Here is a 141269-nt window from a genome sequence, read left to right as displayed (position 1 = left end):
AAGGAATCAAGCCCTGTCAGGCAGGCATTATTAAGGTGGGCCTTATCCTGAGCTGGATTTGAGTTTTTCCTAAGTCTAGGGTATTTGGGTCATTATGGATCTCATCATATTTGTATTGTAGCAGTTCATAGAGACCAAGACCTGATCCTACTGGGTGCAGTACAGACATGTAATAAGAGGCACTCCCCACCCCAAAGAGGCTACAGTCTAATTAGATAAAGGGTGGTTAGGGAAAGGGGCAAAGTAACTTACCCAGGGTCACAGCTTGGAATAGAACCCAAGTCCTGGTCTAGCATCTGATCTGCTAAGGCGCTGCACCTCCAGAGAGCTCAAGGCCACACTGTAAAGATTGCTACCCTGAAACTTCAGGGTTGCTTAGGGCCAATCCATCTCTAGCTACTTAAGGAATTTTAGCCTATAAAACTCTCCTGTTCTCTAGTGGCTGTGGCCTTTTCCCAGCTCACAGTTCCAGTGAAGTGGGGGCAGGTGGGCAGTATCACGCCCTGAGATGGAATTCAGCTGTCAGAACTGGTTCCATCCTGGGAGGTATCCAGGCTCCTCAGTGAACTCTGGGCTGTTTCTCTCACACATAGGTATGTAAAACACCCTGCGGCCACCTTTGCACCAAAACCACAGGCCACTTTTTAAAAAAATATTGCCCTGTCACATCCTGTTTGTTTTCTTTTCACCAGGGCAAACATTCCATTTGCCCAGCAGATTAGCCACATGTAGGTGTCCAGAGGGACAAGACAACAGAACTAGGCTGGAGAGGAGCCCATCAAGGAGAACTCAAGAGCCCTTGGGAACTTCACTTTAATGAGCTAACTAGGTAATTAGTGCCCTCTCAGGAGCAAGGGTGTCTAATAACAGCATAAGCAGCAAGAGGCAGGGCCATGGTGGAAGGGTGGGGTAGAGAGAAGGGTAGGGAGGAGACTGCATGTGGGACAGATTCATGATAATAAGGGTGAGTTGGCCTGGTTTTTTCCCCCCATTCAGAAAAGGGATTTAAAAAACAAAGTTAGCTGCATCTTTCCACACACCTGGAGTTTGTATCATTCTGTCCGGGGCAGTGGAAGGAATTGAAACACTCTCTATTATAGAGGCAGCTGGTAGGATCCTTGCCAGTTACAGATAAAACTGCTACTGAATCTGTGATTACTGGCATTAGACTGTAAACTCTTTGGGGGCAGTGGCTGTCTTTTTGGTCTATGTTTGTACAGTGCCTAGTACCATGGGGTCCTGGTCCCTGACTAGGACTCCTAGAGGCTACCGTTATACAAATAATGTCAGCTCTGCTGTAGCCAGAGTTAGGAAACCTGAGGCCGTGATGGAAATAGCCCAAATGTATGTGGCTCAGTGATAGCAAAAACGATGGTCTGTTTCTCACGTTATTTGAATTTGACTTGCTGTTACACTCCACATCTACATAAACCCTGCCCTCAGTCATGTTAACTGCTATGCTTTCTTGGCATGCATCCCAGAGTCCCCAGTGCTGCTTCAAACTGTGGGTCATTATGACTGCAATAAACCCTTTGTGGGGATGGGAGGAAGAGGGCAAAGGCTAACAGAGGTCCTCTCCTTTAACAGCACTATGTGGCTTAACTGCTTGTGAGTCTCACTGCCAGATAACTTGTATGAGTGAGCCACCCCTGAAGCTGGTCCTCCATTTGAATTCATCACCAGCTGGAGAGCTGGTATTGGGAGGATGGCTTTCCATATGGAGTTGATGATTTGAAGCTAGACACTCCCCATGAGGCACACTTAACAGGAAGAGATGGCACAGGTGTGCCAATTCACCAGGTGGGGCCCCATGGTTTCTTGACCACTGCAGCGCTCAGTGGTATACAGCCAATATAGTCCAGCCGCACACGCACAGGATGGTGGCACTATATATCACAGGAGCAACAGTAGCCACAGACCTTAGGCGGCAGTAAGGGCATGTTTCTTGCCTTACCCATGCTTGGGATTAACCCTGAATCATCCAGCGTGGCAGCAAGCAGTCGTACTAACCCTGAACATACAGAAGGAAAGCTACGATTTGCACCACTTGAGCTAACCCAGGTTTCAAGCTGGGATAAATTTGACCAGAGCAAGCTGTTGCTTTTTCTTGTCATCTAACTAGAGAGGCTTTTGCTTTGGTGTAGCTACACCCATTGTTGCCCACTGAGGGCTGAATCATGGCTAATCCCAAACATGGAGAAGGCCAGAATCACTTTTGAAAGTCTGACTAATTAAGCAGAGCCACCTTGATCACACAGGGTAAGAGAGGGTAGGAGGTAAAGCCTCTTTTGATTTGCAAATCACCTGCAGTCACTTTCCTAAGTACATCAACCCCCTGCCATACATCTGCCAGCACAAACCAAGAGCCCTAGGGGGAATATTTGTTCTTGCCCCTTCCCTAAATGAGGCGACAGCTGTTCCCAGGGACTGACTGGCTGAAATCGGGTGGTTGAGGGGATAAGACCCACAGGCAGCCTTCATTAATCATTACTTAAAAAAAAAAAATTAAGACAAGTGTGTAAATGCATGAGGGCAGCAGCTGTGGGATCAGCACGTCCCATTTAGCACAGTACCTGGTGTCTCCTCGCAATGAAATATGGGGCTGTTTGTTTAGCATCCTGCTAAGTACCCTCCCTGTAAGGCACTTGTCTTCTGAGGCACTAGAAATAATATTAAAGAGCTTCTGTGCTGAGCTGGGCAAAGAGGAGGAACAGCATTTCCCCAGCTCTGTCACGCCCAGGCTGAAATAGCGTTTTTTCACAGCACAACATGGATCTGTCTCTCACCTGGAGAAACAGCCTCAAATTGAATGTTCCTTCAATTTCTACGAACCCTCCCTATTATCTGACTTCCACTTCCCCTTCTTTCTACCAAAGGCAAAGTGGCAGCGTTTGTCTAGCAGCCAGTATGGATTTTCCATACACAGCCCAGCTCCTCCTGTCTCATACAGGGACAGAGTTTTCTCATCCCAGAGTTGAAATGTAAGCAGTCAGAGATCCAATTAGTCCACATGACCCTCAGCTCAGCAAGAACTACAGGGGAAGGGGAATTCTACCCCTTTGGGCTCATCTGCACAGGAAAGTTATATTAACTAATGCTCTGAGTAGACAGCTGTTTTTAACCTGGGGTTAGTTGTCTGGGAATAACCCTCAGGTCAGGTCAGCCATGATCAGCTGGCAGTTAAACCCACCCACCCCTCTCTACATAGTAAGGTTAGTGTTTAACCTATGTTTATCAGGTTAGATAATGTGGTTTTGAACACGATTAATTTTCTAGTGTAGACAAGCCCTGTTCGGCTGGGCCAGCTCCATCTCAAACCACCTCTGGGGCCGTACTTTGCCTCTCTTGTCCCATTGGCACAAGTGTTAGGCCTCATCTATATTCTAAAATCACCCCCATTCAGCAACCCCTGCCTGCAGCGTTGTAAAGGGCACTCAGAGTAATGGGCTCTGTTAATGCTAACCAATTTGCCCCTGCCTGCACCCATGCAGCTATGCCTATTGCTATCGTAGGGCTACTCCCCACTATATGACAAGGACCGTACTAGGCTACTAGCAGAGACCTCTTATCTCAGTGGCAAGGCAGGAGGGTTTGCGACAGCATGTATTGTGGTTCCAGTTGTAAATATCAAACACCAAGACTCAGGCTCCTAAGGTCAATGAGCACAGACTGCACCCTGTTCCAGTGTGTTCCGCCTCCTTTGTTGCATTTCAGTCCATTACTCCTCATTCACGTTTATCCTCCTTCCACTGCTCCTGCGCGCTTCGTAACATTGCTAACACGCTGCTGCATGAGAAGATCAACTGAGTTTCATTTTAACCCACACAGCCCTGGTATTTTCTTGGTACCCAGCACCTTGTGCCCACTGGGGTGTGCCCAGACAGACAAACTAAATGGAATCATCTCTGGAGAGAGTCCAGCGAAGGGCAACAAAAATGATTAGGGGACTGGAACACATGACTTATGAGGAGAGGCTGAGGGAGCTGGGATTGTTTAGCCTGCAGAAGAGAAGAATGAGGGGGGATTTGATAGCTGCTTTCAACTACCTGAAAGGGGGTTCCAAAGAGGATGGCTCTAGACTGTTCTCAATGGTAGCAGATGACAGAACGAGGAGTAATGGTCTCAAGTTGCAGTGGGGAAGGTTTAGATTGGATATTAGGAAAAACTTTTTCACTAAGAGGGTGGTGAAACACTGGAATGCGTTACCTAGGGAGGTGGTGGAATCTCCTTCCTTAGAGGTTTTTAAGGTCAGGCTTGACAAAGCCCTGGCTGGGATGATTTAACTGGGAATTGGTCCTGCTTCGAGCAGGGGGTTGGACTAGATGACCTTCTGGGGTCCCTTCCAACCCTGATATTCTATGATTCTCTGGTCCCCTGGCTACAATAGAACACAGGACACTGGGACCCTAATGAGGCAAGAGTTTGGTCTACAATTAAAAGCTGGCATAGCTAGAGCTGTTGGGCTTCATTCAAAACATCACCCTCCCACAAATGTTTTTACACACAGTGTTTGCTTTTTGGGTGCCCCGTTGCATCTTATTTCCTACTCATGTTTCTAATCCTCTTGAGCAGTAACTGCTCAAATGACTGTCTAGTAAGCTCAAAAGTTGGTTCAATAAGACACCTCCTTCACCTTGCCTATCTAAGTGTAGAGTCAGTCCATTAATCCAGCATTTGTTGTTAAGTACATGCCCTCACTCAGCAAACGCTGCAGGAATCCCCTCACCAAACAAATCTTTGAGTCAAGCTAGAAGCTTCTGAGGAATGTAATGAAAGTGGGAGGGGGGAGGAGAAGGAAGGGGAAGAGCACAGAAGCTGGGAATAGGCTCCCAGGGATGGATCACTTGATTACCTCTTCTGTTCATTCCCTCCGGGGCACCTGGCATTGGCCACAGTCAGAAGACAGGATACTGGGCTAGATGGACCTTTGGTCTGATCCAGTAGGTCTGTTCTTATGTAAAGAGGAATCTGCTAGGGCAGAGGGTTAGTGCATCAGGTCTGGGAAATGGAGGAGCAGAGAGGTGCACAGGGCTGATTTGAAGACACAGGACTAACCTTCCTGTCCATGGCAGACAAGGATTAGTCTTACTCCAGAACCCCTAACTAGTCTCTACAGCAGGCAGGATGATCAGCTGTCACCCTGCAAGAGTAGAGCTTGATTTACTCAAGCAAACTTCCAGCTTCCAGCCAGCTTATGCTGAAGTAATAGCCTGATAGGGAAGAAGATTCCCCCTTCCCTAAGTTTTGGGAAAGGCAGTATGGGCCAATGGAGGAGATCAGAGTTCTGTGACCAGCTCAGACACTAAATGGCCTTTACAAGATGTACATACAGCACCTAGCACTACCAGGCTCCTTCCAGAACTCCAGGGCCTTCAGCTACTACAAATTAGTTTTTCCTGTGTATGGAAGTGACTGCTCTTTACCTATCCACCCCAGATTCCATCAGTACTTGAGTGCTAAGCCCGTCCTCAGATGCCAAGAACTGAACAGCCCAGAGAATAAACTACTGCCAAGCCTATCTGGGCTTCCTTCAGATAAAAAGCAGAAGTTGTAGGGAAGATTTGAGTCTGTTAGGGGAAGCGCCCTCTTTCCTTGAGCCCCCGTAGCCTTTATTTATTAAGGTTAGTATTCAGTGTCTGCTTGCTGCAGCTTTTGGAGTAGATTCACTTGCAGTCCACAAGCTCAGCCTTGCCTAGAAATTCCAGGGGCTATTACATAGCACCACAGAATTAGTGCTATCCAGCATTTGAGACGAGAGCACCATACTGTGGTCATTGCTGGGATAGCATCAGACCCAACCCGGTACCTGCAAGCAGCTGGGGACAGAGACATGCAAAGTTTGAGTCGTAAGTAAAACTGATTTTATTTTGGAGTCTGAGAAAGGTTTGCCCAGTGCACTGCAGAGCATGCGTATGGCACAGACACGGGGTATTTCATAACCAGAAAAGTTAGAGAGTTAAAAACTTGGCAAGAAGGACTGAGTCCACTGGCCCCCAACTTCATTCACCCCCAACAAGGCCTGAGAAACCTCAGAACACTGGGGTAAGCAGCATTTGACCAATTAGCGCCTCAGTGGATGCCATACAAGCTAAAAGTGTTGAGACCAGTGCCAGTGAACCCTTTCTTCCCCCAGACTGCATGCTGTGCCCATTCATTTAGATCCACCCATAAGTGTCCACAAGCTGGCAAAGGGCTCCCCCACATTGCATGCCTTTCTGGTCAGGTCATTATTAGGGTGTGTGTTTGTTTGTTTAAAGTTTGTTAAAAGTTAAGTCTAAATATTTAGTAGGAAAAGTCAAGTAAATACTACAGAGTACAAGATTCTAACAGTCAGTCATGTCCTTATCAAGTTCTGCACCACTTCTTGCTCGGTGTTTGTACTAGACAGTTAACACCCTCCCCCACACCCCCTAGTAGGTCTTAGAACCAGCATGAACTGCTGCTTCTTGGAGCTGCTCTTGGTGCATTTTTATTGCAGTCATACAAGGAGGGTTCAAGAGCACAGGGTTGGTCTGCTTGGAGTCAGAGGAGTCAGCAGGGCCAGCCTCCATGAACAGATCTGGCAGAGCTGTTGAGGGCACCTCCTCAAAGCCAGCAGGAACTGGAGGCTCTATTGCTTTTGGCAGTGGGAGGGCAGCTGTAGCAATAGCTGGGCTATCCTGTAGGGGGCTTTGGTCCCTGGAAAAATTCATCCCAACTCCTCCCTCCAGCTTCATTTCTGCCCCTGCAGGCAAGCTCCTCACCAGAGGCCCAATGGAACTAGCTGGAGGCATCTTCTCTCCCTCACCAAGGTCTCCACCCTCTAGAACCATCTTTGTTTCTATCTCAGTGGCAACAGGGCACAGAGGTGGCGGCTTCTCTGTGGCTCCTGGAAGACCCAGGTCTCTAGTAGTTGGCTGAGCAGACAGGGCTTGGCTGGCATTTGATTTCAAAACCATGGCATCGTCCATGCAGGAGGCAGATATGGCGTTTATGTTCTGACCTGTGCCCCTGACAAGCAGATCTTCCACAGAAGAGCTGGTTTCTGATGGGTAAGAGGCATCAAGGGGTGCTAAAGACAGATGTTTGCAGCTGGCAAGGTCAGTCTTCAGAGCACCACACTGAGTAGTGATTAGTCTCCCCAGAAACCTGGTCACCAAGGCCAAGAGGCTGGGCCACCTCACTTGCTGGGCATGCACTCAGCTCCCCCTCACACATCTCACCTGCTGCTACAGTTTCTGCCTCTTTCATCCTTCATATTCTCTTTCCCTACAGCCAGTGGGTTCTTGCTACTTGGAGACCCACTGCAGTCAGTTGCTTCAGAGTCCTTTGGGATTTATCATAGAATCATAGAATCATAGAATATCAGGGTTGGAAGGGACCCCAGAAGGTCATCTAGTCCAACCCCCTGCTCAAAGCAGGACCAATTCCCAGTTAAATCATCCCAGCCAGGGCTTTGTCAAGCCTGACCTTAAAAACCTCTAAGGAAGGAGATTCTACCACCTCCCTAGGTAACGCATTCCAGTGTTTCACCACCCTCTTAGTGAAAAAGTTTTTCCTAATATCCAATCTAAACCTCCCCCACTGCAACTTGAGACCATTACTCCTCGTTCTGTCATCTGCTACCATTGAGAACAGTCTAGAGCCATCCTCTTTGGAACCCCCTTTCAGGTAGTTGAAAGCAGCTATCAAATCCCCCCTCATTCTTCTCTTCTGCAGGCTAAACAATCCCAGCTCCCTCAGCCTCTCCTCATAACTCATGTGTTCCAGTCCCCTAATCATTTTTGTTGCCCTTCGCTGGACTCTCTCCAATTTATCCACATCCTTCTTGAAGTGTGGGGCCCAAAACTGGACACAGTACTCCAGATGAGGCCTCACCAATGTCGAATAGAGGGGAACGATCACGTCCCTCGATCTGCTCGCTATGCCCCTACTTATACATCCCAAAATGCCATTGGCCTTCTTGGCAACAAGGGCACACTGCTGACTCATATCCAGCTTCTCGTCCACTGTCACCCCTAGGTCCTTTTCCGCAGAACTGCTGCCTAGCCATTCGGTCCCTAGTCTGTAGCTGTGCATTGGGTTCTTCCGTCCTAAGTGCAGGACCCTGCACTTATCCTTATTGAACCTCATCAGATTCCTTTTGGCCCAATCTTCCAATTGGTCTAGGTCCTTCTGTATCCTATCCCTCCCCTCCAGCGTATCTACCACTCCTCCCAGTTTAGTATCATCCGCAAATTTGCTGAGAGTGCAATCCACACCATCCTCCAGATCATTTATGAAGATATTGAATAAAACCGGCCCCAGGACCGACCCTTGGGGCACTCCACTTGATACCGGCTGCCAACTAGACATGGAGCCATTGATCACTACCCGTTGAGCCCGACAATCTAGCCAGCTTTCTACCCACCTTATAGTGCATTCATCCAGCCCATACTTCCTTAACTTGGTGACAAGAATACTATGGGAGACCGTGTCAAAAGCTTTGCTAAAGTCAAGAAACAATACATCCACTGCTTTCCCTTCATCCACAGAACCAGTAATCTCATCATAAAAGGTGATTAGATTAGTCAGGCATGACCTTCCCTTGGTGAATCCATGCTGGCTGTTCCTGATCACTTTCCTCTCATGCAAGTGCTTCAGGATTGATTCTTTGAGGACCTGCTCCATGATTTTTCCAGGAACTGAGGTGAGGCTGACTGGCCTGTAGTTCCCAGGATCTTCCTTCTTCCCTTTTTTAAAGATTGGCACTACATTAGCCTTTTTCCAGTCATCCGGGACTTCCCCGGTTCGCCACGAGTTTTCAAAGATAATGGCCAGTGGCTCTGCAATCACAGCCGCCAATTCCTTCAGCACTCTCGGATGCAACTCGTCCGGCCCCATGGACTTGTGCATGTCCAGCTTTTCTAAATAGTCCCTAACCGCCTCTATCTCCACAGAGGGCTGGCCATCTCTTCCGCATTTTGTGATGCCCAGCGCAGCAGTCTGAGAGCTGACCTTGTTAGTGAAAACAGAGGCAAAAAAAGCATTGAGTACATTAGCTTTTTCCACATCCTCTGTCACTAGGTTGCCTCCCTCATTCAGTAAGGGGCCCACACATTCCTTGGCTTTCTTCTTGTTGCCAACATACCTGAAGAAACCCTTCTTGTTACTCTTGACATCTCTGGCTAGCTGCAGCTCCAGGTGCGATTTGGCCCTCCTGATAACATTCCTACATGCCCGAGCAATATTTTTATACTCTTCCCTGGTCATATGTCCAACCTTCCACTTCTTGTAAGCTTCTTTGAGCAGTAGTTCCCAACTCCAGGCTAGTTAGAGAGCCACAAGGGATCTCCTCAAGGTTGTCCCCTTCCTCTAGCAGGGTGATAGCTGGAAGGGGACTAGTAGCACTCCTTGCGTCATCTTCAGAGCTTCTGCGGGATCTTCCCTTTCCCTAGAGTTCAACACAGGGCTCACATCAGTTCTGTAATATGCCAGTTTGAAAGGGGAGGAAGCAGTTCTATGGTGTTAGGTGGAAGCATTGAACCAGATGAGAGAAAAAAATCTCCCAATGTTGAGATTTTAGCTGACAATCCTGCAGGTGCTCCTGCACCTTTGAGTCCCCTGTTGGGCCCTGCTAGGTGTGGCATTTCAGTCTGCTGCTCCCAGACAGCTTTGGATTGATTGGGAACTTCACTAAGCATGCAAGACAGAAGAGGGTCACCAGGGAGAGAGATTTAGAGGCACAAAGGGCAGTTAAGGTGCTCAGCTCCCACATGGGCCTTGGAAGGTCTCCCCGTAAGCAGTTGGAGACACAAGAAGCCAGCCAGTTGAATTCATTTTTGGAGCAGAAGAGTAGGCTATAGTTAAGGCACCCAGACTAGAGATTTGCATTTATTCCCAATTCTGCCAAACTCCTTGTAGTCTTCCAACCTCCATCTGTGCAATGGAGATCAATTGAAAGAAAGGCGAGAGGAAGGGAAGTACTATTTAAGTTGCCAGCTTTTTGAGGCAAGGACCATCTCTTCCTGTACGTCTGTCCATGCCCAGTAACACAGGACCCTGGTCTCAGGTCAGGAACTCTAGACATCTGTAGAGGCCACCAGCCCTTCCAATCCTAACACCTTCAAAAGACAGTGGGCTTTCATACCCCAGAGAAGGTTCTCAGAGCTGGCCAAAAGAATTCTGGAATGGGTGAAGACTGGAAGAAAGTGCTACAGCTTAAACATTATGGAAAGATTTCCTGCAAAATAGGATCATCATCTTTTTAGTCAGCTCCAATCTTCTAGCCCCCATCCATCCTATGGCCCTTTGCTTGCAGATACCATGGTTGCTTTTAATTTTGTTCAAGGAGAAACCTACAACAGGAACATACCACACTGCACAATTGTAGGCTAGTTCTAGTCTTTTAGAAGAGTGCTCACCTACAGGTAGCCAAGTTGCTAGAGATTCAGCAGCTAGAGCTAGCCAGGAAAGGGTCCAAGCTCACCCTTTGGAGGAACTGGAAAAGGACAGTGGGTGCAGGACCGACGTGTGCACAGAGATAGAACAGCAGGCATTACAGGAGGCCACTTCGCTCTTCCTGAGAGCAACTCACCTCCTGCTAGATACACTGAGCTCGGCATTCTAGAAGCTGGCTGTGGTTGCAAGGAAAGCGTCCAGCAAGTTAAATTCCATCCACATTAGCAGCTACATGTAAATCATGAGCACTTTGTTGCCATGCAAGCTTTTGGTTTACCTCTGTGGGCCGCTGCCGTCCTCTCTGTAAGCCTGAGAAGCACAGACACCACTAGAAGTCCCACAGATAGAGACTACGAGGAGGCTCTCAAGGGGTTGAAGAGTCTGGCTTGAAGAGGGCATGTTGCTCGAGGAATCCAGAGGGCCATCTGCAAGCAGAAACAAAAAGGTTCTTAATACCTGCTTCAGACATGGACAGTGGGATGCCTTAGCCATTGTTCATGTGTTCTCCACTGGGATCTGTGCCTCAGACTTGCTTTTGGCCATTCACATCCTGTTGTTCATACCTGTTTCAGAGCAGTTTTTGCTCCCTTTCTTGACCAAGGGCTTCTCCTGCTCATATTCTGAAGATGCAGCCTCTTCCACTTGGAACATCCTGCCCTTTGGAAGAGGAGGAAAACCGATCAGGGAGAGTTCAGTGCCAGACACAATCACTACCAGTTACTGCAGCTAGCAGGGAGATTTAGTTACCTCCCTTCACCCAGGGATCTCCTTCCCTTAACACCCTCCAATCTTACTGCTTTATCCTCATTTAGCAAATCAGCCTCTTCAGGAAATCCCTTAACAGACCTGTTAAATGGCACCATTTCCCTGGTAAGGTCTGTCTAGAATGCAGCAGTTAAGCACCCTAGGGTGCTACAACTAAGGTTGCTCCAGACCTTACTTCCCTGGACATGTGCATCGGTCTCAGGGAGACCCCATGGCAGATTGTATCCAGCACTTCCTTCATGCTGTTCTGCTTGGACAAGGCATGTTCATCTGCAGGATGAAAAGGTGCAGTTAGACATGAGCCTTTGAGAGCTCTCTTGGAAGGTGGCTCAGGGAAAGCGTAGCCTCCAATTCAGGGAGGTAAGGACCAGAGTACAGGGGTCACAGCTGCTTCCCACAGCACCTCCAATCCAGTTTTGGAGACGCCATTTCATCCTTCCCTCCCAGGAGGGAGACAGGGTAGGCTCATTCAGTTGGGCCAGGCCACGTGTGCCCAGTTCAGATTCAGGATAGTTACATGTAGCACTGACAAAGTCTCCTCCCCCCAGCCTCAATGCCCTAGCTGGTGAGAGCTAGCACAGGCTGGTGCCACACATACCACAGGGGGCAGGTCCCTTCTTCGGTGGAGTCTGTGCAGCTGGCTTCACTGCTGACTTCTTGTGCGTTTTAGAGAGGAGGAGTCTGGAGAGAGAAAAAAAAGCAAATGTGTCATGTCTGAGCCCCTCATTCACGGTTCCCCTCCCACTGTCATCCCATATGGGTCCAGCAGCAATGCAGCATGGGACCAATGCTACAGCACCGTCAAGGCAGATGGTGGAGGAGGCAAGGGGAAAAGCTATTTCTAGATCCCTCTGTGCGCTGGCTCGGAGCTCAGGTCTCTGCCAGGGCAGAGGTATTCCAGTGATGCCGAGACCTTAGCACCACCTTCGGCCAGGGCCAACCGCTGAGTAGCTGCTGCTACCAGGAAAAAAAGATTAACTCAGATCTTCGGTGAATGAAAGGTAAAGGCCAGACCCAGAAGGGTCTGAAGGAGGGGAGGTGGAACCTGTCCAGCAGGTACGCAATTATACAGCAGGATCTGATCTCTCAGCTTCGCAGCCCTGTTGCTTTTAAAGCCACCTTCATCCCACAACCAAATCTGGTACCACAACCATCAGAGCACTACCGCTACACACAGAACTCATGCCACCGCATCACAGCTGAGTGCTCACAGGAATGACCAGATGTCTCTAAGTGTCCCAACTCCTAAATCTCCCTTTCTGGATTTATCTTCCCTGCAGAGTTAGCGCGAGTGTTACTCCTAACTTCACAGACATACTCCAGCCAAGAACGATGGTGTTTCTACCTAGAGCTGGCTGGTCCAGTTGGGTGAGCAGCACTTACCAGTTGCGACTGGGACCACTTGAGTGGTGCTAGTCTGACCACACGAGTGCCACCAGTGGCAAGGCACTGCAGGACAATTCCCCCACCCTGGGCGCCCAGAAGAGGACAGACTCTCTCTCCCCCACAACTCTTAGAGAATTCATGGAGCAGCTCAGCCTCCTGCAGCACTAGAACCAGGGGTTGTGCCCCTAGAAGTCTTAAGGCCACGAGCGAGTGGCATTGCCAGCGTGACAGGTTTCAGAGTAACAGCCGTGTCAGTCTGTATTCGCAAAAAGAAAAGGAGGACTTGTAGCCCACGAAAGCTTATGCTCAAATAAATTGGTTAGTCTCTAAGGTGCCACAAGTCCTGCTTTTCTTATTGCCAGTGTGGTCATTATAGTCCCAACCAGAATTCCTCTTGGCTGTACTCCCACAGTAGGCCTAGGAGTTCTTGAAGAAAGCTATGTCCCCCTCACCAGAGCAAGGTCTGAGGCTGGTACATCATGAAAAAGCCTGTTCTGCTTTTGAAGTCATTAGTTAGGGAACATCTTGCAATGCTGATAGAGCCCAGATGACACAATACCCTTCCCCAAGAGGGCTTAGGAACCCTGGACTGTGACTATGTTAGCACCCCCAAGGCAGGATCCAGCCAAGATGGGGACTTCTCAAGTCCCAACATTACCAGCTACACAAGGGACCTGAATAGAGTTTGGCAAAATATGTCCGTTTTTCAAGTGGAATAATTCAGATTTTGCAACACTGACAGAATTTAGAATTTTTTCTTCTTCTTTTTAAGCAAAACCACCACAAGGTTCTGGGAAAAAAAAATCTAAGTGTTTTTTTCAGTTTTGAGTGACTGTTTCAGAACTCTATTTTATCAGAGGAGTTTAAAGATGGCAGAAGTCAAAAAACCTCAAACATTGCAGAACAAAGTTCAGTGTTTTAAATTAGCTCAAAGTTTTGGTTCAACTCAAAACCAACTTTTTAGTTCACTGGCAAATCCAAAGAGTCAGTTCTTTGCAGAGTTGTAGGGCTGAAGCTTGGTTGCAAGGTGCGATCTGGAGTTCCCCTGTTACTCCTGACACCTGTTTAGTCATCCCAGCCCCACAGCCTAGTTTATCTCTAGGGTTTGAGTTTGTTGTAGAGTTGCCCATCTATACCCATCCCTTCATAATAATGAGAGAGTTGCCACACATCTTACCTGATGGAAGAAAGTTGAAGGGGAGGGTGGAAGAGACTGAGGAGCAGTAGCCAATAGAGCTAGGGTGGTTGGAGAGGGACACTCAGCCTGCAGGCGCTTCTGCAGAATAGCAACTACAGAGGGGGAGAGGGAAAGAGACATTATTCCATTTAGTGTCAATGTTGGCATCAGCACATGACAATGCTGGACAGTGGTTACACCAAGGGCATGACAGTTAAGTACCCTGGATACAAGTCCCTTGACTTGCCTCTCAGGTGTGTAAGAAGAGGGGGAGATTCACCCATCTCTGAAATGCTTTGAGCTTCCATGTATAGGTGTTTGGGATGGTCAGGGCTGTCTCCCTGCTTCCACCCCCAGATGGACAGCAAGTTTTGAGCAGCTTTTGTTCCTGGCCACATCCTAGCCTCCTTTCCCCCAAGGGAGTATTGCTGAGAGCCTGGAATCAGCCATATACGTGGTGCAAAGAGCTGCACACATCCCTACACCTCCCCTGTATCACACACAGGGTCCTTACTCTCCGGTTTGAGGTCCTGGATGTTCTCCTCAGCCCTCAGAGCTCTGCACTTCAGCTCCTGCTTCTCCAGCAGGGAGCGCTTCAGGTGCAACTGCAGCTTCTCACCCAGGCTGGGCTGGACAGAGTTACGCCATTCCACCTGCACAGCGCGAGGGGGTCTGGGAGAAAGTAGATCAGTCACCAGAAACCAAACCTCCCCAATGCTCCCATGAGAGCCACTGAGTGTCTGCCTACCTCTGGGCACATGAGGCGCTCCAGCTCATTCACGCAGCAGGACAGCTGTCTGATCCACGACTGAGAACATTTCAGTTCCTCCTCGAGCTCTGAATTGAAAGATGCCAAGTCACTGAAGACACTGTCCACATTTCCCCAGCACTCTCCATTAATGGACTTGCTTACTTTTGATTGTACACTCCAGCATGCAATGAAATTCTGCCACCTCTAGAACAGAACATGCCAGCAGTTTATATCACAGCAGCAGTGTTAGTCAGGAAGTGAGGATTACTACCTCTCACACTTCAGGGGGAGATTTAAGTAGAGATATCTAGTTGGGCCAAGACACTAGCAAAGTGGTCAGTGCCTTGTCTTCACGTCACAGAAAGATGCTACCTTGTATAGTGCCACATGCCCCGTTGTGGAGCCATGGGGCATTCAGGCCAGTATTAGCACTCGAGTCACTGCAGAAGACTGGAACGCTTGCACACAGGAAGAGTTTCCTGCAGCACATGCTCCAAGCCTACGCTTCACACCCCCCCCCCCGAACTGATCTTACCATGAATGCACTGGAGATAAAGTCGTTCAGCATTTTGATTTGGTGTTTCTCTGCTCTGAGGCTCTGCCTGGGCAGGAGGAAGAGGACTGTCATGCTGGGGACTCGCACTAGTCTGGAGTGGAGCCTGGCAAAGTGTTTATTTGTATGACCGTAGCTCCTGAAAGCACCCCCCAAGTCCCATTGTGAAAACTGTTTTACAGAGGCCTGACCTACAGAGTTGTTCCATTAGAACTAGTGTTATTGTATACAGATTTAGTTAGACCGATGCAATAGAACCAGTCTGAAAAAAAGACAAGGCATTAGCTTAGATCGGTACATTTGCTGATACAAGCTAAACCAACAGAATGAGTTTGAAACAAGGGAGATCAGGCTCCAGTCTAATTAAAATCAGAGTTAAACCCGGGTAACTGTATTTAGACAAGACCAGCTATACAGCAAGAGAAGCCCCAGCCCTGAAGAGCCTACAATCTAAGTAGACAAGCTAGACACAGGATGGGAGGGGAATAGGGTGACCAAGTGTCCTGATTTCCTAGGGCCAGTCCTGATATTTGGAGCTTTGTCTTATGTAGGTGCCTATTTACCCCCCCCCCCCCCCCCCCATCCCTGTCCTGATTTCTCACACTTGCTGTCTGGTTACCCTAGAGGAGAAGAGACTTACCCAAGGTCACAAAGCAGGCCAGTGATAGAGATGGGCGTAAGATCTAGGTCTCCTGACTCCCAGCCCAGCATTTTAGCATCCAACCTAAAGCTTCCATGGACCTTTTCCCTGGTGTGCAATGTAAGGTGTGGCAGTGAAAGCTGGTTGTATTTGCACAACAGAAATAATGTAATACCCATCTGATATAGTGCCCACCACCACATCTCAAGGCGAGGCATATATCACAATCCCCATTTTACAGATGGGAAAACAGAGGGGTGAGAAGTGACTTGCTCAAAGTCAAGCTGGTCAGTGGCAGAGCCAGGACCAAGTCTCCTGACTCCCAGTCCAGCACTCAGCCCTTCAGGCTATACTACTGTCTCCCGTGCACTAGATTCAATCCCAGCTACCCTGCGAGGTGGACTTAACCATCTTGGGAAGCTACAATTGCTATAATAGCATGTGTGCCAGAAGGTGGGATACTTTGTCGCATAGCCAGGATTATGGAACATTTACACTAGTGAATAGCAGTCTCAGGAAATAGAATCCCTGCATAGTCATGGCTAAATACAGCCAGTACCTATCAGATCAGAGTATGAAAAGGGTCCTAACTGGAAAAAATTCAAGAATGCAGAGGACAGAGAAAACACCCTGCTCTTTTTCACAGCCAAGGCCATTTTGTATCTCTAGAAAATCCAAAAATACAGAGATCCCATCCCTGCAGTATCGGTGTGGACGATCATTAACCAAATAGCCTAGCCTAGAAAAAAGGAGGAGGGGAGATCAGGGACTGCAAAGTGTTTGTTTTAACATCAACCTGATGATTTTTGCATTTAAAAGGACACTGGTAAGGCTTTGACATTAACACCTCACTGAAGCTAGCAGTTATGTAGTCCCCACTCCACTTGCTAGTGACAGGTTTCAGAGTAGCAGCCCTGTTAGTCTGTATTCGCAAAAAGAAAAGGAGGACTTGTGGCACCTTAGGGTATGTCTACACTACGGAATAAGGTCGAATTTATAGAAGTCGGTTTTTTAGAAATCGGTTTTATATATTCAAGTGTGTGTGTCCCCACAGAAAATGCTCTAAGTGCATTAAGTGCATTAACTCGGCGGAGCGCTTCCACAGTACCGAGGCTAGAGTCGACTTCCGGAGCGTTGCACTGTGGGTAGCTATCCCACAGTTCCCGCAGTCTCCGCTGCCCATTGGAATTCTGGGTTGAGATCCCAATGCCTGATGGGGCTAAAACATTGTCGCGGGTGGTTCTGGGTACATATCGTCAGGCCCCCGTTCCCTCCCTCCCTCCGTGAAAGCAAGGGCAGACAATCGTTTCGCGCCTTTTTTCCTGAGTTACCTGTGCAGACGCCATACCACGGCAAGCATGGAGCCCGCTCAGGTAACCGTCACCCTATGTCTCCTGGGTGCTGGCAGACGCGGTACGGCATTGCTACACAGTAGCAGCAACCCCTTGCCTTGTGGCAGCAGACGGTACAGTACGACTGGTAGCCATCATCGTCATGTCCGAGGTGCTCCTGGCCACGTCGGCTGGGAGCGCCTGGGCAGACATGGGCGCAGGGACTAAATTTGGAGTGACTTGACCAGGTCATTCTCTTTAGTCCTGCAGTCAGTCCTATTGAACCGTCTTATGGTGAGCGGGCAGGCGATACGGACTGCTAGCAGTCGTACTGTACCATCTTCTGCCAGGCAGGCAAGAGATGAGGATTGCTAGTAGTCGTATTGTACCATCTTCTGCCAGGCAGGCAAGAGATGAGGATGGCTAGCAGTCGTACTGTACCATCTTCTGCCGAGCAGCCATGAGATGTGGATGGCATGCAGTCCTTCTGCACCGTCTGCTGCCAGCCAAAGATGTAAAAGATAGATGGAGTGGGTCAAAACAAGAAATAGACCAGATTTGTTTTGTATTCATTTGCCTCCTCCCCTGTCAGAGGAATGAGTCCCCTAAGGTCACACTGCAGTCACTCACAGAGAAGGTGCAGCGAGGTGAATCTAGCCATGTATCAATCAGAGGCCAGGCTAACCTCCTTGTTCCAATAAGAACGATAACTTAGGTGCACCATTTCTTATTGGAACCCTCCGTGAAGTCCTGCCTGAAATACTCCTTGATGTAAAGACACCCCCTTTGTTGATTTTAGCTCCCTGAAGCCAACCCTGTAAGCCGTGTCGTCAGTCGCCCCTCCCTCCGTCAGAGCAACGGCAGACAATCGTTCCGCGCCTTTTTTCTGTGCGGACGCCATACCAAGGCAAGCATGGAGGCCACTCAGCTCACTTTGGCAATTAGGAGCACATTAAACACCACACGCATTATCCAGCAGTATATGCAGCACCAGAACCTGGCAAAGCGATACCGGGCGAGGAGGCGATGTCAGCGCGGTCACGTGAGTGATCAGGACATGGACACAGATTTCTCTGAAAGCATGGGCCCTGCCAATGCATGCATCATGGTGCTAATGGGGCAGGTTCATGCTGTGGACGCCGATTCTGGGCTCGGGAAACAAGCACAGACTGGTGGGACCGCATAGTGTTGCAGGTCTGGGACGATTCCCAGTGGCTGCGAAACTTTCGCATGCGTAAGGGCACTTTCATGGAACTTTGTGACTTGCTTTCCCCTGCCCTGAGGCGCATGAATACCAAGATGAGAGCAGCCCTCACAGTTGAGAAGCGAGTGGCGATAGCCCTGTGGAAGCTTGCAACGCCAGACAGCTACCGGTCAGTTGGGAATCAATTTGGAGTGGGCAAATCTACTGTGGGGGCTGCTGTGATGCAAGTAGCCCACGCAATCAAAGATCTGCTGATATCAAGGGTAGTGACCCTGGGAAATGTGCAGGTCATAGTGGATGGCTTTGCTGCAATGGGATTCCCTAACTGTGGTGGGGCTATAGACGGAACCCATATCCCTATCTTGGCACCGGAGCACCAAGCTGCCGAGTACATAAACCGCAAGGGGTACTTTTTGATAGTGCTGCAAGCTCTGGTGGATCACAAGGGACGTTTCACCAACATCAACGTGGGATGGCCGGGAAAGGTACATGACACTTGCATCTTCATGAACTCTGGTCTGTTTCAAAAGCTGCAGGAAGGGACTTTATTCCCAGACCAGAAAATAACTGTTGGGGATGTTGAAATGCCTATATGTATCCTTGGGGACCCAGCCTACCCCTTAATGCCATGGCTCATGAAGCCGTACACAGGCAGCCTGGACAGTAGTCAGGAGCTGTTCAACTACAGGCTGAGCAAGTGCAGAATGGTGGTAGAATGTGCATTTGGACGTTTAAAGGCGCGCTGGCGCAGTTTACTGACTCGCTTAGACCTCAGCGAAACCAATATTCCCACTGTTATTACTGCTTGCTGTGTGCTTCACAATATCTGTGAGAGTAAGGGGGAGATGTTTATGGCGGGGTGGGAGGTTGAGGCAAATCGCCTGGCTGCTGGTTACGCGCAGCCAGACACCAGGGCGGTTAGAAGAGCACAGGAGGGCGCAGTATGCATCAGAGAAGCTTTGAAAACCAGTTTCATGACTGGCCAGGCTACGGTGTGAAAGTTCTGTTTGTTTCTCCTTGATGAAATCCCCCGCCCCTTGGTTCACTCTACTTCCCTGTAAGCTAACCACCCGCCCCTCCTCCCTTCAATCACCGCTTGCAGAGGCAATAAAGTCATTGTTGCTTCACATTCATGCATTCTTTATTCATTCATCACACAAATAGGGGGATGACTACCAAGGTAGCCCAGGAGGGAAGGAAAATGCCACACAGCACTTTAAGCACAGCACTTTAAAAGTTTACAACTTTAAAATTTATTGAATGACAGCCTTCTTTTTTGGGGGCAATCCTCTGTGGTGGAGTGGCTGGTTGGCCGGAGGCCCCCCCACCGCGTTCTTGGGTGTCTGGGTGTGGAGGCTATGGAACTTGGGGAGGAGGGCGGTTGGTTACAGAGGTGCTGCAGTGGCAGTCTGTGCTCCAGCTGCCTTTGCTGCAGCTCAACCATACACTGGAGCATACTGGTTTGGTCCTGCAGCAGCCTCAGCATTGAATCCTGCCTCCTCTCATCACGCTGCCGCCACATTTGAGCTTCAGCCCTCTCTTCAGCCCGCTGTTGGATCATATTAAAGAAGTTCTGTATTAAAATCACAAACGAGTTTGATTCCCCAGAGTTTAAATTCCAGGGTATTACTAATGAAGAGGTCTCTTTTTTGGTACTGTTTCTCTCCCTCTGTGTGTGAAACTTGCAAGCTGCTAATTGCTTTAGTACATTCTAAGACAGAGTCTGTTCTCAAAGCAATTCACAGAGAGAGAGACTCAAAGCAATACTCTAACAACAGAAACAGCACCCAGAGACTCCCCACCCTTTTGTTGTATTAACCATTGTGATTAAAATAGAGATAGAGGATGTATGTGGATGGATGCTTGGTGTGGATAATAACTGAATGATCAGGGAGGTGCCAGCCTAAGAATCCAGTGTCCATCGGCTGAAGAAGGCGTCAAGTGGAAATAACCAGAGGACCCCCCCCCCCCCGGAGGGCAGACTGGAATCCACCCAACAGCCTCAAGAATGGGAGAACCAAAGAACAAGATAACATCTTGGAGCCGTCAGGAATGTGCTATCTGCTGATTGATTCAGCAACAGCATGATGAAGCAATTCCCATAGACTGGCATAGGAAGAAATTCCTATAAAAATAGACTCTTAAAAAGTGAGAACTTTGGGGTCTGATTCTGCAAACCAACTTCCAGGAGCATCAGATGAGCATCTGACAAGGCCCTGCTCCCTCCTCATGTCCAGGCCACCTGGCCAGTGGCTTGGCATGAGCAACTCTAAGGCTGGTAACTATGATAACAACCTTGCAGAACCTGTGTGTGTGTGTATGAATGAATGTGTGAATAAATATGAGATTGAATGGAATGTTATAGCTATAACTAACTGCTTACTATGATTCTTTCTGTATTCACAATAAATGTGGTATTTTGCCTTTTTCCCTTTAATAAGATCCTGCTGGTTTTTATTTTATTGGTACAACACCGCCACTTACTCTCTTCAGCCCGCCACCTCTCCTCCCGGTCATTTTGTGCTTTCCTGCACTCTGACATTATTTGCCTCCACACATTCGTCTGTGCTCTGTCAGTGTGGGAGGACAGCATGAGCTCGGAGAACATTTCATCGCGAGTGCGTTTTTTTTTTTTTCTTTCTAAGCTTCACTAGCCTCTGGGAAGGAGAAGATCCTGTGATCATTGAAACACATGCAGCTGGTGGAGAAAAAAAAGGGACAGGGTATTTAAAAAGACACATTTTATAAAACAGTGGCTACACTCTTTCAAGGTAAACCTTGCTGTTAACATTACATACATAGCACATGTGCTTTCGTTACAAGGTCGCATTTTGCCTCCTCCCACCACGTGACTACCCCCTCAACCTTCCCCCCTCCCTGTGGCTAACAGCGGGGAACATTTCTGTTTAGCCACAGGCAAACAGCCCAGCAGGAATGGGCTCCTCTGAGTGTCCCCTGAAGAAAAGCACTCTATTTCAACCAGGTGACCATGAATTATATCTCACTCTCCTGAGGATAACACAGAGAGATAAAGAACGGATGTTGTTTGAATGCCAGCAAACATACACTGCAATGCTTTGTTCTACAATGATTCCCGAGTACGTGTTACTGGCCTGGAGTGGTAAAGTGTCCTACCATGAAGGACACAATAAGGCTGCCCTCCCCAGAAACCTTTTGCAAAAGCTTTAGGACTACATCTAGGAGAACCGCAAATGCCAGGGCAAAGTAATCCTTTCACATGCTTGCTTTTAAACCATGTATAGTATTTTAAAAGGTACACTCACCAGAGGTCCCTTCTCCGCCTGCTGGGTCCAGGAGGCAGCCTTGGGTGGGTTCGGGGGGTACTGGCTCCAGGTCTAGGGTGAGAAACAGTTCCTGGCTGTCGGGAAAACCGGTTTCTCCGCTTGCTTGCTGTGAGCTATCATCTTCTTCGTCCCCAAAACCTGCTTCCGTATTGCCTCCATCTCCATTGAAGGAGTCAAATAACACGGCTGGGGTAGTGGTGGCTGAACCCCCTAAAATGGCATGCAGCTCATCATAGAAGCGGCATGTTTGGGGCCCTGACCCAAAGCGGCTGTTCACCTCTCTGGTTTTCTGGTAGGCTTGCCTCAGCTCCTTCAGTTTCACGCGGCACTGCTTCGGGTCCCTGTTATGGCCTCTGTCCTTCATGCCCTGGGAGATTTTGACAAAGGTTTTGGCATTTCGAAAACTGGAACGGAGTTCTGATAGCACGGATTCCTCTCCCCAAACAGCGATCAGATCCCGTACCTCCCGTTCGGTCCATGCTGGAGCTCTTTTGCGATTCTGGGACTCCATCATGGTCACCTCTGCTGATGAGCTCTGCATGGTCACCTGCAGCTTGCCACGCTGGCCAAACAGGAAATGAGATTCAAAAGTTCGCGGTTCTTTTCCTGTCTACCTGGCCAGTGCATCTGAGTTGAGAGTGCTGTCCAGAGCGGTCATAATGGAGCACTCTGGGATAGCTCCCGGAGGCCAATACCATCGAATTGTGTCCACAGTACCCCAAATTCGAGCCGGCAACGTCGATTTAAGCGCTAATCCACTTGTCAGGGGTGGAGTAAGGAAATCGATTTTAAGAGCCCTTTAAGTCGAAATAAAGGGCTTCATTGTGTGGACGGGTGCAGGTTTACATCGATTTAACGCTGCTAAATTCGACCTAAAGTCCTAGTGTAGACCAGGGCTCAGAGACTAACCAATTTATTTGAGCATAAAAGCTTTCGTGAGCATCCGATGAAGTGAGCTGTAGCTCACGAAAGCTTAACCAATTTATTTGAGCATAAGCTTTCGTGAGCTACAGCTCACTTCATCGGATGCTCACGAAAGCTTTTATGCTCAAATAAATTGGTTAGTCTCTAAGGTGCCACTAGTCCTCCTTTTCTTTTTGCGAATACAGACTAACAGGGCTGCTACTCTGAAATTTGAAGTTTGTGTGGATCCTGTGGTTCAGACCTGACCCAGCCTTTCCAGGTGAGCATTGTGTTGGCTGATTATACTGAAGGGGCTTTCCTAGACTCCAGACTGAATGGCTATTTCACGTTTTATTCATAGCTATAGCACTTACTATTGTCAAGTAATATCTCCAACAGGAAGGTTGCTCACCACCACCTCCCACCTTTTGGGATTGCAACAGATCTTAAGACTTCCACCCTCCTTTGGGTATCAAGCCATCTGGCGATGTTTCTGAGGCAGCTGGCTTACTACCTAGTTAGTTCTATTATCTTCTGGCAAAACTCAGCTTGTCATGCCAATGGGCTCATTGAATTGAAATTAATGCTATCCTCAGAATACCCATCTGACAGAGAAATAAAGTTTCCCCTCTTCTGTAAAACAGAAGAGGGATTAAGTGATTTGTCCAAGGTCAAAGAGGGGATCTGTGGCATAGCTAGAAACAGGGTCCAAGTCTCAGAGGTTCCAGTCAGTCTTAACCACAGAGATCAATCAAAATCTTCTCCCAACATGGGCTCTTAAGTTCCCCTTGTTTCCCCGCACACCTCACCCCAGAATATTTCAGCCAGAGCAAAGCAATTTGGCAACAAATTGGAGATAAGAAGCTTCCTTTCTCAAGTACAAAAGGAAACTGTCCACACTGAGGGCTAGACAACAATCAAGGAATAGCACTTGACCAAGCATACAGCAAATATGAATCTCATTGTTTAGAGAGAGCAATCTTTACTACAGTTAATTGTATGTGAATTGAATTGAATGTGTACAGGAATTGAATGTGAATTGCCATAATTCACTACCTAAGCCTGGGGCTAGTTACAGTTTGTTTTCACATCAGGTGAAAACTCTGGTGTCTGCTATAGAAAAGTTAGTTTTGGGAGAGTGTCTGCAGCAGGGTGACCAGATGTCCAGATTTTATAGGGACAGTCCCAATATTTGGGGCTTTTTCTTATATAGGCTCCTATTACCCCCCACTCTGTCCCGATTTTTCACACTTGCTATATGACAGGTTTCAGAGTAACAGCCGTGTTAGTCTGTATTCGCAAAAAGAAAAGGAGTACTTGTGGCACCTTAGAGACTAACCAATTTATTAGAGCATAAGCTTTCGTGAGCTACAGCTCACTTCCTCAGATGCATCTGAGGAAGTGAGCTGTAGCTCACGAAAGCTTATGCTCTAATAAATTGGTTAGTCTCTAAGGTGCCACAAGTCCTCCTCTACTTGCTATATGGTCACCCTACTTTGCAGTACTATAGATTCTTCTACACTCACCAACTCAAGAGGAGACATTCCATCTGACAGAGAACAGGTTTTCAAAGCTGAATGTGGGTACCTAGCACAGTAGCTAACAGGCACTGGGGAATCCATGTGTCTAAGGCAGGCTTAAGCCCCCCCAGATTTATATGAATTCACAAGAGCTCTTCCAGTCATTACACAGGCTGCTTCAGTGTTGTTAAGTGGCTAGTCTAAGCAAATGCACTCAGTCTAAAATAGTCTGCAACTGCCCCAAGAGCTATTACACATGGCTAGAAGGGGTTATTTTGAGCCTTACCACCCCATCCTCTGAACACTCAGGGCCATCAGACACACACAGTGGAGACTGCTGCTTCTTCTGAGGCTCTAATAACCATCTAAAGAGAAGAGATAGTAACAGTTTCCTCACACACACTTCCACAGATATGGATACAGCCAGATCTCTTGTTAAGAAGAGCCCAGTACTAGAGTTAATTGGTTAGTCTCTAAGGTACCACTAGTACTCCTTTTCTTAATGGGAATCAGATTTCACATGTCTAATGGAAGACAACACGCAGGAAAGGCAAGACCACTGTAGCAGAAGAATATAAGAAGTTATCTTTACACCTTATACCAGAAGGTAGCAAGTTAAAGAATCATGATCATTAATCTCATTTAAGTTACAGTCCAGTTTTTCAGAAACTATTAGCTATTTTGGGTACCCAGTCAGATACCTTAAAACACTTGACTTTTAGAAATTGCTGGGCACCCACCAAAAAACAAATGCACACAACAAGACACCCACCACCACAACATATGCGTTAAAGGTGTCCTCAGTCAGGTAACCAGAGTCACTACCTACTTTTGAAAATGTTAGCCTGTAGCTTTGTTCAGCAATAAGAAAGTTATAGCAATGCAGGAGAGGGACTGGAGGAAAGAAGAAGCAGCAGCAGCTTTAAGTTGGGTGTTTTTAACAAAGTTCAGAGTTCTGACAGCAATTTAAAAAAAAAAGAAGTCAAGTTTTAGGAAGTTTTCATTGAGCTCTAGGGTTACTAGCTTGGAGCCCATTATCACGTGAAAGTCCTAGAGAACTATGACTGAGCAGGTCATTTAACCAAAGAGACTACCACTAAAAATTGATGTTATACATTAGAAAACAAACCCTTTGTACACTGGCAGCAAAGTATACTCCTCACACTGGTCCACGAGTGCCTGGAGAAAGCCACTGCTTAACTAAACACATAAGACACCCACCCCCTGCTTCTGGATCACTTATATTAAGTCTGTGCTTCTTGGCAAGATCAGCAGGGCTTTCTCATTGGTGAAGCCACACCAATTAGTTAGCACCTCCAAGACTATCAGCAGCCAGCAATGAGCTTTAAAGGCTTTGATACTGCTGCTCCTTCCTCACCCCTTACAAGGAAGGTGCTAAGTGACGAAAGGAAACTCCTTTCATCAGGAGGTAGAAGGCTTGTCAAATGAGAAACTATTGCAGCACATTGACAAATAGATCCCGTGCAACCTTCGCCAAGCAAGTGAGAATGACTGATTGACAAGCACCTCAGTTATAGCAAATACATTGGCTTCTCAGTCACGCTTAATTCCAGCCCATTCATCTTCACAGGGATTCTTTTATTTATTTGTTTTTTTTAACGAACCTTACAATTCTGCAGAGATTTAAGGGCAGGTGCCTGGCTCCAAGACACTCCTGCTCTGTGGCTGTCTGCATGGCCTTTGTCCCCGCTGCTGCAGGGCTTTAGGAATCCCTTCTCCCAGCCTGACCAGTGTTTGAAATCTCTTTTTTTCATGCTTTGTGTGTATATAATAAGATCTTCTACACTTTCCACAGTATGCATCCGATGAAGTGAGCTGTAGCTCACGCTCAAATAAATGGGTTAGTCTCTAAGGTGCCACAAGTCCTCCTTTTCTTTTGCGAATACAGACTAACACGGCTGTTACTCTGAAACCTTTTGCCTGAGGTCACTTATGAACTTTGGACCCTCTTCTGTAATTGATGTTTCCAAACCAAGAACAAGCCCCAGGGCACAGGCAAATCCAGTCTCCCCTAGCTGGACAGAGGGTTCACTCTGCTGCCATAATTTAAAGCAGTTATCAAAGTGCCTTAATCATAAGAACAGGTTTCAGAGGAACAGCCGTGTTAGTCTGTATTAGCAAAAAGAAAAGGAGTACTTGTGGCACCTTAGAGACTAACCAATTTATTTGAGCATGAGCTTTCGTGAGCTACAGCTCACTTCATCAGATGTTTACCGTGGAAACTGCAGCAGACTTTATATACACACAGAAATCATGAAACAATACCTCCTCCCACCCCACTGTCCTGCTGGTAATAGCTTATCTAAAGTGATCAACAGGTGGGCCTGTTTCCAACAGGTGCTGGAAATGGCCCACCTGTTGATCACTTTAGATAAGCTATTACCAGCAGGACAGTGGGGTGGGAGGAGGTATTGTTTCATGATTTCTGTGTGTATATAAAGTCTGCTGCAGTTTCCACGGTAAACATCTGATGAAGTGAGCTGTAGCTCACGAAAGCTCATGCTCAAATAAATTGGTTAGTCTCTAAGGTGCCACAAGTACTCCTTTTCTTTTTAATCATAAGACTTTCCTTTAAGGGGGATTGTGGCTCTGCGCTAGAACTTGGGAGGCTCCTGTTCAGTTCCTGGTTCTGCTTCAAAAAAAGAGTCTCCATCTCAGGATTTTTTGGACCCTGCCTTACACTTGCTGAACAATCGATGATGGCAATACTGCTGCCTGCGTGCTCTTGGGCAAGGCCCTGATTCCAAAGGTATTTAGGCTCCTTTCACTGAACTCCATGGAAGTTAGAGTGCAAATACCTTTGAGGGTCTAGGCCCTAATCTCTCTGTGCTTCAACTCCCCCTCTGTAAAATAATACTTCCTCTCTGCCCACCCTTTGTCTGTCCTGTCTACTTAAACGCTTTGGCACAGTGATTGTCTCTTACTAGGTGTATATACAGCACCTGGCTCTATGGGGCTCAATATCAGGGTACAGGAAATATGTGGCAGAGCTGGGATTGACTCCAGACTTAGATGCAGGCCAGTGCCTCAACTACCAGACCATCCTTCTCCCTTTCCATCAAAGGTCCACAAAATGCTTTTCAAAAGGGAGTATCATTTGCATTTTACAGATGGGGAAACTGAGGCATTTAGACATTAACCAAGGTCACCCACTGAGTCAGAAATGCCTTTCTGCTGGCTCTTGGCTCCTTTCTCTGCTATGTATATTGTCTTCCATTTTTCTACTCCTCCTCCCCCCCTTTTTGAGAACAGCAGGGAATGAACGAATGTTGCTCTCTTAAAAGTGTGCCTGGAAAAGTCGAGATCCAAGACTGGCAATGCAATTATAAATACCATTTTCCAAGAGATAATGGCTTGTGCCCAGGGAAAAACATATTTTCCAAGAATTAGTTTGAACATTTAAGTGACTTCATCAGCTGCAAGGCCTTGTTGTATTCCTGTACCTCAGTGAATTTCAAAATGGAATGGCTGTTTGATAGGGAGGACTCAGTGAGTCCTGGGTTTTATCATGCAAGCAAAAGAAAACTTTGTTTACTTTGTTTACAGAAGATGGCTGTCACAGCAGCACTACAGAAGTTGGGGAAACTCCAGACATGGCACTTAAAAAGTGAACTGAAGTGCAGGGGGGCACAGCCCTTAAACAGTGAACAAGGGCTTATGTTTCAGGCTCTCTTCCTACTACATTCCCCTACTTTTCGTCTTTTTACAGGAAGGATGTTTACCCATGTTTACAGTGGTACCATTGTAACTATAAAGTGACATAACCCTCCCTTCCCACCCCCAACACACACACACACACACACACACACACACACAGTGTGGAAGCAATTTTACCACCATAAAAATGGTCAAAGCAGTAGAGACAAAAGGTGGGTGAGGGAATAATCGTCTATTGGACCAACTTTTGTTGGTGAAAGAGAAGCTTTTGAGATCCAGTGCAGACCTGAAGAGGAGCTCAAAAGCTTGCCTCAGATATTGGTCCAGTAAAAGGTATTACCTTACCCACCTTGTCTCTCAAATCCTGGGACAACATGGCTACAATGCTACAAACTTCCGGCAGTATAACATATTCCACCTTAGGGACTGTACCAGAATAACAATGTCAGTATTAAAAAAAACACCACACCCCCACCCAACAGTTATGGCACAAAAATTGCGTAGACCAGGGCTCGGTTGCAGTAGCCTAGGGCTCTGGAGTAGGGCCCATGGAAACCCCCTTATTCTGAAGCTTTACAGTCAGTTGGTGCCTTTCCTTTAGCGTATTTCTAATACATGCTTTCCTGGTGCAAACGAACAGTTGTGATGCACAGAGTTGCTGGTGCCATGCTATCCCACCCTTCCTGAAAACTGGCTTCAGCTAGACAGCAACTCGCTCAACTTTTGCCTAGCTGAAGCATTAAGCCCCAGAGTTTATGGCCATTCAAATGCTAATGTTGTTTTGCAGGCTACATCACCCTAGCCAGGATGAGATAACTGGCCTAAAGGGAGGATGAGTCACTTTCTGCAATCACTCACCAGACTTTCAGCAGAAAGCGTTAATGCTAGTGACCCTGACCCATTGTGAACTCACGCCACAGATGAATATGGTAAGGACTTGTATTACATTCATTTGACTTTTGGATAGCCTACTCCAGTAACGTGGTAAAGTCAGTGAATTGGGTATGTGGTGTTGCAGTCATGTTGGTCACGCTATTAGAGAGACAAGGTGGGTGAGGTATTTTATTGGACCAACTGCTGTTAGCCAGAGACAAGCTTTCGAGCTACGCAGAGCTGGAGATTTCCTCACGCACCTTGCCTCATTGAATTGTAGTGCCAAGACTGTTTTGGTGAAGTGCCAAAGCGTGGGGTTTGGAGCCAGGTTTGTACCAATTATGGGGCACATAACACTAGCTCACTTCCACTCTATGGCCTTCCCTATATTTTCCCCACTGGCGGCAGCAACAACGGGAATACAATGGGAGACAGAGCACAGGCAAGCTCCTGCTGTTTCACCCACCCTGCCATCTAGACTCGCTCCAAACCAGAGTGGGGCTCCCACCACTGGAAGTGTTGGGGGAGAAGGCTAGAGACTAGCTTATTTGCAAGCACAACCCTCTGCCTTTTGTTAATACAGCAGCAGAGCCCTGTAGACAGGTAACAGAAGGCACCTGCCCGACAAATTTAAGTAGAGACTTCAAAAATGCTCACACATGAAATCTGAAGGAAAGGCTTATCCTGAACTTTGGTATCAGTCCTACCTTTATTCTGAGAAGTGACTGAGACATCAATTGTGTTAGTGGAGAGCCATGAACAAACCATAGTCATTGACCAGTGCTTAGCCCTGTGAACAGACCAAAGATGATCCAGGCAACTTCCCCTCTTCAAAACAGGTTTGGTTGTGATCCTGGCCTTGGAAGAAAGCTATGTGGTTGCTACCCCCTGCTCCTGCCATTTCCCTCCAGTTAGATGTCAGGAACCCACACCGTAATATATGCTTATCACAAGTTCTGTACTTCTGTAATATTTTCCATTTTCATAAACACAATCTTCAGTTCAAAAGCCACAATAAATGTTGGTAACTGAAGCTAATTCATTGACCGTATACTGTTATTCCCCTTTGAAGAAAGGGCAGCAGAAGAGATTTGTTTATCGTCACATAGGAAGATCCAGGAATAAAATCAGGGTCTGCCTATTCCCATTACTCTCCCGCTTACAATAAAACCAACCTCAGTCTTCCTACGCTTCCAGTGTATTTTCAGAAACTGGACGATGGGCTCCCGGCTAGATATGTGAGCACTGAGCCACTACAACTAATAGTGGCAAGCATAGGGAGGTGGGGACAGTTAGCCTTAAGTCTACACCTTAGACATGGTAATTGTCTAAGTTTCAGAGTTCCACGGTTACATGGTTGTAGAATTAAAGATTTAATCCAGGGATAAACGTCCTCTAGGTGCAGCGCTAATTTTTGCCAATGCCTATTTGTGCACCCGTACCACCACAACTGTAGCTGGGGAAACTACAGGATCATGTCTCATGTAAAATTTGCCTGCTAGCGTGAGGAAGATTTGCTACAATTTTGCCAGTAGGTCTCAAGGTTTGTGGTTTAGCATAGCGGAGGTGTGTCTAAATGGTTTCACTGGAATTGGGAGATGCGCCTGCTGTCTAGTCCAAATGACTTGACAGCCTCAGGGAAGCCCAAGCAAAACTTTTCACTATAGAGCCACTGAGACTTGATTTCTTCAACATTTATTTTTCATATTTAACTTATTCAGATATCACATTTTCTACATTAAAATATTCTCATGCTAACACCTTCCCATGCCGCCCTCTTCAAGAAAAATAGAATTGACACAACTTTAAGTTGGAATGCACTAAAGAAATTGCTATTGCACCCAAGTTACAGAGACCAAACAATAGAAAGTTAGACCTGCACAGGACAGAGCTGCAGGGCAACATCAGGGACAAGCTGAAGTCAGTATTTGACACAGTTTAAACCATGTTGCACTTCTGAGTTTAACACCTGTCTAGAAAAGTGCTAACACGGTTTGCAACTCATGCATGGATAGGCAAAATAACGAACTGACCAGATTAGCCTGGAAATGGAAAGCAGACAAATAAGGAACTCTAAAACCCTCTCTGCAGGGGGCTTTGAACCCAATTTAAACTAATTGCAAGCATGGAGATACTGGCTGGGTTAGGATTATTTTGGAAACACTTAACTGTTTGGCCCAATCTAAACGGGCTAGCCAAATCCATGTTTGGAAGGGTGATTTAAACCAAAGTTAAAACATGGTTTAAGGCCCAATGTCATCCAGAGAATGATTTAACACAGAATTCAAAATATCCTTTCAGACATACCAACAAGAGTTTCCTTCTGTCCCTCTACATCATTTAGTACAAGACTTTTAAACTACAAAATTAATTGGGCCCCCCCCCCAACACTACCCATACAATTGTATCTGGGGGACCTGGTATAATAGGGTTGTCTCCTATAATGGGATAACAGTTCAGTTTTGTAATGAGAAGAGTTTGAAGCTTTGGACAGTCTACAGTGTTGTACCATCAGATGTTTGCATGATTTGGGACAGCACTGGGCTTTAGCCACTTTTCATATTTGTGACTTCTATATTTCAGGGAGTGGAATGGTTGGAGTAAGTTTCCTGCTTCTCTAACTTTTCAAGGGGGCAGTTAAACAGGTTGATTGACTCCCTAGTCCAAGATAAGGACAAAACCTATGATCCTCATATAGAGACCTACTGCTTTGGATCTCTGAAGAGGTAGGAATCTTGCTGTGCTACTTGGAAAGTACTGTTTTGTGCAAATGTTGCAACTTCATATATGTATAACTCTGGGGACAGCAGCAAAATGATCAAGGATCCCCCAGCTCTAATTAAAGCCAACAGTGAATTGTGTTCTGGTACTCAGATGTACCCTGCCATGTAGCCAGCTTTCGTCTTGCTCGTCTGTCCATCAATCACAATAGCAGGTCAGCACAGAGCGCCATCTGTTCTAAACAGCACAGCAGTGGCACGTGATCAGGCTGAAGGCAGATGCACTGGGAAAGAGGGGGGCTACCATTTGCTCCTTGGCTCTCCATAAATAACGAGTTACATTTGTTCCTGGACTGGAGACCAAGTTCAGCTTCTGGTAATCCCCCTCCTGAGATGATTTAAAGGAAGTCAGTCTAGAAGACAATTATAATCACTGCAGTTACATACGTCTACAAAGATAGGTGACTTTGAAGCTTCTTCCCCTTATGAAATTTTACCAAAGCCACTGAAGATCCAGGCTTTGGAAAGATATTTTAAACTCTTATCAGCTTAACACATCAGGAACACTGGCACAACATGTCACTTATTCTTGATTTTAATTACAGGAGTGACAAGTAAACACCAACACATGAAAGAGGAAAATAAACAGCCTTTCACAGAGTACAGAGCTAGAGATGAAGCTGTGGCTAGTGCTTTGCAGTGGAGTCTCGAGGGTAGAACTCTGCCAGGGTGCTCTGAGGAATTCTCTTTAACATCTCTTTGGGGAAGATTCGCAGAAGCTGCCAGCCAACGTCCAGGGTCTCGTAAACAGTACGGTTTTCATAAGGACCTGAAGAGGTAAGAGACTAAATTATGGGAACAGTCCAGAGGGTCAATGTCAAAGACAAGACCTGGTCACTCCAGGTGTAACATGGTTTGAGTGCCTTGCACAGTATGTCCCATATACTTTAGACATACTTACCCTGAGCTATGAAGTTCCTTTCAAACTTCTGCAGAAACTCCAGATAAAGAAGATCATCTGAGCTCAGAGCTTCCTCACCAACTACAGCCTTCATAGCTTGCACATCCTTTCCAATAGCATAGCAGGCATACTAGAAAGGAGGGGAAAAACAGGGGAGAAAGCAAGATCATGTGGCGTTTGACCGATGTTACAAGGAGTTATGTGGATTTTTAATACAGTACCAACAGTGTACTGGGTGGATAGGAGGACAGAATTTGGGGCTCTTATTCCAGAGTCTATGATTTTAAATAGAGCTGAGGGATGGGGGAGCAAGAAACAGCATGACATCGCTCAGACACTACAGTGCAGTGTCTGAACCTGACCAGAGTGGTTTTAGAGTAAATTACTTAAGGAACAAAAACTTAAGTTGACTAGCTGTATATACAGCATCTGCTGGATACGACGACACACTGCACAAAATACAGTCAACAGAGTGGTTGGTGTGGAAAGATAAAGCAGCATTTGGCAGAATGAGCCTGGAAAGAACGCCACAGACTATTTATTGGTACATGAACAGCCTACATATGGTTTGTGCACAAAGCCCAGTACTGAAAAGGGCTTGTAGCAGCAGACCAAATGGGAGGAGTGGGTCACTTATAAAACAGATTTGTACAAGGGCTCTTATAAGTGGACTATAGCAGAATCTCAGCTTTAAGGTATCAAAGGGAAGCAGCTTCAGATTTGAAAGGGCTAGCCATGTCTGATCCTTTTCAGGGTTCTCGACGGAAGAAGCAAAGGTGTATGTACAGCTCAATACAGATTCCACATAAGAAGGATAATGCATACCAGCTGGTTGGACACATCTGAATGGTCCTTCCTGGTCATACCCTCACCAATAGCAGACTTCATCAGTCGAGACAAGGAGGGTAACACATTAATAGGTGGGTAAATCTTTGGGAGGAGAAAAGAAAGTTAATGGATAGCACTGAAAAAAGCATGTGGAGCTCAACATTACTGGTTAGTTACATGAAAGTTTTCTTCCTACATGCACCCTACAATCTGTTCATAGTACAGAGACTTGAGAGAAAGTTGGTGGCATTCACACCACTGTTCAAAAAGCCAGTGGCCTGGTATCTGCTGCTTCTAGCACTTCCATGTATTCAGTGTTAGTTTGCAGGTACCAGCACCACAAATTCCTAATTATGGTTTTTGCAACTCTGTATTAATTCAGATACAAACGAGAGCTAGCTCATGCAGATAAAAGTTCTCCTGAGAACGGAAAGAAATAGCACAACCTGGAAAGTCTGAGGAGGAGTGGTCATTTTGGACTGGCCCTCAAGTTCAGGAGTGGATTTGCAAGGAAGGAATTTGTAAACCTACAAAGAGGATCTTTGTAACCTGTTATCTTGCTAAGTTTACTCTGCAACGAAGTCAGAGTGGACAGCTTACCTATGACAAGTAATTCAGACACCCAGGTCTATTAAACAGACAACTGCTTTTAGACCTCCAGTCTTCAATCTATGGCATCTTCTCCCCCAGGGCTGCCTACTTCTAGAGATGCTGAAGACCTGCAACCTCAACCAGACCAGTATTATACAAGTCCTTCCTCTAACATCTTTTGTCAGAAGAACCAGCCAATAGAAGAATGTAGGCTAAAACTAACTCAAGAACTTTGCATGTAAGATTGCTCAGAGGTGTGGTACCTACCTGTCTGTTGTGCAGCTGCCTATCCACATAGATCTGCCCCTCAGTAATGTATCCAGTCAAGTCAGGGATGGGATGAGTAATATCTGCAGAGGAAGTGGTTTTATGTTTAGTTTTCAGACCCTGCTTTTTATATTAATTCCAGCCAACGCCACACTGAGGAGTCAGCTTTATAAAAGCTGTCTGAACAGCATATTTTACTTTAGATACCATAATATTCTAGTGTAATTAGAATGCCCTTTAAAATGCCTTGAAGCTAAATCAAATACCGCACATAAGAAAACAGAGGATGACAAAACAGAGCAGTGCAGTCCTCAACTAAGTAGAAATACATCCAAAGAAAAGGGACCAAAGGACTTGATAAAAGCCACCACTAGGCTTGTTAAACCAATGTAAGGGGTATTCTAAAATCCTAGGCAGCACTGCCATTACGCTCTATTACTAGAAACAATGCAATGCATTATTACAGAGGCTGTTTGTTCTGCAAGTCATCTTGAAATTGCTAGTTACCCAACTGCCTGAACATATGCAGTTGCTTTACCATGCAAAAGACCGAAAGGGAAAGTCATCTCACCTTTGTGCCTCACTGCCCATTTGATGTGGAATGATACTTCATACACCTCAAGAGTGAAGAGAACTAAAGTATTTTGTATGCAAGATGCTACACTGCATATTTTTTTCAAAGCTCTGAAGCAAGCTGATGCTCTTAATACATTCTCTCTCCAACTGGTTCTGGAGGATGCTGAAATTAGAGTACTTCTAACTCTTTGAAATACATACATCTCTTGAGCCAGATGGGATTTGAACTAACCATAAATGAGCACAAGACACAAAGTGGATGCCTCACACCTTGTCTCGAATATCCTGGGACCAACACAGCTGCAGTGCTGCACACAGATGAGCACCTCAGCTGTATGACAGATCTGATTCCTCTGAGAAGATGTTATATGTTGCACAATAGGATGGACACACTTTATTGTTAAGGTTCAGCTTCTCTCTTTTTGGCCAACACCGAGGTTGCAGATCTTTATCCAAAGTCTAATGGAGCTCCAGTACCCAATAAGGGGAAGGAACTTAATGATTGTGGAATCTCAGTCGTTGGAGATTAAGAGCAGGTTGGACAGGCACTTGTCAGGGATGGTCTAGATAATGCTTGGTTCTGCTGTGAGTGCAGGGGACTGGACTAGAAGACCTCTTGATGTCCCTTCCAGTCCTCTGATTCTATGATTAAAACTAGCAACTCCAGCCTCCTGACTGGTATGAATCAGGCATCATTGGATTATCCTCAATCAATACCCTCCCACAGAATGCACACCGCAATAGTGCTAAAACATCCAAGAACTACATGACACAAGTGATCTTACATGCCCATATGTGAAAAGCAGATCTATTCCCAGGGAAAAGCAGTGGCCAGGACTCACCATCGTTGGGCATGGTAAGAATAGGAATCTGAGTAATGGAGCCATTCCTGCCTTCCACACGCCCAGCTCGCTCATATATAGTGGCCAAGTCAGTGTACATGTAACCAGGGAAGCCACGTCGACCAGGCACTTCCTCTCTAGCTGCTGAAACCTGCAGGCAATTCAGGCAAAGTTACTCAAAGCTCATCACTGAGAGTTCAGGTACAGCCACCACAAAGTCCGCCACGGCATCCAATAAAGTTATATTAATGATTAACAGGACTGGCCACATGGTAGTGCCAAAACACAGCTATTCAAATCCTCTACAAGAGAACACCCACAAGCCAGGCATGAAGATCATTCCCTGTGTAAAACGGAGATCCTGTAATGCTGATCAGAAATTGACTGCCAGGTTAACAAGAAACTACTGAATCAATCTCCACTACAAATGAATTATATATCCAGGCAGACAAGCCAATTTTGCAATGCTTTATGACACAGTTCTGGCTAGTTTCAGAAGCCTGAGAAATGCAGAAGTAGCTTAACCTTGCATGCAATCAGTAATTTTTACACGTTTTCCCACTAGAACTATAAGCAACTGGATAACTTAGTTTTGAAATGGGAGATTCCCGTGCACTGTTATTTCTGTCAGAGCCCACTTTACACGTGTCTGGTTTAACATGGAACATCAGCTGCATGCAGTGCCCATCCCCGGATACAGACTAACTTGTTAGGAATAACGGAACCTGACAGAGTAGCTTTTTTAAAATGGATTAGGTATCTTTCTCAAAAGGGACCGAAGAACAGCAAGAGGTTTGCTGAATAAATTACTCATCCATTTTATGCTCCCATTCAATTTCAGCCCTTTTTGCAGGGTGGCGAACACGTACACACATTTATCGGCTACACAAGAACAAGTACCTCTCGTAGAGCTTCAGCATAGGAGCTCATGTCTGTCAGAATGACTAGTACGTGCTTCTCACACTGGTAGGCCAAGAATTCAGCAGTGGTTAGAGCGAGTCGAGGTGTGATAATACGCTCAATGCTGAAAGGACAGAATTGCACGTTCAACACCATCCAATACTGTGAGGTTACAACTGCATACACTGAATAGCACAACTCAAAATAGAGCGAGTCGAGGTGTGATAATACGCTCAATGCTGAAAGGACAGAATTGCACGTTCAACACCATCCAATACTATGAGGTTACAACTGCATACACTGAACAGCACAACTCAAAAGTAAGAGAGGAAACAGGTTAGGAGCCCTGTGAAATCTACTCCATATACTAATTGGAATGCACATAATTAGTGTCCAGGTCTATAGTATCTGAGCCTACTGCCACGAACGTAAGATATTTGACAAGCCAGTAACGTGGCTTCTTTTAAGGAAAATGGAACAGACGCCTCAGGGGGTTGTGGAAGCTCCTTCCCTGGAGGCTTTCAAAAGAAGGCTGGATAGGCACCTGTCTTGGACGGTTTAGACATGACAAATCCTGCATCTTGGCAGGCAATTAGACTAGATGACCCTTGTGGTGCCTTCTAACCCTATGATTCTAAGGGTCTCAGAATCAATTTCCAGCACCTTTTGGACACCATAGTGACATGTTTTCCAGTGCACCAGTTCTCCACATTTCTGGTTGGGAAAAACAGCCATTTTACCTACTTACGTTGGATCATTGGCCAAGTTCAAGAACAGGCACACGTTGTCCATGGAGCCATTTTCCTCAAAGTCAGTTTTGAAGAACCGAGCCGTTTCCATGTTCACCTAAACCACAATACTAAGTAGTCATTTGCAAACAGGGAGACTGTTTAAATTCCCATTCTATAAAGTAAGTTATTTAAAAGACTTGTTCAGAGCTGGTGCAAGCCTTTCATATCTATACTACCAGCCCACCCTTTCCGTCAACCTGTGACTAAGAATAACATTGGACAGTCTATCCATAATGCAATATATTATCATAAAGGAATCAGAGCTCAGGACCAAGTGTGGCAGGAGGGGTAGAGATGAGATATCTTGCCTTATTCATGACCAACCCTAGTCAGGTGAAGACAACTGTCAATCTGGAGGGAGGAACATGTAACAATCCTCTGACAGTCCGATGTTCTGCACAACTCCAGAGAGATCTAACTTGGATGCATATGCAGTGTCATCCTACCATTCAAGTAACTGATATTGCTCTTTAGTAAGCACTGTCCCAAGAAGAATTTGGAGATCAAAATGACAACAATTCTGCCTCCATCTAATCTGAGAATGTAACAATGCAATGACACTACAAAACAGATGCCTACGTTAAGAAACTGAGTGTCTGTAGCAAGCCATTTTACCACAGAATATCCTGCTATTAAAATTTCCCCTTCAATTGTGGCAGGGGTTACAATCTGGGCAACTTACACAGTTAACGAAGTTTTTAAAAATGCAGTGCTTGGGACCTTTTAAAATGTTCTCCTCTTGTTCCAATTACAATGGAACCACCTATTCTTACAGATACCATTCTACCCCCTGAGGCATTCTCCCATCAGACAGCCAGGTAGATTCATCAGCCTCGATAATACTATTGCTTTTACAACAGCATAGTATAGACGGACCTAAAATGTGACAAGCAACTCTAAAAAAATGATTAAGTTTGCATAATTCCAGTGATATAGCAAACTGGATTGATTGTTCCATCTTAGTGCTCAAAGTATTGGAAGTAAACCACTTTTACGATGTACCTAAGCATAATGGTACTTACACCCATAGCAGCAAACACAATGGCAAAGTTCTCTTCACTGTAGTCCATCACATCTTTGGATTTCTTCACTAAGCCAGCCTGGCGACATATCTGAGCTGCAATCTGAGAGGAATGCAGAAGGAGCTGCATAAATCTATTGTAGTAAGTTGCACATTTATCTACTGTACAGACTAACTCAGGGAATAAATCACTTTTTGACATGGTTAAATACAAATGGTCTCCCAGAACTTTGCCCTGAGGCCAAAAGCAAGAAAAAAAAGCAGAAAACTGGTGCTAGAGAAGGAAGATTATGTGGTATCTGGCCAATCAATATTTGATAAGAAGCATCTTGAGAAAGCAGAACTTACTCTGTTTTAAAGCTTTGTGTTAATTGGTGTATATTTTACACACACAAATATTCTCAACTCTCCTCACTTGTAACCTCACATAGCTCATTCATTTTAAGTTCTTTGCACTGCAGAACTGAATGTTTCCAGCAGCTAGTTTTTCCCAAGGCTGTCAGAGCTCCATTAAAGCACCCACCTCATTATGGGGCAAACCAGCAGCAGAGAATATGGGAATTTTCTGTCCTCTGGCAATGCTGTTCATGCCATCTATTGCAGAAATGCCAGTCTGAATCATCTCTTCTGGGTAGATTCGACACTGTGGATTGATTGGTTGACCTATTGTATTTTCACAGAGAAACCACCACATTATTTACCTAACTTTAACAATGCATAGATTAATAAAGGTTTCAAGGCAAAGTTTCAAAATAAGGCTATAAAAATGCATTTAGAATCACAAACATTTTAGTTCACCAGACACTTCTGGTTCTAGTTTGAACTTAGTCCATTGACTTTTTTTTTTAATTGGTCATGAGATCATTTATCAATTTGGCATTTTATATGCATGCGGATAAAAAGGACAGGATACTGTCATCCTACTCCTTGGAAGGAAATTAACACCCTCTTATCTTTGGGGGAAGGTTACCACAAGTCTATTATAGTTAGCACTATTAAACCACTTTAACCAAAGCACTCTCCCTAATTAAGAACTGCATTACTGTAGGAAAAAACAGACCACTTGCCCTGTGGGCCCATCTTAACAGTTTATGAACAACTTTCTGATGAGTTACTAGGCATTCAGTACTTTGTACACCTTCTACATGATTTTAGGGCTATTGTTTCATTTGCAGAGGCCTCTGAAAAGTAGCTTGTCACTGCATTTTGTGTAGAGTACATACTGGAATTCAAGTCAAAAGTCAGCCTCTTGTTCCCTACCAGAAATGGGTACCATGAATAGTTTTTGAAAAAACACATACCCATAATGTCCAGGTAATCTTCAGCCAAGACAATGGGACCTCTGTCAATAGGTTTTCCTGATCCATTAAATACACGGCCTACAAAAACAGTAACAAGATTATGATTATATGAACAGGACAGTAGTTACCTAGTTGTTTTCCCATCTGTAGTAGTATTACATGAAAATAAATATGTTCAATCCAAAGAGCAAGGTCTAGTGCATACCAAGCATATCCTCAGATACTGGGGTTCGGAGAATATCCCCAGTAAATTCACAAGACGTTTTCTTAGCGTCAATACCTGAAGTTCCCTCAAATACCTGCAATATATCAGAAGAGACACCAGGTGAAATGGATACATGTTCCTTTAGCGTAGGTAGATAAAGACATTGTGCAAAGAGTTATAACAGATGGGATGGAGATATACAGGTCAGTGAATCTCTAACACAACAAGCAATGGGTTAACCAACAAGCAGCAAAAGCAAGACGGACCTGTGTAATACAGGAATTATTTCCAAGACCATTTAGAAATTGTTCATTTGTACAGATATGTTAAGAAAGCAACACTGTATAAAAATATATTTTACATATGACCTGTAAAAGCAGTTAGTCAAGAATGCCAGTGGCTATCATGGATCACTCCTTTAAAATTTAAGATCATTTTCTGCTGCCTACACAATAAAGCTCTTCAGCTAAGTAGGATTACAGTGGTAACTATTAACAGCTGCTTTGAGAACATCACATAGATGTGTCTCAAACACACTGAAGCTTTGCAATGGATCTACATTGTAGTAGTACACGCTGCATGGAGAAGATGAAGGAGGACTCTTGCCTTATGTCTACAAGACCCTATTGTGGTCAGAAGTTTCCTTAATGTTTAAACAAAAGCAAAAACTGAAGGTTACTCAGATCCACCCACCAATTATTTTCAAATGTTTTTTGAATTTATATTAAGTTTTGACTCAAGAAAGTTACAAGGACTTTAGATTTGCCATAGCCCAAACTGATGCCCACTAAGGAAAAGTCTTTATGGGACCATTCTGTCCCTAGTTTACCTGAACTACAGCTTTAGAGCCGCTGACTTCTAAAACTTGCCCACTTCTCTTTGTGCCATCAGGAAGTGTCAAGTGGACAATCTCTGCATACCTAGGAAACTAATGCAGAAAAAAAATCTGTAAGACAGCGGGGAAAAAGTTAAAATCCACAAACTAGAGTTACCACATTATCCATAATAGACTAAATAGATCTTGAGACAAAAAGCTACCATATCTTTTACACAATTCACAGTCAAAGGGAAGCGCCAAGGCAGTTAAGGTTTACTGACAAAAATGTAGCTGTTTTTATGATGAGCTCCTTAATCTGAGTGGCAGATTTAGCAAGCAGCGAGGAAAAAAAAACTTGTTTAAAGACAGCCTGAAACTGTTCTCTTGAGTAGCTGAACCCATATGCCAGTAGTCAAGCACAACAGAGATCCACGTTAAAGAGAAGCCAAGAACTCTAGCAAAGGAAAATTGTAGCTTGTCTACCACAAACACCAATAACCCCTGCAACCCTCCTATGAAACAAATACCCCTTCCCTTCTAACTCCCCCCAAATATTTGATAAGCATATGCTAAAAATCTTAAATTGTTTCCTGTTGTTCATGTATCCAATACTATGCACTGAGTACTTTACAAGATTTGAATCATTAATATTAAATTTGAGTTTGATAAAATGCATATGCATTAGAGTTTAGACTGTTCAACTGTAGCATCCGTTTCCCCACTTCTCTTCAAACGTAGAAGTATGAACGTCATAGTTGCAGAATTATACTCCTTTCCATTTCAGCCACAGGACATTCTTTCCAACCAGGGTGCCTGACAGCCTGTCCCAATGTCCTGAAGCAGTCTGTGTGGCAAGTTTTGGCATTTAGCTCAAAGTGTTTGGAATATAAACAAGATCTTGTGTTAAAAGTAAATCACAGAACCCATGGAATGCAGAGCTAAAGACTGTTCAAATGTGTGTCTAGATCACAAGCCAGCTTTCCCACACCATCTCCCTCAAAAGAAGATTTCATTAGAATAATTTTTACCTTAACTTGATCCAAGATTACCAGTGGACCATTAACTCCTGATACAGTTTTATATGCTGAAATATAAAAGGTGCAAGTCAGACAATATATTAAAATCAGCATAAGCATTCTATGCTGAATAAGTAGAAGAACACACCCTTTGCAAAGTCTGGGGGTCTAATCTTCTCTGAATCTGTGAGACCTTCCATATATAGTGGAAGCTACGTGTACAGAACAGCAAGTGCCATTACCTGGTGCTGGTGATTCTATAACCAGCATTCTTTTCTTTGATTCACTACTTGGCCAGTATCCCCAAGTGGTGTTACAGGACACTGTAGCATTGGAGAGGCCACTTATGCCCAGAGAAGAGCCATGAGTTCAGCGATGTAAACCTACATAATATGGTCAAATTTAAACAGAAAACTATCTAGATTCCCTGTTCATTCCATCAGACACAGTTCAATTCACTACCTAGCCTAAACTATTGTGTAATGGTGCTGCATTCAGTGAAATAACTGCCATTTTAATCCATCAGAAAGGTAATCAATGTGATGCATACAAATATTTTATCAATTGGGAAAAGTCTAACAGATAAATACTATACAACTAATTGCAAAACCTTAAAAAGTCACTGATAGCAACCTAAGGATAAGGGCAGTATAATTCATTGAGTGTTAGTCTTTTGACAGAGATCAAAGCAACAAGTGAACACTATATGCCATTATCTCAAGACTCAATCTAATAGTCATCTTTAACAAGAGCAGTAAAGTATCCTGCTGAGTGATGTCAAAATCACCCAAAAAAATCTGCATTACATTTAGTTTAATTTACACTCAGATGTGAACAGATGAGGAATCTCACTTGCTCAAAAGCTGATGATCTTCAGAGCACCTACAATGCATTTGGGAAACATTTTCCAGCATACCATGCCAACTGCTGCTGGAAGAGAACCTTTCAGCACCATCCCAAGAGAAGCTAAGGGATTGCACCATGAAAGATGGTGTTTCACTTTAGTCGGTAATTCAGAAATTACATAGTATTTACCACAGCTCATATAAGGTGCATTGTCAAGTCATTGAGGAGTAGAAACATGCACAGATGTCTGAAGTCCATGTTTTAGACAGAGAGTAGGTCTACACCAAAAACATGGCATCAGAGCAGCTGCACAAATGCAGCTGTAGCACTTAAGTGAAGATACTGCTATGCAGATTGGGTAGTTAATCCACTTCCCCAAGAGGCACTAGTTATGTCAACAAGAGAAGCTCTCCTATCAACACAGGGCAGCCTACAAGGGTTTAAGGTTAGTATAACTAAGTTGCTCAGGGGTGTGGATATTTCACAGCTACTTCTGAACATTCCTCTACACTGGTGGGCACTAAACATTGACTCATGGGACTGTGGCATGAGATGAGCCCAACACTTTACAGGATGGGTTTTATTATTCACCTTGTAATTGGCACATCTTTTTGGTAGTAAGACATTACTATTAATGTGCAGAACATAACTTTGCAAATGCTGACAATAGGAAATGACTTTCCAATCATGATTACAGTTATTCCACTAGAATCCTTATTATTCCCAAACAGGGCACCAGTGTCTGTGTTTAAGCTTAGCCTCACTTGATTTGTGAATACAGGAAGTGTTTGAGAGCCACAAGGTTCTACCAGGGTCACAAGGGAAGACTAAGCAAGAGAGTAATCATTAATCAGTTACCACGGGGGCGGGGGGGAAAAGGATGAGCAAGTTGAGCTATTTCTAGATTGGGAAAACAAACTAATATGACCAAGAAAAGAATGTTACCAGGAAAGATCACAAATCCCACGTAGACACAAACAGGCTATAAAGACCTGGAAATACAGCGTAGGCCAGACAATGTGAGAGTTTAGTACACATTGAAAGATGTGTGCCTAAATCATGTTTTATGTATTATGTCAACAGTGTGATATTTACAGTGTTAACAAAGGTAACAAGAGTTTGCTGATGAACAAGCATAATAGTATAATCTTGAAAGATTTTAACCTGGAGATGAAAAAATAAGATACAATACTGTGTAAAGCTGGTTATAGGAGCCATTCTGTCGCATTTGGTTAGTTATAACTGAATTTAGATAAATGTTAAAGCTAAAGAGGATGAGAAGTCTAGCTCTGCATCTTTTTTTACTTACAAGGAAATGTTTCATTTGTCCCAAGTTAGGCACTTTGGGTTTCTCTGAACTGAACACTTCTCATTCTTGTTATGCCGATTAGAACTATTCAGTGTGTGTACCAATGTGAATAGCACTTAAAAAAAAATATCAGGGTGAAGGTGGAGCCAGACATTTGCAAAAACAGGAGAGAACTATATTGAGCAACATTACATTTTAACTTGTGACAGTCTTGTCAGCACTTCCTCACTGATCCAGGGTGAAGAGCTCACTTCCTAACACTGTCCATCAGTGAGATACCAGAGGGGATTTTATTACATTAAACAGCATCAAATCTATTGGTATCACACAAGCAGCTTGGCATGCTGACTCCAAATCCTTGTTTTCAATAACTTTTTAGCCATTCCAGTGATGAAGTGGGTTACAATTAAATCTCAATTTAATGTTTTACATATATAAAGACCCTTCTACCTCAAAGGATTCCAGAGTGTGACAAGCTATATACATACCCCACAAAAAATGCAGCCACCTATGAGGTGGAAAGCAGACAGCAAGTGCCCAGCAACAGAGGAAGGGTCACTCTGGGTGGGAAAAAAAAGCTGGAACAAATCCATGCTGATACATGACCACAGGATCTTTACTGTCCATGCAGAATAGACATGCACTTAATTTTTAGAAGGCTCATCCAAGAAAGCCATTAAACTGCATGCAACTCTGCCTTAGAAAGACAGAGAGCTAAGCTGACTAAGTTCAAACCCCAGGAAACAGAACAGGTGTTCCAAACCTCCATGCTCAAACCACTAAACTACCCCATCTGGCTGTATATCTTGGGCTTTGATGTCCTGTTCCCTTCTACTTTTGGATGAAGATTATTTTGTATGACCTTTTTGGGTCCACAGTTACTGATCTGGACTTCAGACTCAATTGAAATACTCAAAACACAAAAGCAAAGAAGTTACTTGTCTACCCAGTGAGAAAATTCATGCTACTTAAGTATATAGGCTCTTTCACAGAGTTACTTAATCACACAACTTCAACTGATCTAAATCAAAAGTTTTAGCAAAATCACTGCTCCAATCAGTTTTGGCCTTCCTCATACCCACACTGCAGTAAAGGATTTAGAGCTGTGAAATAACTGCCTAGTAGAATCACTATTTCCCCTTTTCCCCAACTTTCACAATCACAACAGTTTTAATGTACAAAATCACATCCCTCCCCCCAATATCACTTCACACTGTTTACAGTAATATGTCCTGTTTCTGCCAGAAAACTGATCTGTGTCATGCAGGGAAATACAAAATAGTGGATAACTAGCAACTAGATGTATCCAAAATTTGACTGTTATTTGCACAAAATTAAGTCAGTAGTCATACCAATTACACTGAAGAAACTCCAGTTTCTGTATCCAGTAAAACATATAAGCTCATAGCAATTGAGTCAGTTCTATTTATGAAGAGGTTGTCAGAACCAAAGAAAAATATTCACGTGTCCTTACGGATTTTGAATTAAAAACTAGACTAATCCACCCAGTCGTTTAATTGAAAAATTAGGCTTAACTGAATTTGAGATATTGAATTTTAGCTCCATTAAATGTCTGTAGCCAAAAGAAACCTTATGATGCACTTGCAGTCTCTAACTTAGGGCATGTGTGCACTACAAGTTGAAGTCAACCTATGTTAGATCGATTTACAGCCACTGCAGTAATTACTACATGGCTGAGGTCCATACTACCCTCCTTCTGTCAGTGGTGCATGTCCTCACTAGGAGCACTTCCTCCAACTGAAGAGGGGTAGCGTTGGGGGCCGAGAGCCAGGGTTCTCAGCTCTGTTCAGCTCCCCGCTGGGAGCCCAGCTGCACTCCAGGCTTCTTGCTTCCCTGAGCCAGGGGCAGCTGTCCAGGCTTCTCACCTCCTTGCGCAGAGGGACCAGGCTCTAGTTGGAGCCCACTACCAGCCTAGGCTTTCTTGTCAATTTCACGGCTCCAGCATGGAGTTGTGAAATTGACAAGAAAAACAGCCAACATACAATGCAAGTAGTGCAGTGTGTACAGGGACATTGTGTCCCCCTAACTTCACCAAGATAAGCCCTACGCTTCTCACAGAGGTGGAGTTTTGTCGGTGTATCAGGGCATTTACATCAGTGGGAGCAAGGCTGCATTGTGTACACTGACATAATTAGGTCTTATGTCAACTTAACTCTATAGTGTAGACCATGCTTAAGCTTTTTATTTTGACTGATGCCCAGCAGCAGCAACCTCACCTTCAGCAGGTTATTATGAGGATTTCATCTAGAGAAACCTTAGCAGCAATAGGTTCATGAAACAGACTATGAATTGAATCGCTTGAGAGATTCACCTTGCTATATTTCTGTACTCCATGCAACAGAAGCTTAGAAGTTAGTTATAACTACTACACCTATGAGGTCACATCTACTTCCATCCCCTGCTCCCTTCTCATCCATTCATATTCTCTCTCACACACACACTCTACAGCAAATGATTGTCCCCTTACAATCTAGTGCACTTAGATTCAGGAAACAGTTTTCCCCTCCTTCTGGAAGCACATGCATTTCCAAATGAGAGCAAGCAGGCCCCTCTGAAACGTGTATTTGCAATAGTCAGATGTGCCCACCTCCACCTAATTAGCCTTTCCTAAATTTAAACAATATAGGATTTTACCATAGAGCTAGAATAAATAAGTCACATTGAAATATAAAGACAACTGCAGTCATGACTGGCTATTAAGCTACATAACACCTGCTCCAAACCACATTTGATACTTGTACATATTTGTTAAAAGTCCTTTATTGTATGATACATCTTGAGTATCTATGTAGTCAGTCTCACATTTCCATTAAGCTGCAGTGTAATCACATGACCTTGAAACAGATCAGGAACAGATTAGTCAACCCATAGGAAGAGTGATGTTTCACAATCCCTTATTGTCCTTTACTCAAGTAAAAATCAGGACAATACATACTCCATAAGACCGTCACACTACTTTAAGAATACTAACTAAAAGCAGTGTCCACCATCTGCCTGTTATAGAACCATTCCTGTTGAAATGGAAACTGGAATTTGTCAGCAACCATATTCTGCACACAGAATGCTACTTCAAGGGGTTGTGCCTAGTAAATGTAGCCAACAACATGATCTTTCCCAATAGCCTCTGTATCTCACAATTTTCATTTGTGGTTCATCCATGCCAAGAGTCCCATGTGGCAATATTACAAGGAAAAGCCATTTACCTGTGTAAAAAAGCCACATAAAGCCCCCGACTTTCCTAATTGCCTATGTGGATTAACTGCTCTGTTCCCAATAAGAATCTGTCCAGCTTTACCCCGACAGGGGAAGTCAACTCTACTACCCTGATAAACACCCCAAAGGTGGTAATCTTGGGGAGGGGGTGCTCCTCAAATCCAGTCCCATCCACAAGGCACACCCAACTTCTGACTCTTATTCCTACACCAGGCAGACCCAGACCCTGGAAATAACAGAGCAGCTGTACTCTGCTTGACACAGACCTACACCAGAGCCCCACTGGTCTATTTCCACCCAGTGGACACTCGAGCCCAAGACACTGGCGTGGGGAGAAAAGTTGGGCCAGAGGACAGCACAAGAGGTGGCTGGGGAGCACTGGGGCCAGTGGGCACAGAGAGGAGCAGTGAGAATGGCCTGGGTGCCGGGACAGAGGCGAATCCAAGAGCAAAGGGGCCTCCAGCCAAGGGGAACCAGACAGCACCAACAGGGACTTGGGGTGGGGGGGGGAGGATGGGGGAGTCTAATGGCTAAAAAAAGGGGTAGGGGCCTCTGCTCTAAATGCAAGAACAGGAGCTGAGGCCTCACCCACCTACCTGGGATTGGGGGGGGAGGGGTAGGGGCTAGCAACCAGAGCCTGGGTTTAGGGATGCGGAGGTCACAAGGCACCAGGCCCAGCCTCTTCCCTCCTCCCCCCTACCGGGGTACAGCAGGGTCCTCCTGGTCTCTCCCCCCACCCCCGGCACAGCATCACCCCCCGACTGGGGTACAGCAGGGTCCCCCCCCGGCCCAGCCCCACTCTCCCCCCCCCCAGGCCCAGCCCCACTCTCCCCCCCCGGGATGAAGCGGGGGCCCCCCACCCACTCTGGCCCAGCCCCTCCCCGGGGGCCTCTGAATGGGGAGCCGGAGCCCGGGTAGGGTCTGGGCCGCGGCCCGGCACTCACTGAGCCGGGGCTGGGAGATGTAGTCCCGGCTGGCCGCCGCCGCCTGCTCCCGTGCGGCGGCCGCGCCGCTGGCGCCCTCGGACACGGCCCCGTTCACCATCCCCCGGATCGCCCGCAGCGCCGCCATCTTGTCCCCGTCTGAGCCCCGCAGCGCCACTGCGCAGGCGCTGATATAGTCTCTCCCGTCCTCCCGCCGCCGTGCGCGCCGCCGAGACCCGGAACTGGCTGGGGGGGGGGGGGAGGCGCGCGACCGCCAGGGGCTGGGGAGCTAGCCAGGGTGCTGGAAGCTGGGAGAGGGGAGGCGAGGGGAGAGGAAGGGAAAGGGGGGGAAAGAGGTGAAGGAGGAAGAAAAGTGGGGGGAAGGGGGAAAGAAAGAAAGAAAGAAAGAAAGAAAGAAAGAAAGAAAGAAAGAAAGAAAGAAAGAAAGAAAGAAAGAAAGAAAGAAAGAAAGAAAGAAAGAAAAGGGGAGTTTTCAGCGGAGCTGGTTGGGGAGAAAGGGAACAAACAGATTTTAAAAAATCTCTAGAATGATGCTTTTCCCCCCTTCTTTTTCCTAAACTTCAGAAATGTGTCAGTTCTGAACTCTGTCCATCTCCTGTTGTCAGCACCCTCAGGGGCGCGGCTGACACCGCTGCCTGGCACTTTCAGGGAATGTTCCCTGAGAGGGAAGGCTAGGCTGCCCCTTGCTCAGGTCCACCATTGCTCCTCGTCACACACCCCTTGACCCAGCCTTAAGCCACTCTAGCATCTGCTCAGTATTTTCTGGAAACACCGGTTGAAAATAAACTGTGGTGGGCCAGCAGATGGTGGTGACTCTTCTTCAGGCCTTTCAAAACACTGCATGACTCTCTGATTGTGGCACTCCAGAGCACCGCTATGCCAAGAGAACAGTTGTATCTGAGGGTGTAGCACTCAGTAGTTATGTGTATGTTTGTATGAATGTAACTATTTTTTTTTGGTCAGAGTGAATAGAATGCCGGGGATATATTTTCCAGCATCCTGTCCCTGCTGGAACTCTGCTGGAGAGGACACAGGGACTCTGCTTTGGTCAGCCGGGAATGGTCTTAGCAGAATATGGTGCTCCTGGAAGATATTCCAACAAGCTGTGTGTGTGTGTGTTTGTATTCTGACAAAAGTTTTAATAAAATGCTCCAGCTTAAAACCACACCCAGGCCTAGGAGTGCAACAAGAGTGTCCTAGAGTACATAGCAAACGTGAAATGAAACATGGCTTCAAATGCAAAGATGCTCCTTACACAGATTCAGCCATATGTGGAACATCAACTATGTAACTTTGCAGTTTCATAGATTCATAGTTGTAAGGGCAGGGTCAGAGTTGCCTTTCTCAACCAAACTTTTCATCTAATAAAAAATGAAATCAAGTTTGTTTGAGAAGACTTCACACACCCCCCCCCGACAATGTTGATTAGCATTAGACTTGTTAAAAATCAACATCCAGTGCAAGTTATCAGTTCCCAACTATTTAACTATAATATTTGCTGTTTAACATCCTCCTCAATTACTGATGGGATAGAAGGCATTACCACTTTAAGATAGAAATACATCATTTCACTTCTTTCCATATATAGAAGAGAAATAATTTATTGACTACTTCTTCCTTTAGGCACCACATTTCCAGAAAGATTTTGGCAAATTTTAGCAGGTTTGGAAGACTAACAAAGTATCAGGGGCTGGAGGGACTGATGTGAGGGAAAGATGTAATAATCTAACTATGCATAGTTTAGCTAAGTAATGACTAAGTGAGGATACAATCATCAAGAGGTAAAGCACTAACTGAGAAGCAGTGTAGTCTAGTAGATTGAACATAGGGCTAGAATCCCAGTAATATGGGTTCTGGTCCTAGCTCTGCTATTGATGTACTGTGCGACCTTTAGCAAATCACTCACCTGCTCTGTTTAGTTTATTAATATCTGGTAAACACTAGACAGACTATTGATATTAAATAGAAAGAAATCGGGAGATCATGAGTGGCAATCACTTTGAGGATGAGGTTCTACTCTTCTTTCTTCCAGTAGCTGTTTTCAGTCATCTGCAAAGACTTTCTAAAAAGTGTTTCAGGGAGACATAGTCCAATTAGTCTAGACCAGTGGTTCCCAAACTTGTTCCGCCACTTGTGGAGGGAAAGCCCCTGGCGGGTTTGTTTACCTGCTGCGTCCGCAGATTTGGCTGATCCACTGGTCTAGACAGAAGGATCCTTTCATATTCTAAATAATTTAATGTATTGTTGAATACAGTGGCTGAGAATATTAGTTTCAACATCCTACAATAACACAACATTTGACATTGCAAAGAGCTTTACAGACTGTATACATTCAGCACCACAGAAATTCAGCTACTTTGAGAAAGGAGCAGCAATCAACTTATAGCAAAAAAACCACAAAGCTATTAATTTATGTGTCAAGTAACATAAAGCTTCCTCTATTACACAACAAAATAGATTCAACCAGAAATTAATTTCAAGTTTCACTGTGAATGGAGCACTTTTGGGAGTTGTCTGTGCTGATCTCTATTTAGACAGCAGTTTTCATCTGACATCTGGCAACATTATATCTATGAGCCTTTTGTCAAACGTCATTTTATTACATGTTGCTTTGACTCACTGGTATACTGGAGTGTTCCAGCCCTCTTATGGGTCACTTAGAGGATGCTCCATAGCTAATATATTTTACTGCAGTTTTAGAATGAGGAGTCAACAGCAGAGAGCAACCCAGTCATAACCTATTGACAAAGTGAATTCACAATGATTGCAACTAGCCTGTAGGTTACGCATCAGGTGCTGCTTACAATGAGTTGCTCAGTTCCACATGGCATGGATGTGAGACACACTAGGAAGCCTATAATAATTTAAGTAGTATATTAGGACTGTGCATTAAATGTCATTATTTCATAGAATCATAGAAGATTAGGGTTGGAAGAGACCTCAGGACATCATCTAGCCCCACCCCCTGCTCAAAGCAGGACCAACACCAACTAAATCATCCTAGATGGGCCTTAAAATCCTCTAAGGATGATGATTCCACCACCTCCCTAGGGAACCCATTCCAGTGTTTCACCACCCTCCTAGTGAAATAGTGTTTCCTAATATCCAGCCTAGACCTCCCCCACTGCAACTTGAGACCATTGCTCCTTGTTCTGTCATCTTCCACCACTGAGAACAGCCGAGCTCCATCCTCTTTGGAACCCCCCTTCAGATAGTTGGAGGCTGCTATCAAATCCCCCCTCACTCTTCTAAACAAGCCCAGTTCCCTCAGTCTCTCCTCGTAAGTCATGTGCCCCAGCCCCCTAATCATTTCCGTTGCCCTCTGCTGGACTCTCTCCAATTTGTCCACATCCTTTCTGTAGTAGGGGGTCCAAAACTGGACGCAATACTCCAGATGTGGCCTCCCCAGTGCCAAATAGAGGGGAATAATCACTTCCCTCAATCTGCTGGCAATGCTCCTACTAATGCAGCCCAATATGCCAGTAGCCTTCTTGGCAACAAGGGCACACTGCTGACTTACGTCCAGCTTGTCATCCACAGTAATCCTCAGGTCCTTTTCTGCAGAACTGCTGTTTAGCCAGTCAGTCCCCAGCCTGTAGCGGTGCATGGGATTCTTCTGTCCTAAGTGCAGGAATCTGTACTTGTCCTTGTTGAACCTCATCAGATTTCTTTTGGCCCAATCCTCCAATTTGTCTAGGTCACTCTGGACCCTATCCCTACCCTCCAGCATATCTACCTCTCCCCCCAGTTTAGTGTCATCCACGAACTTGCTGAGGGTGCAATCCATCCCATTATCCAGATCATTAATAAAGATGCTGAACAAAACCAGCCCCAGGACCAAACCCTGGGGCACTCCGCTTGATACCGGCTGCCAACTAGACATCGATCCATTGATCACTAGCTGTTGAGCCCGACAATCTAGCCAACTTTCTATCCACCTTATAGTCCATTCATCCAGCCCATACTTCTTTAACTTGCTGTCAAGAATACTGTGGGAGACTGTGTCAAAAACTTTGCTAAAGTCAAGGAACAACACATCCACTGCTTTCCCCTCATCCACAGAGCCAGTTATCTCATCATAGAAGGCAATCGGGTTGGTCAGGCATGACTTTCCCTTGGTGAATCCATGTTGACTGTTCCTGATCACCTTCCTCTCCTCCAAGTGCTTCAAAATGGTTTCCTTGGGGACCTATTCCATTATTTTTCCAGAGACTGAGGTGAGTCCAGTCAAGAGTAAAAGTTTAGTTATTTCTTTGTATGTACTGTATAAAGAAATCTCCTTGAAAGTATTCCATTGTCATATGTGTATTGCATTTATACAGCATCTGGAAACTTTAAATTACAAATACCCATTTGAGTAGAGTAGATATTATACTCATTTTATAGGTAGAGAAACATAGGCTCAAAGTACTTAAGCTACCTACCAAAATCCACACAACAAGCCAATTCCAGAACTAGAACTAGAATTTAGGACCCAGGGTCCCATATTCTGAATGCAACAACACTGGCTAGAAAGCCTGCAAAGTCAGCCAACCAGGCACACTGGGAAAAATATGAGAGAAAAAACTTTTCCAAGCCAGCCTTTCTCACAAGTCTTTATTGTCAGGATTTAGGAGCCGGGAAAACAGCAGGTACCGGAACAGAGACAAAAAATAAAAAATGAAACCCCCCCATCTCAGAGCTCTCCCTGGTCTAACCCTGTGACTCTGATTGGGCCCTCAGCCACATAACCCACCCTTTATACCTGATTGAGCATGCAATGCAAACATCTTTAACTGGAGGTTAACGTCTTGCTTTCCAGTGCCTGGCTAGAACCTCTGCCTGTCCCATGCCTCTGTCTGTCTATAAAATAGAGAAGTAAGAATGCAAGTGGGAATGGAGCCATCACACTCACTGGGTCATCATCACAATCAGCTGCTTTCTTGATGATGACTTAGGTGGAATACAAGACACAGGAGTTAGTGGGAGTACTGAGAAGCCAAACTCATGTTTTCATTGCAGATACCTTTAGTAGTAATAACAATTTTTTTAAAAGTCCGGGGGAAGAGACTGTAAAATGTCTAATGCATACATGGAAATGTTTCCAAGGAGAATATTTGAATAAGTTTTGCCATCATCTCTGTGAAAGAAGATACACAATAAAGTAACAAATGTGTGGCCCCCTAAGCCTGTGGCTGCTCAGAACTTCCTGGTGACAGCATAAATAGAATTAAAATCCTCCAGCTCTGGATCCCTATCACTCAGGCTAAAGAAGAATTGCTATGAGGTGGTTACCAGGACATAACAGAGTAGTTATGATTCTATCCAGTAGATGGTAGTGGTACACTGCTCATGCTGGATCTGTACTGTAGATATTTGGAAGACAGTTTCCAGATCTATCTATTCTGCTCTAAACTCACAACCCAAATACACCTCTGCTCTCCTACACAACTAGGAAATTCTTTGGTAGGTTGCACTCATCCGGTGTTATTGACAATGGTTGTTGACTATACAAAAGCCTGGGAAATGGTCTCAATGTCAAGTATAACTGTCAAGAGAAGGAAGGTGAAAATTATCAAGAACTGTTTTCTTTCACCGTGGTAACTTCTATCATGAAAGGATGGAGGTAACATTTTGGATCTAAAAATTAGAGACCACAGAGCATTATGTTGAAAGAGCAAAATAAATAATGGAATAAAGTATAAAATAAATCATATTTCAAGTGATGTGTACAATGTGTCACCCACACACTGCCATTATTTTCCAGCCAGCAGCCCCAGGAGCTTCTCAGTTGAAACACTGGACTTCTCACTTCCCTAAGGACAGGGCAGATGCTACTCATCCCTAAGGACAAAGCAGCAGAGAACAGAAAAACAAGGGGCAAGGGTTTGTTTAGAAAATCCCACTTTTCAAACAGAGGTAGCAACCGTGCCGCTGCCAGTCTCTGGGCATGCTGCAGTGGCACAGATATGCCCAGGTGTGGAAGGGGAAAAGGAGTAAGACAGTGGTCATGAGGTGGAATGTTTTATTGCAGCATTGTGATGGATGCCTGAGAGGAACCTTATCCAGACCCATATGCAGCATTGCATAGTCGGGCGGTGTGGCCTTCACCTTCCTCTGAAACACCCAGTATCAGCCACTGCTAGAGGCAGGATACTGGACTGGACTGGCCAGTGGTCTGGCCTGGTGTGTCAAATCCTATGGTGCGATGCTTACGTTTCACATGGCAAAGAGGGTCTTATTCAGAGCTGCTTTCTTTTCCCTGGGATTGGGGCAATAGGCTGCTCAGTTTCTTTTTCATGGGGAGGTTTGTTGTTGTTGTTTTTAATGACTCCCTCCAATAAAGCAGTAAGATAAAGCAAATGGTCCACTGGAAAAATGTTATACCAGGTTGGAGGGCTGTGAGATTACAAGTCAGACCCAATCGTATGTCTGCTCGGGGAAAAGAATAAGAGCTTTTTCCATGTTAAACATGGAAAGAGAAAGGCCTGGCTGGGGAAGTATCCTTTTGAGGGAGCCCCTTGCAATCCATCCCAGGAGAGAAGGAGCATTGCCACTTCTTTACTTTCTGCTTGCAGCAAGGATTTAACTTAAACTTTCCCCCTCCTCCATTTGTAGCCCATAAGCTAATGCAATTCCCCCATATAAACACATGTACTATGCCCCCTTCACACACCCACATAGATGCTGCCCCCTGCATCTATGCCTTGATGCAGACCTCTCTCCCACACATTGGAATAGCCTCCTCCCCGACACAACACATTGATGCAACCCCATACGCAGGTACACACAGTGACGCAGCTCTCCACATGTGCACTGATGCAGCTGCCCTCCCATACACTGACACAGAGCTCGCCACATACACAATGATGTAGCATCTACACACAAACAGACTCAGCCCACATGTTGGCACAAGCTCCCATACAGACACATAGACACAGGCCCACATCCCTACATAGTGCCTCAATTCCTGCTTCCCCCCCCCCCCCCACACACACAGAGTCAGCAACATCCCTCCTTTTTTTTCATTTGGGTCCCAGAATGATGGTTAAGGTTTAACCCACAAATTCCTGCACCACCAGAGGCCTTGCCAGTGAAATCTGCCTCTTTATACATAGGAGCGCTGTAACTTTGATTCAATCTTTGAACAATGAAGTAGGAGACAAAAGCTACAGCTACAGCGCCCGTTTCAGGCTGTACAAATGATTCCTCTGAGTTCAGGAGGTTTTGTTTTTGCCATTTTAACCTGGTGGAAGCTGCGCTGGAGATTTTGAACTTGGCGGTTTGTTACCTATTTCATTTGTCTGGAAGTCTTGTTTGTCCCTGTAGTTGGTATTTGGGAACCCAGAAAATAATCATTAATTTCTCAGACTCTGCTCCTAACCTAGCAGGTTCACCTCAATTCTGCGGGGGCATTCTGCCCACCTGTGCAGGCATTTGGGATCCCTGGAAGGATCAGAGGCACAGCGGGGCTGGTTTGTTCTCAGTACCTCAGGACAATTGTGGAGAAACAACAGAAGGATTTTATTATTTTTACATTTAATTTTAAGTGAATTTAAGGCTGATGAAAGATACCAGATGGACAGCCGTGGAGCTGAATACCTTCTGTGTATCCACGGAACAGATACGAAGCAGGCTGTATCAGAACATCCTGTCCTTGCACCAATTTGCATCATTCCTAACTTAAAGGGTCCCACCTATAAGGGTCAGAGTGGAGTTTACATTCCATGGCCCATTCTTTCCTTGGCCTGTCTGCTGAAACTGCCCACTAACTCATGGCACTTGTGTAGGTGGGAATTTTCTGATGTGGACACTGGACTACAAACCTTCAAACTCATTTCATTCAAGGATCATGGAACAATGCTCAGATGTGAGTGATTGTCAGTATCTGGAATCCGTAACTGGAGCTGGTAACCTAGAGGTCCATTTCCCATGACCCATTGCCTGAGCTAGCCAGTCCTCCAAATATTTCATTATTATTTTTATTGTTGTTATTATCATTATTACAGCCCATAGTTTGTAGAAGGCCATTTGTGGTATACAGGTGTCTTTCACACCATGGAGGAGGAGAGCTGTAAAGCCCCAGAACTGCCTCCATGCACTGTGCTGAGGCCCAGACAACAGTTAAGGTGTGTGATGAAAGACAAGCATTGATGAAAAGCTGTGGTGTGCTGGTGCTTCTTTGCTGCAGATAATCTCTGCATCCTCTCTCTGCTCCCCCCCCCCCCCCACACACACACCCTTCTTTCCTGCCTCTGACGCAGAGGGAGCTGCAGGGTTGAATGGAACCTATTTGAGGTTCCAATTAAATCTTCATGGAAGAGGGACATTCATATACTTCCCAGATAAAAGGATACATTCACTGGGAACAGCAGTTTCAGACCACAGTGCTGTCACCGCTACTTTCTAGCAGCCAGCTGGAGAGACCAAGATGTGTTCTCTGGTAAGAGTCCTTTCTTCTCTGCTCAGTACAACACATTTGCAATCTGTTGTTCTGGGAGCAGATTTTAGGATCTAGATTTAAAGACTGAGTTTAATTATATTTATTTTAGATTTTCTATATTCTTCCTTTCTTCCTTCCTTTCGAGTCCCTAAACTATTTTCTTTCTTTCTTTCTTTCTTTCTTTCTTTCTTTCTTTCTTTCTTTCTTTCTTTCTTTCTTTCTTTCTTTCTTTCTTTCTTTCTTTCTTTCTTTCTTTCTTTCTTTCTTTCTTTCTTTCTTTCTCATGTAGATCTGTGCTTTTGCATTTGTTAGATTACGTACTTTACATTTGTTTGCTTGTTCTCATTTACCTTGAGGAAATAACCAAAGGAAATAACCCAAGGTTCTGTGCCAACAAGTGATGGGTGGGACTCAGACATTAGGTTAAAGAAAAACAATGTTTTTCAGAAAGATTTAAGTGTAAGGGTAGATGGCATTGTCCATGATTTCACAAAACAACCTGTGGAGGAGGATGAACCGTAGTTCTGATCCAATCTCCAGACCCTTTCTTCTTACCACTCTAGTCTATGAGGTGACAGCTCTTCGTATCAGCCATTTAGTATATTAATGATTTTGTTTGTTTGTTTCAGTGCAAATTAATTGCAGATTTGTAATTAATATATTCACCATGGTGGAACAAGCAATCTTTTCTCAACACATCTTAAGCCCTGATCTTAATTGCATTTGTTCGGTTTTTAAGTCTTGTGTTTGGCTGTGATGTTTCAGTTAGGTGAAATGAAAAGAGGTGTAAAGGAAATGAAAAGCCTTCGAGAAACTTAATTTAATCTCCAAGGACCAAACATGAAATGAAAGATGTGGAGATCACTACAAATAAGCTATCAGCTCAATATTTGCTTAGAGTCTTCTAAAGCCTTACAGAAAAGAAGAATGAAATGATGCCCTGAAGTTAGAGTGGCTGATTCAGGAGACTGGTAATGGGTAACAGGGAACTTTGCATGTAAAGGCACAGTTTCAAATGCAGCACAGATCCACAGCTGATGGAAATTACTGTCACTTGGTAGCTGAGCTGATGGTCCCAGTTTAACTCCTAATCATAGAATCATAGAATACCAGGGTTGGAAGGAAGCTCAGGAGGTCATCTAATCCAACCCCCTGCTCAAAGCAGGACCAATCCCCAGTTTTTGCCCCAGATCCCTAAATGGCCCCCTCAAGGATTGAACTCACAACCCTGGGTTTAGCAGGTATATGCTCAAACCACTGAAGCTATCCCTCCCACCCTTTGAGCTAATGAGTGGTGCCCACTTCTCAAAAGCAGTTGACACGGCCTGACCCCTTCCTGGCAATCTCCGCAGATAAGTCAAGGGCACTGTGGGGGCATGACCCAGAGGAGATTCCTTAAGAGCAGGGGTGGAAAGGGATGTGGGGACATTTGCACTGTTGCTGCCCTACGGTGTGCATAAACAGAGAACTTCAGCCTGACTCCTGAGCAAAGAACCATTGAAATGAGGCACCCGCTCGTCTCTCATTCATTATGGGCAGGCTTTGCAGAATCCAATTGTTACTTTTTGTAATTTCAACAAATAATATCAATGTTTATTTTTAAGCACTTAAAAAAGATTTTTATCTGTTCAATTTTTCTAAATTGTGTAAAATTATCTTCTAATCATTTTCTTTTCAATTTTTATCTACTTACATGTTCACCGTTGCAGGAAATTATGGGGAGAGGTCAGATATTAATTATTTATTGATAACAGACACTGAGATTCAAAAAGTTAAAGCTTTATAACCATGGACACACAAATTGTCAACATCACATGTCAAAATATACAAAATAAATAACCTTGCGTCAAATTCTATAAGCTCTCAAGCAACATTTTTCTTACTTTGTCTAACTCTAAATTTTGATTATTATTGATGGAAATATTTTTTTCCTCAGTTTGTTTGCATGTGTGGACGGTGAAACTGAACAAATCTAACCTTTCCAAGCCTAATTAGGGTATGGTCAAAAGCCCATTGAAGTCAATGGAAAGATTCCTGTTGACTTCTGGCCCTTGGATCAGCCCTGTGTATTTTCCTGGGTATTTTGCAGAGTGTCTTTCTTAAAGATTACAGGACATCCTCAGCCCTGAGAAGTAGTTAGAGTGCACACAGGAGTTGAAAGACTGAAGCAGCCCTGCTGGGTTTCCAACAATGCCTCGAGCGGTGGAGTGCGCCCCCTGGAGGTGGATGAAGGAGGGAAGGGAGTCGCGGAGACTGGTTCTGGTGGTCGTGTTTGTCGCTCTGCTGCTGGACAATATGCTGCTCACTGTTGTGGGTACGTTCAGTGTGGGTGTGAATGCGTGTGTAGGTGTCAAGGTGTCCTGAATGATGTGCTGAAGAAATTAAGACTCTGTATATCTCAGTTGGAACTGCAGAAACCAGCAACAAGAGAAATGAGTTTGACTGGTCTCCATCCCAGGCAGTGCTGCAGGTGTGGAGCAAGGTGCACTGGGAGAGTTGGATGTGGGCAGTTTACCTGATAACTGTCTCTAGCTCGAACTATTAACCTTTCATTAATTTCCCCCACACAAACCAGAAGTGCTGAATAAAACCCTAACTAATCTCCTCCTTTAATTTTCTTGCAGTGCCAATCGTCCCCACCTTCCTCTACGCAACAGAATATAAAGGTGCGAACAGCTCTGCTTCGCAGAACTGGATCGTGGCAGCCCCCATGGCCTTTGCAGCTCCTCCCTTCTCCTCCATGTTCTCTCACTTTGACAACACCACAGTGACTGTCTCAGACTACACGGTTGTCAACACCACAGTGGGGGTGAATGGGACAGAAAGCAGCAGCCTGCCTCAGCTCACTGGGCCCAGCCTGCCACCAAAAAACAACTGTGTAGACGGTGAGGAGTTCCTCATGGAGGAGAACGTGCGTGTTGGACTGCTGTTTGCCTCCAAGGCTCTTATTCAGCTCACAATCAATCCATTTGTGGGTCCCCTGACTAACAGGTATGTCAGCCAGGCTATAAATGAGTTTATGAGCATGTAATGCAATGAACAAATTTGGGTCACATTCCCCCTCTAGTGGGTAGTCCATTGGAGGATAGCAGCCTATTGATGCTGCTAGCAAATAAAGTTACTCCTTCTTCAATAGTAGAGGCCTGTGTTGCAGTGCTGAAGGGCATGCATTTAAGCCTTGCCAGTGACCCACGGCTGGGACCATTATGATAACACAGCATGGGAGCTCACCAAAGCCCCTTGTGAGCTAGAATAGCACAGTGGAAATATAAGCATCCAATCATCCAGGAATTCCACCTCTTAAAGAAAGCCAGCAAATTGCTTTGAACATGTGCATTCCTAAGGAAATATTATTGGTGCTCCCTAGCCGAAAACTCATTTGGCCCAGGCCCTGCTCAGCCCAGCATACATGAGTGAGTTAGGACCCGTGTACCAAGTTGAACCAAGGGCATCAATAGCTTGCATGATGCTCCAATGAGACTGAAAGAACTGAAATGTTGTCATCACACATTCTATGTCAGTAGCTAGGAATCACAACATTTTGATTCAAATTTACACCCTCCCCACTCCCACTCCCTTAAATTTGTCTTTTCCTTTATTTTTAACTTAAACAACAACATCATCACATAATCCTCAGCCTAAAATTCCCCCTGAGCTTGATGTTCCCAGGTATTTTCTCTGCAGGACCTCTCTGTCCCTGCACTTCACTTCCTCTGCTTCAGAGAGGCGCTCCCGAGTGAGAGCTAATAGGACCCCCTGATCTGCCTGGCAGGATGGGTCAGCAAAATAGATCTGCATCTCTGTGCAGGGTCCTAGAATTTGTTACAATAATTTCACACACTTATACACACACATTTAAACGTATGCAGAGACTAACACACACATTTGCACCCATATACCTTGATAGAGAGCCTCACTCTTCCATATTAAAACATTCACTGACACACACAGATATGTATACTGATATGTACAATGCTCACATTCACACTTCCCTATACAAACACACACACACATAGGTGCACTGATGCACACACACCACATCCTTAGAGACACATCTACACAGCCATAGACAACAGCCTTGAATACATTTACACACCTACACATACATATATTGAACACACCCATATTCTGCCATTCTCCTGCAGTCTCATACACACATACAGTATTTACTCATACATGTACACAGACATATACTCATTCGCATAAATGCAATAATGCATTGGTGCTAAGATAAAGTCCTTAGCTTTGAATGAGAAACTCTCCTTGAGTTCTTGATTGTCTCCTCCCTTTTTAGGATAGGATACCACATTCCCATGTTCGCTGGATTCATCATCATGTTTCTCTCTACAGTCAGTGAGTATTCTCTTTCTCTGCCTTTCACTGGGTAGCGCCAGGTCTGTTCCAGTGAACAAGTAACTAATCTGCAATGAGGCCAACATGGAGCCTTGGGATCCTTTGTCCATGACTGTCCCAATGTCTGAGATATGGGAGGACAGCAGATTGGCCAACTCCCATTCTAGAAACAGAGAGTGAAATTCAACAGGTGGTTTCCAGTGCTTGACAGCATTTGAGTTGGGTGTTTGTTGTAGCAGCGTTCAACTCTTCTTGGAACACCTCTGTGTGGCCCCATCAGCATGGTTACCATTTAAAGTCCCCAAAAATGAGATCTTTGAAGAAGGTATGTGGTGACCTCTCTTCCTCTGGACCAGAGGATAGTGAAAGACACTGAAGTGGCCTTCAGAGACTGTAGGCCTGTGAGAGCATAGCTAAGAAGATTTGTGCAAGCTGGTTTTAATTAGAGATGGACTTGAAGAATAGCCCCAAATACTGACTCTGAATTTCTACTTTCCCCCCAGTGTTTGCTTTCTCAGGTACCTACACCCTGCTGCTTGTGGCTCGAGCACTCCAGGGCATTGGCTCATCCTTTTCATCTGTCGCAGGTAAATGTACTGGCTTATGGGAGTAGCTGGCAGCAAGGCAGATCTTAGCCAGCTAGGAGGACTGATGTCCCACAAGCAGCGTCTGGACTTTGGATGCTTTGGCTGAGCTTAAATGGTGCCTCTCAAGCAACCTGGGCCATAGAGAGTGAAATTTACAGTGTGTGAAATGTGATGGTTCAGTCTGCAGAGCAGAGAATCACAAAGATCCTTCCTCCAGCCTAGGAAGCTCTCACTAGCATGCCCAAGCATCACTGGATAAAAGGAAGATTATTCAAGAGAGGCCCCAGGTGCTACAGTGCACAGACCAGGAATCAGATTTCAGACTGTTCAGGGGGTGAGGTTTAAACTCTGTAGGCTTAGAATTCATAGATTCCACAGCCAGAAGGAACCATTGCGATCATCTAGTCTGACATCTTGCCTAACTTCCCCAAAATAATTCCTAGAGCAGAGCTTTCAGGAAAAACATTCCATCTTGATTTAAAAATGGTCAGTGATGAAGACTCCATTGCAAACCTCGGTAAATTGTTCCAATGGTTAATTATTCTCACCAGGAAAAATTTGCTCCTTATTTCCAGTCTGAATTTTCTAGCTTCAACTTCCAGCCATTGGATCACGTTGTATCTTTCTCTGCCACATTGAAGGGCCCACTATTAAATATTTGTTCTCCATGTGGATACATATAGATTGTAGTCAAATCACCCCTTAACCTTCTCTTTGTTGAATAGATTGAGCGCCTTGAGTCTATCATTATAAGGCATGTTTTCTAATCTTTTATCATCCTCGTGGCCCTTCTCTGAACCCTTTCCAATTCCTCCTCCCCTTTGCCACAATTTGGCATATCGCTCGTGCAGACACTAAGACATGGGCAACTCCTAAAAATTAGATCGACCTAGCAACATTGCTCAGGGCTGTGAAAAAAGTCATGCCCTGTGCGATGTAGCTGGGTCAATCTATTCCTCCACGTAGGTGCAGCTAGGTCTAAAGAAGAATTCTTCCATTACCTACTACCATTTCTCGAGGGGATGGATTTACTACACTGATGGAAAAAACCCTTCCATCGCTGCAGCAAGTGTCTGCAGGCGTGCCACTGTAGTGCTTGGAGTGTAGACATACCCCAGTACAGAGCATGGTAAGACATAACACTGACTACAAACAAGATAAAATTAGGGGCCCAGGTGTTACACAGGAAACTGAGCTCAGGTAGGCTGGAGACCGAAGTATCCAGGTGTGATTCAGACATGGGTCCAGATGAGATGCGAGAAGCCTAATTCAACTTACCTCTGCTTCCTTTCTATTTTCAGGCCTGGGAATGCTGGCAAGTGTGTACACAGATGACTACGAGAGAGGAAACGCTATGGGGATAGCATTAGGAGGTCTGGCATTGGGGGTGCTTGGTGCGTAAACTTTGTTCCCCAAAAATTTAGATTAGTGAGAACTCTGATGCTTCTTCAGCCAGTAGATACCGGTTTCCCCAAGTCCTTGCTCTGCACCACTCTTGCACCTGTCCCCTAACATGCAACGCTGGCTCATTCCAAAAGGCCTGGCTGGTCTTTCCTCCTGCCGTTCCCATGATTTAGCCCCATTTTTTCTCCTGTGCTCATTCTCTGGCACCGTTTTCTGCTCATGCTGGAAATTTTTCTCAGCAGATACCTACCTGATCCCATGAAAACTGCTACTGAATATAAAATGCTCCCTCCTCTTTCTCCCCACCTCTTCGGTTCAAGACATAATGAGAGGTGGGCCGAGTACTGACATAATGCCATGGTTCTAACGCCGGCTCTCCCACGGGAGTCAACAGGAGTCTTTCCATTGGGTCTGGGGTCAGGCATCACGAACAATTGACTGTGGCTTTGCCTCTGCCGTAACTCCAGCGCACCCATGTACTTCACACCCACTGGACTGACCCAGCCCTTTCCCTTGCAGTTGGGGCTCCCTTTGGAAGTGTGATGTATGAGTTTGTTGGAAAATCAGCCCCCTTTCTGATCCTGGCATGCTTAGCCCTTTTGGATGGAGGTGAGTCACCAAATGTGCCGGCCAGTTTTGGCTTCACAGCTCTGAATATCCACCCCCACCTCCAAACTAAAGCATTCAGGGATGGGTATCTGAGAGGAAACGTCACAGGGTTTGTGCGGAGGAATAGACAGGCTCTACAGGTGCTATTAGCAGCAGCAGTTACTATCGCTGTTTTTAGTTGTGCACTCAGCACTGTACGCATTCATACACTGGCTCTGTGCTCACTGCCTGACGTATGACTTACAGATGCTGTCAGACCCAGCCGCTCATTCCCCATGTAAACCACTTGATTGCTTCACTGGAGTGAGTAACAGAGCCAGGGAAATGTGTGTTAAGAGCTCCATGCGCTGGCTAAAGTGGCTACTCTGCTTCACAGACCCTCCTGGTTAAGCAGAAAACAACTGAAAACAGGGTCTGATCGTAGGAAGTGCTAGGCAACCTTAACTAGAGCCATTGCTACCAACTCTACCTATAGTAAGTGATCGGCATCGTTAACTATAGCCATCAGTACTGCTCTGCCTGTAATACTCTGTCCCTTCGTGCTGAGACAAATCAGTAGCATGGTGGAACAGATGTGGTGACCTAATTTTGTTGTTATAATTTATTATTTGTATTTGTATTGTAGTTGTAGTCCCTAGAGGCCCCAGGCCCCCTTACTTTACTCTCATACAATGAAAACATGATCCCTGCCCCCAAAGAACTTACAATCTGAGTAATAGGGGTAACATTTTCAAAAGCACCTGAATTATTGAGAAGCCCACATCCCATTTTCAAAAGAGATTAAGGGCCCGTCTAAACGGCAAATTTACTGCCCCGCGAGACAGGCTGTGAATCTCCAGCACATCAGCTTGCCATGCAGTGGTGTCCTGTGTGGACACGGCTACAGTGCAGGGAAAATCCCAGAGCACAACCATGCTCCAGGAATTTCATTGTGCTGTAGCAGTGTCCACATGGGATGTGACTTTGTGGCAAGCTGGTGCACTGCAGAGTCACACCCTGGTTTGCTGCACTCACCGTAGAGATGAGAAGAGCCCCTAGGCACATGGGATACTTTTGAAAATGGGATTTAGGCTGCTAAAGCTCCAAGGGCCTAATCTGGCCTTAAAACTCCCACAGATTTCAATGCAAATTAAGTGCCTAAATACCTTTACAAAGCTGGCCCTTTAGTCCCTTTGAAAATCTTACCATAGGTCTTTCCATCTGTAATTTCTGCTGTGGTCTAATTGTGGCTACCTAACAAATGGCTCTCACCTTAACGTAGGTTGTTTGCATGTTTTACTGCTTCGTATCTGAATGATGCACTCACACTATAATGGTCCGATCCTGCTCTCACTGACGTTGACGGGAGTTTTGTCGGAACAGAATTAGGGCCTAAAATTTCTCCCATCTCAACAGATGCCCCCGAATGTGTTAGAATTGGGACAACTGGCCCATTTCTGGGATCACTGGGTTTTGAGATACTGAAGGGGGAGGGTCTACAGTAAATATGAGACAAGAGGTAATAGTGGCTGGAGGTGCCATGCCAAGGAATAAGCAAATAATGGTATTTTTCTCTTAGCTTTACAGCTGTGCATACTGCAGCCCTCTAAGATTTCCCCCGAAGTAAGTACAAACATATGAGTGTGTGACCTTGTGCTAGACAGTGTGAACAATGCGGGCATGGATTCCCTGTTGGGGAAGACTGTGGTGAAGCTGCCAGCCATAGAGCATGACGGCACTGGGAAATGAATGCATGGGAAAGGGTCAGAGATGGCAGCAAGGAATGGTTACCTAGACGAGTGGTTAGCGCATCGTAATGTGTATTTAATAGATTCCGGGGCTATATTCGGATCTCAGTAATGTTAGTGTAACTCTGGAATAACTCCATTTGCTTCAGTAGAGCTGTTACTCTCAGTGTCACTGAGAGCACAGTTTGACCCTATTATCTGCCTTTTGAAACAGCCAGAAATTCAGCCTTCCCTGTGAAAGGTGCTCAGTTCTTCTGGACATCCATAGGGTGCCCTGTGAGAAACAACTGCTGTGCTTCCTGCTGCTGGCCAGACGCTCGTGTGGATTTAACCAGTCCATGGCAGCAGGACTCCCTGCGGGCAGCCGCAGTTTGACCAGCATGCTGTGCTCCCTAGGCAGCCATCTGGAGAGCCGGGGGACTGCTCTGAGCTCAACCCTGCTAGGATTCGCTCAGTGCTGATTCCACCATGAAAGGGAGATGCCAGGTTGGCAGATCTGGGGTCAGGTATATCAAGCTGACATGCTGGCTCTTTGAACCATGGCTAGGTGAAAATGCTGAGAGGAGACGAACACACAGACACTAGGCACTGACCTGGAAAGGGAAGCTCAGAAACAACCCCCTGGTGGAACCAGCTCTCTTAGTACTTCCCCCATCTTGGCTCTCACAGGACAATGCCAATGTGCCTTTACACAGAAGGGCAGGCTGGCCACATGGGCCATGCACCTGTACACGCACAGGCTCGCTCACGGCCTGGACCATGCACTTCTATAGCATCTGGTTTGGTTTACATGCTTCCCCTAGAGCACTACTTGTAACCCCCTGCTTCCTTTCTGTATTATGCAGAGCACCAAAAGCACCCCCGTATTCGCATTGCTGCGAGATCCCTACATCCTGGTTGCTGCAGGTAAGGTGAGATGGCTGCATCCCTCACTGCCCCACAGTGCATCTTTACCTTGTTCTTGAGAATATTCACCAGGGGCTTGTGATGGAGTCGTACTCGTAATCCTTTAGCAGGATCGAAATGTGGGCAGTTAAAATGGAGCGTTTCCTGTTGTTTTCTCTCTCCCAGGTGCCCTGTGCTTTGCTAACATGGGGGTGGCAATGCTGGAGCCCACGTTACCCATCTGGATGATGCAAACCATGTGCTCCCCAAAGTGGCAGCTGGGTAGGTGCCTCCTTTCTCAGCCTTCTTGGTTACTGAAAAACAATAATAGCCCTCATGTGTTTAAACCACATCAGCTCAGAGGAGGCGCCTGTAGAGGGGGGTGAAGGTGCTGGTTACTGATGCAGCCTGTTGCATGAAATGAAATGTATGCCTCCACCTGCAAAGGACGAGTGGTCCCAGACTACTGCAATGTAGTGTGGTCGGAGGGACACTCAGGGTCTCTGGATGGGGGTCACCCTGCTGTCTATAAATAAAAGTTAGAGGAGATTCCTGACTGAAGCGGGAAAAACACCCAGGGCCTGATTTCCCCCGCACATACACGGCTGTAAATCAGGAATAACTGCCCTGAAGTCAGTGGGGTGACACCGGGGTGAGAGGAGAATCAGGACTCAGGATGCAGATAAGAGAGAAAGGAGTCAAAGAAAGTGCTGTGCAGATGGGCCCGTAATAATTCAACTCCCACGCAGGAGAGGGGCCTCTGGGCGCGATCTCAGAGTCAGGCCTGACACAGTCTCTGAGCCTGACAGCTCAGGTACACCAAGCAATGTCATCCTGTGAGGTAGAAGCTAGGTGTCTTAGGACCAAATCTATCCTTAGCGTAAGGGGTGCCACTCCATTGAAATCAGTGGAGATGTGCCTGCTTCCCTCACTGCTGAATTTTGCCCTTTTCGTGGCCAGACACTAGAACAGGGCTTAGCCAACTAGCAGGTTCCCCTGCGCAATACCTGGTCTGTGTGCTCAGCATGCTAGTGCTGTTGAGACGTGAACCAGAGCCCAGGTTCTCTCTGGGTACGTCTTCATTGCAGAATTATTGGCACCCGGGTCACTCTACACGGCAGCTGGGGGGCGAGCTTCCTGGCCCCGGTACATAGACTTGTGCTCGTGAGGCTCATGCTAGTGCTAAAACTAGTAGCGTGGGTGTTGCAGCACCTGTGGGGGCTCAGGATAGCCAGCTGAGCTCAGACGCTGGGTTGGATGGGTCCAAGCTCGGGGAGCTGGCCCACGCCTCTGCCAGTGCCACAATCTCAACACACAATGTTAAGCTACAGGTGAAAGAAGGCTATCTGCAAAGCCAACAGGGGGGAACGGGACGCATGGTACATACTAATTACTCACTGTCTAGGAAATGTGATAAGAAGGTAACAGTGCCTACCTTTGGTACAAAAAAATGATAAAATCCAACTGGCAGTGGAATGACCTTTGGGGACGCTCCAAGCTACACTTACGACCCAAATTGAATTGCAACCTGGCAGCAGCAGCGCTCATGAGAGCTGCTAATTGAGTTACTAACTAATCAGGCAGGAGCCTTCATCCAGATAAGGGGCCATGATGCCTTGGCTGGCCTGCGTGACTGAGCAGGAGTGGATGCGGTTAGCAGACTCATCTCTCAGGGGCTGTGGGTAGTGAGGGGGAAGGGACGGTGCTTGGTGGTGGGAATGGAAGTCACTGAGCAATTCACTGGGGAATTATCCAGTGCCCACTGAAGATGACTGGAATCTTTCCACTGACGTCAGTGGACATCTGATCAGGCCCTTGCAGAGATGGTGGAAATGGAGCCCAGAGGGATACTAACCTGGGAATGTAAGAGAGGAGCCCAAAACAAAACCTCAGCTGTAACCATCCCCAGAAAAGTTTGGATCCAAGCACAAACTCCTTGGGCTGAGCCAAACTCTCAGTACAAACACCCCTAGGGAACTTTGAATCTGGGTCCCAACTTTGCAGCCAGGGCACATCTTCACATTTATAAAGCACATGGCAAAGCCGTGTCCCAGCTGTGCTGCCCCTTTACACAGGATTAATAAATAACATGCATTATTTGGGAAGGATCCCCCCCCCCAGCTTCCAATTTTGCACCCCTTCCCTCCAGATTCTGTGACTTGTCATTATTAATTATTTGTATTACTTAGTGCCTAGGAGCTATAGTCATGGACCAGGATCCTGTTGTGCTAGGCACTGCACACACATAGATCTGCAGCCATTTGGCTCCTATCCATGCCACTGACATGTCACTCCCATGCGGAAACTGCAGAAGGAGCACGACCTCTCTCCCCTCATCACCCAGGGCTGAGTTTGCTGCAGAAGCCTAAAAACCTGGAAAGAAAGCCACCAGGGCCAGGTCTCTCAGGTACCAGTGCTGAACACTAGACAAAGGGGGCCTGATTCTCCACTCTGCATAGGGTACCAGTTAACTCTTATTGATTTCAAAGGGAAAGCTGGTATCCAGCAGTAGGAGAATAGGTCCCAGGGCTGCTGAACAGCATCCATCTTAAAAGCAACTATAGAATCATAGAACTATAAACTATAAACCCAAGTGTTATTCTTTGTTTGTTTCAATTTGCCTACCCTTGTGTTCCCTGGAGAAACGGGAAAAGCTCAGACTTCCCCAGCAAACCTGCAGGATTAACAATGCTGTATAACCTTTAAAAAAGAGGAAAGGAAATTAAGAACAAATCAAGTGTGCTTTAATAAGGAAGTTGCCTTAATATACAGGCAAATAGAGGCAATCATGATTTAGTTATAGTCTGTACGGGAGAGTATATTAAAAATAAACAACTGGTAAACCAGCAGGATGGTCAAATATTTGATTTTAACTTAATTATAATCCCTGAGGTTTTTCAGTAGGCAGTTTTTCTATGCTGTGAAATGGAAGGGGGAGGAAGAGAAAGAGAGAAAGCAATACAGAGTAGCAGGATGGCTTTATGGTTAAAGCAACAGTCACGTGATCTAGGTTCAGTTCCTGGTTTTATCACAGATGCCTTGTGTGACCTTGGGCAAACCACTTCATGGCTCAGCTTCTCATCTATAAAAAGGGGATAAAAATCTTTCTCTTCGACCACCCTGTGTGTGTCTTGGCTATTTAGACTGCAAGCTCTTTGGGGTAGGGATTGTCTCTCACTATATGCACAATGCGGCCCTGATTTTGGCTGGGATTTGTAAGCACTGCTGTAATACAGATATAGAATAATAATAACAGAGAAGAAAAGAGAAGCCATTGCCTTGCAAGGGCTAATATACATTATACCTGGGGACTCTACATTGGATATTCATTTGCCCTGTCTAATCTGCCCTGGCTCACATGGCCAATAGCATATGTTATTTGACTGATGGCAAGACTGTTCATGATTTACCACTGGAGCAGATTCAGACTCTATGGAGGCCAGATCAAATTGGACCTTGAGATCTTCCACGCATTTACAAAGTGGTTGTTACTATGAGCATCTGACTATGAGCCTTCTAGCACCTAATGGGCTTGAGCTCTGAACTTCTTTGGGAGGTGTCAGGAAACTCTGAAGTCTTTAGGCAAATCTCTGATGATCATGTGTTATGTATTTGAGGCTGGGGCTCTTCTTTTGCAGGGATGGCATTCCTGCCTGCCAGCATATCTTACCTCATTGGCACCAACCTCTTTGGGGTGTTGGCCCACAAAATGGGGCGGTAAGTGGAACTCAATGGCTTTCAAACCTTGGTGTTCTTCCCAGCTGTCTTCAGACCACCCAGCTGCTTATTTGTAATGAGGTGGTGATGCTACTCAGGGGAATACCTGTCTCACACTACAGTGTGGTGGGGAGGAAGGGTAGCTCAATGAAATTAAAGGGCAGCAAATTTAGAAGCAATGCAAAGACTCACTATTTCATGCAGAGTGAAATTGACCTATGGGACCCACTGCTGCAGGAGGATATTGAGCCAAAGACTGTCTAGATTTCTCAGAGGGGTTGAATAATTTTATGACCAATTATAATATTTATGGCTATGTAGGATAAGATAAGGTGATGACATCTCATGCTTCAGGGTGTAAACGTCCTGGGTCAGAAAGTAAACTTTTCCCCTCCGTGAGTAGCACTGCATAGTTGGTGCTGTAGTAGATTGGAAGGCCCAGTGATCCCATCTGGTACGACAGTTCATGTGCCCTTGGGGCTTACAGTGTGTCATTCTTTTCCTATCTTCTTCCTCACTGCAGGTGGCTGTGCTCCCTGATTGGAATGGTTGTAGTGGGGATTAGTCTCCTTTGTGTAAGTACTGCAAGATATTCTGAGACCTCTCTGCAGAAGAATCATCAGAGCTTTAGGCAGGGAAACCAAGAACTTCACTGCCCCAGCCTTTCACCTATGCAAAACTGGGTTAGGTTGGGGCCCGCATCGTGCATGAGCTGACTTTGGGCATATCAGCCCATCCCTTAGTGGAGTTTTTCCATATCATGAAGCCAAGGTAAAGTGTGTGAAGTAACGCTGGTACCCCATCTCTCCCTCTGTGGAATCTGTAAATGGGGAACCGTCCTTTTCTTCAAAAGCCAACAGGACTCTTCTGGGGCATGAGGCACTGAATGGGTTCTTGTGCTCTGCAATATCTTAGGGCCGGATGTGTAAAGGTATTTCGGCATTGAACGTTGCAGATAGGCATCTAGTGGTATTTCGCAAAGTGCCCAAGTGCGTTAGGTGAATAAGACCCATTTATTTCAGTGGGAAATAGGTACCTTAATACCTTTGACATTCTGGCTTTTAGTGGCTTTTCTAATGTCTCATCTTCCTGCAGGTCCCACTGGGTGGTGGAGGTGTTAGAAGTGTGCTCACATGCCTGGCAGTTAGTGGGAACCCAGTGGCTGCATTAGTGCATCTATTCCACTGGTCATGTGCCCCACAAAGAAAGGCCTCTGGCCAAAGCCCCTCTGGCCTCCCTCATATCTTCTTTCTTTCCCCTCCAAGGTGCCTCTTGCGCAAAATATTTATGGACTGATCGGCCCGAACGGTGGGCTTGGCTTTGCCATAGGTAAGATGCCAAGGTGACTAATCATTCTGTCCAAGGCAGTCCCATATACCACAATCCGAACTCCATCCCTTTGGAAGGCAGATGTCTCTACAACATACCCAAAGAGCCTCTAGTCCATGCATGAACTCCCAGGAACCCTTATAACCTATAAAATGCCCTATACCCTGCTCTCAAATACTTCCCTGTATCACTCATCCCCTCCCACGCTTGGTGGGAATGAGTCTGGCCAAGAAACAACCTTGTGCTGTTAAGCGACTGCAGAGCCACTAACACAGGGACAGCGATTGTGGACGAGGTCTTTCAGAGGCCATTGGATGGAGCTCAGTCACTTGTCTCCCCCTCAAGTGCTGCTTTGATTAGAATCGTGTGTGTTGCACTCAGGAGAGACACTGAAAGCCCTAGATCCTGGAAAGAGCATGGTCAGGACATCTGGGTCCCAGTCCTGGCTCTGCTGCCAACATGCTCTGTGGCCTAGGGCAAATCGCTTTTCTTGGCCTTGTTGCCGCATTCTGTAAAACGGGGATAACAATATTTATTCGTCTCGCAAAGGGAGGTTGTGAGGACTAATCAAAGCGTAGTGCCCTTTACTGAAAAGTGTGGGAGAAGTGTTGCATGCCCTTCTGTCTGCCTTTGAAGAGATTCACTTGGAGAGGGCAATGGCTGATCACATTATTTTTGCTTTGGGGGCAGGCATGGTGGATTCCTCGATGATGCCAATTATGGGATACCTGGTGGACCTTCGCCACACCTCTGTCTATGGCAGCGTCTATGCCATTGCTGATGTTGCCTTCTGCATGGGCTTTGCTATCGGTACGGATTAACATTTGCCTGAAAGGGCAGCATATATGATGATTTCCCAGTATATGGCTTCATAGCATTAATCCACAGCACCCCACCTCAGTGTTGGCTGAAAGCAATTGGTAGTGGGCATAGAAATCAGCCATGATACAGTAATTTTACAGTCCATCTGCACTGATCTCTCCAATTTGGCAAAGGAGGTTTTTGTAATCTTGCTCTTTGTTTAACCCTTCCTCACATCCAGGTCCATCTACTGGGGGTGTGATTGTACGGGCTATTGGGTTTCCTTGGCTGATGGTCATCATTGGAGTGACCAACATTGCTTACGCCCCTCTCTGCTGGTACCTGCGGAGCCCTCCGGCTAAAGAGGAGAAGATTGTGAGTTGAATTCTACAGCATGTGGTCTTGATAATCCAGGAGACTTGCATGTGACAGGTGCAAATGTGTGTAGAATATTGTATGCAGGTCTGGGCACCGCAGTACTAGAAAGATATTAACAAATAGGCTGGATGCCTGAGGGACTGACATACTGAGGCCAGACTAAGTGTTAAATCTGTGGTATAGTGGTCTTGTAGACAGGGAGTTGGCCTAGGACTTGGGTTACCTGAGTGTTATCCTTGGCTCTGCCAATGTCTTGTTGTGTGACCTTGGGCAAGTTACTTCCTCTCTCTGCACCTGTTTCTCTTTCTACCTTGCGTCTAGCTTGATTGTAAGCAAATCTGAGGCAGGGAGTGTCTTGCACTGTATATTTTGTGTATGTCTTGCATTGTGTTCCTAGCACAGTGGGGCCCTAATTTTGGTTGGGCCCTTTAACTGCTACTGTAATGGTAATATAATATTTCAGCAGTTCTAACCCTGCCATGCTCAATTAGCAAAATATTCACTCATTTGCTCACAAGAGTGAATTCCAACCTGTGCCACTTCTATCCACTCAACAGAACAAACCCTTCTCTTGTGTTTTGGATAAGAAGCCAGAATCCCTTGGAGGGCAAACAATTTATATGGTTAAAAAAGCAAACAAACAATAACACGCCTAAAATTTCCCATGGCCCACCATTTGTCATCATTATGCAAAGTCTGTGTAGCGCTTTGGGTTATGGTAGATATTTGTATTAATTAATAGATGTGATAGATATTTGTATTAATTAATGTATTAGTAATTATTATTTTTAAATATTATATTATTTCCCCCAATTCCCAGGCAATTTTAAACCAGGAATGCCCCATGCAAACCAAATGCTACGCCACCCAGAAACCTCTGCGGGAATTCCCCCTGACAGATGGTAGTGACGAGGAGGCAGAGAGTGAGGAATAGCAGGAGCAAAGATGCAGCTCCTGCTCTGAAGCTGTGTCAAGTTTACAAAACCCTGGACGTCTTATCAAACAAGGCTAACCCAGAGACCTCCCTCCTGCCAGCCAACAAGATCCAGGAGTCCTGGCTTCATTAATCTGCCATTCTCATGGCACTGGGTGGTCAGGCAGTCGACAGGAAGCCATTGAGAGCCGGGGCTCCTGGGTTCTATCCCTGGCTATTCTCACCTACTGTGTGAACTTGCGCAACTCACTTCACCTCATTAAGTCGCATCTATGATACGGGATTATAATCAGGTGGAGTCAGCCCATATTGTCCTACAGAAAAGCAGTCGTGTGGTGCGATCCACCCATCTGTGATAAGCGGATGGTACCAGCCTACCTCACAGGGGTGTTGTGAGGCTGTGTTAATTAATGTCTGTGAAGTGCTCATGCTCCTTGGATGAAAAGCACTAAAGGGTAAAATATTATCTCCAGGGGATTTTCATCTCTGGGGATCCTATTTTAACCCCCAGCATGGATTTTCTCTGTAACACTGTGGAACCATCACTCTGCACCTCTGCTAATAAAGATGCCACAACATTAATGTGCTCCCCGGCTTGTATCAAGGTGGCAAAACAAACAACAAATCCTGCCTACCACTGTCTCGGCTTCTGTGTCATGCATGCTATTTCTGAGGTCAGTGTTGACTCCTCTAGGTGCCTCTTCTACTACCTATTCATTCATTTCCTTTGGGAATTGATGAAGAAATTCAGGTGGAAATGGGGTGGAACCCACATGTAGAATCCTTATTATTACTTATATTACCATATCGTCTGGACTCAGCAAATTTTATAGCTGCTTAGATCACTGGTCCATGTAGCCCTGTTTCCTACCTGGGACAGTGGCGATCACCATGTGCTTCAGTAGAAGGTACAAGGAGCCCTGCAGCAGGCAAGTTTGGAATGAGCTGCCCAAAGAGGAAGCTCCTTCCTAACCCTCATCAGTGAGCGATCAGCTTATGCCTTGAAGCAAGAGGGCTTATATCCTTTCCCTGATTTAGTTTTTCCTCTGCATCTCTGCTGTGAAATTTCTACGTCAAAGTCATAGTCTTACTCGTAACTAAGGGTCCGTGTGTGCCATGAGTGCCCATCTTGCTCTGTCCATATTCACCAGGTTGTTTTTTTCCCCCTCTTGTAAATAGAAAATGGTACAATTAAATTTCTTAGGCCACCTGGGACTGACTAGCTCAAAACCTACATACAGCAACCAGATATTTTTATTTTACGACTTCCTCCCCAGCTCTCCTGAACATCAGCACCTGCTTCCTTGTGCTGCCAGGATTTCCAATGAGAAGCATGTTTACTTTCTCCAGAGAGGAGGCAGAAGGAGGGACCTTCCTATGCTGAGATCTATTCACACCTCTACAATGGGTCTCCCAGTTAAATATTAACTTTAACCTCATGTGTGCATACCCTGCGGCTGGATGCTATGGAAACTCACCTAATGTGGCTGACAAGGGATGCAGACAAGACTAGAAGACAACGGTGCCCACACAATGGGTTTCTCATCGGTTACTCAGCCGCTGCGCACCTTAGCTGGCAATGCTCCATTAAGTTCAGATGGGGAATGCAAGTCAGACCCCTTGCTCATTTCTGTGTGTGTTTATAAATCAAGAGCAGAGGGGCTGCGCCCCAGAAACCACCCCACCTGTGCATGCTGAGTTTATAACGCTTTGACTGCCTGAGGATGGTGGCTTTTGGGATTTTTTTTTATGCCAACAATTTGGAGAGAATTGTACATGTAGCCAAGTAAAGATGTACACACATGCGATATGTTATCATTCCCGTCCAGTCAAGTTTATTAATAGTGACTTAGCCAACGTGCCCAAAACACGACGTATTACAGTAAACCTTAAAACAAAAGCCATAATTTTAAAATATTAAAATACATATAAATACACATTAAAAAGAACACAAACCAATTAAACCATATAATCACCATACCACTTGCCTCTTCCTTATTTCGGCAGCTGGTCATGCAAATAGGGCAACCGCTTGGATCACAGATACAGTGGCAATTACTAATAAATATTCTGTTTTCTGAAAGGTTGTAGAAAAAGGCATTGGGGATGAAAACACAGAAAGCCATTTTGACCTCAAGTGCATTACACATTACAGTATAATAAATACTGCGATCAGTCTTCCACCTGCCCAGAGCTGCCTGGTCAAAGGCAGTTACATTTCTCAATGCCAGTATATTGGCCTTCTAAGTAAACTGTTATTATTCATATATTTTATTTGTATGGCAGTAATGTTAGGGGCCCGAGTCAGGATCAGGGCCCCATTGTGCTAGTCACTGTACAGACTCATAATACTCTGCTCTGAAAATTGAAGTCTTTGCAGGTGCCAGTCAGTGGGCATGATTCTAATCTCACACTAGTGTCACTTAGTAGTAGCTCTGCTGAAGTCAATGGAACTGCACTGGTGTGAGAGGAGAATCAGACCCAGGGACTTCAAACTGAGAAAAATCGAGAATCCCACTGATATTCCCTGCCTGGGAATGCAGCTTTAAAACAGATGCAGATTCTAATCCTAATGAGTTTGTCACTGTAATAAATCGACCATGCACTGTACACGAATAGGACAAAAATGCCCCTCTAAGGGCACATACACACACACACACACACGTTATGGAGGCACCAGTCACGGTTCCATAGTTAAGACTGCAAAAAGAACGGGAGGACTTGTGGCACCTTAGAGACTAACCCATTTATTTGAGCATAAGCTTTCGTGGGCTACAGCTCGCTTCATCTGATGCATCCATCGAAAGCTGATGCTCAAATAACTGGGTTAGTCTCTAGGGTGCCACAAGTCCTCCTTTTCTTTTTGCGAATACAGACTAACGGGGCTGCTACTCTGAAACCCGTCATAGTTAAGACTGAGTTGATGAAATGTGTGCATTGAACTGTGTCAAACAGACAACCTAGCACAGAATAAAAGAAACCTGTTCCAGGTGGGCCCTGGAGCAACATGCAGTGGGGCGAGAGAGAAGCTCAGGGCACGTCTACACTACGGGCACTACAGTGGCACAGCTGTAATGCCATAGCATAAATGCATCCTACATTGACCAAAGGGGTTTTTCTGTCAAAGTAGGTAATTCTTCCATCGACTTAGTCAGGCGCACACGCTGGTGGGTAGGTCAGCTTAGCTACAGTGCTCAGGGCTGTGAATTTTTCACACCGCTGAGGGACGTCGCTAGGTCTAGCTAAATGTCCAGGGTAGCCCAGGGAAGCATCTACCTTGCAAAGTGTTGTTGGGCTAGCAATGTTGGTTAGGAGCAGGGAAAAGATCAACCGCCTGACAAAGCTATGCCAGCAAAAGCACGAGTGGGGGGGCACTTATATTGGCAAAACAGTTGTTCTACACACAGCGTATTCAGTTTGGGGGAAAAGAGCTCTTCGATGCTGTACACTGCGTCCTGCCCAGAGGGTTTGCTGGTTTAGCTATACAGGCAACCCTTTCTAAATCAGGATTAGAAATTGTTCTGAAAGATAGAAACCAGGAATTAATTCCAGGAAGGGGAGCTGGGGGTCAGACTAGATGATTCCTGTGGTCCCTTCTGGTTTTAGAATCTGTGTCTCCACTGTAGGCGTGGCCAGAGAGAACCTGCATGTGACTGCAATATCATCTATTGATGGTATTTGCTGTTTGTCAACGAAGATGGAGATCTTTGCCCTGCAGCCAGTCGCACGCCCATTTCACATCATAGCAGAGAAGCATCTATGTTCTGTGTCTGTGGTAGCCTTTCACTTTATAAACTATATTACATTTCCTGATGTTGTTTTTTCATGCTCCAGTGACAGCTGCCCTTTGTGGGCTAGATTAGGGAACAGGAGCCTTTCCTTGCTTGCAAATTTAACCAGTCACTTGCTTAGCGGCTTCTCTTCTGGAGACAGTTAGGACCAAATTTGCAGCCAGCCTGAGAACTTGCATACCCAATTGTTCACCCACACAGCTGACTGTGCCCGTCACGCTGGCTATACACCCATCTTGCACACACTAATTCTGTGTTTGAACAAATTGAGTTTGTTGCTGAGATCCAGACAGAGAAAGAAAATAATTTGCTAGCATTTGAGAGGGTACAAGCTAAGCAGAGAAAGTATACTACATAAGAGTAGGTTAGACAAACACCTGTCAGGGATACTCTAGATCAGAGGTGGGCAAACTACGGCCCGCGGGCCACATCCGGCCCGTGGCACTGTCCTGCCTGGCCCCTGAGCTCTGGCCGGGGAGGCTAGCCCCTGGCCCCTCTCCCCCGCTGTTCCCCCTCCCCTGCAGTCTGAGCGCACTATGCCATGCCACCAGCGCTCTGGTCTGCCGCTCTTGCCGGGCAGTGTGGCGTTGTGGCTGGCTCCAGCATGGTAAGGGGGTGCGGAGCGGGGGGTCCCGGGGCGGCAGTCAGGGGACAGGGAACAGGGGTTGGTTGGATGGGTTGGGGGAGGGCAGTCAGGGAGCGGGGGGGTTGGATGGGTTGGGAGTTCTGGGGGGGCAGTTAGGGGACAGGGAGCAGCGGGCGGTTGGACGAGGCGGAGGTTTTGGGGGGGCGGTAAGGGGACGGGGAACAAGGGGCATTGGATAGGGGGTGGGAGTCCCAGGGGGCCTGTCAGGGGTCGGGGGTGTAGATAGGGGTTGGGGCAGTCAGGGGACAGGGAGAAAGTTGGAGAGGGGGTGGGGTACCGGGGGCAGTTAGGGATGGGGGTACCAGGAGGGGGTGGTCAGGGGACAAGGAGCAGGGGCGTTGGATGGGTTAGGGATTCTGAGGGGGGCAGCCAGGGGGCAGATAGGGGGTGGGGGCCAGGCTGTTTGGGGAGGCACAGCCTTCCCTATCCAGCTCTCCATAAAGTTTTGCAACCCCAATGTGGCCCTCGGGCCAAAAGGTTTGCCTACCCCTGGTCTAGATAATACAGGGGACTGGACTAGATGACCTCTCATGGTCCCTTCCAGTCCTATGATTCTATTATTTTTCATACAACTGATTCTAGTCCTACTCATTCAGTTGAATATCTATCTGTCCTCGGGGAGACAAGGGAGTTGGTGGTAAACAGGAGGGAATAGCTCCCCATGGGACTGGACCTCTGCAGATATACACACACCTCACAGCTTCAGGTGCATGTCTGCTCAGTGTGGAATTAAAAAGAATCCGTCTATGTCAGGAGCTGATTGTATCAGTTGGTCTCTGTCACTGCGGCAGCTGCAATTTCCTTTTCTGAAAAACAGAGCGTGTGAATGGAAAGAACAGATATGCCCTGTGGCCAGAGCACCCTCTCCTGTGATCCTTTCACATCTGTGACACATGTCCAGAAAGGGTTAAACATCCTGCAAAATAAATGACTCATATTCAACCCTTAAAGACGGGGGAGATAATGTTGGTGTTTTTGTGTATTTACATACATACGGGTAGTGGTCAACAATGTAATCAACAGTCCCTGTCTATGCTGTATTCTGATCTTTCAGAGATCAAAAGAACATCCTAGCATTTAAATGAATTGTAAACTTGGGATATTTCTGTATTCATCTCTCTTTGAAATGTATAGCAAATCATCAGTGAACAGTGGAGAAACAGGCAATTGTCTTGTGTTAATTTGCACAGCTAAGTACCGGTGATGGACCCACTTCAAAGATGCCCTGATTACCTATTATTCCCCGAGGGACTCCGACTTGTCAAAGAAGGCCTGAAATTGTATAAAAGATCCTTGGGTCCCAATCCTATTTATCTCATATCTGCTTAAGCTTCATCAGCGGAAGTTTGAGTCACCAGACTGAGATCCCAGTTATGCTGGAAACACCCTGGATATGATATTGGACATTGGACTATAGCCTATAAACTACATTCTAAAAGAATTCTTTGCAACTACAAAGCTCACCATCTCTGCTATGTACCTGAACCTCAAGAACTGAGCTCATGTCTGTCTGTATATTGATCTTTTAGCCATTCTCCCTCTCTTTTCTTTCTTAATAAATTTTAGTTTAGTTAATAAGAATGGTCTCTAGCGTGTATTTGGGCAAGATCTGGAATATTCATTAACCTGGGAGTAATGTGTCTGATCCTTTGGGATTGGTAGAACCTGTCCATTTATATGGTGAAATAAAATTTTCAGAAATCTTCATCATATTTGACTTGGGTACCTGGATGGAGGCCTGAGGCTGGGTTACTTTAAGGGAACTGTGTTGTTAGCTTCTGGGCAACCAGTGAGGTAATAAAGAAGCTGGTTTGTGCTAGCTGGGTAAACCTCAGTATTCGAATATCCACCAGTTTGGGGGATTATCTGCCCCATTCTTTGCAGTTCACCCTAATTGAGTGACCTCAGCTGGCCCCCACTGGGACCCCAGTCACAACATCTCACAAGCTAAGGGCTGAGTCTGGCCAGTTCCTGGATGAGATACCTCCCTAGAAAACCCAGGTGCTGCAAAGAGCTGTATTGTGGCTCAGAAGGGGGTGTTCTTCCTTCTGAACACAATGCTGGCACGTTTTGGTGGTGGTGGGGGGAAGCTGCAATTGTTCCGATGAAATGCAAAACTGACCTCCTGAGGTCATTGCAATCCGGAGACCCCGTGCAAGGGCCTTAACACTGGTGACTGACCTAGATTCGGTGCACTTCCATTCTGCCTCCTAGGCCGTCTAGTTCAGCTTCACCTGGGCCTAGTATAGGATTGCTTCTTACAATCTATTTGTCAGGGCTCTGTCCCATCTGATTTTAACAGTCCCACGTGAGGAGGCTCCCACTGTTTCTTTTAGGGGGATAGTTTCATGATCTCATAGAAACTTCGCCATTTAACATTCATGCTAAATGTTCCATTGCTCTGTTTCAGCCCATTACAGCAGCCAGTTTAAATAACAAGCTCCTAGCTGATAAGACATTACAATCCCTTTATTTGGCCTTCTCCAATTGACTCCATGAATCATCCAGAGCCACTGAATACAATCAGCTGAGACCTTGACTTTAATCCGGCCCACAACAACCTATAAGACCTAAAAGCCCAGACTTCCTCCTGCTTTTCACTGAGCTCCCTGCAGCACGCACAGGGCGGCTGCTTTCACCTGATAAGGTGGGTTGTTATTATTAGCCAGCGGAGAGGGATGTGGGCTCTGTCGGAGCAACAGAACAATGACAGAGAGGTAGCCGGACCTGGAGGAGGAGCCTACTGGAACATGGCTTCTCCGGGAGGCTAACTCAGAGGTGCACGTACATCTTCCCCCAATGTCAGGACTGTAGTTATTAAAGAGTGTGACAGCCCCTGGTCTCCATGAGAAGGAAAAGGCATCAGCAAGAGTCGATGTCACATCCGTTCCTCTAGTACTTGCCCAGATTGAACTCAGCAGTAAACTATTCCTGCCAGCCTGGAACTTTAGATGCTTTTAAATCACTGGGGTATGAGGGATGCAGAGACAGACAGAAAAGCAGGGACCTGAGAGAGGGTTTCAAAGAGGACAAGATCAAAGCATGTGCATCAGCAAGGTGCAGACAGACACACTGTGGCAGGCTAGCGTGGGGTAGATTCACACCACAGCTTGCCACAAACTCAATGTTTGCGTAGAAAAGCCTTAAGGGCTGGTTGACCTATAGCAGCAATGTGGACTATGGGAGTGTGATTTCAAAAGCACGCTAATATGCTGAGTATTAACTGGTCCATGCAGACCCTGCTGGTAGGCACTAAAGGCTCCCTAGTACACTGTAACACAGCGCGTTTGGAAACAGTCCTATGCTAAAGTGCACGAGGGAACAAACACACTAAATGCTAAACTAGGGACTCAGCAACAAGGGTACAAAGCTTAAACTAACACATAAGGAATTTTTATAGGCGAAACAGAAATGAAAGTAGATCCTATTTAGATAAGACTTTTGGGAAATAGCTAAAAAAAACCCCACCCTTCTCATTACAGTATCAAAGAGAAAGCCCCCCAAACTCCATTTTGGACACAGAATTAATGCCCTGCTAAAAATACCACCACCCCCGAATAGCGAAACTAATAAACCCCAAAAGCCCTAGTTAGGGCCAATGAACCGCGGTTAGAGGTTTCGTGCTGCCCTCTGCTGGCTGTAGGTGCGCACTACATCCCACATTTTGATATTCAGGATGCTCTTTTGTCTTATTGTTCAGCGCTAACCCTGGTGTTTCTCACCAGCCCAAAGCTCTTAGACAGGAGCAGAGGAAAGACGGTGGTTTTGGAAGCCGTATTGGGGTGTCCACACATAGCCCATCCCTATTCCCCCCTTTTCTGCATCACTCCCCCTCCTCTCCGCAACACCCCCCACTCCTCCCTCCATCTCCCATTCCTCCTTCCCTCCCATTAACCCCTTCCCCCCATCACCTCTCCACCCCCCAAACAAATCCTACTCCCCACCGCTCCTTCCCCAATTCCTCCTCCCTTAGCCCCTCCCTTCTCCTTCCCCCTCCCCTCGCTTTCCCCGATCTCGCGAGAGCCCAGCACTGGCTCGGCCCTGTGCCCTCCCACTGTCATGGTGACTCCCTGAAGCCGATCAGCCCCAGCCCCAGCCCCAGCCCGGCGTGGAGTTGTCTGGGAAGCTCGGAGCGGCGGAGGCGAGATGCATTCGGACGATGTGAGTCCGTGGTGGGGGTTGGTTCGGCTGCGTCCGCCGGCTCCAGGCAGCCGCGTCCTAGCCAATCAGCGCCACCAAGGCAGGGTTGATTCGGTTGCGTCCGGCCGCGTTTCCCTTCCCCTTGTCCACGTGGAAATCAGAGGGGTGCCGAGCATCGGGGGGCCCCGGGCGCTGAGTGGCCGGGAGGGGAGCTCACAGGTGCGTGGGCTGGCTGCAGCTCTGGGGGTGGTTGTCTCAGTCACCCCAAAGCTGCGGCTCCCTAAAGAGTCTGGGTCCCAGCCCCACTCTGTGTAACCTACGGACCCACCGGCTCCCATGGGGCGCTGGCCATGCTGGAGCAGGGAAATGTGCCCTCCTCCCCAGCGTTACAGGGGGCTGCTTGCTCTAGTGGGGAAAGCAGACCCAGATCGCCCATGGGGCAGCTCAGGACATGGAGTGGGACAACACTCCCACCTCCTGCTTCCTGGCCTCTGGGGGTGGGAGAAAGGTGTGGTGATGGACAACCAGGTCTCCTGAATGGCTGTACAGCACCCCTAGTCATAGGGTCTTCCCTCCGAGGCTTGGAAACTGGATTTCCTGCATGGCAGGTAACCATAGGGTCACCCCCAGGACTGTCCTGGGAGTGAAAGAGCACGGTCAGGACAAGAGCCTGTGCTCAGGTTAGCAGGTTTGTCCAAGCAGCTATGGCTTCATCTGTGATGCTCATGTGCTAGCAGCTGGCTGCTGCTTTGGCATATAAGGCAGCAAGTTGCATTGCTGTTGTGTGTTTAAATACTGCATGTGATTATCACTGTACCCAACACTATTGTAATTATAACCGTAGAGCTTGGAATGCCCCAAGGCTTTACAGACTGCAGAGGAGACATGGTCTCTATCCTAAAGAGCTTTGGGTTAAAATGAAAACATGTGAGAGACCCACAGGGGATGGGGTAGTAGATTACAGGAAGTTCATATGCTGGTTTAGAGAACCGTGCATCCATGTTAGTGGGTTTTAATATTTTGTTTGGGTTTTTGTAGCTGTTGTTTTACCTTATGAAAACTTATAATAACTTGTTGTGTCAGCAACAGTGCATCCTTCCTTGCTGGTGAACTCACCCCCCAAAACAAACAAAAACAAAGAGAAAGTATGGATACATATGCTGTGCAGGCTCCAAGCTTGGTTTCCTTGCCTGCAATGTGCTGTAGTAGATCCACCTGAGTCTCGGCTCCTGGGTTCTATTCCAGGATCTTCTGCTGACTTTAACCCAGACAATTCACTGCTCTCTGTCTCAATGTTACCATCTGTAAAATGGAAATAATAATCCAGATCTTCCCTCTGATGTGCTGGGCGGCTTGGTTAATGAATGTTTGTAAAATGCTGTGAGAGCCCTGGATGACTGGCTTCTCTAGAAATGCATGTGCTACCCTATGAAATGTACTAACTGACCTCTGGTTTATTCAGGTTGTCTGGGATAGTCTTGGAAACAAACAATTCTGCTCTTACAAAATAAAGTGAGTATGTCAGGATCCAGCTCTGCATCTTGCTCTTCAGATTCCAATTTGAGACCCAGGTTGCTACTGGGAGGATGAGTTCCTGGCTGCCAGAGCCAAGTGCTATCTGTTTCAGAGTGTCCCTTAGCGCTTTAATTTGACTGCTTCAGGAATTCGGCACATTCCAAAGGCTGGGGTGGAACCAACAATCTGGAATTAAAAGGTTAGGAAGCTCAGGGTGTATCTACCCTGGAATAAAAGACCCACAGCATGGCCGTGGCTGGCTCAGGTCAGCTAACGGGCTGTGGGGCTAAAAATTGATGTGCAGATTTTTGGGTTCGCACTGGAGCCTGGGCTCTGGGACCCTCCCTGCTTGTGGGATCCTAAAGCTTGGGCTCCAGCCTGACCCCAAACATCTACCCAGCAGATTTACATCAGCTGACATGAGCCAGCCGCTTGTGTTTTACTGTAATGTAGACACACCCTGAGTGTCTCTGTGACTCAGTTCCCCCATCTATAAACTGGAGATAATCCTTCTCTACCTGATAGCAGCAGTTGTGAAGTTTAATGCAAGAGGACTTGTATAATATGTGAGATTCTCAGATGGAATCTTCCGTGTTAGCGGCTCATCTAAAGTCTCTTCTTTCCAGGACAAAGACACACAACTTTTGCCGCAATGAGTATAACCTGACAGGTCTGTGCAATCGATCATCCTGTCCTCTGGCAAATAGCCAGTATGCAACCATCAAAGAGGAGAAAGGTGAGACTTCTGCAGTGCCCCAGCAAGGGCCTTGCAACCTTGCACGGCCCTACCCCTTGTCTCTTTCACTGGAATCATGGGCAGCTTTTGCTCTTTCCTCTGGTTGACAGGGTCCCTTTAAGGCTTCTTTGGGTCTCAAATGCACATTGGTAAAATATCCAGCCAGACATCTGCCATGTATTAAGTAAGGTTGGTGTGTGTGTGTGTGTCTCTCTCTCTCCAATGGGTTGAATTGCCCAGCTTTGTGCTTTCAAGAATTTTCTTTGTGTTCCTCTTTTCACCTCCCCAGTAAGCTAACTGTAGGCCAGAGAGAATGGCTCAGGGTTCTAAGCCTCAGGTTTGAAGCCCCTAGATGCTCTTGGTATGTCTACACTGCCCTGGGTTAGTAGAACTCAAGTTACCAGACTCTGGGTCTGTTAACTTAGGGGTTGAGCATCTACCCTCATTTGTAACCCCAGGTTACGAATTGTTCAACCCTGGGTCCCAACCTGGGTTCCTGCATCTACACTGCATTATGCATGCTGAAGTCCAACTGCCCATATCCCAAACTTCCTTGTGCCTTCCCAAAGGGCCACTCTAGCCCTTTGTTCATGGTGCAGGGTGGGAAAACTTTACTGTCTACCAAACTGGACTGTTCAGAGGACAAAGAAAGTCAGCCTGTCAGATTGTGGGATACTTCCAGAGCACAAGTGCAGTGGGGCTTGAACGCTGCGTGTCAGCTTGACTCAGGCTCGGACCCACCACCCCCAGGAAACCCTAAGTTAGCGTGGTTTGTGTATAGAAAGGAGGAGGGTTAGGTTTGAGTCTGAGTTCGAACCCTGGGTTTACACTGCAATGTAGACATTCCCTCTGGAGCCACAGGGTGGGCTCAGACCCCCTCTGCAGTTCAGTTGTATGAGACTTTTGCCCTGTGTGGGTGTGAAAGCTCCGTCCCAGGGGACTTTCCTCTAAGAGTACTCTGCCTTGAGGTGTGTGGCCTCCTGCTCCCCCTCGCCCAAACAGCTGTTGGGCAGCAGATTGCTGCTGCTGCCCTCCGCCTTGAAGGTGGCTGCTTCTCTGTAGGGCTGTCTGTGATGCTGTTTGTGGGGAAAGATGCTCTGTGTCTGTCAGTGGTAGCCTTGGCTGAGAGTACAGCAAAGCCACGCATACTCCATGCCAAGTGGGTGAGCCCAGGCTTGCAGCCTTTCACTTAGTTTGTTGATGTTGCAGTAGCTGAGCATGTTACCCTTTGGAGCGTAAGCCCCCCTGTGATGAATGCTTGTGTCTGACATTGGATCCCCACCTATATTCAGACTGGAGATCTGGGCAAGTGTCCCAGTGCTGGAGTTTTCTGCAGTGACTGGGATGAGCTAAGCTTGTCTCTTGAGTGCCTACTGGTGGTTTGAATGAGTTCATGTTATTCCTCTTTCCCTTAGGTCAGTGTTATCTGTACATGAAGACAATAGAGCGGGCGGCTTTCCCCAGTCGACTCTGGGAGCGGGTGAGTTAAATCCCATACCGAGCCTGAAACTTAATCTAGCAAGTTGACACATGTCACCGTTGTTTTTTTAAAAAAAATGTTCCACTATTTACAACATATCCAAAGCATTCCTGTTTAAGCCCACCTAAATCAACCCTGATGTTTTTGTCCCTAGGTGTGGGCGGTCTAAAGAGCAGGTTCTGATGTGGGTAAACATCTCAGGACCCGCAATGGGATACGGACACTTCCACCTTGGGATTGTTCTAGTCCACATTATTTAAATTTTTCTTAAACATATATTAAAAAGTGTCAGCTGTTCTGGAGAGAACATATCTTCCACTGCTGAGCATTAATGCAGTATATTACTTGTATACTGGCCCTGCAGAACCCTTGTGTCATGGCAGTTTATGGCACTTAACCTAATGAAATGTCTTATGCCAAGAAAATATCCAATGGCAGCGTAGTCCCTGCTTTTCACAGACTATTAGTGCTGTCATTTTACACTGACTGTTTCTTTAACAAAGCGTGCCCTGGCTTTCTAGAGCCCACAGCTGGGTCTTGAACTCAGATCTCCCAATTCCCAGCTCTGCCACAGAGGCTCTTTGAATCTCTCTGTGACTCAGCTGTATAACTGGGATAGTACTTGGGAAGACGTGAAGATACCATGGAGATGGAGGCTGTATAAGACACTAGGTAGAACACAGAATGGATGAATCACTGACCAAACTGCTAGGCTTTCACTGGTAATCTAACCTATGATCAATAGAATCCGAAGCCAGGAATGTTTGAAAAGTGTTCCTTTGATGTAACGGCCAAGGGATTTTTTTTCTTTGAATGTGTCTGGTCGGCTCTGGGGATTGTTAATACAGAGACTTGAACCTCTCTCTTCAAATCTGATCCGAGTTAGTCTGATGCTCAGTTCTCATCTGACTGATGGCTGTTCTTTGACCTATCTGTAAAATGAGATGCTGGGAAATAATTCCATTCGCAAGTGTCCATGTCACAAAAGCCATCACCACAGCAGGATCCTTGTATGTAGCATCAGCAGAGAGACCAAAGATTGGATAGATGGACTACAGACTGAATTCCTTTTGTTTTAGAACACACCCATAGTAAGAGATTGGCCCTGTCCCAACGAGCTTACAGTCTAAACAGGCAAGACAGACAAAAGGGTAGGAAGGGAATGTTCCCATTTTATAGAAGAGGAAATAAGGGCCAGAGAGGTTAAATAACTTCCCAAGGTCACACAGGGAGTCTGGGCAGAGCTGGGATTAAAAGCCAGATCTTCTGAGTCCCAGTCCAGTGTCTTAACAGCAAGAACATCCTTCCTCTTGCTCACTGGGTTTCAGAAAAAAGCCAGGGGCGGAAGTGGTTCAGCACCACAACCACCTTAAACTCCACTCCCCTTTGTGAGGATGTCCCAGAATTGCATCTGCTCCAAAGCTTTTCACCCTCCCTCTCTCTGTCAGGTCCGACTGAGCAAGAACTATGAGAAAGCTTTAGAGGAGATAGATGAGAACCTCATCTACTGGCCACGCTTCATCCGGCACAAATGCAAGCAGCGCTTCACCAAAATCACACAGTATCTGATCCGCATTCGGAAGCTGACACTCAAGCGACAGTAAGTGATGACGGTTCACTTCCTTCCCTCTGCTCCATACCATCAGCCTGTCTGCCTCTCTTAGGGCTGGTCTATAGTTTAAAATAAATAAATAAATCATTGGGTCCATCTAACTGAATCTGTTTGAAATTAATTTAGTTACAACCCTAATGTAGATGCACTTAAACTGATTAAAACTGCACTTTTATGAGCTTAGCCTAAGTTTCCTTTGAGAGGCCAGTTTGTGCCAGGTGGGGAGCAGGGAGCATCCTGTATCGGAGGCTGGGGAGGGACTTGAATAAACATTCACTCGCTTGGTGTGCATCAGTGGCCGGTAGACTGAAATCTTCACTAACTGACCTTCTCTCTTCCCCATCACAGGAGGAAGCTTGTTCCTTTAAGCAAAAAGGTGGAAAGGCGAGAGAAAAGGAGAGAGGTAACGTGACTCTTGTGCAGCCCTGATTCTTTCAATGCTTCCAGTTTTTTTGCATCTTGGAAATGAATTGATGCCAACTCCTCTTTCCCCTGGTACTAGGAAAAAGCCCTGATTGCTGCTCAGCTGGACAATGCCATTGAGAAGGAGTTACTGGAGAGACTAAAGCAGGAAACGGTAAGGGTTACCACCTCCCGTCTCCTAGCACAAAAGTGTATCCCTCTGCTAAGCTAGGGGGGTGTTTACCAAGCTCATTCGAACAGCGATGCATGAGGCAGAATAGGATCCAGCCTGCTTTCCCATTGCTGTGTTGGCTCCATGTTTGCTAACAGTTCAGATTTGCTTGTGATCATTAGCTCTGCTGAGATTGGGGAGGCTGTTCTTACACAGCCACTCTTCTGCCTTTGGGGAATGCTGTTGGGAAGATGAGCTCTCTAATATTACGAGGACAGAATTATTGGTCACTGGCTCTGTACTTGTTCATAGCTGTATTTGGCTCTGAGCCTCAGTCCTGAAGTGCTGTATAATGTGACTGGCATAAAATGCATAATAAACCAGCGCTATAAACTAGTGAATAATCTGAGTAGTCTCGCCCACCTGCTAGAGTCAAACCCTTTACGTCCTCAGCATCTCTGTCTGGGCAAGGCCTCTGGCCACCTACAGCAGGGTCAGCAGAGTAAAGGGCTCTCTTGGCCAGGGCTGCAGTGCAGCCTTTAGCAAGGGCTGATGAGGAGAGCTGATTAAAAACAAAGACACATGAGGGGGAATCACTGAAATTTGTCCCTTTTTATCATGTTAAAATATTCAAAAGTTCAGTCTTTTCCACCAATCCTAACAATCAGCTCTCTGTGTGCCCAAGGGGCAAGGCAGCTTGGAAGCTTTACGTAGCAAATCCAGCAAACCCTACCGATGCTCTGAGATTTACCCCCACCTGCCAAACCAGAAACAGGTCATGCAGTTGAGGATCAGGCACTAGATTTCACATAGCTGGGTCACTTGCTACCTGCTGCACGTCACTTCTGGAGGCAGCGCATGATAGGGTTTGGCTACAGTGTGTGACCTGATGATCAACAGATCTGTGCAGGCTAAGATAAGGGGGTGAGTTTGGAGGAGCTGACTCTCATGCTTCAGGGCATTAGGTGACCAATGCAGAGGTCAAGAAAGTAAGTCGTACCCCTCCCTTCCTGGGGCACACTGCGAGTCAGGACAGATTTCTTAAGGGCCAGTATCAAATGTGGGATAAATGGATTCTGTGGCCCATTAGTCTAATCTAGTTTGGTGTAACCTGTGTTCTTAGCCCTCAGCATGGGGTGGACTATAGCCAAAAGGAGTCAGTTCCTAGATGATCTATCTTCCTGGTATGATTTAAAGCAGGTGCTTGTTTTCCTTTCAGTATGGAGATATCTATAACTTCCCCATACATGCCTTTGACAAGGCTCTGGAAGAGCAGGACGTAGAGAGTGAAGCAGAGTCTGACACGGAGGAGAAGGAAGAAGAGGAGGAAGACGAGGTAATGGTTGTAAAATTCTCCCATCAGAGTGGGGCAGTTAAGCCATGACTGCTGTAGTGCTGGACCCTTCCTCCTACCCCAAAGCTCTTTGCCGCTGACTCCTGTCTGTAACCTGTTACCAGTGTTAAAATCCCTTACTAGAGAATCAGTGCCAATAATTGGGGGATTTAGTCCAGAAAGTAGTCAGATTGTAGAGATACCCCTGTAGCTTGCAGAAGGCAGCATGCTGAATGCTGCTTCTGCAGTTAGTAGTGGTCCCTGCTCAGCAGAGACACCAGGCAAATGCAGCACTAGCTGCTGGAACTGGCCCTTTGTGAATGCTGCGTGGTGGGGGCCCTTTGTGAATGCTGCGTGGTGGGGAGAGCAAGTGGCGGTTAGTTCATCATTTATAGTTTTGAGTCTTCTGTGTAGCAAATGGGGAACAGTGCAACGGGCTCCCCTGTAAATTCAGCTCTATAGAAGATGGTCCAGGACCCTGACTCCCAGTATCTGAGTGGGTTGCGCACACCCTTCCTACAGTGACATTCCCCCACACTCCAATCCTCGTGCAGTGCATCCAGTCTAGATGCTCAATTTCTGACCTGATCTCTTACAGGACGCTGACAAGAGGGAGTTTGTAGAGGTAGATGAGAGCGACCTCAGTGACTTTGAGGTATGTGGAACACCCTGATAGCCTGATCCAGCTACGCATCAAATGGAAAGGGGCATAATGCATGTGCAGTGATACAGATACCAAGAGTTCTGGCCCCAATCTTGCTCAATGATTACACTAAACCGGCTGAAAGGTTATAGCTAACCTTAGCGCATGAAGGGATGTTAAATCAATGGAATGCAGCCCCGATCATCCTGCATTTTCAGTCCTCCTGTAACTGCCCAGTTTAGCTCCTTTTCATTCCAACCATCCTCCCCTCTGGCTGTGTTCGGAGCTGTGTTCATGTGATTAATGTCAGAGCAATTGGATTCACATGTTGTAATATCAGACTGCAGCGTATTCATTCTGTTCCCTTCAAAGGCAGCATGGAATAGACAACAGGGAGCCAGGACCTACACGATGGGAGTAATGCATTTGCAGAGGAGTGGAGGCTTAGTTAAAGTACAGCGCTTTTAAGTCAGTATCTGTATTAACCCTCCTGTCTTCCCTCCTGTCCAGGACATGGATAAGCTGGCGACAAGCAGTGAGGAGGAGCAGGATGACAAATCCTCCAGTGAGGAAGAGGAGAGAGAGATGGCGGAGAGAACCTGTCACTCCAAATCCAAGGGCAAAGCTCCTGTGAAAGGACCAGTCAGGACAAAACGAGCCTACATTGAAATAGAGTATGAACAGGAAACAGAACCTGCAGCCAAATCAAAAGCAACCTGACTCCTTCGAAAGAGGGTATAACTTGAGCTGTATGCTGGACAGTGGGACTGTATAGCTGGAGGAGTATGACAGTGTGACTTTAGCAGGGGGCATTTTGACAGGTGCAAAATCAAATTTAAATATTTTAATATAATAAAAAACAAAAAAGCAGGTTCTGGCTATTAGTAGCTATGTCTCAGGTGTTCTCTTGCACTTGCCTGATGCATGCCCGAAGGCTACAGTTGTCACAGCTGTGGTAGATTCCTTCAAGCAGGATCTGAAAGGGGAAAAGCACAAACACCTCACTTTCAATGCTGTGTGGCCCTCAAGCCTTCCTCATATGTTTCTACTCTCTTGTTAACCATCTTCATTATGTTGTAGCAACCGGAAAAGGATACTGCAAACACTGAGGCACTATGGGGTGATAGTGTCCCAGCACTTCAATAGGTCATTTTTATATCTCCACAATTTCCCTATGTATGCATCTGAGTTACCTCCTGAGCCACCTCTGCATCACCTAGAGAAGAGGACACCTGACTGTGTCTGTCTCTGTGCCTTTATGGTTACATGCTAGCCCAGAGAACCTTACAATTCCATAAGGGTGTTGTGTTTAGCTGTCTCCCTTGACAGGTGCTGCTGTGGACGTCAGGACTTTGCTAAAGGAAAACAAAAAAAAGCCCCATGTGCCCAAAGCCCTTCTACCTGATATTCTGTCCTAAAAAGTCACCAGTGCTCTTTTTTTCCTTTTAAAGAAACATTTACAGAATGGGACTTGGTTGGAGTCCTTGGCTCACCTTCACTTGCCCCTGAGAGCAGTGATCCAGCAGGATCAGGCACTCTGTGGCCCCATGGAGCAGAGATGTTTTCACTGGCTGTGTCAGGCCTCCATCAGTAGATACGTCCCAAATCATCCTCAGCAGGGCCTTGAGGAGCACAGCAAGCCTGCATGCCATTCTGTGATGGAAAACAGACACTCTGAATAAACTCTTCCCAAGCCTGTCTCTAGGATGGTGGAGAATAGGAGAAAGCATGCTCTAAACTCTGCGGGCAGCAGGAGCCACTTACTAGAGAGTGCCTGTCTGCCATTCAACTGTGCATTGCTCTAGACTGCCATTGAGCTCAGCTGTGAATAGGACAGCAGCCTAAACTACATGCTGGGTTAGAAAACACTTCGGAGGCGGGGGCAAGAGGCTCATTTTTAAAGCAGCGAGAGTAGTTTAGCATTTGCCTTATACCACAAACGCTAGGAAATACTGCTTGACAGAACATGGCTTATACAGTGTGTTCCCCCTCCCACTTCTATTAAGTCTCCCCCATTTAGTCACTTTATTCAGCAATCCAGGGTCTGAATCTATAGCATGGTAGCCTGCCGTGTGTTAACATCCTCTATGGACGTCGCTACAGTGCGGTGAAAGCCCGGCAGTACAGTGTGGCTTACGCAAGCGTGCCAAGCTGCACGCTAGGACTTGGACGGTGCTCTAGCAGTGTCCACATGGGGTGTTACCACACAACAAGCTGGTGGGCTGTCAATTCACAGCCTGGCTCACTGCACAGTAACCTGCTGTCTAGAGCCACCCTTGTGATTTGAACGCTCCTAAAATGCAGGCAAATACTGTGGCCATGAGGCAGAATGACTAAAATGTTTTAATGTAACCACCAGGGGGCATTCATATTCCCTGAATACAAAGGAAACTGAGTATTAAAGATTGCATAGATAGGACTAAAGTCAATAATAAAGTGCTGCTTAATTCATCCTAAGATCTACATGCAGGAAAAAGAGCCTTCGGTCCTGCATGTGGTAATTCTTCCACAGTTGCCAAGTGAGGCCAAAATGAGGACTGGTCTAGCTGTGGGACTTTCTCAACTAGCAACGCGTAGAGGGGATTTCAGTGCTGTGATAGGAGTGAGTCCTGTTTACATAGAACTTAAGACTAGAGATCCATTTTTCACACGGTTCAAAACATCTTCCTCAGATCCCCAAGCAAGTGTAGCTCAGTAAGAGTGAGAGCATTCAGGTTTTGCTTCCTATTATAGCTATAAAAGCAGCAAAGAGTCCTGTGGCACCTTATAGACTAACAGACGTATTGGCGCATAAGCTTTCATGGGTGAATACCCACTTCATCGAATGCAATACGAAAGCTTATGCTCCAGTATGTCTGTTGGTCTATAAGGTGCCACAGGACTCTTTGCCGCTTTTACAGATCCAGACTAACACAGCTACCCCTCTGATATTATAGCTATGTCTCCTAAAGGTACCTTGGCCAGCCATGCTGTATGGTGCACTTCAGTGTCTCTAGTATTCCCAATCTGGCTGCTTCATCTGGACTATCACAGACTTCCAGGTATCCCACAATTATGCGCTCCAGCCTCTTCAGGTGCTGTGCTATCAGGATGCCAAGTCTGCCAAGACAAGAAAAGTCATGGAAGGAAGTTACTGTGGCCAATAAGTAATCATCGAAGGGCTAATGCACAGTTCTTACCTCTTCACAAAGGCAGGTAGGTTCCTGGCATACACTCTCCGGAGTGGGAGCCGGTGTTCTGCTTCCATGTGAGTCAGAACTAGCTGCAGGACCTCATGACAGGGAGTAGCTGCTCTGGGTTCCTGGGACAGCCGCTGCGGGGATCTCTCCAGAACCAGCAGCAGGTCCAGCAAGCACAACAGCACCACCTGATGCAATGAGAAGCACGGAAGGAGTCACTATGCAGCTCCTTTGGTAGTCTGAGGGCAGTGGCTCTCAACCTTTCCAGACTACTGTGCCCCTTTCAGGAGTCTGATTTGTCTTGCATACCCCCAAGTTTCACCTCCCTTAAAAACTACTTGCTTACAAAATGAGACAAAAATACAAAAGTGTCATAGCACGCTGTTACTGAAAAATTACTTTCTCACTTTTACCATATAATTATAAAATAAAATTGATTGGAATATAAATATTGTACTTACATGTCCGTGTATAGTATATAGAGCACTATAAACAAGTAATTGTATGAAATTTTAGTTTGCACTGACTCCGTTAGTGCTTTTTAGGTAGTTTATTGTAAAACTAGGCAGATATCTAGATGAGTTGTACCCCTAGTTAAGAACCCCTGTCTTGGGGCACCAGAATGTATGTCATTCTTTCATAGCCTTTCACATCTTTGGCCTCTCTATATAGACTGTGAACAGGGGGGCCAGGAGGTGGGGTCCTTTTCCCTGTCCATTAAGACCTAACTGAGATCCAAATTAATTTCATATGGGGGCCACTAGCCAATTGTCAGATACTAATAACCTAAGGCTAGATTAGAAAGGGTGACCTAGAAAATGGAGGTTCTATATCCCAATCCTCTGAGCTATCCATTACATTAATTAAAATCCCAGTAGGATCGATCAAGGTTTAGACTAAACCCCAGTGGCTTACCTGAACGAGCTGTGCCTCCCGTACATAGAGGTGATGGTACAGTGCATGGTAGACAACCTGTGCCCTATTAAACTGGTTCAAATCCGCAGCTGGCTGCAACAACAACGGAAACATCTGTGTGTAATTCAATGTGATGGAAGATACACCATATTCAGCAGTTCTGTACAAAGCTGATCACCTCAGCTCTGTTAGAAGGAACAGGATACTAGCTCTGCTGCTCTTCACAATACAGGGAGAGTGCAACACCACATCTGTGCTTTACAAACCAGGGCTATTAAAATACTGCTCCAAATGACATACCGCAAGCAAGGAGTGCTGTTTGTTTAATGCTTAGAGGGAATTGGGAAACAGGCCACGAGTTCTATTTCCATTACTCACCAAGTGGCCATAAGTCTGTACCTTTTTTTAAAAAACATCTTTTATAGCTGGGTGCATATTCACCAACCTTGCAGGAGGGGGGAGATGGTAAATGTATTTGTGACTATAAAGTGCTTTGAGATACGAAGTGAAAGGTCTAGAGAAAAGCAAAGTGTTATTATTAATAAACCGAGTTCCTGCTCCTGCTTAAGCTACAAAACCGCACACAGCAGCACTGCTGGAAAATCCCCACAAAACTAACTTTAAAGTAATTAGGAACATATGTGGAAATATTTTAAGATGTGCCCAGCATCTTATAAATAGCCCCGATTAGCATCCACCTTTTCATGAGTCACACACAGATGGATATGAATATTTTCCAGCTGCCACTATTACTGCAGTTTGAACACTAGAAAAATGAAGCTGAGAATTGGTGTGCCATGTCCAGTCATCTTGAGAGTTAACAGCATAGCCAGGAATCCTGACTCAAGAGTCCTCTGCTCTAAACATTAGACCACAGTTCCTCCTTATGTTTGCCTGTGGCAACATGGTCCCTCCTCCTCCCAGCAGTGATCTTTCCTTACCACATTGAGAATGATATGATGCAGGCAGCACACACCCAGGATTTTATTCTCCTCCTGGTAATCATCCGAGAGGAGCAGTGATGGTGGGAGGACATTCTCCAGGTGACGGCTAAGCCATGGCCGGGTGACTTGACGCAGCGTCCAGGAGAACACATGCTTTGTGGCAGGGTTGTGCTTCCACGTTTCTCTGGAAAAATGCATAAAGCAAACATTACCCTAGTGGTTTCACTGCAGCATCGCACCACAAGATTCAGATAACAGACCAGGACTAGCACGTGGTTAGGGCAGACTTCTATTCTTTTTTATATGCAAACCCTTTCCCCCTTTAAATCAAATAGTTTCTTGCTCTGTAAAGAGTCTTTGACACTTTAACCAGCAAAAAGGTGACAAGGCAATTAGCAGCAGAAAGAAGATTCCAAGTACGTAAACCATTAACATTAACATTTTCACAAGAAACCACAAATTATTATTATTATTATTTTAACTATTTACCTGTTTAGAAAGTTTTAAGAGGTTTACAAATCCTTGCCATGTAAATATCAGACACATAACAATAATCAATCATTGCAACAGTGACTTTTGTTTAGATTAGAGAAACATTATACAGTAATATAATCATCCGTTCTCTCTATTTAACTGTGTTACCATATTACAAAGTCAGCATCTTTATGCTACCCATGACCTGTTGTTTCTGTAGCCACTGGGTTTGGGTGCCTTAGTTTTGGAGTACACCTTTGAAACCCCTTGGGCCTGCTTTTCTGCAGAGCTCCCATTAACTTCAAGGAGAACAAGTGCAAGAACAGGCCCCAGACAGGTACACTGTTTATTTCAGTAACATGTGCTGAACAATAACCAGGCCAGAGGGGCAACCAGCAACTTCCGCTACTGGGGCAGATGTGCATACAACTTCTAGGGGTGGGGGTGAAATCCAATGTTTGGCTAATTGATTCTCCCCAACCTAGGCACCCACACTGACCCCAGCTACTTGCCCAATCTTCTCAGTAAAGCTTAGACACTAACAAATTTGTCTGAGCATAAGCATCCGATGAAGTGAGCTGTAGCTCACGAAAGCTTATGCTCAAATAAATTGGTTAGTTTCTAAGGTGACACAAGTCCTCCTTTTCTTTTTGTGGATACAGACTAACACGGCTGCTACTCTGAAATCAGTAAAGCTTGTTCACTGAACTATTTATTCCTGAAATCACAAGTGTCTCAATAGATTCAGAACTTGACCACAGTCCAGGAGTGCCCCTCACCTCACTGCAATGCTCACCAATCTCCAGTCCTTTGACCCACTAGTGCCAAGCCTCACCAAGCAAACCCCCCCAGGCAAGTGATCTTACTCACTTAGTCAGCTCTGGCTTCAGGAGTCTCATCACGTCAGCAAACCTCCCTTCCTCATCTTCGCTTCCTCCCTGGAGGAATTCAGGCACCGACTCACAGCCTGCAACCTGAACTAGCAAGGTCAGCAGTTCCTGTGCTATTGACCGAGACCTCAGGCTGGTCCACGGCTTCTCTGCATGGTGTGTTGCAGCAAAGATGTAGATCAGTCCTAGGCAATGTGGCAGGACCTGCCTCACCACCACAGCACCCAGGGACTTGGATCCCTTGGTAGCTTCCACTTTAGCAAGGAGGCTAAGAAACACCAAGCCAACGTCTGCTGTTCTATCGGCCACTGTGGTGTAAAAGCCATCACTGCTGGGTGGGCCGCCAGTGTCCGACTTCTGCTTCGGCAGAGCCGCATAGTGGCTCAGCGCAGCCACCAAGTCCCCCAGCAACTTGGGGGTTACACTGGGGTGGCAGCCCCCAAACAGCCACTGGCGGTCTGCAGCCTCGAAGAGCGCACGCAGGTCTCTGACCATCCCTGCCTTGGCACTGCCGCTGACTCCCTCCGCTGAGAAAAGCGACAAGATTTGGGAGAGAACCTGCTCTGCTGGGGGGGCAGTGACAGCTGGGCAGGCAGTGACAGCTGGGCATTCGGGGTCTCCCCTGTCTGGCGGGCTCTCCAACTGCAGGGATTTCAGCAGGCTGCTGAGCTCCATGGTGCTGATTGCAGAGACACCCCCGCCCGCCACCCTTCCTATACTGATCCTAAGTCCTGACCACAACCACCCCCCCTACACGCTGTCCCTCACTGACGGACCCCACACCCTGACTCCAATCGCCTCTCCCTATACTGACCCCTGGCTCCACCCTCTCCACTTACAGTTGGGGGGGGGCAGTGTAACCCCCCCCACCCTTAAATCCTGACCACACCCCCTCTGCTACACTGATCCTAACCCTGCATCCTGACTCGCCCAGGTCAGCCTGGCACCCCCCAGGAAATGTCTTCAACAGCAGGGGAAGGAAAAGACCCTCCCACCCTCCACTGGGCGCTCGTGCCCAGCCCTGCCCCTGGGTACAGAAAAACTACCGGGGGGGGGTTATAATCACCAGTCCTGGCCCCCGCCCTGTAGGGGGGGGGAGCTAGAGCCCCCCAGGGCACTGAGTCTCCTCCTGAGAAGGGGAGGGGCAATCTCCCTTCAGCAGGGTGGGGGTACCAGGTGCCCCCCCTTCTTCAGGGCAAGGGGTCCCCACCCAGGGTGCAGCCCCCCCCCTCCGCGGGCGCGAGTGGGAGACCCAGCTCCTGCCGGGGGTGCACGGCGCCTAGACCCCCCGACCCCTCCAGCCCAGGGCGGGGGGGATCCGCGCTGCCCCGGAAACCCCCTTCCCCCCGACTGCCGGAAACCACGCCGCCCTCCCTGCCTTTCCCAGCGCTGTCGCAAAACCCTCCCTCCCTTCCACGTGGGCACAGCGCGGCCGTAAAGGCGGAGAGCGAGCCGCGCTCTCCGGCATGGCGGGGAGGCGGGGTCTGGAGGTGCATATATTAGCATGCGTAATGCACCGGCGGCTCCGGCTCCGATCCTGCCCCGCCACGGGGCCCCGGATGGGAAATAAGGGCCAGCTGGAGCGGGACGGGGCTGAAAATCGCCTCTCGTTGCGGGAGGAGGGGAATCCTGGGGCAGCCCGGGCTGGGGGCGGGCACGGTCCGCTCGCCCTGAGCTGTAAGCCGGTGGCGTGGCCTGGCCCCGCCCGAGCGCCGGAGCGCGGGGCTGATCCTTCAGGTTCTGACGCGTGATGAATGGGGGTTGCACACGCCTGTGTGAGATGTGCCGTCCCTCTCTGTTACGACGGGGCACAGAACCCATCTGACCGGAACCTGGGGGGCAGCGAGTTTGGGGGCGTGGCTGGGGGGGGCAAGTCTGTTCTAGGTTAGAGGGGGTGGGGTGGTGCTCACGTGTTCTGTTGTTGCCTCTGTGTTACTTTGTCTTTAGAGACGCTGGCAGGCTCCAAATCGGTGTGCGGAGTTGTTCAATGTTACGCAAAGGCAAGGGTTTGGTTTGGTTTCCTTTTGTGTGTGTGGCCAGAGTGCTACTGGGTGCTCTAGAATAGCTCACGAAAGCTCATGCTCAAATAAATTGGTTAGTCTCTAAGGTGCCACAAGTCCTCCTGTTCTTTTTTCTTAAACAGATGGTAATGCTCTTTGTACCCTATGTATAATGTGCTCTTTGGACAATATTTTCAAGTGTGATTCCTAATTTTGGGTGCCTAGCTTGACATGCTTTAAAGGGGTTGATTTTTGCTTTTGGAGAAATTGGGTGTATTTTGTATGCTTAACTTTGGGTACAAAATGACTAGTCATTTTAAAAAATCATGCCCTGGATTTGCAGAAGTCATTTTTATGACCAGGGCTAACTATAACTCTTGTTATGCCTTGAGGTAACAGGTCTTATTTTATCAGGACACTGCATCTTTTTATCTAACTTACAGAATCCCCCTGTGTTTCCTCTGAAATGAGTACAGAAAACAATATATGAGTACAGTCTCTGCTTATTCATCTCAAAACTTTATGTAGGTGGCTATGTAGTCTTCTTTGCTAATTATGAAACTGTTATAGACAGGAGATGTGACCTGGCCAAAGTCTCAAAAGCCAGCTGCAGAGTTGGGAATAGAACTCGGGAATCTTGCTTCCACTGTACCAGACCAAGTGTAAAATTTCAAACTGCCTAAATTCCATTATCAAAGGTGACTTATTTTAGCAAATTGGGATTTAGGCACTTTGAAAATTTTACCCAGCTTCTGGATTGGTAGCTTCTGGATTGAGAGCTTCAGCTCTCACAGTGACCTGCTTTGCGACTGGGCAAGTTACTTTCCCCATCTGAAGCTAAGTTTCCTGTATGTAAAGTAGAGATAACAATACTTAATTTCCTCAGTAGAGATGCTTTGCTATCGATGGATGATGTAAGGGGAAATACTATTGTATCTAATTACTGGATAGGTTTTTGGGACAATGCCAGGCAACCGAGAAATCCCAAGGAAGTGGCGTAGTTGCTGAGCTAACCAGACTTCCTTCCATGTGTCTGATGTTGTGTGACTTTTCCTGTTGCGCCCGACAGATGGCAGTAGGGAATGCATGAAGTGAACGTTCTTATTAAAATTGCCAGATATCTCACAACAATACATTTACAGAGTTGTATTTGGAATGCTTTGTGCATCAAGGACTAAATGATCTCTGCCCTATAGCCCCTTGGTCTCTCCTGTCACACCAGCCCCAGAGAACAAAGATGGAATACAGAGCTGGGATAGAGGTACAGATTTTATGTCCCTGCAATTTATCCATCAGCCACTAAACTCTGATTTTACTAGCCTGAGAGAAATGGCCCAAGAAATACCTAGGGACTCTGAGCTAGAAAAGTATCTGTCAGGCTTTAATTGCATGGCTCAGGGAAACAGATCTACCTGAGAAATAATACGATGTTTGATCAAAACATAACACACTCTCCCTGGGTGGCGGGTGAGGCGTCCCTGTACACATCCATTCTTCTCCTGCTGTGGCTGTATTTGTGTGTGTGTCAGGAGCAGATGACCTATGCAAGCTCAGGAATTGCAAGACTTAAACATCCTTTGGTGGGGCTGGAAACAAGTAGCTGAGCTTAAACTGTTTTCTTTCTGATCCTTAGTGGTATTCACCTTGTGGTCTGAAGAATGAGGATTCAGAACCCATGCATTTTTGTCCCTCCCAGTGTCACTGCAGTTTAAGAATATAAGAGCGGCCAGACTGGGTCAGAACAAAGGTCCATCTAGCCCAGTATCCTGTCTTCTGACAGTGGCCAGTGCCAGGTGCCCCAGAGGGAATGAACAGAACAGGGAATCATCAAGTAATCCATCGATGCCCTGTAGCCCATTCCCAGCTTCTGGCAACCAGAGGCTAGGGACACAATCCTTGCCCATCCTGGCTAATAGCCATTGATGGACCTATTCTCCATGAACTTATCTAATTCTTTTTTGAACCCTGTTATAGTCTTGACCTTAACAACATCCTCTGGTAAACAGTTCACAGACTGACTGTGCTTTGTGTGAAAAAATACTTCCTTTTGTTTGTTTTAAACCTGCTGCCTATTAGTGTCATTTGGTGAACCCTAGTTCTTGTGTATGAGGAGTAAATAACATTTCCTTATTTACTTTCTCCACACCAGTCATGATTGTACAGACCTCAGTCATATCCAATGAGCTTTTATTCATATAAATGTCCAAGTGATGTCTAGATCATCCTAAGTTATTTAATATCCCGCAGCAGTGAGTTTTACCTGTGATGTAGATGTTAATAGGGCTGGGCAGGAATCCATTTTCCTGTTCTTTGAGAATTTAATATTTTTGAAAAAATTTCCTGTGCTGATTTGGGACAAAAAGTCCATCTCAAATTTCTGAAAAGAATCTTTTTTAGATCTGGTCAATTGAAGTATTTCAATAATTGACAGACTTAATTTAAATTTGACTTTTTTAATGTAAATTTACTAAAATTTCTAAATGAGAAGTAATTGACTCTCAAAATGAAAATTTCAGTTGGTCTAAATGTCCTATTTAGACCTTGTTCATCTCAATTTAAAACAATTTTTTTGAATCAGGTGCCTTGTCAAACCCAACAGTTTTGCAAACACTTTTCGTTTTGACAAATTGGGATTTTTTTGTGAAAAGGTTGTGAAAAAATTCCTGACCAGCTCTAGATGTTAACTTAGTTTCAGCATCCAAACTACTATGCTAACCATGTTAGGTGCCACCAGCAATGATGCAGCCCCACCAGTTGCTCACTAGTGTGGGGCTGCTCCTGAAGACACCAGGCTGCAGGTGTGTTTATCACTGTCATTTAACGCTGCTTAGAGGTGGTCTATATGACACAGTGGTAAATACAGCAACAGCCCCCTACAGCAGCATGCCTTATTGTTACTTACCCCTGTTACTACAACCACCAAAACCAATAAAATACAGGAGGAGAATACTTGGCTTTGCTAAAGCACCTCCCATCTGCAAACTCACTGCAATTAAATTGCACTTCATGTGCCCCTGTAAGAGAAGTATCATTGCCAGTTTACCGAAGAAGAAACAGACAGAGAAAGGTTGTGGATTGCCCAAGATCAAGTAGGCAGAGGTAGCAACAGAACCTATGAGCCTTGATTCCCAGCTTCTTGTGCTGATCTCTCTCTGCTCCATTCTAACTTCTTAATTTTATTCCCTCAAAACTCTGAAATATTCCTGAAATTTCCCAGGCTTAGTTTCAGTTCTAATGTGAATGTTTATGGAGGACCCCCCCAATCACACAACTGTCCAAAGAAAAGACACTTCTTTATGGTTTGAGAACTTACTGCCAGACCGCCCTTCCTAGCAACAAACATTCACAATTTAGACTGAGATGTCTTCAGTTTAATTATTGTTTTACATAAAACTGTCCATCCCCCATCCTCAGGGGTGTGTAGGAAGCCTGAGACAGTCAGGAAAGTAATACATACAAAAATATTATTTACAGTGCAACATAGTGGGGAGGAGGTGGGGGAATCCAGACTGGATTTTCCACCCATCAGCCCCTCCCTCTCCCCAAACTTTCTGCCTTATGCAAACAGTGACAGTTCACTTTCAACATACAAAACAGAATATCTCAGAGCGGTTTTACTGTTTTGCGCAATCTGAGCTGGAAGGAAATTCTGAGAGGTGACTTTAAAAACAAAATAAAACAGCCTCCAACTTTAAATTAAAAATAATTCAAAAGAAAAACCTGCTTTGTATTTGAAACATCTCCAAACAATCTCCACCAGCTGCTAAAAGGTCTTGCTAGCCTGACATAAGAAAGGAATATTAATGTCCAACATGGGGCATTTCCCTGCCCCCCAGCTGTGGTTCCCTAAACACCCCTCCCACTCTTGCAACAGTCCAGCTCTGCCAACAGGATCTAATCAGTCATGACATGCCCTCTGTGGCTTCTGTTTTTATTTAGGCCCTATGTAAACACTGACTATTATTTTTTAAGACAAAGAGATCCCCTCAATGGACCATAGATAAGAATCAGTACTGTGGTTCCAGCAGTCAGGGGACAATTCCTGGCTGGCTGTAGTAGAGCTAAAGCTTTAGCCTTTAGAAGGGACCTATGGAAGAGTTAAGGCCCTAAATGTAAGTTCTGGTTTTGAAAGAGGGTTATAGTAAACCTATTAAGAACAGCAGTGGCAGGTAGGTTTGAACCACAGTCCCTGGGGGGTTGGGGAGGAGGCTCCTGCCTTGCTTCCCACCCTGAACGGGGTGGTCTCTGCGAGGAATATCCAGTTTCAGAAGCCTGGTGCCAAGGAATCAGACGTCCATGCAAGATCAGCTAGGAAGGGGCACAATTAAGTCTCCCAGGCCCTTCATGCATCAGCAGTTTGACGCTCAGGTCCCAATGACCCCAGAGTTGGGCCAACCTCTCCTCCTCTGTGTACTTCATGGGGGACGGAGCTTGCTTTCCTCCTGCGCTCATAGCAATGGATCTGTCCCAGGGGTTACGAGGGGGCCATATGCCCATGGCAGGAGGTATCATGGGCTGCTGGCTTAGCAATCCACAGGAGAGGTGGGTGGAGGGGTTAAGTGCAGAGATCACCAGGAAATGGTCCGTCTGGATGGCTGTTTGGCTTTACGGGGGGAGAAAAGAGGCCCTCACACCAGCTCATCCAGGAGTGTCCCAATGCCTTGGTGGGGCTCCGTGGGGCCTGTGATGGGCTTGTTGCACATAGGACAGACACAGCGAACCTCCAGCCATTTCACTAGACACCTGCAGCCAAGAAACAGAGATGGAGGGGGTGAATTTAGGACAGACTTGTCCTTCACCAGCTCCCTGAGCCCACTACCCTCCTCACTGCTGCCCTCCCACGTATGATATCATGGGTCCATGCAACCCAGCAGGCTCCTCCAACTGGCATGCGCCCAGCCAGATGGGAAGAGAGTCATTTCTCCTCTCTGTGCCCAGCTGTCCCCGTGCCTCCCATTCTCTCCCTTGCTTATCAACATGCTGCTGTATGTTACCCTGGTGCCCCGCTCCTCATCCAGGGATCCCAAAGCATGTGACTGTGAGAAGGCTCCAGAGGTAGGAGAGAGCTTTACCTCTGTTCCTCCCTGGTGCTCAGGAGCAGGATAGTCCCAAGCAGATCTCCCACCTCACCCTTCCCTAGTCAGTGCTTCTCTCTGAACACAGGCTTTGAATGGAGAGGGGGAAGCAGTGACTCTGTGTTTCAACAGGGATCTGTCCCTTCCTGGAGTCTGGATTCCCTGCTCTCGCTCATGCAGTGGAGGGGGCTGCAGAAATCAAGGGGGCCAGCTGCAAGTGCTGATTTAGAAACTCAGTCTGAAGGCCTGGAAGGGACCTCCCATGTCTTCCAAGTCCAGTCCTTTGCTATCACAGGCAACCCCATCATATAATCCTACTCAAATTTACCAACATCTTAAAACAAGCCCTGCACTGTTTATCCCCACTGCTCCTAGTGGGAGGCTGGTCCAGAGCCTCACTCCCTGGTGGCTAGAAACCATCTTCTCATGTGCAGCCTAAATTTATTCCTGGCCAGTTTACACCCAGCCAAGATGTGAATCCCCAAAGCAAAGACAGGCTGAGCCCTAATGATGGGAGGAAGTCTGTCCTGGCTCCCCAGCTGGGTTAGCATAGGGCTAGAAGGCAAAGGGGTGTAGCCGGGTGACTTGTGCACATTATTATCTAGCTGGCTTAGAGCTGCTCTGGGCATCTTTGCCATCCTGAGAGGGGAAAGGACCAGACATGGGGCCCCTTACCACCCAGGAGCTGTATGAGGCATGGGCTGGGCCTCTCTCCAATCATAGGCATGAGAGGCATAACTGAACACTGGGCCTTGGGCCAAGCTGGGGGCATGGAGCAGGCTCTGGGCTGTCCTTGGCAGCTACTCACTTTCTGTGGAAGGCATGTTGGCATGGCAACACTCCCAGCTCATCTTTCACTTTAAAGTCTTCCAGGCAGACGGCACAGGTCTGCTGTGGGGAGACAAGGGGGGGGGAGGAGAGAGAAAATGAGCCTGCAGAACAAAGCATCACACCCCACAGGCACCAGAGAGCCCAGACGGAACCAGCCGCACACCATCACCAGCACCGCTTCTCTTTTGCTCCCTCGGCAGCTCATTTCACACAGCCAACAACAGCCCTTGGAAGGGAAGCTTGCTCACTGATAACAGGCTGCATCTGCACAGGTAGGGGCCTACCTAGCATCTTTGTCTCCCAGAGCCACCCAAATGACCCGCAAAAAGCATCCTCAGCATGACACAGGCCTTGTGTGGGGCCACACAGTGACTCAGTGGTAGTCCCAGGTGGGTAAGCTGAGCTCTCCGGGCTAGTGAATGTTCGTCTGACCTCGAAACCCCATCTTGTTACAAGAGTAGAGTTTTTTTAAAAGGCATCTGCTCCCAGGCAGCGAAATTATCATAAGGGCTCAGGTCCTGCTGGACCTCTCTCTTATCCTTCAGGTAACAAGAGCAGAAAGAAAAGGGGCTTAGAGGGGGGCAGCAATCCCATGAGGCCTGTTCAGGTTAAAAATCAGAGTGGAGGCTGTCCTTACCCCATGCAAATTTAACTTCCTGGCATCACCTTTCAAGACCACCTGTGGGAGAAAAGGGAAAAGAAGGAGGCAGAAGCAGTTATCAAAACGACTGGTGTGGTTATTTTTAACTAAGCAAATGTTGTGCTTATGAAAGTTGTCAGCCTGACAGTGCTGGAGACAGAAGGCCTCTGTTTATCCAGAGAGCAGGCAGTGCTCAAGTAGTAGCAGTGCTAACTAATAATGGGCACACAATTCTGCCAGTCTGAGCTTCGACTCAGGATAACCCCAGGACTGGGAGAGCGAGGTGGGCTCCAGGTCAGAACTGAAGTGCAGCCACAGAGCGGTGTGTGGGGAGCCCTGGCATGGAACAGCAAGGCCGGACTTAGGCCTGTCTAGGGCTCCCAGAGCTGGAAAGTAAGGGACCTGCAAATCAGGATTGAGAGGCATTGGCAGAGCAATGTGGGGGAGACCAGGCCTAGAAGAGAAGAGCAGGCAGCAGGTCAGCACTGAGGGGCATTGGCAGAGCTCTGTGGAGAGGCCTGCCCTGCACATTCCTGACTCCAGCCAGCAGTGACAGTCCCTCCCTCTCCTCCCCAGAAATAAAATCCTTTTGCTCCCTTTTGGACATTTGACCTTGGACAAAGAGCCTCTGCAGTGGCTGGTCTTTCCCCTGCAAGACTGCCCGGGGCCTATTCCCCTGTTGTATATGATTCCCATTGTAATCCTGACTGGCTTTTTCCCAGCACTGGCTTTGCTTTGGCTCTTTATTCAGTTCAGTGGCATTCTCCAAGCTGACAGCCCAGCACTAAACCACCCTGGGCATTCCCCTTCAGACCCAATATGCAGCCATGCCTCAGCTCTGTTCTCTGTAGGTTCTCAGATCCCATGCACCACTTGTGTTTCTACTCTGAAGGCCTGGGAGGTAAGCTCACAGCCTTGCACTGGTCTCCCGCTCAGGGGTGAATTTCACCCTCTTGTGAACAACAGAGCTGTACTAAGACCCTGCCTCTAGAAACGAAGGTCAAGCTATTTGTTCAAATCCAGTTCCAGGTCAGCAGTGACCTCGAGTTATTCCCATCGATGGCTTTCTCTGGTGTCAGTCCAGCTCCTCATAGAAAAGTGCATTGCTCACAATCCCCTCCCCTCACTAGCACTAATCTACATGCTTGTAAATATCATAGGCCTGCCGTGAAACCATACCGAAATATTTAGAAATTAGCCACGCTTTACCTCCTTGTATCCAAATCTTTCACTCTGTGCCTGATGCCGAAGTTTGCTGGTGAAGGAAAAATAATATATTCTGTCATAAAACATGCTTTGTGAAAGTCAGTTGAGGCTGATAAGGTACTCAAATGCAAAACTCAAGCTCATAAAACTAAGGAAATACAGAGTAAAGCCTACATACATCATCCCACACAGACATCCCCACAGACACACACCATCTGTCCCCCCTCAGACCCAAACCAACTACAGTTACTGGGACCCAAATCCTCAGAGATATTTAGGAGGTTGGTACTCCCATTGATTTTGGGAGTTAGATGCCTAAATACCTTTGCGGATCTGGGCCCAAGGTCACACCCAAACCACCTTTACTCTGCCCTTCATTTGATTCCAGTGATCCTGTGGGATATGGGAATTTTCAGTTGGAGAGGACCAGGAAAGGCCATCAAAGCCTGAGCAGGACAATGAGAAGGTCAGAGACAAGTCTGCTTTCTCTGCTGAGCTATATTGTTGATGCAAATCTGATCTAACTGCACAAGAGGCATGAGGGGAGTTTGGCTTGGGGCTCTATGATTGGATGAGATTAGACTCAATCATGACCATCAGCAACTAAAAGTCATCACCTCCTGAAGGCTCTTTTGGATTCTCTAAGAGGTGACCTTTGTCCAGCTTATAGTCTGAGAGGTGCCTGTATCAAAAAGAAACATGGCCTGTTTCTCACTAAATGGCCCCCTGGCTTCTGGTTTCAGCAGAGAAGCCAAGAACTGAATAAGCCAAGGAGAATGAGCTCCCTTCTTCCAGCTCCTCCTGGAAGGGTGACCAAGGAAATAAAGGACAAAGCTTATTGTTAAGGGACACCAACCCACAGAGATTTATTCATAGTGCAAAGTACATTGCAATTAGAGTGAATGGGCCTTTTCATAAGAGACTCTTGGGCAGTCAGTCCAGAACTTTTCACTGACAGTATATTCAATATTTTTTAAAAAAAGAATTCCTACACTTCTTTAAATCAGTTAAAAAAAATCAGATGAGATTTTCAGCATTCATATTTAACAATTAAGTAGCATTTATGAAGTGTTTCAGACATTCACCCTGGCACTTAATAACCCCGCTCAGGGAAGAAGCGTCAAGTAGGAACAGTGAGACGTACGGGTGTTGTAGAGTGTTGAGCACTCATAATGGGAACCCATAAAGCTGGACGCAGATTTTCAAAAGCTTCCTCTGATTTGCGGAGTTCCCATGTTGGGGACCCCAGTTTGAGATGGCTTGTGCCTTTCAGACACACTGAGCACCTGCATCTCCCACTGACTTCAGCTAGAGTTATTAGAACCCAAAGTCAAGCCCAAGGTGTCTCAAGTTGGGCACCCGGTAACAGGCAGCTGAAGATAGTGGTCACTTTGGAGAATTTTGGCCTTAGTGTCTTATCCAAGGCCACAGACAGGAAGCCATTTCTGAGGTGGGACTAGAACTCATGCGTACCCAGCTCCCAGATTTGTGTTTGGACCATTATGCCAGGCCTGTCCATGATCCAAATAAAACTGAGACAACGTCCCTCCCTTCACTCCTCTGCAAGTGAAAGCAGCTGGCACACACACTGCTGCAGGGAGGGTATTTATTCAGGACACTAGTCTGCTGTTGTCCAAAGGCAGCAAGTTCATTGCTAAACAGAGCACAGCATCTCCCAAAATACCAGCAGGAATCAGAGGACGGGGCCCGATAAGATCATGCAGCCTGCGGCCCCAATTGTTTCACTTAGGAAGTAGTGAGCGCTCCAGGAAGCGCTGTATTTCCAGAGTTCTGCTGACCTGTCAACAGCAGCTCGGTCTGGCCCCAACCTCAGTCTGATGAGGGAGCAGGGGAGGGGGAGGCAGCACTGTCCCAAAACTCCAGTGGGACGTTACACAGGGTGGTGACAAAAAGAGATCCCTGACCTAGTACAGGCATCGAATGGCTTTGTTCGTTTCTCCTGCACCCCTGGCTCAGGAAACATCACCCCCCAGTCCCACCACGATGAAGCTCTCGTGGAAAAGCCTCTTGGCTGAGGGATACCATCCCACTATCTATGCTGAGCATCGCAGGAGCCTGGGAAGTCTGTTACCCCAGCAACTGAGTTGTGTCTATAAGCTGTGCTTCTCTTCCCCGAGCACTGCCAGCATCTTGCAAGCTGTTTGCCTGCTGTGCCCAGCCACAGATGGGGAGGGGCCTGGCTTATAGACACTCTGGGAGAAGGGAGGGAGGATGGGTGGGTGAGAACGTGTGGTAGGGCCAGATAAGACACATGCCCCATCCCCATAAGGACAAAGAGCTCCTCCCATCTTACCCAGAAACTTGTTTTATTTTCCCATGTGTTCCTCTCTTGCTTTGATTTATGCAGAGGGATTTTATTCCCCAGAGGACGGGACAGGATGCAGCACCTGGTCCTTGACAAGTTCCTGTTTCGCACCTGTCTGTATTACAGCTGGGCTGGGTTACCTCACTGCCCTCCAACCATAGAGCATTGCGCACATCTGCAGTCCCCCTTTGAACCCAGGAAGTCAGAGTAGCTGCTTTCCTCAAGTTGTTCAGGGAGCCAGTGTCACAGGATCACCCATCCACTGCTCTAACTGGATAAAGAAGCCGGGACTATATGGCTTGTCCTGGCCCCCCCCTGCTGAATAATCACTGCTGACAAAATGAAAATAAACCCCCATGTCCCTACATGTGCAACAGCCACCCCTCCCCATGTCAACCAGAGCTGTTATCCTATAGTGCCCAGACATGGGGTAGAGGGATAGAACACAGCACATACTTGGCCAGCGTGTTACACAGGGGAGGTTCTTACTGAGCCATCTCCTGTGTGTATGACTGGCAAGCTGGGGCTGGCATGAGGCTGTATATTTATCTCTGTGGTTCCTCTCGCTGTATTCATGTCTCTCTCTCTCTCAGAATCTCCGCTCATTCCCAGCCTCCAAGTGAATGTTAGACAGCAGAGGCCTGAGAAGGGCCCCTCACACATACAGAGCATCCTTTATGTGCTGTAAGCAGGAGGGGAGTAACAGCTGCAGGAATGGCTTACTATCAACCAGAACAATTTCCTGGGCAGCCTGCCTCCCCAGTTCCCCACGCGTGCAAGCCAGAGAGACAACCAGGCTCATTATCCAAGCTGTAAAAAACCCAGGTCACTCAGTGCCTCCTCCAGACCCAACAGCTTATTCTTTTTAATTAATAATATTAACTAATTCAGTAGAGCAAGGGAGCAGCTGAGGGTGGGGGACAAGTTCCAGAGCAGGGCAGGGCAGGGCACGGCTGCTTGGCATGAGCTAGCACGGGGCAAGGGTACTGTGTCCACAGCGGTCTCTCTGGCAGGGTGGGCATCAGATCTGAGCCTGTGAGAGGCAGCTGCTGTGCTCCCTGCCCCCAACAAGATCCCACTGCAGAATCCAGAAGCTGCGGGGCATGGCAAAAAGGCAGATATTACACTGCCAAAGGCTGCAGAGTTAGGTCACGGGGTACCGGGAGGGGACTGACTCCCCCTCTCTTATCGGGGAGCTTTAGGTTTCCTGAAGGTTTGATCATTCCCTTGCAAAGGACAGGTGCTTTTAGATCCATCCCACACAGCACGTTACAATTGCAAGATTGAGGGGCACTAGCAGAGCTGGGGAAGCTGAGGGGGAGCCCAGGATGGAAGGGCTGCAGAACAGGAGGAAGGTGCAAAGTCAAGCTGGACAGGGTCTCAGGACTGGGACAGCAGGGGCTGCTGCAGGGTAGAAGTGAAGTACATTAGCAGAGCTGGGTGGGGCCCAGCTGTAGGGTAATGAATTCAATTTTTCACCAACCCACTCAAACTTTTCTAGAAATCCCAGTTGCTGCTAAACTCGAGAGTTTAAAAATAGCCTTCTTCCACAGGGAAGGGTAATGAAAAGACACATCCTCCCCCCTTCCCCTATAAACAATACATCAGTCTTGCTCAGTCACCTGAATAATACCCCCCCCCTTCCTGCCACTTCCTGTTCTGCTCAGTCCAACTCCCTTACTTAGATGGAGCCCTGCAGAGACCAGGATCCTGGCTTGGCTTGGCGCCCTCGCAGGGAGTCGATTGTTTGCTCCTTGGGGAAACGGGGCGAGTGCTCTTGGCAAATGTTTCCCAGCAGGCTATGGACATAAACAGCAGAGAGGCAGCGGCAAGCAGTTGGCTCAGAGCAGGGCTAGACAACATGGTGCTGAAAATGCCCAAGCCCTTCCACATTCCCGTGTCTGCTGTGGCTACCCTGGGTGGAGGTACGAAGAAGGGGGGGAGTTCCTTGTCCCATTTTTGCCAGCGCAGATGCAGCTTAGATCTCAAAGTGGGCTGCCAAAAATGGAGGCACCTAAAATCAGAGGCTGCTTTTGGGAAAAAAAAAAAAGAAAAAGAAAAAGAAAAAGGCCTAAATGACTTACCCAAGGTCTAACAGTGGCAAAGTCCAGAAAAGAACCCAGATGTCTTGATTCTCAGGCCTGGACTGAGACCACTAACCCAGTCTTTCCCCATGCTGTTCTGGGCATGAGCACATGAGTTTGCCTGGTAGTCCACACTGGAAAACACCCCTTCCCTTCTGCTGTCTCCCCAACATATTACTCGGCGGTGGGAGGGGCTTTATTTGAAGCAGGAGAAGCTGTACTGGGCCAATTAACAGCTGCTGTTCCAAAAGGTGACACATGGAAGGACCAGATGACAACAGAAGCCTCCATATGTGGAAGGGAAATTGCTGCTCAGAAGCTGCTTTTGATACTTGATTTGCTGGGGCAAAAATGCCCTCAATCCTACCAGATTATTTCCCCCGCTATCCTCTCCCAGCCCTCCTCCCAAACTCCATCCCTCCTCAGTGGAGAGCTTTCCCAGCAGTGCCAGGCCTGGGTAAACATGGGGTTAATGCTCATGGATTTGTGACCATGACCAGCCATGACGCTCAAGGCAGACGGATGGGCTCTAGCGACACAGAAGAGATGAAATTATTCTAATAGGTTTAATAAAAATAATAGATCTCAGACTAGGAATGGAGGCGACAGGCAGCTTCTGGGAGGCTAGTCAAAGCTTCTAAAAATAGTTCCAGATCCTCTGATGATGCCATCTGCAGAATTCCCCTGGTGCATGTCAACACAGAGGTCAGGTCTGCAGCAGGTCTCTTCCTCCTTCCCTGGCTCTGTAACCCCAAACACAAATCAGCTATGCGTCTGGCAAGCAGTTGATTGTTTCCTCGTTGGCGGGGAGAGAGCTGGGGCGACTGCTCTTGACAAATGGTTCCTAGCAGATTACAGGGCGTACAAGGGTGGGGAAGGAGGGATGGTTATTTTTTAAGGGGTCACCCCTAAATACCACTGTGGTAGAATCACTGTATGATTGCAGTATGAATGAGGTATACGACAGCCTCCGGTTATAATTTGCAGTGGGAAGGGTATTACTTCTGCTTCCTTAAAGGGACTTGGAGGTCAGCAGAGCCAATGGTGTATTTTCCCTCACACAAAGGTCTGCAAAGCCCATGAAGCTCTTCACTGGTCTTATTCAAACCATGTTTGAGGGCTCTTTAAAGCAAAAAAAAAAAACAAAAAAAAAACCAAAAAACAGTTGCAACAGCCCAGCACTCAGAAGCAACCCTACAATAACAAATCAGAGCGCTCAGTGCAGGGCTCATAAGCAACCCTACGAAAACAAACTCCTGTGTTTGTGTGCTGGAGGAAAAATTTGCTAATGCAACATTTAAGGCATTTGTGGTAGCCAAGCAGAAAGACAAAGGAACATATAGATCTTTGTATTATATGTATATAAAAGTGACTCCATACAGTGGGGCTGTTCAGTGGGTTTGTTTGGGATTCACCCCAGTGGGATCCCACTAGGCTCAGTGATCAGTGAGAGTTTGAGGTTGCTAGGATTCTTCATGGGAGCTCTTAAAACAAGGGTAAGTTAGTCTGAGTCAGGGTTGCCAACTATCATAGATTTTATCATGAGTCTCAGGATTTTCTTCAAGACCCAGCTCCTGGTGACATGTGATTATGTGAGACTCTCAGCTTTCACCTAAAAAAATTCCAGTTGGTCCCCTGGGCCCTACTGTCCTTAGACCACCCAAAAAGCAGCTGGGGGTGAAACTTTCCCAGGCTGGAGCCCTGAGGTCATCTGATAGACAGGCTCCCCTGTATCCTCCAAGCCAGGTGCAGGCAGAGCCCATTGGGTCCCTAGCTCACCTGATGAAGTAGCAGCAGAAGATGAGACTGAGCACAAAGACAAAGATGCCGGTGCCAAAAATGACCATGTAGATATTCAGCGGTAGATCCTGGAAGGTGATGGGAGGCATTGTGCACGATTTATTGGTATAAATCAGCCCCAAACCACAGAAGCATCCTTTGGAGAGAGAGAAACAGCCTTTAGAATGAAGAATGAAAGAGATAAAATGGAAGATCAAATTTACCCTTCTTAGAGAAATGCAACTCTCTTTCCCCAAATTCTCTGCTTGGGGCACAGACAGCGCAATTGTAACCCACTGTAGCATTTGTGTTGTTCCTCTTGTTACATCCCCCAGCTAGACAGCCTGGCTCTTTAACTCAAGATGTAAAGATTAATGCTTCTAGCTTTGGAGATCCCCTTTCAGTTCCTGGGGTGTTGGCCATCACACTATAGTTATGGCTTTAATCCTTAGTGGGAAGGAAGGGAATCTGGCTAAGCTGGGCTCCAGCCACTGAACAGATACCTTCGTGGATTCTCCTCAGACACATCATGCACCATAATGGGTAGCTATGCAGAAGAAAGTGACTAAGAGGAGGGGTATACTGCAAAAGGAGGGGTGTTCTTAATTTGGGATAGCGAACAGCGGTGAAGACACAGCAAACCAGATTACCAGTTCAAATTTAAGCCTATAGGGCAACCTGGAGTTGACCCTGAGCTGCTAATCTGAGTTAAAAGCCGTATTGTCATGTCTCCACTGCTAGTTTAACCTGAATTAGCTAACCCCAGTTAAGAACACCCTTTTTTTGCAGTGTGCACAGGTTTGCAAGGATTAGATTAAAAAAAAAAATAAGTAAACGTTGATTTCCTCACCCACATACAAACCAAAGAAAAGTTATTTCCACCAATAATACTACTAATTTAGATAGGCAAAGTAAGAAAATCCTGTTTAAGAAATTATTAGAGTTAAAATCCAGTGACCTAGACTTTTGAATTAGGCTGGTTACCAATGGACTAGTGAATGAATAGTAAAAACGGGTCAGAATTGACCTAAAGAGATTTACTTTGTATTTTTTGGCATGTGGCGTTGACAATTTGTGTTTTAACAGTTTATAAAGCTTTAATGTTTTGAATCTCAACATCGATGGTCATTAAATAATGTTCTGATGCCCCCCCCACCATAATTTCTCACAATTGTGAAAATTTAAAATGGGTAAAAAAAGCTTAAAAATCAGCCATTGATTATGGCTGTCAAAATTATAAACAAATAAAAATCAAATTCTGCCAAGCCTAAGTGCGGGCATACCCTATGTAAGAATGGCCTCTGCTCACACAGCATCTCTCTGCTCCCCGTTAGTCTGAGTCCTCACGGCTGATTTCACTGCCTCAAAGTATGCTTTCACTCCCATTAGCCTTGTGGGGCCAACACTGCCACAGAAGAGCAAACGGGAGTCTTGCTCTGACACAAGCATCCACTAGAGAGGATCCAGTCCAACTGCAGAAACTTTATTGTGGCTTGTAGAATGAAGGACCCTGCTCTGGAGCTGTGAATGAGTGTGTGTGAGAGAGAAAAGAAATAGCCTTACTGTGTCCTCTTTACAAAGTCTCTTTTATGGCCATTGCCACATCTTTAACGCAATACCTTTATCTCCCGGAGATCTTCCCCCGGGAGACTCAAGACTTGTTAGGGCTCCTTGGGGATTGCCTTAGCCGAAGGCCACCTTTGTTCTACCTCAACTGGATTCTTGGTGTGACACTGTTCTTAGCACGTTCCCCTTGATCCCCAAGGCCAGAGATTTCAGTTCTGCAAGTCAATCTTTGGGTTTACGTGCACTGGAGACTTGCCCTGATTTCAGCAGCTGGTGAAACCCTCCAGCTTAGATGGGATAAACTGCTAAAAGCCAGTTTGCAGAGGTTAGCTGCACCAGTGCAAATATTATGGTTATTCGTTTTTATTTGTATTGCAGCAACACCTAGTGGGCCCAATCATAGACAAGGGCTGCATCGGGCTAGGTGCTGTACGAACAGAACAAAAAAGAGACAGTCCATGCCCCAAAGAGTTTACAAGCTAAACAGCAGCTTTGCTTGTCTATACGAAGGGTTCGCACTGGTGCGGCTACACAGCTGTCTAGAATCAATGCAAACCTCTGATGTAGAGAAGGCCTTAGTTTTGCATCAACAGTGCAGATGCTACAGTGCAGTCCTGCAGAATGGTGAGTGCTTCTCTGTCATAGATGCTGTCAAAAGAGGAGCAAAGGGGACACCATCCATTTGCTTCTGACCTATGCTTTTCTCAATCCCAGGGGAAACTGATTTTTATAAAAATGATCATCCTCCTTCAGCATCTTGGACTAAAAGCATCACAGCCAGGAAGCCAGGCTTTGGAAGAAAGAGAAGCACATACTCTCTATCTCCATAGAAATACACAAACTCCCTTCCTAGTCCAAGGGCACAGTAGAAAAATGCTTGAAAAACAGGGACAGTCAGCATGTGTCATTCCAGCCGTGTGTTAGCGCACAAGAGCCAGAAACGGAAATTGACTAGATCCTTCACTAGATTTCTGCTTCCAAGCCAGGAGTGGGGACACACTCAATGGGCCTGCTCCAAAACCAACTGAAGTCAAGGAGATTTTTTTCAATTGACTTCAGTGCTCTTTGAATTAGGCCCAATATGCCCATGTGTACCCAGATACACTGACCAATGCAATCCTTCTGCAGGTTATCTTGGTGCTAGAGGGTAGGATGGGATTTTACTTCTCTATCCAAATACATTCATAGGCTTGTTTCCTTAGGTTTTGGAAACTCACAGGACCCACCAGGGATGCATCTAGTTTGGGACTAGAGCCAATGGCAAAATCACAACTACTATTCCAGAGGCATCAGCCCAGGAGTCCTAAATGGGGCACAGCAGGCTCTGGTAGGAGGGCAATGGTAAAGCAGGGGATTATAAACCCAACCCTCTCAAGGAGTGGGGAGAGAGATGCAGTTCAAACAAAGAGAAGAATGCAGGGGAAAAAAACCCAAAGCCAGTGCAGACTAACTCCCCTGGAAGCTGTTAAAAAACAAGATTCTGCCATGAAAAGGCACCGGCTTTGTACTTCAAAATAATGCTGACCGAATGAAAAGGGGAGCTTTGATTTCATTTTAGATCGTGCTCAAATGGGAATTTAAAAGGACAGCAGTCTCTGAACTGAGGCCCCATCTGTGTTCTCAAGTGCCTCTTCCTTTCCCCTTTCCGCTCCAGCACCCTGTGTCCCTGCTCTGCTGAATCTCATTAAAATCCTCCTAGAGAAACATGGCTTTAATTACAGCCAATTAAATCCCCCTTCCCTCCCTGCAGCCTCTGATAATAGGGTGAAATTTCCCCTCTGCCATTAGAAACAGAGAGGGGCAGGGCAATTGGTGGAGTTGTGGACAGTGGCGCATGAGCACAGAAGTCACAGGAGAGATGCTTTGCATGCTCCAAAAGCAGCACCATCTCCCTCCAAACCAGACTCCCATAGGAGCAAAGCAGGAGGCACGGAGAAGCGGAGCTAGAGCTGCCTGGAGACAGTGGCATGTGTCTAGTGAATGGGGAGGGGTCTGTGAGCTGGGACTCCTGAGTTCTAGTCCCATCTCTTGGAGGGATTGTGAGTACAGAAGGGGACTGGGAGCCCAGGCTGCTGAAGTGAAATCCTGGCCCCCTTGAATTCAATGGCAAAATGCCCGCTGACTTCAGTGGAACCAGGATGTCACCCTTGGAGTCCACTCCCTGTTCTTCGACGCATTCACTGTATGAACTTGGGCATGTCACCTCACCTCTTGTTTTACCCATCCATTAGATAGGGATGATGCCACTTCCCTACCTGCAGAGGAGGACTGTGGGTTGTGTAATGAACAGCTATAAAGCGTTGGACAATCCTGGGATGAAAAGTGCTATGGAAGTATTATTAATTAATTGTGCTGGAAATGGCCCACCTTGATTATCATACACATTTTAAAGAGAGTGGTCACTTTGGATGGGCTATTACCAGCAGGAGAGTGAGTTTGGGGGGGGGGGGGGAGGCGGAAGGTGAGAAAACCTGGATTTGTGCTGGAAATGGCCCAACTTGATGATCACTTTAGATAAGCTATTACCAGCAGGAGAGTGGGGTGGGAGGAGGTATTGTTTCATGGTCTCTGTGTATATAATGTCTTCTGCAGTTTCCACAGTATGCATCCGATGAAGTGAGCTGTAGCTCACGAAAGCTTATGCTCAAATAAATTGGTTAGTCTCTAAGGTGCCACAAGTCCTCCTTTTCTTTTTGCGAATACAGACTAACACGGCTGTTACTCTGAAACCCATTAATTAAATAGTAGTTATTCAACAACATTCAGCTCTTCCTGTTCTGAAGTCCCAGACATCCCCCCATAGGAGGTATTTATTAGTTCGGTAGCACAGTAAGCATGCACAATGCTTGTAAACACATGAACACAAGGTTCCTATCCTAAAGATCTTACCTTCAAAGACCAGATTCTGCAACCCCTACTCACATTGCTGCTGCAGGGAGGGTCAGAGCCAAATACTATAGCTAGATGGATAATTATATGTTTGGTACTAAAATTTGTAATGATACAAATCAAGATAAGGGCTGTCAAAGTTCATGCTTCAGGGTGTAAACTGATCCTTCCAGGGGTCAGGAATGAAACTCCATATACCATCACCTTTGTGTACTGCTAGCTAAGAGCTTTATAGGGCATCTTTTTTGCACTGTTTTGAAGCATTGGGTATTCATTGAACCTGATGGAACAGTGATCAAATCTGGTATGACAGGAAGCAGGTTACTTGACTGTATGGACCAGTGGTCTGTTCCTGTATGGGAGGGGACAGGATACTGGGTTATATAGACCAGTGATCTGTTCCACTACAATAGGAAACAGCATTTATCATATTGGGACAGGCCCATCTAACTCAATATCCTGCCTTTTTTTGTATCAGAAGAAAATACATCATCTATCTAGTCTCCTATGCCACTTCCTGTTGGACTGAAAAAGATCATAAGCTCTCTTGCCATACTGGCATAGAGCAATACTCCACATTTGCCAACATCCTACTCTCTAGATCATCAGGGGCAGGAAAAGAGATTGGAGAGAAGTGATCTCTTCTCACTGTTCTGAGCAAAACTAATCAGAAATTATCAAAACATGATTAAATCACCCATCAAAAATAATGACACAATGGTGGTACCCATTGTGGCCATATTTAACTTAGAGTCCTCATTTGGGTTGTAGGCAGTGGAGCAGCTGTTACTGGATACAGGAAAGCCCATTAGAAGTCACCCCCAAACAGTAATGACTAAAGATGGTAATAATGGGCCATGCATACGTAAGAAACAGGATAAAAAAAAAATAAAAGTACACAACCCAGCAGAAGTCTACTTTGAAGCAGTGAGCTATTTTTAGCACCTACTGCAAAGTGCTAGCCACTAAATCCTGGCAGTGTCTCTGTCAAAGATTTTCAGACAGAATTTGCTACCCAGTTATATGAAGTATCTCTCTGGCAGTCTGAGATCTATTAGCAACTCAGAGGAAGGATATGGTTAAAGTCACTAGACTAGGAAGCAGGTGATCTGGGTTCAAGTCTCAGATCGGTCATAGACTCACTGTGTGATCTCGGGCAAGTGACATCAGGCTATGTGTTCAGCTCCTGTTTTCATGCTTCCAGACTTCAAAGAGTTTGGACTCCCCTCTGGCTGGGGAGTTGAGTATGAAACTCCCAGCTCATGGCTTCTCTTGCCTTGAACCCTGAAAGTGGTGACTCTAAAGGGGTTTTTTTGCATCTGCACAATGTAAAACAAACACCTGGGGCAGTTGCAAGCGGCCTAGTTGTATGGCAGGTTATCATTACTCATCTAAAGATGATCTGGACTTATGAGCAAGCCTCTTGAGTAGTTAATTAATCACTCATTTATGATGGGGTGGGAAATCCTCATCATAAATAAGTGGGCCCAGAGCTGGACTCAAAACGAGAGAGAAAAGAGAAATGAAAGCCAGCTACAGGGGATCTTGATTATGTGCATACAAAGACAGGGTGAGCTAGGCAAGGACAGTCCATATAATAATAGTAGTACCTGGCTTCTTATTTATGAAGCCCAGACAGACCTCAGAGAGCTCTTAAGCATTAATGGTGTCAAAGTGAGCTTCCCAGCAGGCCTTCACCTACACTAGTTTTAACTGAGTCAGGGGACTGGATACTAACGTTGTTCCAATGTGTAGTCTAGATGGGACCTTGCCTTTGCTCCCTTTGGACATGTCGATAAACACACACCCTTGCACAGAAGCTCCACTTCTGGGAGCACATTTCCCTGGTTCCAGTATGGCCCCATGCCTGGGGACAAGCGTAGGAGAATCATGCTCTGGCTACTGACTGTTTTCCTAACATTTCCCACTGGTGGCAGCAGCAGTGGGAATACTAGGGTGCACAAGGCACCATCGGCAGCTGGCATTTAACCACCTTGCCATCAAGACCTGCTCCAAGCAGGATGAGTGACACAGTAGTTGGAACGCATGCCTCTAAACTAAGATTCTCACTGGAACTAGCAGTGGGTGTCAAAACTACAGTAGCAACAGTGGGAAATTTTAGGAGAAAAAGGAGAAAGGAGAAAGAATAAAACCTTAGTAACTATCCCCCCACTCCTGTTCTGAAGGAAGAAGGGGACCTTGCTCTCCAGCGTGCTCTCTAGCCACAACACAGCTATTTTTAGATGCACCCACTTTGCAAGTATCATTAAAAACAGGCATGTAGAACCCAAGAGATCCAGTTAGAAATGCCAGAAAGGGAGCCAGCCAGACTTGGAAGTAGTGTCCCTTTCTAACAGCAAACTAGAGTCCTAGGCTTCATCTAGACTCCGATTTTAAAGGTGTGTTGTTGGAGCATGTTAGGTAAAGTTCTAAAAGTGTAGCCTAGCCAAGGCAGCATAACCTTTGACACATGCTAAACTAGTTGAATAATCACCAAGGCTCCTTCTAATTCAAACACCATGCCTTTAAATTCTAGCCGAGACAAAGACCTTGTCCACATGTACACCTATGTTGGTTCACGTAAATCCACTTTAAAAGCAATTTAGATGAACTGGTGCAAACCCCTTTGTAGACTCTTATTTCAGTTTAAGAGTGATTTATTTAGGTTTATCTTAAATCAATTAGGATTAGGTTTAGGTTTAAGATTAAATTAACGAAACCCTTCTTAATTCGAAATAAGAATATTGACGTAGGGGTTTGCATCGGTTTAAGCAAAATAGCGCATGTTTGTGTATAGACAAGATCTGCACTTGAACTTTTTTAACCAATCATCCTCTGATGAGGAAAGCTCCCCTCATGATGTAGAAGCCACTGCTCCATTTTGCGGAGGAAAAAGCTTACATTTGTATAGGGCCACCACAAAAACAATGAGCAGACAGCAACAATCTAATCTGTTTCCCAGAGCTGTGCTGACAGATCCTGGCTCACAAACCAGGATGCAATGAGACAAGCCATGCTAATTTTCAACATTTAAAGGCAACACAAGGAATTTTTAAAAAAATAAAAATTTGTTTGAGGAGGTTAGAGGAGACCAAACTTGTTAGCACAGGTGGGAAATTTTCTTTTTTTCCCCCCCAAGAGATACTAAGAGAGAAACTACAGAGAAAAAAAAACAGCACTTGACACTGCATCCGATGAAGTGAGCTGTAGCTCACGAAAGCTTATGCTCAAATAAATTGGTTAGTCTCTAAGGTGCCACAAGTACTCCTGTCCCTTCAAAGTTACTTGTCAAGGATAAGATTTGCATTTGCTAGCACGTATTTAGGCATGAGATCATACAGAGTCTAAGTGCCAGATTCACTCCCGAGCAATCCCAGTGAGAATGATTTTAGCCCCAGACATGTATAGGCCTGCAGATGAGAAATGGACAGCAGAACCATTGCAGGATTGGGGGCCTATGTTTGCAATTATAGCGGTATGGCAGGATTTCCATGGACTTCGCTGGGTGCAAGAGTCTGCATGCACTGCCTCATCCGGAAAAGTGCAGATGCCAGGGTCCAGCCACACTGATCAGAATCAGGGCTTTGAGCAAGTGGAGGCCTTTGAGCTAGCCTCACCCCACTTACTGTTTAATGAGATGAATCAGAAACTCAACCAGTCATTAAATAAACATCACTCCCACCCCCCCAGTAAAAAAGGTACACGCTCCACATCTGTAAACAGAATGCAACATCCATTGCAGTTCTTGCTGTGATGCTAGAAGACTTTTAAACACGTGCATTCCCCCAAACCAGTCATCTCTGTACCAAGCAGTGCACAATGGGGGTCATGGCATCCCTCCACATAAAGCTACAGGTAGGTGGCTCGTTTGACCCTCATTTACCCACTGGTATCTCTCTCTCTGACAGCATATAAATATATAATTCAGTATTCTGTAAATAGTTCAACAAAAAGCAGAATATTTGATACATTTATAAATAAATAATGGAAGTTGGAACTCAAAAGTTAACTGTAGCATGCACAAGTTGCTACAAAATATTCAACAAACCTTATTTATGTTGAAAGGTCAATTTGTCTATTAGCGTTTAGGCTTCACACACCAAGGCCCCAATCCTGCCAACACTTATGCTCATGGTTAACTTTAAGCACGTGAGTAGTCCCAAAATTCAGAAACCAAGGTGCCTAAGATTAGTCTCCTAAATCCATGCTTCAGTTCCTGAATAAGAGTGGTCTAAGTTTTCAGCGTTTCCAAGCATCCTCAGCCTCTGAAGCCAATGGAGCTGGGGGTGCTCAGAACCACTATATCCCAATCTCTGTTATTTTTTAGGAGCCTAGATATGGATGTAGGAGGCTAATTTTAAGCACCCAGGTTTGAACATTTTTCTCTGATGTCTTTGTATGTATCTTATTTTAAAGAGAATGCATTCATTCGGAACAAGTTGGCATGTAACATATGGCAAGGCCATTGGCTTCCTGTCCCCAAAGCTGCATGAGAACAGGCAGTATATGAAGAAGTGTTATGGAAGAGGAAGCCACTGGTTGCATTATATTTCACTTCAAAGCCTGCAGCTCTTTCAGAAATTTAAATAAAACTGACCTTTGTTACTCAACTATGGCTTAATGATAGAATTCCCAGCACAATTTTGAACTACTTAGTCATAAAAAATGGTTTATTATTTTTATAAAAAACTCACGAATATACTTGATTTTGTCTTCATGTGCCTTTTGTATGTTTAGCACAATACAGTGGAGATACAAGGCCCTGTCTTGAGTCCTTTTTTTAACAGGTTTATTCCCAATTTGTGGCCCCTTGAAAGAGAGAATTTCATTATAAGCAGCATCAGAAATGAATGCATGGCAAATTAATTTAGTAATTGGCTTCTATTCACTGGAGCTAAGCAGGATTCACTGTACTTGAAATAAACTGATTCTCTTCCCCACTCCCCTTCCTTTTCCCTTCTATTGTCTTTGAGCACATGGCCAATCGACTGTGTGTGTGACATGTGTTAGTTAAATTTCATGAAACTATATACAATTAAGGGAGGGAGAAACGCAATGCAAACTAGGCTTAGAACAAAAGCCTCTTGAAATAATTGATCCAAGCTCAGCCTGAGTAGGTCCAAGAAAGGATTCTTCTTGTAATTAACCACATTACATACAAAGAGCATATACCATCTGCTAGCTATTAAAACCACAACATCTCTCTCAAGAAAAAGGAAAAAAAAAAAGAGGAGCGAGAGGAATCAGACTAGGAAAACAGCAGAAAAGGAATAAAAAGTTTCTAAAACTAAACTTAAAAAATTTCTATAAAACTATTTAGAATTGTATTAAAGGAACTTTGATATTTAAAGACAACAGAGACCCCCCTTTTTTTTTTGGTAAAAGAAAATAAAAAGCAGCAGTATAAGCAAATCTAATTTGGTGGTTGGGGGGAATTGGATCCCAAAGGTTTGCTGATCTTTATTAGCCACAACAGAAGCTAAATGCTTCAAGAGCAATACCATATTCAGCTTTGTTTTTAATGGAAGCTGTGTGAATGAACTGGATCATCCTAGAAATTGTTTAACAATATTAAAATTAACCATATTCAAATTCTTACTATAAACTCCAATCATAAATGGATGAAGGAGAAAAAAAATCTCAGATTGACATGAACAAGTAAATTTAACAATGTGAGTGGGAAATATATACATTTTAACTTAATAAAGCTGGAAAAATGAATCACTAGCAAGGCCAGCTTTAGACACACACACACACAAACACAAAGTGGAAACAAAGCCTGAGCTTGCGTCTCACATGCTTCAGCAGATCTCTCCCACTCCAGATCTGTAAGGAAATGACAGACTTTTTTATCTCTTTAAAATATCTTTGGATTTTGTTTACAGAGTCAGTCTGCCTTTATAAATAGGAACAGCTTCCCACCCCACTGTGTAATACAATGAACTTGAGCACAGCTGGTGTCCATGTGGGGAGGGGAACCACTTTCTCTCAATACAAGGAGACTATGCATGCACACACACACACACACACACACACATACAACTAGCACACACGTGCACGCACACACACACGCAACCAGCTACTCACCGTTACACCACTGAAATGGGTGCATCAATGAGTCCCAAAGTCCTGCAAGGAAAAGAGAAATAGAGAAGAGGATCCTTTCACTTGCGGGGATGGGGAGTTTAGCAGCCCTGGAAAGAGCTCTCTTCTCGCTACCAGCAGTCCAGGAAACAGGCTTGGTGGGTTTGTAAGTGACAAAAGAAAAATCCCAGAGCAAATAATGATAGAATTGCAGAGAAGGAAAGTTGATGGTTTGGGTAACAGGGGCCTGTTAGTTTGCTAGATCCTACAATTGCAATTTACAAGCAGCTCTTGCTTAGGGATTGTCTCCTACTCTCTGATACATTTCTATAAGGCTTAGAGTGACAAGAAGCAGCCTCCCCCTTCTAGCTTGTTAGCCACACACAAAACCAATCACAGCCTGAACTGCATGCCTCATTAACATACTTTCCTTTTAAAGGGTTGAGTGTGATAGGCTGGCTTTGAAGTGTCTCTCCAGCCTATGGTTTTCAGGCAACAGGCAACGTGTGCTTTTCTGCATATGGACTTAACTAATACAATGTAACTTTAAATTTATTTTCAAAAGTCTGTTAGTGAACTCAAACACAGCTGGGTTTGTCTTTCACAGGTGTGAGGGTCATCAAAGAGTCTGCTAAGAGTTAATGATTAAAGATGCATGTTTCTACAAGGGAGCTAGTCTGCTTTTTAGGGCATATACATCCTAAAAAGTAGAGTAGCTCCTCTTATTCCCTTTGAAGGTCACAAATTACAATACTTCTTAGCATTTACACCGGGCTTTGTATTGCCACAACATTGTGTTAACACTAATTAGACCTCACTATACCCTTGTTATGTAGAGATTGGGAAATCAAGGCTTGGGGTATAATGGAAGTTACTTGTCCAGGGCCATGCTCATGAAATCAGAGGTAGAGCTCGGATTAGAATTCAGGAATCCAAGGCTCCTTACCCTGGGATGAGGCCGTTGGCCCACGCTCAGAGTAACTTCAGTGCGGTGGAAAACTCTCCTTTAAATAATAAATATATTCTCTCTCTTGAGCCCCAGAAATCTTTATGTAGCTCACAGCTTTGTGTTTCACATCCATTGCCAGGCCTCCTCCAGGATTTGAATCCAGGCCAATCACACCCACAGGCCATTTAATGTGCATAGCCATAGCTACAGGTGGAGGAAGAAAAAGTTTGAAAGGACGTGAACTGTGAACGTCATGCTTCAGGGAGTAATCCAATCTCTAACTGATGGTGGATAGGAAAAGACTCATATGCCACAATAATCCACTATGGGGTTTCTTGTCCTGCCCTCTGATCAATTGGTACCAGCCATTACTGGAGACAGAATAATGGGCTAGGTGGACAACAGGTCTGATCCAGTTTGCAAGTTCCTATGTTCCTCTCTCTCTATTTCCTTATGGTTTTACGGTATGGTTTTACAGTAGTGGTGGATGAATACCTAAAAAAAAAAATCCGCCCATCTCCATTTATAAATGAATTGGCTGTGGTGGTGTTCACATCTGTTAGTGTTTTCTTTCGCTGATATTCCAGCAAACATGCTTACTGGCTGGAATGATCCTGGAAATAAGTGGCTTTAAGAGAGTATCAGAGAATAATCTATGCAAACCAAATTTGATGTATTTGTCAACATGAATCTCAGTAACAGAAACCTGATTTTAATAGTTACACTCATCCAATCAGGGAAAGAAACAATGCCATGTGATCTATGTGTCTAATCAGTACTAACCACCACAGCTCAGTTTGTGGATCTCTGAACCTCATCAGTTTGCCTACGATGGGCCCATTTGAAAAATTATTTAGGGAATAATTTTCAATAGTAAATCAATCTGAGGCAATTGTAAACTGCTCCTGGATAATTTGCAAACAGAAAAATAGGCAGAAGTCAGTATATAAATTAGTCTTTCAGCCCTAAGTGGTAGCCATTCACTGAGGCCCCAGCCTTGTCTGCACAGAAACTTGTATCAGTGTAATTTAACCAGTTTAGCTAAACCAATGCAAACCCATAGTGTGGACACTCCAATGTCAGTTTAAGAGGGCCTTATTTAGATTTAGCTTAAAACCTGTTTGTAATTGACTTAAATTAAACTGAAATAAGTCCAATTTAAACTGAAATAAGAATGTCACATAGCTTTTTCCACTAGTTTAACAACGTACTACAAGTTAAACTGGTTCAACTCTGTCTGTAGACAAGCCTAGAGACCTGCCAAATACATTTAATACAGGCTACCAAAAAGGCAATACTAACATCACTTGCTTGCTACTAGTCAGTTGAATTTGTACTCATGCCCTACCCTTGAAAGGTTTTGTAGCCCATGTCCACTTCCCCAAGCTTGTGTGTGTGTGTGTGTGTGAGAGAGAGAGAGAGAGAGAGAGAGTGCTTACCCAAAGCAATGAATCATCTTTCTCAACTGTCAATTTCAGACCCAAATTTCCCTCCCCATCTCACACTTGCCTGGTATTATCTCAGCTTCTCTGCTCCAGATTAGCAACCCCAGAAATGCTGGCTCATGGAACTAAGATGACATCAAGTGTTTTTTAATGCAAAAGAGAAGAATTCCTTAGACTGGAAGTTCTTTGGAGCAGGGGCTGTCAGTTCAGTATATGCGTACAGTGCTCTGCACAACATTGATCCCCGAGTGGGGCCTCTAGGTGCTACTGCAATGATAACATCCGAGTTTCCCGTTTCTGTCCCTCCTGACTTTCCTTGTGCCATTATGTTTGGGCTCCTGTCTTCTATATTGTACACTCTTGGCTCTCAGATCAGTCACCGTCAGGCAGCGATTCTAAGAGGTCAGTCGCTCCGGGTACCACTAGGGTTTTAGAGGGACCACATCTGCTCATAGCTTGATACGTTCCATACCTTAGAAAGGCTAGTAGTCACCCAGCAGAGCCACACCTCCTCTCCTGGAGTGGCAAAAGTTCCCCTGGCTATAGAGAGATTTGCAGACAAGGCTCAGCAATAGGGCCTTCTTGCTGCACTATCCCTCAAACCTATTCCTCTAGAAGGCATTTGGGCAACACACCTATGGCCTGTCGAAAGCTACAGGGGCTCAGCATCAAAATAACTCATGATGTGCTTCCTCCATTGACCCATGGCCACCTCAGGCTGGCAGAGCTAAGGTAAAGGGACTGTGAAGCCACTATATGGTTCCCCCTGGGGAGTTCCCCCAATTATGTCCTTGGCAGTCATTGTAACTGGATCTATTGCCATCTCCTGCAGGAGCCCCAGGTGCCAGGGGCATTCCTGGGGGAGGGAGGGAGGCAGCTATCCCCTGCTGCAAGTTAGGGCTGCTCTAACTTACACCAGGGACCAAACTATCCCCAAGTCCCTAACACAGGAGAGCAGAATGGATGAAGTAATGCTGCCGATGCTCCCCCATTGACCCTGCCCTTTGTCGTGCTTAGCAGGCCTCTCTGTCTTTCCACCAGCTGAAAATCTGAGCATCCCCTTTGTCCTCAGGCCTGTCTCCTGTCTCCTGTCACTGCACCATCCACCATCATAGCTGCATCTGTGATTTCATCCACTGAATTAATTTGCTGATCAGCCATCATACAAATTTCCCCTTGTGTCCCACACCTCCCTGATCCTACAGAAAGGATGTGGACAAATTGGAGAGTCCAGCAAAGGGCAACGAAAATGATCAGGGGGCTCGGGCACATGACTTATGCGGAGAAGCTGAGGGAACTGGGCTTGTTTAGTCTGCAGAAGAGAAGGGTCGGGGGGGGGGGTTATTGATAGCTGCTGTCAACTACCTGAAGGGGGGTTCCAAAGAGGATGGAGCTCGGCTGTTCTCAGTGTTACCAGATGACAAAACAAGGAGTAATGGGGCCTCAAGTTGCAGTGGGGGAGGTCTAGGTTGGATATTAGGAAACACTATTTCACTAGGAGGGTGGTGAAGCACTGGAACGGGTTACCTAGGGAGTTGGTGGAATCTCCATCCTTAGAAGTTTTTAAGACCCAGCTTGACAAAGCCCTGGCTGGGATGATTTAGTTGGTGTTAGTCCTGCTTTGAGCAGGGGTTGGACTAGATGACCTCCTGAGGTCTCTTCCAACCCTGATACTCTATGATTCTATGATCCTAGCTTTATCGAACAATGGCCGTGCCCACAGTTAAAGGCTTAATTAGCAGCAGGACCCACAATGGGAGCCACACACCAGCAGGGCCCACAACACGTGCGGTAAAGTTACAAAATCAGGCAAGGACTTTTCAGAACATCGCCAGAGTCCTGTTTGACTACACAGTCTCCATTACCTAGGAGCCTCTGGAACCCCGCCTGGCTCCAGCACAACATTCTCTGTTACCCAGAAATCCCTGGGTTTGCAGCCCAGAGCCACCACTATTGTTCATACTCTCAGTGCCTTTTCTGGGCAGTTCCTATGTGTTGTCCTTGGGGGGAGGGATAGCTCAGTGGTTTGAGCATTGGCCTACTTAACCCAGGGTTGTGAGTTCAATCCTTGAGGGGGCCATTTAGGGATCTGCAGCAAAAATTGAGGATTGGTCCTGCTTTGAGCAGGGGGTTGGACTAGATGACCTCCTGAGGTCCCTTCCAACCCTGATATTCTATGAATATAGAGACTATAACCTGAGCCCTTTGGAGTAGGATACAATGCTCCCTTTCCAAACTCCTTTTTAAGGAGGGTTTGCCACAATTCCTAGCCCTCCTCCAGTCCTCCACCTCTCATAAACATCCCTTTCATTGACAAAGGGGGAAAGAAGCATTTCTCAATGTTTCCCTGGGAGCCTGATGCGCACCCCGCCAGCCCACTGCTTGCCTGGGCCCTCAGCCCTGCCAAGACACTGGGCCAGGTGTGTTATGGAGTCCCAGACAACCTGGCTACCATCCAAACAGAGCAAATCACTGTTGTATGCCTATCAGAGCCCTTAATGACATATTTTTACAAGAACCAAGTTCTAAATACACAGAGCTGCCCAGCCAGCTAGTGTGTCAGGAAGTGGAAGAAGAATGGAGCTATATTAGGAACAGATGGACAACAACCCCCGGAAGCATTATGAGGCCAGTTCGATTCAGCTCTGAACTGTGACGTGTTTGTGGATCATAATATAGGCACTGCTAATTAGCCCTGTGATAGTGCTTTTCAGCCATAGATCTCAGAGCCCTTTATAGAGGCAGGTAAGTATGATCATGTCCATTTTAAATAATGGGGAAACTGAGGCACAAAGGGTTTTCAAAACCCTCCACCGATTTCAGGGTCCTCCATTCTTGGGCACCCAACTTACAATACCTTAGGCCCGATTCTCATGTAACACATTGGCCAAATATGTCTTTGTTCCCTGTTAGTGGCTGTTACTATCTGGTCCTGACACTTTAGCTCAGGCACTAGAGGCATGTGGTTTTAGAGGCAGGTGTCCTAGGATGAAAGCCTAGCCGGGGTGCAGAGCACCCTCTGCAGTTATCAGGTGGGGTCCCACCTCTCTGGTCTCTGCTTCATAGCCCTTCGTGCAAGTTTCCCCACTCCTACACCCCAGGCTTGTGCAGCACTCTAGCTCCGACTTGTATGCGTGTGGGTAGAAAGGCTATCCCAGCCCCCAGACAGCTCTGACTGGGAGCTATGCAGACGGACTGGTTCCCAGCACATGACTTACCTGACCTATGGGGGTTGTTTTGAGTTTCAGCTTTGATCAACCTCGCAAAATGTGGTTAGAATGGTCACATGTTATGTGGCTTGGGGACTTGAATGGTGCTGGGAATGTGGACCCAAAACTTGCAGCTTGACCTCATTTCTAGTTATAGGTTGAAACCACCCCCTCCCCCTTTGGCAGCCATTGGGAGAAGGGAGCTCACCCCAGAAAGAACAGGCCCTGCACCCCAGTAAAGCTTCTGGCAATGATGGCCGCTTCCACAATTCCAGATCAAGTGCACTGGGGTAAGAAAAACTGCACACAGCTTGACTCTGAATCCTGTCTGACTCGTTGGAAATTTGTTCTTGTGTTCCCCCCTGTGACCGTTGGGGGCAGAGTGGAACACAGCTGCAGATGGGACCAGCTTGAGTTGCTAAGATGAACCCCAGAAGGCTGCTCTCTAAGGAGCTAGGCCAGAGGCCCATAGTTCTAAAGGCTTCAGTATAAGCATGGTTCAAAGGCTGAGCAAGTGTGAACTAGAGACCTACAGGGATCAGAGATGAGGAGTAAGAAGGGGCTGCTTTTCACTTAGTCTCCCGCTAGCCCGAGTCTGTCAAGTCAAGATCTGACTGTGCTAACCTCTGAGACTTGCCCCCAAAATGCAGCATAGAGGCTTGCCCCCAAAATGCTGTGTAGACATGCCCTGAGCTATGAAAGTCCTTTAGGTACCGGTAATAGTCTGTCTTGGCTGCCGGGCTCAGGTCAAACCAAGTAGGAGATTCCTTCATGGATATATGAGCTACCCTCACATAGTACCAGCAGCCAGAGAGTTCTGACTGCAGCAGAACCAGCACTGACGTGCTCCCCTGGGATGTGCCAGGCATACCCAAGTTAGGTGCTTTGGAGAGCAGCTCCAAAACACCTCTCCTTGATCTTCCCAGACTCCTGAAGCTCTCAGAGCTGCTGTTGCTGCCACGTGGGCCTTCAGCGTGTTTAGGGGTACAGCCCGCTCCTGAGCGTTAAAAGGAGACTTTTGACTCTGCATAGTTATCAGGGAAGCTAACTTTTGCTGGTCGTGGTTTCTGTGGCCTGGCTTCTTCTGGCAGAGAGCAACATCACCATCTGGTGGTTGATACAATTCATGGCAGTGGGTTAAGCATTTCTTTGTGTTGTGTTCTAATGCACTGTATTGCATTATATCCTGGGGCTGGTTCTCCCCGGCAGCACCACTGTAGACTGTGGGCCTCAGGCCTTTTATCTCACGGGTTTGTTACCTGCCTTCTCCCTTCAGTTGGGAAATACTTTCTCTTTTGCTTTCTGCCTCCATAGAACTGGTCCATCCATTACATGACACATTTTTGGGTGATTATCGAGACCCAAATGTTATCTTTGTATCATTTTGTAACACTAAAACAAATATGCCAAATTAGGGACCCACCTGCCCCCTAATGCATTACGTAGTTTACAGACAGCCCCCTACTTGGCCGGCCCATCCATCCACACTGAGCTAGGATTTGGCAAGGCAGATCAGGCCACTGGACCCCTCCAGCCCAGTCTGCGGAACTGGCCGATACCTGATGCTTCTGCATAAGGAGAACCGCCCTGATAATGCGCCTGGCCAGTGGTGCTGTGCTGTAACCTCGTGCAGGTACTCCTAGGCCAAGGCACCAGCTCTGCTGGCAGCATCCTGGAGAATACCTCTGGGTGGAGCATAGAACTGGAGGGGGAATTTGGAGCTGGAGAGGACTGTACACTCACCTTTGCTTGGGACCACTCCCCACCCCGAAATCCTAAAAGTGGGAGGGGTGGGGAGCAGTTCCTTTGCAGCCTGGGGGTCTGAAGCTTCAAGTTAATAATAGGGGGAGGCAGCTGGGCCCAAATGCGGAGCCTAGTTATCTCAAGAGCTGAATCTCAAATGTGTTCCTGCAGGGATGGAAAACTGTGTCACAGTGAAGCCACCCGAAATGCTGGCAAGGGAGGATTACTCTTTGATCGTATTCTGCTCCCTTGGGGTCACTGGTAGCATGGCTCCCTGAGTCTTGTTATTTATGCGGGGAAACTTTTTAGCAGGGTGGCACTGAATGCAGCTGGAAGCAATTCTGGGAATATGGCAGAGGTGGGGCTGGTTTTGATCTGCCTGTGGCAAAGCGGCGCTCAGGCTCCATGGCCCAGAGTCTGCTGCTCTGCGGACTAGCTCGTGACTGCCCTGATGTCAGTAGACTTTTTAAGATATGGCCACCTGCCCCTCACCAGAAACGGGGTGGACACCCCTCAAAGCTCATTGCACTCAACCCCCCTCCCTCCAAAGCCCATGTATAAACACTGTTCTAGAAATGAACCCAAGCTTCAAAGATGGAGCCTGTCCCTGGGAGGTGCTGGGTACCCTTGCTATTGCTGTTGGATCAGGATCCCACCTCTTCTAAGCATTTGGTTCCAGGCCCATCCCTAGGGTCTCGGTTTCTTAGTGCTTTGCTGGCTCATTCCCTCCAGTAGGTCTGTGTTGAGGGCCCCATGTCCCGGTGAGGAGAAGGGCTGGAGGGGCCACTTAGCACACTTCTGAGATTCCTCACTGCAGAGATAAGAAGGGAGACAAAACTCCCTCTCCCAGCCCACCTCATCCTGTCAGGTAGATGCCTGTAGGGAGGTGGGATTTGCTTCCTTCTCACAAACCCGACCTCAGCCAAGGGGCTGGGAGAGGATCATGAAAAGCTGATTGCAGTGCTTAAAGGAGGAAGGGTCACAAGGGGGGTTGCAGACCGTCCCTCCCCCCAAACCTCCCCCCAGTCTGAGCAGAGTTGCTGAGGGCTGCACTTAAACACTGTCTTACACACACACACACACACACACTTTTTTCAGATCTCTTTAAGCATTGGGCGATTGGACCTTTGACTGCCCCGCAGTCAATATATCAGTATATTGCACACACAGCTACCAGCGAAGAGGCAGCAGCATTTCAGCTCATTGGTGGGATGTGATCCGTGAATACACACAGTCTATCTAGACCCTATCTCTCATCCTCCTTTGGGGTCTGGGCAAAGATGCTCCAAAACACAGAAGCAGAGGGGCAGATGTTTTTCCTCTGCAGTAACTTTATTCTTACAGGTAAATGTTTTACACTGAGGGCACCCCAAGTCTACGACACCATGGGCCTTGTCTAATTCTCATTGCCACCAAGAAATGTACGCAGCTTGGATCTCGTAGGAATGACAGGCAGGGCTGGCTTGCTGCCTGGGTGTGCCCGCTGGCAGAACCAACCCATTTGGGCTTCCCAGAGCCAGCAGGGTAAGGGGAAGAGAAGCCCGAGACATGGGATAATAGTCCCTGTGGGGTGCATCTCTAAGTCTTGCAGCCTGGAAGGAGGCTGCATGTTAGGCCTCCACAGATGACAGAGCTGCAGGTTGGGGGCCCCTCTGAAAAGCTGCCACTCCTTGAGGACCCAAGGGAGCCCAGCTGTGCCTGCCAAGCGCCTGCCCCATGATGAAAGCCCTGTGTCTGCTGCTCAGCTGGCAGTAGGGCTGGGCTGAGTGCCGGACACTGAACAGCGCCCCCTCCCCTGCCCACTCATGCTCGCCGCTTCAGCCTCAGGGAGTTGTCCAGGGAGACCAGCTGGTGCAGGAAGCCCCGGTTGGGGATGATGCCGCGGTGGTCCTTGACAGTCTTTATGGCTTCCACCAGGGTCATACGGTGGCGGATCATGAGGTAGGCGAGGACCAAGGTGGCTGAACGGCTCACCCCGACGGCACAGTGGACGAGGATCCTTCCTGCGGGGAGAAGGGGAGCTGTGTCACAGCCGGGCTACAGCCCCAAGGCCCCACTGCACGGGGTTACAGAAGTCCAGGAAACAGTCGTACAACAGTGTGGATGAGATGATCACTCCAGTACAGGAGTTAGGATACAGGGCTCGATGGGACAGATGGTCACACAATGGCAGGGGAGGCGGGTTCCCTTGGAAAAAGTTGACTTTTCACTGAAAAATCAAAATCTGAATTATTTTGATTCAGAAATGCTGCTGTGTTGCCTCGCGGGAGCGGTAGTTTGAGTGGTTCATGCCTTCATTTCCCTCTCTAGGCTGGGTGGACCGGTCAGACGACATCTGCCAGGATTCACTGTAGTGCTTCTTATAAGCATAACAGCACCACAGTCTCTCATTTTGGGCAGGGGAGGTGATGCATCATGGGAGTCCCACCGCCACAGTGAATCATGGGAGATGATGTCTGGCAAGGGAGCCCAGCTTCAACTAGGAGAATGGGAACATGAGGCCATTGAACTACAGCTCCCATGAGGCTCTGCTGCAGCATTTCCAATCAAAGTATTCCAGTATATGGCTCAATAGTTACATTTTTGGTTGAAAATCAAAAACATTTTGGTTTTTTTTCTGTGAAAAATCCAAGCTTCGCATGGAAAGCAGATATTTTCGTTTGAGTGAAAAATGTAGTTTAGTCAAAAACCCAATCTGCCTTTGAACAACGTTTTGAGAGCAAAATTTTCAACCTGCCCTACTCCCCGGTCCCTGTGAGCCAGACTATGAGCTGCGCCTCCTCAGTGCGGGAGGCCAAAGATGCCTGTAACCCCATGCACCTCCTGAATCCTGGTCTCATCTGGGGACTCCAGATCCACCCCCTCCTGCCCTTAAGGCATACCCTTATGCTAGGGGTTGCTTACACCCTCCAGCACCATAGGGATTCCCCGTGTTGTGAGAGGAAGGGATCCACCTAAGATCTGGCCTATTTGTTCCACCAGGATGGCATGAAAGGGCCAGGCTATGGCCCATAATTGGTCCTGGGTCTCTTCCAGAACGGTGGCTGCTGGGATAGTGGGCTAGCTGGACCATTGCTCTAGTCTAGCTGATCCCAGTGTAGATGGAGGTGGCTCTGTTCTGGTGCAGCAGGAGGCCAGATACTGAGCTAGAAGGACCATTGTGCTGGTCCAACTTGGTGACACTTGGTGTTATGGTAGAAGTTTTGCAGACTCAAGAAGTGGCTGGATTTGGGAGATTTCTCTGAGCCGATCACATGGGAGAGGGCTATGGAGGTGGGAGTGAGGATCCCCATGTCTTGCTAATGGTATCTCCACTGCTTCCAGCAGAGAACCGTGGGTGGCGTGTTTATAAGGAAAGAAGGCGACTAGAGATGAGGGTTTTGGACACAGCCTCTCCTCTTGCCCAGCCAAGCTCTTCGTCCCAGCCCCTGCTCCCTCTCTTCCAACCCCTCCTCTGCCCCTCACCTCCTCTCTCGCTCAGCGCCTGGTGGATGAAGTCAGCTGAGGGGTAGAAGTAGGGACTCATGTCGAAGCTGGGCGAGTCGTGGGCCTCAATGCCTAGATAGCGGATGCCGGTGCCTTCATAGTACTCAGCACCCCCTCTCCATTTGCTGTGCGATGCATTGAGGATGTGGGTGATGCGCAGGCGGGCCAGCTCACGCCGATTGGCTGCTATATCTCTGCGGAGAAGGGAGCAAAGGATTAAAATGGGGGAGCTTATGTGGCGGCAGCTGAGCAGGGGGTGCTTCTTGACAGTGGACTGTGCAAGTATTATCTGCTAGAACTGGTACTCGGGAGGGGAGAGCTACTTGGGCCAGGCCAGCATGGATTTTTGGCTTGGAGGGAACAGGCCAGAAGAAGGGGTGCGGGTGAGGAGAGGCAGTCATCTGGTGGGTACATTAAAAAATAGGAAAATCTGTCATTCCCCACCTAGCAACACACATTTCTCTCTCACCCCCAAGAGATGCTAGCCTGAGGCTCCCCATGCAGCTCCTGCCAATGGGCCTCAATCCTGACCCACAGCCCCCCTGCTATACCAGTCTGGGTTCCCCTTTCTCCTTTCCAGCTCTGCCAGGGCTGCTTAGTCTTGCATCGCCGGTTTCCCAGACCTCTTGAACAAAGAATCATAGAAATGTCAGGTTGGAAGGGACCTCAAGAAACCATCTAGTCCACCCCCGCCATGCTGAGGCAGGACCAAGTAAACCTAGACCATCCCTGACAGCTGTTTGTCCAACCTGTTCTTAAAAACCCCAGTGATGGGGATTCCACAACTTCCCTAGATAACCTGTTCCACTGCTTAACAGAACCACTAACCCAGGAATCTATCCTTGCAACAAAGCCCGTTGCCAACTGTGTCCACATATCTATTCAGGGGACACCATCACAGGGCCTAATAACATCAGCCACACTATCAGAGGCTCGTTCACCTGCACATCTACCAATGTGATAAATGCCATCATGTGTCAGCAATGCCCCTCTGCCATGTACATTGGCCAAACTGGACAGTCTCTACGTAAAAGAATAAATGGACACAAATCAGACGTCAAGAATTATAACATTCAAAAACCAGTCGGAGAACACTTCAATCTCTTTGGTCACTCGATTACAGTCCTAAAAGTGACAATTCTTCAACAAAAAAACTTCAGAAACAGACTCCAAGGAGAGACTGCTGAATTGGAATTAATTTGCAAACTGGATACAATTAACTTAGGCTTGAATAAAGACTGGGAGTTGATGGGTCATTACACAAAGTAAAACTATTTCCGCATGTTTATTCCCCCCCTCCCTCCGTGCCCCTCCCACCCCTGGGCTGTTCCTCAGACATTCTTATCAACTGCTGGAAATGGCCCACCTTTATTATCATTACAAAAGGTTCCCCACCACACCCCCACTCTCCTGCTGGTAATAGCTCACCTTACTTGATCACTCTCGTTACAGTTTGTATGGTCACACCCTTTGTTTCATGTTCTCTATGTATATAAATCTCCCCACTGTATTTTCCACTGAATGCATCCGATGAAGTGAGCTGTAGCTCATGAAAGTTTATGCTCAAATAAATTTGTTAGTCTCTAAGGTGCCACAAGTCCTCCTGTCCTTAGACAGTGATACTCAGACCTCAGTGCTTCAGGAGCCAAATTAGCGATCAGTATTACCCAAAAGAGCCACAGTCGAGTGAATTCATTGTTTCATTTACTATATATATTTTCTTGGATATTCTGACCAAGTATAATTATTTTATCAACTACAGTTGGTTAATAACATAGTAAAAGCATCCTGATGAGTTAATAATTTAGACTGGTTAATAATTAAATTGCCCAGTGTTTTACTATCATGCGCTGCAAAGAGCCGCAGAAGACACTTGTGGCTCCCGAGTCTCAGTTTGAGTATTACAGCTTTAGAGAAAGTTTTTCCTAATATCCGACCTAAATCTCCCTTGCTGCAAACTAGGGTGCTTGCTGTGTCCAGTTTGTGTGTGGTGGGTCTTTTCACATGGACACCTTTACCCTCAGGGGCCATTTTTGAGTGCCACTATCACAAATGGAAAGGACGGACACACACACACACAAACATTGTTTTTCTTGTAGTCCTGGCTCCTGGAATCAATTTATTACTGGGGAACCCCTGCTTTCATGAACGCAAAAAGTAAGTTTCTAGCCCTTGTGACTGCAGAGAAAAGCTTGAAAACGTGACCTGTATGTGCTGGCACAGGCTCGGAAGCCAGAAGGCCAATAAAAAGAGCCCCCAATTTCGGGGCTGCCTGAATACTTGGCATTGGGAATACTGCACGCACACACACACAGTGGCGCTGCACTCTCCTCCTCCCCAGTCCGTGCCCCCTCCCACAACTATGCTACCGTGTCCCTTTCGCTCTTCCTTCCCATCCCCACCAATTCCCGCTCTCCCTCATGACCTTGGGCCTGCACTTACTGGTCTCCCAGGTACAGTCCTGGCCAGACCTCATCTGCATGGTTACAGGCTGTCTTCCCCGTGTACAGCAGCCTCTCCAGCTCAAAGACACTGAGGATGGGGTGGTTGCTGGCGTCTTCCTGAGACCCCCGGCTGGGTGACCTGGAGCTGCTTCTGGAGAACCTGGACATAAACGCCATTGGAGCTCCCGAGACCCACGATGCATCCCTATGGGCGATAACGCTGCAGCTGCCGTGACCCACAGTCCCGTCCTGTAAGTAGTGGAGACGCCATTAGGTGACCCCGGCATGGGAGTATTGCCAAGCCCTTCCCCACGTGACAAGCGATCAGCTCAGAGAATTCCACCCCCCCGCCCTGCCCCACCCTGCCCCGCCCCACTGCCCTGACACACACACACACACACACACAAATCCAGCTGCTTCTTCCTGAGCGGGAGACCCAAGTCAAGCAGCTTTGGGCTGAGACTCCTGGCTCCACTGGAAGTGGGGTGAGTTGGTCGTGCATCAGAATACCTCACAAAAGTTCAAAGCAACCCTGCAGATCCTCCCAGCAACCTATGTGAACAACTAGCTGCAGGTGTAGAGCCCTCTCTGCCCACGGGTTCCCAATGTCAGGCGGGGGCAGTACATCATAGGCTTCCCCCCTGGAAGGTGGAGCATTTGGGGAGGGTTTAATGGGGCCAGAGCACTGTGAACCAAGTAAAGGAGGAAGTGGGGTCACCAAAGCCTTCAGCCCACTTGTGCACCCCTTTCATGGTGAAGGGGCAACGTTCCAGCTCTGCTCTGCTGGGTCAGTGCCACACTGTCAGGCCCAGAGTACCCAGGTTTCTGTTTATGAGATGACACAGTAGCTCAGCTGTCGCCTTCCCGCTGAACTGGCTAGAGGGCTCTGGCTGCCAGGGTCACGATGCCAACTCAAGAGCTGACTGTGTCAACCTAGGATTGGAGGAGCTGGCAGGCAGCGAAGACTCTGGGCTTGGTGCCAGGCTCTGGGGCTGGGAGGAGAAGCAGGTGGCGGATTCCATACGGTGTCACGTGGGGTCTCACAGGGCATCGGCCTGTCGTGTACCAATAAAAACAGCCTGATGGGAGGGAGAGGCGGTCTTAACCTCTCTTGGCACAGCAACCTCCCTGCTGCATTTGAAAAGCTGGGAGGCTGCTCTGGGTTTGGGGTGGGAGGCGTTAGTCGTGGGTCAGGAGACTTTTATGGGTAAGCAATAGAGCCCAAGAGGCCCGACTCCCAGGTGTGACTTCCTCAAGCCGGCAACAAGCCCCCTGGGACAGTCCCACTTCCACCCACATGGGGGATGTACCCGGCCTCCATAACAAAACCTCAGCCTTGGGAACATTTTTCTTCTTTGCTGCCTTCCTCCTCAGTGCAGCCAGCTGAAAGCTGCTGCTGCTGGTGATGCCAGGAGCTGCCTCCAAGCATTTGGGAACCCATCCAAAGTCTCACCTCTCAGCTCCGTTCCCGTCAGCGGCTCCGCGCTGGCCAGCTGTTTTCAGCGGCTAAAAGGGGGAAATGGAGTGACCTCAGATTTGCCTTGCTGGCTTAGACTGTCAGTTCCGTCGGTCTGGCACCCCACCCTCAGCAATGGCCAGCAGCCAGTGGTGCCGAAGGAGGAAACCCTGAGACATTTACCTGATTGTGCCCAGAGGATGGAAACGTCATGAGGGCACCGCAGAATTCGGAAGGGATCTAAAGAGACCTGCTAAGTACTTCCTTCCCTACCGACCTCTTCCTACAGTTTATTCTCTGCAGGGTATTTTGGATGCTGCCTTGGATATGGTTGTGCCGGGCATGGAATAGACTTTTCTGGAGCCAGAGGTTCCCCATCAGCCCTGGTATGACTGGGTGCAGCTGCCACAGATCGTAACAGGAGCTGCAGCAGCGTATACCGTGGTCCAGAGTTGGCTCTATGTCTCCTGCACTCTGCTGAATGTTTGACCTGCTGGCTCCAGGAATAAATACCTGGTAAGCCCATGGGCAGCACACCACAGCTGGGATCAGCCGCAGCACAATGCCATGGGGGTGTCTGCCCACTCATGCTGCAGCAGGCCGTTCAGCCTGGGCCCATCCAAGCCTGGCCCATACCGTGCCCCTTAATATAAGGCTACCAGCAGATCCATGGCTGGCTAAGGGTCTGCCTACACTGTAACTGGAGGTGTGATTGCAGTTCAGGTAGACATACCTGCATTAGCTTTAATCTAGCTAGCATGGCTAAAAATATCAGCAAAGACTCGTCAGCACAGACCCTGGTGCAGGCTGCACACGCAAGTACCTATCCAGTGTTCCGGGTGGGTTTGTATACCTGCAGACGTGCCAACTCCCACGAATCAATTGGGAGAGTCTTGATTTCTGAGCAGAATGAAGCCTCACTCGTGATCTGGCGATAGAACTCTCAAATGTCAGGATTTTTTTTTCCCGCCCCGCCACATTCTTAAAATGTATTTCCAGTCCAACAGGAGTTATCCCCACCTTCAACAAAGGAATGCGATTTCTCCACTGGCCAGTTACTTCCAAAGTACTTTGAAAGACCATGCAAATTCATTTACATATCAGATAGAGCCATCAAGCTATCAAGTAGGGGGAAGAGACAGAAGGGTTACACCGAGCACGGAAGAGAAACTTCATCTGAGACAAATAGAAGGGGGCAAGGCCAAATCTCAAATAAGCAATTGAATCACTGAAAAAAAAAATCCTGACATTTGACAGTTCTAAAAGTGAGGCTTAATTTTATTTAGAAATCCCATCAGCTGCCCCAGGTGCAGCCAGGATTCCAGCTATCAGCCCCAGGCGGCAGCTCCCCTGCCGGCCTGGGAAGTGGGAGAGGGGACCCCACTGCAGCGCCTCAGGCCTTGGGAGGGTGAAGAACCCTAAGGAGCAGAGGGGAGGCTGGGAGCTGCAGGAGAGCTGAAGTGAGGAGGGGGGCTGGTGGGGTGGGAGGCCTGTATTGATGGTGGGTTCTGAGCAGATGGGGTGGTGCTGGGAGGGTGAATTGAAGGCAGTGGGGGTCGATGGGGCAGGGGGGGCTGAAATGATGGGGTGCAGAAGATGGGGCTGGGGACTATATTGAGGGGGGGCTGAATTGAGTGGGGTTGGGTGGGGACAGAACCGACGGGGGTCTGGGGGACAGGATTAATTGTTGGGCAGGAGACGGGCAGATGTGGGGGTGCGCACTCCTGCAGCAGGGGCCAAAATCACCTTCTCCAGTACACATGGGGGAGTGGGTGACACTAACGGTCGCATGCACATGCCTGATGATGGGCAGGGGGAAGTCAAACATCAAGAGACTGATTTTAAAAAAACATCTTTTTCAAAGAGGTCATGACTTTGGGGCCAATCTCATGATTGTGGCAGCCCCGACTCGTGATTTTTGATCTCTCGAAGTTGGAAATACTGCATCTGGGCTGCTGCGTCTGCACTGCTAGTTTTAGCTGCATTCGCTAGATTAAAGCTAGCAGGGGCATGCCTGGCTGAGCTGCAAACCCACCTTTGCTTGCGGTGGAGACAAGCCTGAGAATCTGTGGGACAGAGCTACTCTGGCATATAACTCAATCGGCCTCACAGATGTATCTGACCCTCATCTTCTGCCCCCAACACCCACTGGGTGCTGATGTGCAGTGGGCTCTAGCTGGTAAATATCACCAATTGCTACCTGATATACAAGACCCCAGAGCAAATCCCCAAAGCACCATTGCTACATGGGAGGTGTGGCCCATTCCTGTATTAAAACACAGGGTGAGCTACTGCATGCAGTGACTTCTTGCTCACAGGTACATGGCTGCCTCTGCCACCCCTGCCATTCTCACGCTGCGCTCGGAGGGAGGAGAGAGACAAATAGACAGACAGACCCTGCCTACACACATGGCTGCTCTGCATAGACATTATCGCACCCGGGCAGGCTGCCCAACCCCACACGCTCAGCAAAGAGACAGAAAGACAGACGGACAGGAGGCAGGAGGGAGACACCCGTCCCTGTTACTCTACCTTTGTGCAGGCTGTGATTTCTCAGCTCAGGGTGAGTTTTCTAGTCAGATCCAGTCGGCCATGTCTTCCTACTGCTGCAGCTCTTGTTGCTGCCGCTGCTGCTGCTGTAGAAAGGCTGATATATGAACATCTATTTTAAGCCATGACATGTCCAGAGGCAGGTTTGTTTATATCATGGTGTGGGTGGGTGGAGGGTGGGGGAGAGAGAAAGCAGAGGGAGATTGACACAAACACAGAACATCCCATGCAAACACACACGTGTAGATGTACGCACACACAGTCATACATATAAACACACACACACGCATATTCCTATGCATGGAAATACACATGCACAGCCACAAGAATATGCACATACAAAAACTTGCATCCAAACGCATACAAATTCTTCTCCATATCTCTGTGCTCCCCACTGCCCCATCCCCCCGCAATACACAGCTAGCTACAGGAAATAAAAAAGGAAAGAAAGACTATTCTACTGATGAAAAGCTCCATCTAAGAGCTAGTTATGATTATGAATATTAATAATAATGGGGAATAGAGTCACAGAGTTTAAGGCCAGAAGGGACCGCCAGATCATCCAGTCTGACCTGTATATCACAGACCACCAGCGCCACCCAGTACCTGCACATTAAACCAAACAACTGAAATGAGACCAAAGTATGACAGCCCACAGGAGACTAGACTGTGATGTGCTGTAGGCAGGGAATAGACGGGACCAAGGTGCACCAGTGCCTGAGGCCCTGCAATGTCAGGAAATGGTTAAGTGAGATATACTCAAAAAACCCTGGCTCCCCCAGGCTGCAGAGGAAGGCAAAAACCCACTAGGTCACTGCCAACTTGATGTGGGGGAAAATTCCTTCCCAACACCGCCTATGGCAGTCAGTTAGACCCTGATCATGTGAGCAAGCCAGCCAAGCACCTGAGAGAGAGAGTGCTTGGTGCCACCTCAGAGCCCTGTCCCTCCCTTTTCTATGTCCCATCTCTAGCTGTGGTTATCCCTGATGCTTCAGAGCAAGGAGATTAAAAAAAAAAACCACCCCTCTCCAGAATATACTAGGGGGAAAAATCCCTTCCTGACTCCTGCAGGTGGCCAGTTTAAACCCGGAAGCATGAGCTTTTAGGATTGGTGCCTGAGAAATGATTGCCCAGAGCAAGAAGTCAGCACAGTTCCAACCATCTCAATGCAGGTGATGCATCGTCCTTTCAGTTCACCTGAGAGAGCTGCTGCTGATAGCTCACAGAGACCTGGTGTGAGTCTTAGCTGTAGTAGCATGCAAGATGCATGTTGAATGTGGTCACAGTGTGAGGGACACATCTGCATGTGAGGCCAGATTTCTCAATGAGCTCAGCACCCAGCAACTCCTATTGTACCCTTGTGAGCAGATTTCCAACAGAGCTCAACATCCAATGTGCACCCAGCATGCTGGGCTCTCCTGAAAGTCTGCCCCCTAGCTAGCCGATACAGCCCACCCCCATCTTACTGGGTGACAGCAGGAGGTATTGGGCTGATACCCATCATGGGAGGGCTATGGGAAGGTAAACTGAGGCTGTAGGTACTCAAGGGCAAGTGAAGGCAAGTCACTGAATGAACCTGAATGAAGGCAGCTTGGGCCACCATCTCCATCTTTTCGTTCTTTTCTTTCCTTGCCCATCTTTCAATGGCACCCCAGGAAACTGGTCTTTGCCTTTCACAAGAGGGTCTGTTACACTAGCATAAAACTAGAGAAACACAGCGGGGAACCAGACCCACCTTCCAGCTGGGTGGCCAGCACTGGCCAGGAGCTCAAGTTTGATGGTACCACAGGTCCAAGATCAGGGTTGGCATTTCTG

At 46.7% G+C, this 141269-nt stretch overlaps 6 protein-coding genes and 1 non-coding gene across 11 annotated transcripts; 3 read left to right on the top strand and 4 right to left on the bottom strand.

The window, feature by feature from the left end:
• Positions 1-30184: 30184 nt before the first annotated feature.
• ATP6V1B2 (ATPase H+ transporting V1 subunit B2) lies at positions 30185-47827 on the bottom strand. Of its 2 annotated transcripts, XM_073324763.1 has the most exons (14): positions 47675-47827; positions 41354-41409; positions 40338-40436; positions 39509-39602; positions 39304-39381; positions 38526-38665; positions 38004-38105; positions 36939-37036; positions 36191-36314; positions 35291-35441; positions 33873-33955; positions 33012-33116; positions 32187-32316; positions 30185-32054 (listed from the first exon to the last, which is right to left on the bottom strand). In XM_073324763.1, exons 1-14 carry the CDS (start codon positions 47799-47801, stop codon positions 31912-31914), a joined length of 1530 nt encoding a protein of 509 aa, XP_073180864.1. In that variant the 5' UTR covers positions 47802-47827; the 3' UTR covers positions 30185-31911. The 2 variants fall into 2 exon arrangements, with proteins under 2 accessions (XP_073180864.1, XP_073180865.1); XM_073324764.1 differs by lacking the exon at positions 40338-40436.
• A 10459-nt stretch (positions 47828-58286) lies between these two features.
• Positions 58287-72820, top strand: SLC18A1 (solute carrier family 18 member A1). The gene is made up of 15 exons (XM_073325069.1): positions 58287-58410; positions 58721-59087; positions 60391-60449; positions 60953-61036; positions 62338-62430; positions 62960-63049; positions 64608-64651; positions 65622-65682; positions 65848-65943; positions 69300-69378; positions 69902-69953; positions 70644-70707; positions 71398-71517; positions 71750-71883; positions 72707-72820. The coding sequence occupies exons 1-15, from the start codon at positions 58287-58289 to the stop codon at positions 72818-72820; spliced, it is 1581 nt and encodes a 526-aa protein (XP_073181170.1).
• An 8454-nt stretch (positions 72821-81274) lies between these two features.
• On the top strand, positions 81275-90160 carry MAK16 (MAK16 homolog). Its single transcript, XM_073324837.1, has 10 exons — positions 81275-81418; positions 82860-82909; positions 83539-83648; positions 85064-85128; positions 86577-86728; positions 87089-87143; positions 87243-87317; positions 88534-88650; positions 89246-89302; positions 89801-90160. Exons 1-10 carry the CDS (start codon positions 81404-81406, stop codon positions 90008-90010), a joined length of 906 nt encoding a protein of 301 aa, XP_073180938.1. The 5' UTR covers positions 81275-81403; the 3' UTR covers positions 90011-90160.
• Positions 90120-97057, bottom strand: TTI2 (TELO2 interacting protein 2). The gene is made up of 7 exons (XM_073324836.1): positions 95673-97057; positions 94326-94512; positions 93385-93477; positions 92470-92657; positions 92246-92389; positions 90784-90943; positions 90120-90266 (listed from the first exon to the last, which is right to left on the bottom strand). The coding sequence occupies exons 1-7, from the start codon at positions 96365-96367 to the stop codon at positions 90186-90188; spliced, it is 1548 nt and encodes a 515-aa protein (XP_073180937.1). The 5' UTR covers positions 96368-97057; the 3' UTR covers positions 90120-90185.
• A 363-nt stretch (positions 97058-97420) lies between these two features.
• Positions 97421-97519, top strand: LOC140903729 (small nucleolar RNA U13). Its single transcript, XR_012156335.1, has one exon. It is a non-coding gene; the product is annotated as a small nucleolar RNA U13 (small nucleolar RNA).
• A 3522-nt stretch (positions 97520-101041) lies between these two features.
• RNF122 (ring finger protein 122) lies at positions 101042-122545 on the bottom strand. 3 transcript variants are annotated; one of them, XM_073325179.1, is made up of 7 exons: positions 122176-122545; positions 120783-120897; positions 111634-111790; positions 105448-105493; positions 104236-104277; positions 103576-103658; positions 101042-102435 (listed from the first exon to the last, which is right to left on the bottom strand). In XM_073325179.1, exons 3-7 carry the CDS (start codon positions 111741-111743, stop codon positions 102321-102323), a joined length of 396 nt encoding a protein of 131 aa, XP_073181280.1. In that variant the 5' UTR covers positions 111744-111790; positions 120783-120897; positions 122176-122545; the 3' UTR covers positions 101042-102320. The 3 variants fall into 3 exon arrangements, with proteins under 3 accessions (XP_073181280.1, XP_073181279.1, XP_073181281.1); XM_073325178.1 differs by lacking the exon at positions 120783-120897; XM_073325180.1 differs by lacking the exons at positions 120783-120897; positions 122176-122545 and adding an exon at positions 121885-121927.
• Positions 122546-130831: 8286 nt separating this feature from the next.
• Positions 130832-139742, bottom strand: DUSP26 (dual specificity phosphatase 26). Of its 2 annotated transcripts, XM_073324832.1 has the most exons (5): positions 139437-139742; positions 136902-136954; positions 135447-135697; positions 132984-133198; positions 130832-131521 (listed from the first exon to the last, which is right to left on the bottom strand). In XM_073324832.1, the coding sequence occupies exons 3-5, from the start codon at positions 135623-135625 to the stop codon at positions 131322-131324; spliced, it is 594 nt and encodes a 197-aa protein (XP_073180933.1). In that variant the 5' UTR covers positions 135626-135697; positions 136902-136954; positions 139437-139742; the 3' UTR covers positions 130832-131321. The 2 variants fall into 2 exon arrangements, with proteins under 2 accessions (XP_073180933.1, XP_073180934.1); XM_073324833.1 differs by lacking the exon at positions 136902-136954.
• Between the last annotated feature and the right edge of the window lie 1527 nt (positions 139743-141269).

The sequence above is a fragment of the Lepidochelys kempii genome, chromosome 26, assembly GCF_965140265.1.
Source record: "Lepidochelys kempii isolate rLepKem1 chromosome 26, rLepKem1.hap2, whole genome shotgun sequence".
In the NCBI taxonomy this organism is placed as follows: domain Eukaryota; kingdom Metazoa; phylum Chordata; order Testudines; family Cheloniidae; genus Lepidochelys; species Lepidochelys kempii.
This window is presented reverse-complemented; position numbering and strand designations above follow the sequence as displayed.

Bases quoted from the DNA above. Each gene is read 5' to 3' on its own strand.
- TTI2 (XM_073324836.1), bottom strand. From the start codon at position 96,367: ATGGAGCTCAGCAGCCTGCTGAAATCCCTGCAGTTGGAGAGCCCGCCA. The intron at 94,513-95,672 runs GTGAGTAAGATC...GCATTTTTCCAG, and splicing joins CTGAAGCCAGAGCTGACTAA to AGAAACGTGGAAGCACAACC. The intron at 93,478-94,325 runs GTAAGGAAAGAT...TTGTTGTTGCAG, and splicing joins ATCATATCATTCTCAATGTG to CCAGCTGCGGATTTGAACCA.
- MAK16 (XM_073324837.1), top strand. The intron at 87,144-87,242 runs GTAACGTGACTC...CCCTGGTACTAG, and splicing joins GGCGAGAGAAAAGGAGAGAG to GAAAAAGCCCTGATTGCTGC. The intron at 89,303-89,800 runs GTATGTGGAACA...CCTCCTGTCCAG, and splicing joins GCGACCTCAGTGACTTTGAG to GACATGGATAAGCTGGCGAC.
- ATP6V1B2 (XM_073324763.1), bottom strand. From the start codon at position 47,801: ATGGCGGCGCTGCGGGCGATCCGGGGGATGGTGAACGGGGCCGTGTCC. The intron at 32,317-33,011 runs GTATGCATTATC...CCTCCTTTCTAG, and splicing joins CAGATGTGTCCAACCAGCTG to TATGCCTGCTATGCTATTGG. The intron at 32,055-32,186 runs GTAAGTATGTCT...TTACCTCTTCAG, and splicing joins AAGGAACTTCATAGCTCAGG to GTCCTTATGAAAACCGTACT.
- RNF122 (XM_073325178.1), bottom strand. From the start codon at position 122,200: ATGCACCCATTTCAGTGGTGTAACG. The intron at 104,278-105,447 runs GTAAAGCGTGGC...TTTCTCCCACAG, and splicing joins AAAGATTTGGATACAAGGAG to GTGGTCTTGAAAGGTGATGC. The intron at 103,659-104,235 runs GTAAGGACAGCC...GTCTCCCCACAG, and splicing joins GGAAGTTAAATTTGCATGGG to CAGACCTGTGCCGTCTGCCT.
- SLC18A1 (XM_073325069.1), top strand. From the start codon at position 58,287: ATGCCTCGAGCGGTGGAGTGCGCCCCCTGGAGGTGGATGAAGGAGGGA. The intron at 62,431-62,959 runs GTGCGTAAACTT...TTTCCCTTGCAG, and splicing joins TCTGGCATTGGGGGTGCTTG to TTGGGGCTCCCTTTGGAAGT. The intron at 64,652-65,621 runs GTAAGTACAAAC...TGTATTATGCAG, and splicing joins CCTCTAAGATTTCCCCCGAA to AGCACCAAAAGCACCCCCGT.
- DUSP26 (XM_073324832.1), bottom strand. From the start codon at position 135,625: ATGGCGTTTATGTCCAGGTTCTCCAGAAGCAGCTCCAGGTCACCCAGC. The intron at 133,199-135,446 runs GTAAGTGCAGGC...CCTTCTCCGCAG, and splicing joins GGACTGTACCTGGGAGACCA to AGATATAGCAGCCAATCGGC. The intron at 131,522-132,983 runs GTGAGGGGCAGA...TTCTCCCCGCAG, and splicing joins GGCGCTGAGCGAGAGAGGAG to GAAGGATCCTCGTCCACTGT.